Source organism: Nuphar pumila, chromosome 11, assembly GCF_984573655.1.
Source record: "Nuphar pumila chromosome 11, dmNupPumi1.hap1.1, whole genome shotgun sequence".
Lineage (NCBI taxonomy): Eukaryota > Viridiplantae > Streptophyta > Magnoliopsida > Nymphaeales > Nymphaeaceae > Nuphar > Nuphar pumila.
Window position 1 is genome coordinate 36,617,550 of NC_143259.1, and position 144,179 is coordinate 36,761,728.

The 144,179-nt window shown below is 36.3% G+C and overlaps 1 protein-coding gene across 1 annotated transcript; it reads right to left on the reverse strand.

Moving 5' to 3' along the window:
• Positions 1-29,211: 29,211 nt before the first annotated feature.
• Positions 29,212-103,668, reverse strand: LOC149822265 (MLO-like protein 11). Its single transcript, XM_089980676.1, has 15 exons — positions 103,540-103,668; positions 103,093-103,150; positions 102,622-102,866; positions 102,280-102,396; positions 91,453-91,513; positions 87,445-87,539; positions 61,120-61,194; positions 60,735-60,820; positions 50,226-50,275; positions 50,071-50,111; positions 49,816-49,986; positions 49,671-49,706; positions 49,473-49,540; positions 49,310-49,370; positions 29,212-29,723 (listed from the first exon to the last, which is right to left on the reverse strand). The coding sequence occupies exons 1-15, from the start codon at positions 103,666-103,668 to the stop codon at positions 29,352-29,354; spliced, it is 1,665 nt and encodes a 554-aa protein (XP_089836802.1). The 3' UTR covers positions 29,212-29,351.
• Between the last annotated feature and the right edge of the window lie 40,511 nt (positions 103,669-144,179).

The following is a 144,179-nucleotide window of genomic DNA, read 5'->3' on the forward strand; positions in this document are numbered from 1 at the left end:
CAAAAAATTTCAGTTTCATAGATTACATTAGAGATAGTCGTTTTGTTTTATCATTATCGTTTTATTTTTCTTTTTCTTTTGGATTATCGCTTTTACCGTTGCCAATTTTTGGCTGTTTGCATCAATCATATATTTTTGTGTGAATAGTTAGTGACGCCTGTTTTTATTTTTTTTTGTATGTGCAGCTTCAATTCATGTTAATCCTTGGGCTATTAGGTTGATTAATGTAGTGTTGTCAGCAACGTTTTAGTTTTTTTTTAAGTCGGTCTTGCATATGGTGTTTGTTAGTTTCTTTGTTTCTTTTTATTAGTCGTTCTTTTTGCTTGTTTGCTTATTGCACGGATTTTGTTTTAAATATTTTCAGTCATTAGTTGTCATTAGAATTACTCAGCAGGTAGTAGGTTTAGTTATTGCAATAGGGCTGATAGCATTAGACGTTACTTGCTTTAGGTATTTATTTTAATAGTTTGTCCGATCATTAGATGATTCTTGCTTTTTGCTTAAGTCATTTATTTAGTTCATTAGACAACATAGCTAGGTAATGTATTTTATTGAGTTTCAGCAGTTTGTTGGGTTTTTTTTTCATTCGTTAGTTCATTTCTTTATTCCATCTTGAAATTAGCATTAGTTTTAATTGCGTTAAATTAGCTGATTTTGATAGTTTCATCCAGCCGATTCTTGTTCCCTTAGTTTATTAATTAGGTAACATTAGTTAAATCTTTATGTTATTGCTCTAGATCTTTGTCAAGTAAGTTAGTTCTTATGTTGAATTACCATACAGCAAGTAGGTAGTAGTTTGTTATTATGTTTTTGTGTAGTTAGTTTGTTAATTGTTAAGCCTTGAAATTCGGTTAGTCATTCTTTCATCATTCTCGATTAGTTGTTAATAATTGGTTTGTTAGCATTTAGTTTCTGATTAGTTAGTTAAGTTGTTTTATTATTTTGTCTTTTAGTATAGGTTGTTATATTAGTTTGTTCATAGTTTAGTTCATGTTATTAGTTTAGTTTTAATTAGTTTAATTCTTGTTTTTTTCTTATTTATTTTGTTCATCAGTTATTAGATTTCTTGTTAGTTTTTCAGTACCCTCTGAGGTCCCCTCATGGCCTCAGAAGTGTCCTCAGGGAGCCTCAGAGGACCCTTAATCAAACCATACAAAAGTGTTCAATCTAAGTACCTAAAGGGTACACAGAGAAAAGAATCAAGGGAAGCAAATCAATCAAAAGGGGATACGAAGACCTCAAAGCACTGAAGACCTTTGCTTTTCTTTTCAGATTAGGATTTATTTTATTATTTCATTGGGTCTGTAATAAAACCATTGATTTATTTGTTTAAGCTCTCTGCGTAGGGCCGTACTCCTTTAGTTAATTATTGAATTAATTCTTTTTATTTTGGCAATAAAGAGTAGTTTAGCTTGTGTGTTTGAATACAAGTATTTCTTGTTCCCTGAGTTCGACCCGGACTCTACCACTCGTGTGAGCCAGTTTTTATTATTAGGTGTCTGTCACACTTGTTTTTATTAAAAATATTATTTCAAAAATCATTTTCATAAAACTCATACCAAATTTTTGGCATCGTTGCTGGGAAACGACGATTAATACGAGTATTCACTTTATTGTCAATTTTTATTCACGTTTTGTTAGGGTGTTAGTTTACTCTTTGTTCTTTACTTAGGACTGTTTAGTTTCTTTTCTGTATTTAGGTTTAGAACCGCGTTGCTTGTAAATTCTAGATACCAGCTTACCTTTCTTGTATGACTCACCTATTAGAATACCCTTAGAGGTGGCTGCGCACGATTGGTATCGTGCTCATAGTTTGAACTTTTGTAAAATATTTGTTGGGTGCAAGTGTATGGTGCTTGTTTATTTACTATTTTCTAGTCTTATTTTATTTTTCTTTTACTTGCTTTGTGGTTTGGCCAATTTGCACATTAGGTAGGTAGAAAACCAGTGTCTTAGGACGGTTGTTGCACTGGTCTACCTTGAGGTGCATGCAAGGGCAACGCTCGCTTGACCTCAAGCTTGTTGAGTTAGTTAAGGATCCCGAGTCCCTTATTAGAAGAGCCCGTTGATTCGGCCCCATGGCCCAAGATCAGTCATTGACCCATCCTCTTAGGGAATACTTCACTCCCAATGCTTACACTCTGACCTCTTGCATCGCGAGACCCGCTGTAGGAGCACCACAGTTTGAGATTAAGGCCAGCATAATTCAGATGCTTCTATCTTTTTATGGCCTGAACAACGAAGACCCCTACGTCATCTCGATGAGTTACTCGAGATCTACTCTATGGTGCAGATCAATAATTTTGGGGATGACGTGTTGAGGTTGAGGTTGGCGTTGTTTTCGTTCTCCTTCAAGGATAAAGCCAAGCACTGGCTAAAGGCTCTCAATACAATTCAGATTACCACTTGGAAATGCATGCAGTGTGAGTTCCTCAAGAAGTATTTTTCAATTGGTAAGACGAATCAGTTTTATAAAGTCATTATCAGTTTCTCTCAAATTGAGGGAGAACAGTTCCATGAGACCTAGGAGAGGATGAAAGATCTTCTCCGAAAGTGCTCCTACCACCAGGTGCCCCGTTGACAACTGGTGCAGCACTTTTATGATGGCCTGACCGAGAAGGACAGGTAAATGATTGACTCTTTGTGTGAGAACAGTACATGATGAAAAGCGAACACAACTCACCAAAAAGAAGCTAGTCTTTGCCACATGGTTTGAGATGTTAGAGAGGGAGAATAAGGAGTTACCGAAGCAGGTGAGAAATTTGGGGAGACAAATGTGGTCATTGGTAGAGCAGATTACCAGTGGTTTTAATAAGATCGCGGGAACCAAGAGGCCACCGAGGAAAGAGAGTCCACTAAGAAAAAGAAAGAGACGATTTGTATGTCAAAGTTCATCTGAGTCGTCAAGTGCGACTGAATAAACATTATATGATTTTTTTATCCTGATATTTATTTATTTTAATTCTATAATTCTTTGTTGTAATTCTATAATTCTTTTTTGTAAAGTAACATTCTATAAATGTATAATTCTTTTTTTAATAAGCATAACACACAAGTGTCATTGAACAAATTGTTGTAATGTTCGACCTTCATAAAAAAAATTTGAAGAAGCATTTAGCATTGCGTACTGCACAAATTATGAATTGCTTTTACGAGTTATCTTCATATCGTGATTTATACAAACATTGATAAAAGGATGAAATGATTTTTATGTATAAAGATTATGTACTATCGCGATTTGCTACATCACGATCTGTATAGCCATGCCACCAAAACCCATCAAATAATCGAACCAAATTTGTTTGAATATCCTATTGCGATTTGCCTTTATGAGCTTTATCTAAGCGAATGATACGTTCCATCGTGATTTACACAATAACATTCATATATGGCGGAAAAGAAAACTAAACAAATCGACACGATGCTTAGACTTAGTAATGAATAAATCAAGTTAACTTCAAAGATACAGACGTCATTGTGTAAATCGCTCTGAGACAATATCTATTATAACAATTTAGATACATTATATGTACAACGATTTATCTTATCACGATTTACACTGACTGATAAAAGGCGAATAAATGCAAATCTACTTAGAACCACAATTCTTTAAGTATCATAATATAATAATATTTTTTCTCTAGCAATTTGCTTTTACAAGCTATGTCTATGTGAACGTATATCCATCACGATTTACACAATGACCGATTCATAAAAGGCGAAAAAGAAAAACAATAAACAAATCAGCACGATGTTTAGACTTAGTAAACTACAAATCCTAAAATAGTAGCAAATCAATTTCATTGTAACGATACTTGCTATAGCGATTTGCTTGATACCGATTGTCCTCTCATGAATTAATTTTATGAGCTTTGTATATGTGAACATGTTCTACCACGATTTACACAATAACTAATTCATAAAAGGTAGAAAGGAAAAACAATAAATAAATCGACACAATATTTAGACTTAGTAAACTATAAATCGAGCTAACTTCAACTATATATTACAACCACATTCATTTACAAAATATATGAGTATTTAGTTACAATACATGACCATCATCATCAAAGAAAACAAATATCATCATCAACATCATCCGCACGTCCAAATAGTTATGTGCTTCGAGTGCAATTCAGGTGCGCATAAAATCCAACTTGCTTTCAGGCAGAACTAAAGTATATCGAAGGTATGGATTGCAACAGGCAAAGAGGATGCAACCCGCACGACTAGCACCTTCAGTTTACTGAGTGACCTTCGCTAGTCACTGAGAATGATAGAAGGCAAATCGATCTACCAATAGAGGTCCTTATCTCTTTGCAATTTTTTTGCAGCACATTTGTACCTCTTGATTATGCATAGACTTGTTCCCATGTGTTCCTCCTAACATATAAGAGTTGCTTGACTTTTTCCATGCATAGATTTTTACCAAGATATGCAGCTGCCCTTTGACATCCACTTCTACCAAATATCTTAACATCAAAATCCAAATTACCATTATACTTGAACACCAAAAATTCTTCAAATTACAAGGAATGACATGCGACAAATGTTGACCAACCATTCTTGAGAAACATGTCACCAGCTTTAGCATGCACTTTCACACGCCAAGGGTTACTTGTGTGGCTGTTTAAGGTGACATTAGTATATTTATCTAACTTGATACGCCTTGCAAAGGCTGGAGGAATGTATTGCAAAAGCAAATGGTCTTTTAGGTCATGCATTTATCACTAGCCAGAGGGGAATTTAACACTCAATCAAATGATTCCAAAAGTTCTCAAATTCTCATCCTAGATAGAACCCCACATAGAACAATCAAAGCAAATGAGTATTTAGTTATAATATATCATGGAAAGCTATTTATGGGAGGACATTTTCGTCAAACACATATCTATCTTTTAGAGACGCTCATTTTTACAGAAGAGATCACCAAAACATTCATATTGTTCATCATCGAGTTCATTTCCTGCTGCAAAATAATTTTATGTGCAGTTGAGGATACATTCCCTCCAAGAAAATGAGCTCATTAGTAATGGCAGCCCACTGCACCATTTTGTCATGAAGTATATCAAAGATTAGGCAGATATTTTTCCAACTGCGAAGTATGGTTTGCGAACAATGGAGGGATCGACAGTAGGAATAGATCAAATAGATGGACATCAACATCACCCTTTGTCTATCATGCAGAATATATGTGTTTGCTTCGGTATGGTAGCAACAATTGAAGATGATTATGGTCGTTATATTTTGTGTAAGCTTTGATATACTTTACGATAAATACGCCATAGGCGTATGTGTCATGAATATATCAATGTATACACAGAAGATAACAACCATAATCATCATTGAAGATTATACAGATCTTTCCTCACGGTGTGAAACAACTACGTTATCAGCATCAAACCCATCTATCAAGCACAGGTAGAAGGAACACAGAAGAACAAAGAAGAAAGAAAAATACAAGGAAGAAGAAGAAGAAGAAGAAAAAAAGATGAAGGCGGAGGAGAAAAAAGAAGAAGAAGAAAAAGAAGTTGTGTTGCAGCAGAAAAGCAGAAGAAAGGTTAAATAGATTAGGGTTTTAGGCGTGGACAACGAGTTGGATCGGGTCGGGTAGGGTTTTACATAGAATAGGATTTTACACAGATCTATATTAGGGTTTTTACCCACGTGTACACAAATCGACATGACGTTTAGACTTAGTAAAGTGCAAATTGATTTACAACTTAATATAACTGTTTAAGTCAAAGTTGCAAATCGCTATCACTATTTTATAGAAGGTGTTCTATCACGATCTGTACAACAATGAATATAAAGCGAAAATGATTTGTCCTATCACGATTTGCGTTTACAAGCTTTGTCTATGTGAACGATGTCCTATCATGATTTATACAATGCTAGATTAGTAAGAACCCGTTATTATAAATCATCATCTCACGTTTAGCACTCATAAATAAAAATTGTGATTTATACAATAATGCTATATTAGTAAGAATCGAGATTAAGGTTTGTTGTCTTATCGTGATTTGCTTTTACAAGCATTTTCTACATGAACGATATGTCGTATCATGATTTACACAATGATTGATTCATAAAAGGTAGAAAGGAAAAATAATAAATAAATCGATACGATGTTTAGACTTAGTAAACTATAAATCGAGGTAACTTCATAAATACAAATCGACATCGTTCACAAAGATAGACAAAGACATATCGTTGTCGCGGTAACTTCATAACTATAAATCGATGTGATTTACAACCACGTTCATTTATGAAATATATGAGTATTTAGTTACAATATATCATGACCAATGGTTTGGCTTAGATACAATACATGACCATCATCATCAAAGAAAACAGACATCATCATATGCCCAATCGCGATTAGAGTTTAGGAGTTTAGGCTTTAGGGTTTAGGATTCAGGGTTTGGGGTTTGCAGTTTAGGGTTTAGGGGTTTAGGGTTTAAGGTTTAGGGTTTAGGATTTAGGGTTTAGGGTTTAAGTTTTTGGGTTTTATGTTATAGGGAATGGAGTTTAGGGTTTAGGGTGTGGGGTTTAGGGTTTAGGGTTTAGGATTTAAGGTTTAGGTTTTAGGATTTAGGTTGAGGGTTTAGGGTTTATGGTTTAGGATTTAGGTTTTTGGATTTTATGTTGTAGGGATTGGGGTTTAGGGTTTAGGGTTTAGGGTTTAGGGTTTAGGGTTTAGGGTTTAGGGTTTAGGTTTTAGGATTTAGGATTTAGGTTTTTGGGTTTTATGTTGTAGGGTTTAGGGTTTAGGGTTTAGGGTTGAGGAGCTTTGTCTATGTGAACGATATATTCAATCGCGATTTACATAATGATTGATTAATAAAAGGCAGAAAAAAAAATAAAAAAAAAATTGAGATAATGTTTAGAATAAATAAAGTAAAAATCGAGGTTACTTCATAAATACAAATCGATTTACAACTTTAAACCGATTTAAGTCACAATTGCAAATCAATTTCACTGCAACGGTTTGTCTTATCGCGATTTGCTTTGACGAGCTTTATATATGTTAACAATTTTCCTATCGTGGTTTACATAATGACTGCTAAAAGACAAAAAAGAGGAGAAAAAAATAAATTGACACGATGTTTATTGGTAATGTGAATGATTTGTCCTATCAGGATTTGCTATTACGAGCTTTGTCAATGTGAATGGTATGTCAAGAAAAATAATAAATAAATTGACACGATGTTTAGACTTAGTAAACTACAAATCAAGACTTAATTGCAAATTGATTTCACTGTAACGATACATGCTATCATGATTTGCTTGATACGTCCTATCGTGTTGACTAGTTTTGTAAAAGGTAGATAAAATGATGTGCAATGCAATTTATTTGCTCGTGCTTTTTTAAAATTGATGATATTTTTTGAAAACTGGTGGTATGTGAAATGATGTTTCCTTTATATATGAATGACATGTTGCACAAGTTTAGGAGGGTCTCGCTTCACTTTGCTTTGTGATTAAGGAATAGACGAACCAACATTTTCTTTATAAACGACATATTCATAAATCAAACATATAACCTGCTTCATCACAAAGGGGGTATTGATGTCGAGGATGGAGATGATGATAGCTACACGACCAATGATGACCAAGAAGGAGACAACGACAGCTACACGACCAGTGATGGCGAATCAGGCATATATTGTCTAAACCTCGTGATGAGTTTCTTCAAAATTTGTCTCTTTTATGGCATATATTTGATTTGTGTTGTGTACTATAGAAAAGAATTTCAATATCGTTTATTGAATATTCTGCTAATGTTTGTGAAACTTTCATAAAAAGCGGTGCTCAAAAACTCGGCAAAGAGCTCCAAGATAACATCATTCGGCTGCAATACGAATTTGCAAAAGGAAACACTATTAGTAATTTTGTACGTATAAAATCACTATCGGTTATATATTACATAGACAATGGGTATGTATGTTAACACGTGCATATTTGTTGCAAACAAACTATATCTAATTTCGTCGCGTATATTCAAAGTAACGCAACAACCAATACTAGGCGCGTCGTCACTCCTTATTTCATGGTATATCGGTTCTCTTATATGTTTATTTTTTTTATTTACCCTTGTTGCTTCGTGTTTTAACCTTACTATTATCATTGTTTTGTTCAACAGAGTTGATGTCTTCTTTTAAATCGTTGTAATTTTGAAAAGATTTTTAAATGAAAAACATGTGAAAACCGGACATCAAATAATAAAAACCGGTTCTCACTAGTGGATGAGACCGGGTCGAACTCAGGGAACGGGAATATGTTGTATTCAAACAAACAAGTCTAAACTATTCTTTATTGCCGAATTATTGAAATGTAAAATATTCAGAAAAGTAAAAACAACTAACTATTACAACAAATGAATACCCTTCGCAGAGGGCGTAAAGTGCAATATTTACAAACCCAGAATCAAATTCCTAATTCTAAACTGAAAAGTAAAAAGAAGCTTCTACTCTTCGTACTTCGTGTCACGTAATCGCTTCCGCTCCAGTCTGTGCTATCCTGCACAATTCAAATGAACACGAGCAGTACAAGAGCTAGAACTGACCAAAGATCTAAGATATGATGAAACTTTATAAAGCAACTATACTATATGTAATCAACTCAAGAACCTAGATGCAATGCAGTGCAAAAGCTAAAACAGTAAAATGAAATCTATATTAAAACTAAAAAAATAAAATGAAAGGTTTAACATGCTGAAATAATACAAAACAACAAACAACAATTAACCGATCTACATTACAGGTAATCAACAGGAATTTATAAAAAAACAACAGAAATTCAGTAACTCAGACAACAAGACTTAGTAAAATGCAAAACAGAAATTCTGGAAAATATCAATGCAATGAATGACAAACAGTATATGCAACAACAGAAATTATTCAGACAACCAGACATGCAATGACTGAAAAACAGGAAATGAAGGGAAGAAACACTAAAAGCAACAAGAACAAAGAACTCAGAATTACGAGAAATCAGAAATTGCAGAAAATCAAAAAATGAATAACAGAAAATCAAATGCTAAAAAAATTATGATGATCAAACAGGATTCTACTAAGAAATTACAAAAATTAAAAGATGCTACATATCTGATGGTTATTTTTCAATAAGAAACATGTATTTACACAGACATGCGATCGATTATTTTTTTCATTTTTCTGTAAACATACTAACACAAGAACAATTAGACCGATTTTTCTTTTGTTTTTAAGTAACAAAACAGAATCGATTGAAAAGAACTAACTAACGAAAACAAGAGAAGAAGAAAATGATGAATGTGGAAGAAGAAGAAGAAGATGCAGAATTGGAATAAGAAGCAGAAGAAGAATAATCGGAGGAAGAAGAAGAGGAAGCTGAAGAAGAAATAGAAATATCGGAAGAAGAAGAGGAAGAAGAAGAATCTGATCAGAAGAAGAAGAAAAGGAAGATCTGAATCGGAAGAAGAAGAGGAAGAAGAAGAAGAAGAAGATCTGAAGGAGAAGAAGAAGAATCGGAGGAAGAAGAGGAAGAAAATCTCAGCACTCACCGTGAACCTGAGGGAAGAGGTGTTGGCGGCGACCTCCACCGTGCTGTCACCGGACAGAAATCTGCACCACCGCCGGCTGCCGGACATTGACTGAGAAAGAGGAAGAAAGGGAAGGTAGGGAAGGAGTGTAGCCACCGGCGATGGTGGAAGAAGGAGAGAAGAAAGAGAATAGAGGGAAAGAGGGGAAAAGGGGAAGCTTCAGCCGTGTGAAGGAGGCGCCTGATTTTTTTCTGCTTTTGGGGTTTTAAAAACAACATACCGGTTTGAACCGGTTTGTAACAGGTGCAAACCGGTTCAAGCCGGTTTGTTTATTTATTTTTTTAAAATTCAAACCGGTTCAGCCGGTTTATTTATTATTTTCTCAATTTTTTTCCAAGAAACCCAAACCGTGTAAACGGGTTGGTTATTTTATATTTTTTTTTTCAATTAAAAAAAACAAAAACTATGTAAACTAGTTTATTATAAAGTTTTCAAAAATCAAAACTTATTTAAAAAGAAACTAAAAAAAACTATTCTACTAATTTTTCTTTTCTAAACAAAACAAACACTTAAAATGAAAAAACATTTTTCTATATTTTTTTATTTCATTTTTAATTGCAAACTAAAACTAAACTACTTATAACAAAAACTAAAATATGTATAAAAATGTAAAAAATAAAACTATTTTTCATGCATTTTCTATTTTTAAATCATTATAGCACATTTACTAAAAAACTAACATAAAATTGGGTTTTTGAAACATTATTTCATAAAATCATGCATATTTAAATGTTAATAAACCCTAAATTATATGCATGATCAAATACCCCCATGCTTATGTTTTGCTAGTCCTCGAGCAAACTAGAAAAATGCAAGAAATCAAACTATCACCTAACTCACTTTCGTAGGAATCACGGTTGCATTTAGCTCATGCAACAAGCCCTTTCAACCCCTGGGTTACCCCAGTGGACGAGTAAGGTCTCGTGAGGGTTTGCAGTGATGCTACCCACAAACATCTCTGTCATGTATGCATAATCTTACACATCCTCACAAGCAGTAGGTAATTAAAGACTTTGTTTTCACAAATATTTCCTATTATTTCAAAATCAAAATATAATTAGAGTTTTTTTATGTACCACCACAGAAAAAGAATTTCTTTCACTTTTCTAAATATCACAATTATTTATGTTTTATTCTTAGAAAATCCAATAAAAACATATTATTATTTACTTATCCTCACTCATATGTTTTCTGTACAGGTTTTCTCAATCACACTTCTGAGCATTGAACTTTTCTTTCTTTTTAAGCTCTTTTATCTTCTTTTTTTTTTTTTCTTTTCACGCTTTTTCTTTTTGCGCACTTATTTTTCTCATATAGCTTGCGTGTGGTCTGCTTTTGTGCCTTGTGCAATGTCAATATCTTTTATACTTTTTTTCAATACATATCAAAAGATATCAACTAAGACATAAAAGTGACTTCCTTCATTCACCCTTATAACATGAGAGTCAAACATTTCAACTTGTATCTGTTCTCAGTTACTTAGGATCATGAAGTTTTCCACTCTCCTTTTCGAAAATGGATTAAAAGTTTCAACTTACATCTAAGTTCCATCTACTAAGGATTGTGAAATTATCCAAACAACCTAACACATGCTATATTTTTTCTTTTGAGCTCATTTTTTCCGCTTTTGTTCATTTGCTTAGTTTTTGCAAAAATAAAACTGTGCATATTCATATTTATGATTCAAAATAAACTTTAACATGTATCTATCATCATTTCCTCGAAATCCGCATAAACAACCATAATTTTTAGATCTATGTCAGAAATTTTTTTTCGTGGGGCTTAAAAATCCTCTAAAAACATCAGATTTGAAATAACATTCATATAAGTTCAAACTCTTTCTTTAAAAATCTACTTTTTATGAGAGATGTGTAAACATGTGCAAGAACGTAAACATAAATATCAAGGTGTGCACTCTACACCCTCCCCCATGCTTGAATGACACTGTCCCAGTGGCATTCCCCCATGCTTGAATGAAACTAAGTGAATGCACATGAGAGAAATAAATGAGGGAAAAGAGTAGAATGACCTGACATGAATTAAAAATGCACGTTCTATGAATGTAATGAATGCAATGTATACATGACAAAACATAAAACTCATGAATGAAACAAAAACAACATGAAAAACTCATGAAAAAGTAAAAACAAAATAAAATCTATAAATTCTAAGCAAATCTAATAATATACAAGATATGGGTTGCCTCCCATAAAGCGCTAAGTTTCACGTCCCCAGCCAGACGGATCCCTGGAAAAATCTTCATCGTCCATGAGATCAATGGACATGAAGTCAGACTCAACCGGGCTCTATGAAGAAAAGAGTGTCATCTGTGACACTACGCACTGTGTTTCCATCCCGTCTACCTCTAACTGTAGTATCAAAACTCTCTTGACATGAAGAACGGAGATTAGTCTCATCTGAGAGACTGGTCAAGAATCGAGAGTCTAGGACCGACCAAGTACCAATGAATGCAACTTCAGACAAGTGGTGAATATGATCAGGCTTGACTTGATCAAGCACCTTCTGTATCTGTACCTCTTGCTTACTAAAAATTGGTGATCCTAAAGGCTGAGAAAATGGGGCTTTATATGAAGACTGTAACAACTGAGGGCCTTTCCCCTTCTGCTGAGGTAATATGGAAATCGACTCGTCAGTAGAAGTGATATGGGGCTCATGAGTCGATTCCTGAGTGGAGTGACACGCCTTCCCATACTGAAGGGATGTAATAGATTTGACTTGCTCATGATGTGAATCAGTGGGTTGTAAGTCAAATGACATGGAATCCTCTCCCTTAGGGACAACAGATTGACTATGAAGGTTCCCCTGACTTTGTCTACTCAATGTCTGAGCTAATTGTCCCATTTGAGTCTCTAGCTTGGCTATTGACTGCGTATGGGAACAAAGAGTGGCCTTGATATCAGAAAAGGCTTCTAACATCTTCTCTTGAAATGATGAACTTGGAATGGGCTTCTGAGGTGAAGGTAGACAATACTGGGGATGAACCTGTGGAAATATAGAATGTGAGTAACCTTGTGAAGGGTTACTGGGTCTATACTGTGTCTGGGAGGGCTGATGGGATGGAGAAATAGACTGGTTTCGCCAACCTGGGTTATATGATGATGTAAACGAATCAGGCATGGGTCTAGCAAAACCTTGGGCAGCATTCACCTGCTCCTGAACGAATTCAGGATATAATGGCACTGTCGGACAATCCGCAACACAGTGTGCAGGGCTAGCACATATCTCGCACACTCTTTCTATTGGATTTCTCGAAGAATTGGCTAGGAATTGATCTAACTTCCTAGTCAACTGGTCAACCTTGGTACGCAATTCTAATTCAGACCCAACTTCGGAAATCCCAACTTTCCTAGGACCACTAGACATAGATGTAGTCCTATCGAGCCGTGAAGACAAGGTATGATGCATCGTGTTTTCACTCAAGGTCTCGAATAGAGACCATGCCTCGTCCTCACTCTTGAGCATAAAAGTGCCCCCACAAGACGAATCAACCATTTGACGATGCTTTTCAGTAAGTCCGTCATAAAAATACTGCACCAACTGCCAACGAGGCACCTGGTGATGGGGACACTTGCGGAGAAGATCTTTCAATCTCTCCCAAGACTCGTGAAATTGTTCTCCCTCAATTTGAGAGAAACTGGTTATAGCTTTACGAAACTGATTTGTTTTACTAATTGGAAAATATTTTTTTAAAAATTCTTTTTGCATTCCTTCCCAAGTAGTAATACGAACTGTCTCAAGAGATTTTAACCAGTACTTGGCTTTATCTTTGAGGGAGAACGGAAACAAAGTCAACCGCATAGCATCATCTCCAAAGTTATTGATTCGCACAGTAGAGCAAATCTCAAGGAATTCGTCGAGATGACGATATGGGTCCTCATTGCTAAGGCCATAAAACGAATGTAACATTTGAATCACATTGGCCTCAATCTCAAAATGGCTCGCTCCTACATCAGGTCTCGTGATGCAAAAGGTGGGAGTATACGTATTTGGCATGAAGTACTCCCTCAAAGGACGGATCAATTGATGATCGTCAGCCATTGCGTACACCTTAGAGTAGACCGGTGTAGCACATGTCCTAACTTTGGGTTTTCTACCTAACTAACGCACTAAGCGGCCAAACCACGCAAACCACAAAGCGAGTGAACTAAAAACAACAAAAACTAAACAAACACCACGCAGGTACACATAACAGAGATTATGCATAAGAAATATAAAATCTATGTGTACGGTACCAATCGTACACAGTCACCTCTAAAGGAATCCTAATAGGTGGGCTGTGCAGAAAAGTAAGCTTGTCTCTAAGATATGCACATACGTGGTTCTAACCCTAAATGCAACACAAACACTAGGCAATAAAGCGAATACTTAATATTACACCGTTCCCCGGCAACGGCGCCAAAAATTTGATGTCTTCTTTTAAATCGTTGTAATTTTGAAAAGATTTTTAAATGAAAAACATGTGAAAACCAGACATCAAATAATAAAAACCGGTTCTCACTAGTGGATGAGACCGGGTCGAACTCAGGGAACGGGAATATGTTGTATTCAAACAAACAAGTCTAAACTATTCTTTATTGCCGAATTATTGAAATGTAAAATATTCAGAAAAGTAAAAACAACTAACTATTACAACAAATGAATACCCTTCGCAGAGGGCGTAAAGTGCAATATTTACAAACCCAGAATCAAATTCCTAATTCTAAACTGAAAAGTAAAAAGAAGCTTCTACTCTTCGTACTTCGTGTCACGTAATCGCTTCCGCTCCAGTCTGTGCTATCCTGCACAATTCAAATGAACACGAGCAGTACAAGAGCTAGAACTGACCAAAGATCTAAGATATGATGAAACTTTATAAAGCAACTATACTATATGTAATCAACTCAAGAACCTAGATGCAATGCAGTGCAAAAGCTAAAACAGTAAAATGAAATCTATATTAAAACTAAAAAAATAAAATGAAAGGTTTAACATGCTGAAATAATACAAAACAACAAACAACAATTAACCGATCTACATTACAGGTAATCAACAGGAATTTATAAAAAAACAACAGAAATTCAGTAACTCAGACAACAAGACTTAGTAAAATGCAAAACAGAAATTCTGGAAAATATCAATGCAATGAATGACAAACAGTATATGCAACAACAGAAATTATTCAGACAACCAGACATGCAATGACTGAAAAACAGGAAATGAAGGGAAGAAACACTAAAAGCAACAAGAACAAAGAACTCAGAATTACGAGAAATCAGAAATTACAGAAAATCAAAAAATGAATAACAGAAAATCAAATGCTAAAAAAAATACGATGATCAAACAAGATTCTACTAAGAAATTACAAAAATTAAAAGATGCTACATATCTGATGGTTATTTTTCAATAAGAAACATGTATTTACACAGACATGCGATCGATTATTTTTTTCATTTTTCTGTAAACATACTAACACAAGAACAATTAGACCGATTTTTCTTTTGTTTTTAAGTAACAAAACAGAATCGATTGAAAAGAACTAACTAACGAAAACAAGAGAAGAAGAAAATGATGAATGTGGAAGAAGAAGAAGAAGATGCAGAATTGGAATAAGAAGCAGAAGAAGAATAATCGGAGGAAGAAGAAGAGGAAGCTGAAGAAGAAATAGAAATATCGGAAGAAGAAGAGGAAGAAGAAGAATCTGATCAGAAGAAGAAGAAAAGGAAGATCTGAATTGGAAGAAGAAGAGGAAGAAGAAGAAGAAGAAGAAGAAGAAGAAGAAGAAGAAGAAGATCTGAAGGAGAAGAAGAAGAATCGGAGAAGAAGAAGAATCGGAGGAAGAAGAGGAAGAAAATCTCAGCACTCACCGTGAACCTGAGGGAAGAGGTGTTGGCGGCGACCTCCACCGTGCTGTCACCGGACAGAAATCTGCACCACCGCCGGCTGCCGGACATTGACTGAGAAAGAGGAAGAAAGGGAAGGTAGGGAAGGAGTGTAGCCACCGGCGATGGTGGAAGAAGGAGAGAAGAAAGAGAATAGAGGGAAAGAGGGGAAAAGGGGAAGCTTCAGCCGTGTGAAGGAGGCGCCTGATTTTTTTCTGCTTTTGGGGTTTTAAAAACAACATACCGGTTTGAACCGGTTTGTAATAGATGCAAACCGGTTCAAGCCGGTTTGTTTATTTATTTTTTTAAAATTCAAACCGGTTCAGCCGGTTTATTTATTATTTTCTTAATTTTTTTCCAAGAAACCCAAACCGTGTAAACGGGTTGGTTATTTTATATTTTTTTTTCAATTAAAAAAAACAAAAACTATGTAAACTAGTTTATTATAAAGTTTTCAAAAATCAAAACTTATTTAAAAAGAAACTAAAAAAAACTATTCTACTAATTTTTCTTTTCTAAACAAAACAAACACTTAAAATGAAAAAACATTTTTCTATATTTTTTTATTTCATTTTTAATTGCAAACTAAAACTAAACTACTTATAACAAAAACTAAAATATGTATAAAAATATAAAAAATAAAACTATTTTTCATGCATTTCTATTTTTAAATCATTATAGCACATTTACTCAAAAACTAACATAAAATTGGGTTTTTGAAACATTATTTCATAAAATCATGCATATTTAAATGTTAATAAACCCTGAATTATATGCATGATCAAGAGTTTCGTCCGCCGATTACTATACTTCATTGGATTTCAAGATGGACTACCATGCTGGGGTAATGATGATCACTGCAAAGACTTTTGGTCAAGTGAAAAGGTAAGTGAAGAAACCTCTTGTCGAAGGTTTAGGCATAACAGTCCTAAAACAATTTGTACTATTGATTTGTAAGATATTGTATCGATTTGCAGATATTAATTCCTACATTCTGGCAAACTGCTCAGCATTGGGTCTTATACGTGATGGATTTACAGAAAAAACAAATATGGTTCTACAACTAATTGGACTTTTACACTAATTTACAACGTGACATTTTGCATTTGGTAAGTTTTCATCTATAAGGGTATCATATCATGTACGATGGCCCAAAATTTACTTGCTTCTGCATTAACCACAGGTGGGATTTGTCAAAGACGTTTGGGTGTCGACATTGGCGAGTGGAGGTTTCGCTCAGCACATGATGCTCTTTTACAAAATAATGGTGTCGATTATGGCTTATTTGTAATGAAGTATATTGAAGCAATATACAATGGACGAGAACCTGATTTTGACGTTGTATGATCTTTATTATCCTCTATTCTTGGGAACTCAATTTATATATTGGTGTCACATTACATTTTTTTGCAAGATGATATACCTGGATTTTGCACAGAACTATGCAAAAAATTGACAGAGTTTCTAATTATGGAAGAGAAGAAAATTCAACCGACAAGAATACCTAGAAGGCAACAAACGACGCAACCCCTCCCCCTAGGAGTAATATGATGTACATCGACTTTTAACAGATTTTATAGACTGTACAACCAAATTTTGTATACAAATTTTGTAAGACTATGTATACAAATTATGTAAATCTCTCTGGGTTGAAATAAATAAAATTTTAATTTTACTAAACACGCCAATAAGTTGGACTGTTATTTATAGTAAAGGCAAATCATTGTTATGTTCGCCCTTCGTAAATGAAAATCGTAAAAGCAATTAGCATTGTGTATAGTGGAAAAAAGCTCTTTTTTATAACGTGACATTCTATAAGTGTATAAATCTATTTTAATCAGTGTAGCACACAAATGTCATTGAACAAATCATTGTAATGATCGGCCTTCATAAATTAAAATTGAACAAGCATTTATATAAGGCTGAAACAATTTGCACAAACATTGATAAATGACTGAAATGATTTGCATAAACATTGACCGTGCACTTTTATCATGATTTGTACTCATGTACAGTGTGATTTTCATCCACTTATGGCCGACATAGACGTAATTGTGTAAATTGTTAAACCATCACGATTTATATAATGACGTCTATCTTTTAGACACTGAGCTTTGTCTAAGTGAACGACATGTACCATAGCGATTTACATAATGACGTATGAGGGCTACGTGTTATTGCGATTTGCTTTTACGGACTATGTCTATGTCAACAATATTTCCTAATCGCTTTTATAGGCGATTGGAGTTGAGGGTTTAGGGTTTAGGATTTAGGTTTTGGGGTTTGGGGTTTAGGGTTTAGGGTTTGGGGTTTGGGGTTTGGGGTTTAGGTTTTAGGTTTAAGGATTTTAGGTTTTACTTCAACGATACAAATCAAGTTAACTTCTTAAATACAAATCTATTTCGTTCATAAAGATATATTGTTTTTGCTGTAACTTTGTAACTACAAATCCACATGATTTACAACCACATTCATATACAAAAAATATTAGTATTTAGTTACAATACATCATGACCAATGGTTTGGCTTAGATACAATACATGACCATCATCATCAAAGAAAACAGATATCATCACCAGTATGAAACCCACGTCCAAAATAGTGATGTGCTTTTAATGCAATCTAAGTGCGAGAATGTGGAAAGTTGTTTATGGGAGGACATTTTCATCAAACACATATCTATCTTTTAGAGACTCCCATTTTTACAGAAGAGATCACCAAAATATCCATATTGTTCATTGTCGAGTTCATTTTCTGCTGCAAAGCGATTCTATGTGCAACTGAGGATATATCATCTCCAAGAAAATGAACTCAATAGTAATGACAGCTCACTACACCATTTTTCTTGGGCTGAGGCTGATTCTTAGAGACTCTAACAATGGTGCACTCTTGATAATATGCTTCACAAACTTCAGCTCAGGCACTGTCCCCTTGAAGGAGCTGATGGACTACATGATAAATCACTTTTATGTATTTGTCATAAAGTATATCGAAGATTAGGCAGATATTTTTTCAACGGTGAAGTATGGTTTGCGAACAATAGAGGGACCGACAGTAGGAATAGATCAAATAGATGGACATCAGCATCACCTCCTGTCTATCATGCAGAATATTTGTGCTTGCTTCGGTATGGCGGCAATGATTAAAGATGATTATGGTCGTTATATTCTACGTAAGCTTCGATATACTTCATGACAAATATGCCACAGTCATATGTGTCATGAATATATCGATATATACTCAGAAGATTACCACCATAATCATCATCGAAGATTATATAAAATTTTTCTTACGACGTAAAACAACTATGTTATCAGCATCAAACCCCATCTTCAAGCACAGGTAGAAGGAACACAGAAGAACAAAGAAGAAAGAAAAATACAAGGAAGAAGAAGAAGGAGGAGAAAAAGAAGATGAAGGCATAGGAGAAAAAAGAAGAAGAAGTTATCATGCCGCAGAAAAGAGAGAGAGAGGTTAAATAGATTAGGGTTTTAGACTTGGACAACGGGTCAGGTTGGGTAGGGTTTTATATATAGATCTATATTAGGGTTTTACATTTTACAGAGTTTTACGCACGTGTACACAAATTGACACGATGTTTAGACTTAGTAAAGTACAAATTGATTTAAGTAATAGTTACAAACTGTTATAAGTAAATCGTGATATTACATATTGATATCATTCACATAGATAAACAAAGACATATTGTTGTCACAGTTACTTCATAAATACAATTAGACGTCCTGATAATTACTTACTGGTGATGATATTTATTTTTTTGATGTTGATGGTCATGTATTTTATCTAAGCCAAACCATTGTGGTTAAGTAAAAAAAGACTAGTTTTTTTCATAAATGATTGCGGTTGTAAATCATATCGATTTGTAGTTTTAAAGTTACTGCGACAATGATATGTCTTTGTTAGTCTTTATGAACAAAATCGATTTGTATTTATGAAGTTACCGCGATAATGATATGTCTTTGTTAGTCTTTGTGAACGAAATCAATTTGTATTTATAAAGTTACCTCGATTTGTATCATTGAATTATTCTTGATTTATACTTTACTAAGTTTATACATCATGTGGCTTTGTTTATTGTTTTTCTTTTTAGCCATTTATTAATCAGTCATTTTGGTCATTGGTCATGATGTATTGTAACTAGATACTGATATTTTTGGTAAATAAATGTGGTTGTAAATAACATCAATTTGTATTGAAGAAGCTACTGCGATAACGATATATCTTTGTTTGTGAAATATGTGCATATGAATGATCAAACAATAGTAGTGATCAAAATCAAATTATATGCCAATGCATTCTAAGCTTAGCAGAAAAGTAAAATGTTCTTATTCCAATATTATAATTACAATTTACATCAATAATAAAATGAAGAAAGAAAAAAGAAAATATAATCTTGAGCTTTCCTGCAAAATTAGCAATCAATACGGAAATTCAGCATAATAACTTACAATTCAATATTAACAAACAAAACAATATCTCACAAATTGGTAGTATGTTACTACAACCGCGATTTGCGATACATTGCATATACTGAGTGAATGGATGATACCGGATGGGGTAGAGGCCCTTCCTCGCATCTATAAACAAGCATTTTTGTCAACAGGTCGCATGACTGTATCATATTTTTCATAAAGTATATCAAAGATTTGGCAGATATTTTTTCAACTATGAAGTATGGCTTTTGCACAACAATTCAACTACAGTATATATATAACGATTTGTATATGTGAAGGCTAGATGAGACAATGATTTTCAATAATTGTATAAGCACTGAGCAATGGCGATTTACCTACAGTATCAAATTTGTAGCTCTGTAGGCTAGATGAGACAATGATTTGTACATGTGAATGATACATATTACAATGATTTACACATGTGAAAGATACATTATTAAATAGAATTCAGACGTCATTCTTGTATTTCATAGCTTTTTGGATTAAGTCATTTTCATGAACAGTGATCCAAAAAAATATTAACAATTCTATTTTTGTAGCTCACGATTCATGAAAATGGCTTCATACAAAAACTCTTTCTTAATAAGACCATCCAGTGTATAAGCATATTTAACTCTTATTTTGTTAAACTCTTAACAAATTCGACAATGTGGAAATTGGGTCATGCAAAGAGGCATAACAACTAATTTATGGTAAGACTTAAACAGAATTTATACGTGATTCCTGTGTTCCATAGCTCGCTTTCGAATTGATCTAAGCATGTCATGAAACAGAACAATATAAGATACTATATTAAGTTTCACAAGAAATGCAAACATCCTTCAAATATTGATTATATACCAAAAGACTTATAAAATTGAAGCTATCGTTCCGAAAAAACTGGTCGAAAGGATTGAAGGTTATCACGTTGTAGTGCACGTCTGTAGGGTATTGTTGCATGTTAAAAATTATATAAGTTAGATATTGATAAGCTGTATGTAATGCAATTTACATGAAAAGTAATATAATGTATTACATACATGTTCATGCAAAGGGCTTGGTTGTTTTTGCTTAGAGGTTGGTTGTTTCTTAGACCTTTTCTTGCCAACCAATTTTAGTGCACCCTTTGTCCTCTGATGACTGTGATCAGAGGCAGGTTTTCTTTTAATACCCTTTACTATATGAATTTTTCTATCATAATCTACAACGTTTACTCCTGACTTGTTGAAGATGATGTTTACGTTTTGGCGTAACTTCTCATAAGTGTCAAGGGAAGCATGATTTTCACCTCTATTGTTCGCTCTCATTTTCTTGGACTGGTCTTCATGAGCTACAACGGACTGATGGTGAATTAACTGCACATTTTCAAGTAACTCACTTGACACTTTTCTCATGCATACATAGGCTTCTTCACTTTTCGATGCCAAATGTGCAACATGCATAAGTGACCTACATAGTTTTTGGTAACAGGAGGCTATGTGTCACTTCTCATCAACACCAGATTGACTGACATTATATGTATCCAGTAGTTCAATCTTTGCTTGTTTCGTTCATCTTCGCATTAAATATGACTCAGGTATTTCTTGTATCTTCTCTTGATTAAGTGCCTTTAATGCATGACGACATAAAATACCTTTGAAGTCATACATTTTGCACGTACATTCAACTGTTCTGTTATCAATATTGTATGTAACATGTGCTTCTTGCCTTTTCGGATGCTCTTTGTCTTCCCATATAATATGGTATTTGTGCATATTCTCGATTTGCATGCATCCTTCTAAGTTGTAATTCATGACCTGTATAACCTCCTTAATCAATTCAAATACAGTTAGTGTATACAGATCTGCAGGTCACATCAATATTTTCATGTCCAAAGTTACAGGGCATGTATTCAAGCATTTCATATTTTGTTCAAGCTTATTCTGTCTAAGACCGTCTATAAATAATTCATATCGTTCTATGAAGTGAAACATTATTAAACATAAATACAGGGCTTTCTTCAGTGTGGCATGTATAGATTCAGCTCTTTGTGTGCTTATCATACCTGGATAAAAGTATTGTCTTCTATATGCCAATGCCCACTTCTCTTTTTCTGCATATAAATTTTATAACCACACACAGTCTTGAAGGTCGTACATCTGAATCATTTTCTCCCAATCAGACATAAAGGTGACCTCATCTACGCTCTCAAATACACACCTTGTAAACTTTTTGTAAAACTATGTCTTCTGATTAAATATATGTCCTATGTTCTTTACTGCATTTTGAAAGATATGTCACAAACATAAGCAATGATGTGTATTTGGCCATACATGAGACACTGCAACCACAATTGTGTGATCATCATCTGTAAGTACAGCTTCAGGTTGCTTCTCATTCATTGCCTGTGTAAATACTCTGAACAACTACTCAAAGCTTTTCTTGGTCTGGTCATACAAAAAAGTGTCGCCTAATATACAACTATGTGAGTAATGGTTCACTCTGACAAACTGCATAAATGGTCATTGTTCAATATTAATCTTCACTGTCATATAAAAAACAAACACATCATTGAAGCATTCATAATCAATTCTTGACTTTGAATCTGCCCAAACCATATTCATCTTCGTCCAGTTGCATTGCACTAAAGAAACCACGGTCAATGCTTGATTTCTTCTATAAATAATCAACCAAAGAATATATTTCTTCATTCTTCATGTTATCTGTCCTCTTCCTTCTCAAGTGGTTTCATAGATTCATAGGTGTAAATGGCACATTCTCGCGACCACCATCTATGTGCGTGCACAAATTATATGTCTTTCTTGGTGCAATGTTGGCGCTATTAGCTATTTCAGCAATTGAGTATGTGCTTCAGTTAATTTACGATGTGACCTTAACATAGGAGTCATAAATGAAGCTGCTAAATCATGGTTATGATCACTGATTAAAGTAAAAACTATATATTTCTCATTCAAAAGTCTTCTTAACACCATTCTCGCTAGACATCCACATCTTGAATCTGGCTTGCTCCTTGTTGGATTTTTACTTGACTTCTTCCAACCTTCCTTAGAACAAACATATATCTTTCTCACCATGACACCCTGTGCATTTTTTGACCAAGAATACCTTCTAACACTGAAGCCAAGTTTTAAGGCATAATCATTATAAAATTTATATGCATCTTCATCATTATTAAACTGCATTCTTTCTACGAAAACAGAGTCAAGTATACTATCATGTACATTCTCAGTGCCTGCACCTTTATTAAGTGTACTGTCATGATCGTCTATCTCATTATTGAATTGCATTTCTTCTGCTAGAACATTTAAGTCAAGAGTGAATCCAATGCCTGCACGCTTCTTATCATGTACATCATTAGTGCACATGTTCACTTCTCTATAACTTTTCAATGACTGAGATAGATCATCTTCACTGCAACCAGGAGATAAGCTCACTACTATCACAAGCAAGATGTCATTTTGCGTTAAACGGATACCGATAAGGTTAAGCAAGTCAAAAAAATGATTAAATGAATCACAATATAAAAGCAACAATGATTTCTTATTTTCTTATACTATGCATCAAGTTGTTGCTTATCATGCCAATAAAAGAAACGATTTGTCGTATATGTGTGTTGACGATAGCGATTCACGTGACAACGATTTAATTATGTCTACGACGTTGTGAAGCAATTTCAATAGAAATCGCTAAATGAGCATCAATTTGAATACGAAAATTGCCACCTCAAGCACGCAATAATGTATTTCTATACGCACATGTTTTAAAATTCTTTCTATAAATATCTTATAAATCGATACTAGAAAACACATAATATCTTACAAATCGATATACATATCACATAATATATTACCAATCGATACGGCAATTCAGCATAATAGCTTACAAATTGATACTATAAAACACATAATATCTTACAAATCGATATACATATCACAAAATATATTATAAATTGATACATAAATTCGGCATAATAGTGTATAAATCGACACTATAAAATACATAATATCTTACAAATCGATATATATATCGCAAAATATATTTCAAATCAATACGGAAATTTAGCATAATAGCTTATAAATCGATATTAACAAACAAAACAATATCTCATAAATTGGTAGTATGTTACTACAACCGCGATTTGTGATACATTGCATATACTGAGTGAATTGACGATACTGGATGGGGTAGAGGCCCTTCCTCGCATCTGTAAACAAGCATTCTTGTCAACAGGTCCCAGCGTCTTACAAATATCTTTCGTTTTCCAACCGTCGAAAGGACAAGATCCACCTGCAATAACAAAAAAATGCCTTAATGGCACTCACGATGACATACGTTCTTCAATAATAGCATGATGACATGAAAAGGTACTCATGATGCCTTAACGACACTTGTTGGAATGTTTGTGCGTCATTGCTTTCTTCCATACTGCCTAACGACAACAAAAAAGAAGAAAAGACTGTAAAAAGAGATGGCTGACAAATGCCTCTATGACGGCCACCAATGATTGAACCAGTTGATCGATTTGTAGTTATCTCCACGAGGTAGGAACAAACCTGGGAATGTTTTGTAACACAAGGCAGGAATGAGAAGGCGGCAATGTGTTGTAACACAAGCTAAAAACCAAAGAGGGGACTTGGACTCGAGACAACGACAAAGGCTGCTTCGACGGAAGCAGACGATGGTAAAAGGTGTGTCATCAAAGAGAGCTCCTGTTACAGCAAATGGTGAAAAAGTTTACTACTTAGGGCAAAAACAGAACGTTTGAACTTTGAAAAGTTAACATCATCATCGACTTTATAGATGAAGGACATTTTTGTCCATTTCTCGAACCATCATTTCATGGAGAGAATAGCAGGAAAGGGTACTTAAGTCTTTGCAACTGCACCGGACTCTGATGCTAAGTGATGGTGACACACACGGGAATATGAGCCCCACGTGCTTATATACATGGCGCTCATTCAGACCCCTGAACATGCACTATAGCAAACAATGCATCTTCGGGGGAGAACACGCAACACCCTCCCAATTACAATAGTGAGCTTTATCATTAAGACTTCAAAGAGTTTTCTTTTTCTATTTCTATTTTAGCAGGGTGAACAAGTACTTTTCAATTTCAATTTGTAAGGTGTAATCAGATCAAGAGTTGAAATGTCTCTTTGGGAAGATACTTTCTCAGCTTTTTTGTCTTTCTTGATGCATTTGTGGGATAAGCCTTGAGTGGTAGTCCCCTAAGCAAGTTGTAAATCAAGAAATGTGTGTTTAGGTTACAAAATGAAGGTGCTCAAGCAGAATTTCAGAAAAAAATGAGAAAATGAATGTGAAAGAGGGTAAAAAAACTTAGGCTTCTTCGAAGCCCTAACCCCTTCCTAGCATGATTCTGGTAGTGTAACCATGTCCTAAGCCAAATCTAGAGAGATTTCGACAGAGTTTTGGTGCTCTAGTTGAAAGATTTTCTATGGAAAAAGGGGCTTTCTCACGAGAAAGAAGAATCTTAGAAAAAAATCTAAAAAGAAAAAAATCTTGGAATAAAGATTCCAAGGAAATAAATTTCCTGAGAAAAGAACCCAAAAAACAAGGTTCATAGAGAAAATAATGGAAGAAATCCAAGTGGAAATGAAGAAATTTGGTAAGAGTTGGGAAATATACCTCAGGCCCCCTCCCGGTAGCAAAAGTTGCACGAGCATAACCACATGCGAAGCTTTGAGGTGAATAAACAACTTGAACAAAGAAAGAGAGATAGATCTTGGAAACACAAGGTGATTCAACCTCAAGAAAAGCAAGAATCCCTTAAAACCCTCAAAAACCAAATGCTAAAAGACGAGTGCTCCAACATTGCCATTAGTTGTTTGGCAACAAGGCTAGTCTTGTCGGCACCTTATACTGGTGTTTTGATAGTAGTTTAGCATTTTAACGATCTCTTTATGTAATACCAAAGAACTTTTAAAAAAATATAAATATGTTTAATTATGCAAGATTTTAGTAAGTTTGGATCTGGTAGTGATCCAAACTTAGAGAATCTGGTCTAAACTTAGAGACGGAGTTGTGTAGACTCCATAGAATCAATCTGAACTGGATTCCGATCTATCGGGATTCAAGAAAATTCATTTAACGGAAAACAAATCGGGTGCGTAAGCAAGTTCATACTTCTATCCAAATAACTTGAGCCCAAAAGGGCAACTACGAGGAAATTTCTGGATATAGGAGTAAAATAGAGATTTTTGTCGGTAAAGATATGAAAGGAATTTGCTTTTAAAGAAAGGGTAGATCTCCAACTCCCCATGGAGGTGACCTCCCACTCTATGGAAGCTGTCATGTGGCAACTCTCTCTCTCTCCTCACTTGACCTTCATTTTATCTCTCTCTTTCTCTCTCCTCCTTCCTCCTACCTTCCTTCTTTCTCTCTCCTCCTTCCCCCTTTTTTCTTTCTCACTCTCTCTTTTCTCATTTGACCAACTTTCCCTTCTATATATATCTATCTCTCGGTAATGCCTAGCATTTTCTAGTATTTCCAAAAATTAATTTAATAAAATAAATAATAAATTTTAATGTTAATAATTTAATAATATATTTAATTAATAACATTTAATTAATTAATAGAATAGAATAGAGAATCACATTGGATTGATGGAGGGAACCCTAGTTTGGATCTAAGATCTCATAGCTAGAACCCATAGCACATGTAGGAGTTCATAATTCATATAATTAAATAATCAAATTAGTTAACATTTAATTTTGAGACACAAATTAAACTTTAACTAGTCAAATAGGTGACTCGCCATGAGAAGAGAGAAACATAAGAGAATGTCCTTAGGGGAGAAACTGTAATACCCATAAATTTTTTTTAATTATTAAACAAATAAAGGATGAAAGCAAAATACTCAGAATTTATTCAATATGTAACCCTAACCAAATTTCGCAGATGAAATTTCTTTAAAGAGGGAATGATGTAAAACCCATAAAATTTTGATAATTTTATAAGGAATAAAGATTTATTTAACGTTAAAATGTTGTTTGAACTTAAGATTGAGATTTAATTGTAATTTGAATTTCAATTTGGATTTTAGAAATTTAATTTAGATTTAGGGTGAATTTAAAGATGAAAATTTATTTTGAATTGGGTTTTGATTTTTAAATTGAATTTAATCTGGATTTAAGTTTAACTTAATTTGGATTTAATTTTGGAGTGTATTGCGAATCAAAATTGAGTTTAATTTAATTTGGATTGATATTGAGTGTGCATTTGAATTTGAAGTTTTATTGAATTTGGATTTCAATTTAAAAATTTAAATTCAGATTGGATTTAGATTTAATTCAGATCTAATAAATGGATCTTGGATATTATAATAAATGAATCTCAATTTAGATTTAGATTTGATTTGAATTTTCATCTAAATTAGAATTTGATTGAGTGACAATTCAAAATTAAATTATATATTAATTTGAATCTTATTTGAAATTGAAATTAGAATTAAATTTGAATTTGAATTTAATTAAGTGTGAATTTGCATTTAAAATTTAATTTAATTTAATATAAATTTGGATATAGAGTTTGGATTTGAATTTTGGAAATTAAATATGGATATGAATTGGACATAGGTTTACCTAAATTAATATGGATCTAAATTGGATTTGCAATCCAATATAGAAATCCATTTAGAATTTTAAATAGAAAAATTATTGAATATAAAATAGAATTTAAATTTAAATTAATAAAATGCAGGAGTCCAATAGGGTGAGACGTCCCCCTATGTGGGCCCATCCTACTTGTCAATCCTCTACATTGTAAATTCTGAAAATTTCTTAGAAATATCTACTTGAACCTAAAGTCAACAAAAAAATACTAAGTTTCTTAATTTAAAACTATAATTAATAATAGACTTAAGAGTATGATTTTTGGTTTTGTTAAAATAGCAAAGTGGGATCCATAGGGTGGGATGTCCCTCCCTAGTGGACCCCTCTTAGATGGTTGAAGCCTCTATTTTGAGGCAAGCCAAAAGATATTTAAAACTTACCAAAATTTTAAATAGAATCCTAAGACTAGATATTTTAAAAACTTTGTAAATGCATTAAATAATCAAATAAGCCTAGGATTTTGAGTATTTGTCAAAAAGAAAGCTAAGGCCTGGACACTGGGTGTAGGAAGGAAAATTTAGTTTGGCTTAATGGGATTTGGAAATCCCAAATTCAATATAAATGAAGCTCACACGCCCCCCTTCTATTCTCTCTATTCTCTCTCTCTCAAATCCCATCTCCTCTCCGTCTTCCTCAACATGATGGAAACTTCCATTGAAGGTGGAGGTGTTACTGACAGGAGGAGGACCAATCATCTTATCCATCCAGCCCACTCAGCCTATGTACCTGTCCAAATCAGGTTTCGGCTTTGGTTTCGATTTTTGAGGTAGAAAAAATTCTAACCCATGCCTGTGAGCTTAAGACCAATATGCATGTGCACACTTGTTATGATTGATTAGATATGAATTTCGTAAGTAAAAAAAACTCCAAAAAAGATTTTGAGTAAAAACTAAAATTCTAAAAAAAAATAAACTAAGTTTTGTTTTTAGAGAAACAGTTTTGAAGGATACGATCCATTTGTGGATCAGTCAAGGGACTGTTAGGTCTGAGTTTGTTCATGGGTTTATGAAAGCTCAAATGCCTAGGGTGTTTTGCAAAACTTGAGTGTTTGGAGCTAATAGAGAAACGGGCCTATAAAAAAAAAGGAGAAAATGTAGTTTGATATACAGTACAAAAATATTTTTTTATTTGCTAGATTGTGCTTGTAGATATCATATTCCATTAATCTCAGTAAGCACTATTTTGATTCATATACCATCTATGTTGAGTAGCTAGATTTTAGAATTTTGATGGATGCGTTTTTGAGAAATTACTTTAAAAAAATGTTATAATTATTGTATCTATGAATATCATAACCGGTTTCACTTTTTGAATTTCAAAGAAAACTCCCAAATTGCAAACCCAATGGTCATTATAATTTTTTGGCTAGAAAATGATACTTGATCATGTTTTTTGATGATTTTTTAAGTATTTAATAATTTTAAAAATTGTAGACCATTGATTTTTTAAATCTTATAAAAACCTGGATCAGAATTGAACGATCCAAGAGTCGATTACTATAAAATCAAGCATGTATATCACATTTGTATGGTGAGATATTAGAAAAAATCCTTTCAAAGCCTCGTAAAGTGTTAAGAGAGAGAGAGAGAGAGAGAGAGCACCCAAAAACAACCCATCTCAAAGATAACAAAATTAGGCTATATCTTGAATGTTCAAAAATTTATAAAGATGTCCTTCAGTGAGTAAACTTCTTTCCAATCCCACAACTAAATCACTGGAGGTAAAAAGGACCAGAAATTTCTGGCACATTATAGTTAGCCTAGATTCCTTTCTTTTATTTCTTTATCTTTTGTTTTTTTTGTCATTCTGTCCTTGTTGGCATAGACATTGATCTAGTTATCTCTATCGCATGCTCACTGGGAGCAATTCTCAGAGACGCGGAAGTTGGGCTCCGAATGAGAGGTACGTTGGTATTGTTTGAGTTTTCATTAGTATCATTATGCATGGTTGAACTGGGCTGCAGCACAACCACAACAGTTTTGTGCGTCGTCATGCGCTCCAAAGGTCGTTGCTCCTCATCTTCACTCGAGTGGAGAGTGCTTGTATCTGTTCGTACGGTTGAATCATCTGCAACCATCCCATGTCTCCGCTTACTCCTCGCAGCTTTGCCCCATCCATGAATTGTCTCACGTATTCTTCGTGGTATAAGAGCTGCTTTGTAGTTGGTACCCATCTGTACATTTAGACATACATATATAATTAGACCCTTTATGCAACGGTAGAGGCTAGACTGACTGCTAGAAAAAATGATCAAAACAGTGGGGGGAAGAATCTTAAATATGACAGCTTAATCTACAAAAGACAAGCGGGTGAAGGTTATCTGACATTTAAATGGATGAGTAGTTATGTTGCCATGGCATGTTTTGTTCCCTGCCCCAGCCAACAAGAACGTGAAGGGCTACTTTGAGGCCCACGCTGCACCATGATAAAAGTTCTAAAAGAGGAGCACCCTTAACATGGTTTTAATTTTCTCCCAAGGTTATTGCAAATACATAAACAGATTTCTTCAATAATTCGATTCCATATCCATGCATTAAGGTACTTCAAAGACAAGACTTGTTTTTCTTATGTAATCCAAGTTCACAAGTGCAGTTATATATAGTTAATTTAACCCACAGTGACAAACATGACATATTTGTCGCCCATTTCAAATGTTTAAAATATTGAGATATTTTTGTGGAAATAAAAATCTTATGACATTTGCGTTTTAAATGTTAAAATATCAAAGAGAAAAAAAGTTGGTGGCATAAAGCTCATGTCTGCACCGTGCAAGCCTATTCTCCTTTGAGTGCTGCTAAAATGATGGATGAAAGGCACTCCATTGTTTTTCTGCTATTTGTGAATACCATTATAGTAGGGGGGGTTTAAATTTTCTTAGTTTTCATGTTTTATTTTTAATCTATAAATTTTTTAACTAAAATCACAAGAAAATTGAAAATTTTGAAAATCGCAAGAAAATTTACAATTTAATTGCAATTTGAAAATCTTCCCATAAGCTCTCTCTCTCTCTCTCTTAATGATAATTCTTGATCTGCTATTGTAATAACACATGGGTATTACTTATTTTTAAGTAGGACCAATGTAATATCTCATAATTTTTTCTATGATTTTTTAGCCCGAAAATATATATTTTTAAACTATATACTTATATTTAAATTGATAAAAATCATGAAAAATATGTATATATGAGGTGACGCCAGCTGGAACTGCATTTGGTCCATAGCCCGTTGACAAGATCTAAAGATGTTAAGAATAATCTGAGAAATTTATTATTTTTAACCGTTAAATTCGAACGAAATTCAAGTTAAATTCAGGCGAAATTTAAAAGCGAAATTGAGTTGAGACTACCGTTAGATCCGCCTTGGAACATAGATCTCGTAGGAGATCTGTTTTCTCAAAATCAGATTTTGGTTGACCCGAAAAATGTGTTTTTCTAAAATGAGTGGTCTTTATTTTTAGTCTTTTCTAGTTTGTATTAGACTGGACCCGCTCTGTTGGACCCATGTTAATATGGATCTGGACCCAGTCCAAAATTCATATTGACTAGGATCCAATCCAAGTTAAAATCTAATTTTATTGGATATGAATTTGGATTGTGGATCCAATCTAAATCTATAATCCATTCATGTCAATTTTAAAACTAAAATGAATTTAAAATTTTAAAAATAACTAACTTTCAAATTCAAAACAAAGGATGAGGTAGAGTTTTGCCCCTCTACCCCATATGAAATTTCTAGAAGGGGGCGTCTCCCCTGGAATGTTCTTTAAGAATATATGACAAATAAATAAATAATAATAAAATAGTTAAAAATCTAGAAGAAGATAAGGAGGTTAGAGGTAGAGTTCTACACTTAGTAGAACTCTACCCCTAAATAGGGACTAGAAGGAGGCATCACCCCTTCTCTAGAAGCTTTTAAAAAAATTATAAAAAGGGCTAGAACTCTCTCTCTCTCTCTCTCTCTCTCTCTAGAACTCGACTTCTAGAAAGAGAGGGAAAAAGAGAGTTGAGAAAAATAAAAAGAGAGGAAGAAAAGAAAAAAATTGTGAGCTAGGAGAGAAAGAAAAGAAAAGAGAGAAAAGAGAAAGAAAGGAAAAGAGAAGGAGAATAAGAAATATTCGAAGATTTTCTCTAGTTTTTCAATCTTCGAATCAAGGTACGGGTTTCTTTCTTAATTTGCATCAAAAAGGAATTTGTATAAATCAATTTGAGCATGAGTTGATAAAGGAAAAAGGAAAATTTGATATAAATAAATAAATATATATATATATATATATATATATATATTCAAATTTGCTGATTTCATGAATCTAATTAAAAAAATAAAATACACTTTTCAGTTGCCAATCTCATCTTTATGAAAATTGATTCATGTATTTGTTTAGTTGCCGATTTCATAAATCCGACAAATGTATTTCACTAGTTGGCAATTTCATGAACATGAATCAGACTTATATATTTTTTTTAGTGTGTTGATTTCTTGTTCATGAATCTGACCTATGTGTTTCTAGTTGTCAATGTTAAAATACATGTATTCATGTAATGTGTATATATATATATATATATATATATATATATATATATATATATATATATATATATATCCCATCATACCCGATAAAGGATATTTTTGTAATTCTGCCCAATAAAGGCATTTTAGTCTTTTCCTTTTATTACTTTTCTTTTTATCTTTTTCTTTTTTTTCTATTTTTATTTTTCCTTTTGTAAATGCATAATGCATTGGGGGTCCCAACTAAGAGTCGTTGGACCCCCAACGGTCACAAATGTGACCGCTGGGGGCCCTACGACTCCGTGTTGGGCCTCCCAATGTTCACTCTCTCTCACTATTTTCCCACTCTCTCTCTCACCCTTTTGCTTATAAATAAAGGGGTAAACCCCTTTGTAAAGTGTGGCTTTTATAAGCCCATTTCTTGCTTTATAAGATTTTTCCTTTTAGCAAGCCATTGTTGCCCTTATGGTTGTCCATTGTGGACTTGTTCTTCGCATATTGCTTGTGAATGTCTATTATAGGACATTGTGTTTATTTTCGTTTATTTCATTACATGGTATCAGAGAAAGGTTGTGCTCTTGTTGTCAAATTTCCTCTCTCACTTGAGTTTCTTTGTAAGTTAGCATATCTTTTCTAGCTTCTCCTATCTTTTTGTCACCATGGAAGGTGAACACAAGATTGACCTCACCTTCAAGCTAAATGGTACCAACTACTTGGTGTGGGCGTCCACTATGGAGAACAATCTCAAGGGCAAAAAACTTTGAGGTTATGTGATGGGCACCATTCTGGAACCTCAACTTCAACTCACCAAAATGAAAGGAGGACAAAAGAAAGCCTTATAAGGAGGAGCATGAATTAAAGCCATTGAAGAACATCAATTGTTGATTGAAGATTGGGAGAGTAAGCATGCAAAAATACTTGCATGGTTTATGAATAACATGGAGCTAAAAATTTATGCAAATATTGCAAATTTCGCAAAGCTAACGAGGCAAGGTTCTTCATGAAAGGTATGCACACTCAAAAAGACCTCGCTAGGCAATTTTTCCTCCAAGAAAAGTGTTACGACAATGAAGTCGTACACGATGCTTCAAGTATAAGGTTTTGATGATGAACAAGTAAATCAACTGCATTTTAGCTAAGGCAATGAAGAAAGATGACAAGAATTGAAAAATTCGATGAAGAATCTATGAAGACTAGTGTGCAAATGTAAAATTCATTAAATGTCTTAGATTCTTGTAAGAGCCTTACTTAGAGTGCATATTTTGATTGCATTTCACCTAAAAAGTTTTTAGAAAAACTTTTCTAAAAGAACCCTTCATGAAAATCATTTTACAAAACTCTTTACTTAATTTTTCATGTTTATTAGTCGACCAACAGACTCACCAGTCGATCAACTTTTTCGCGCCAATTTTTCAAAGCAAAAATGTCAAATTTCTAAATTAGTCGACTGAAGGTTTTATCAGTCGACCGGACAAAATGCCTGTTTTCTGAAAACTTAAGCAGCAGTCGACTGAAGGTTTTATCAGTCGACCAGACAGAACGTGTGTTTTCAGAAAATTTTAGCAACAGTCGACTGAAAGATTTTTCAGTCCACTGATGATATTATCAGTCGAGTAACTTTTTCTTTAGTCGACTAATTTTGCCATTTTTCTGTAACTTTTAAAAGGCGTGTCTTTTCATTTTTCAAACGTTTTGATCATTCAAAATGGACTATTTTGAGACTTTTTCATACCCTCAACGTATAAAATCTTTCAACTATAAACATGAGTGCATTCCACACTCAAAAACATTGAATTCAATCGAATTACATTGAATTACAAAGATCAAATTCTTTGTTTTTCACTCTTACTCATTCAAGTATTCATTTTCTCACTCACTTAATATTTTCACTCTAGTTTTTCACTCAAATTTTTTTGAGAGACAGTGAATTCGTGAGTTGAGTATTTCAATAACCTCAAAAGTCAATTGCATTCCATTTGCATTCATAAGAATGACTTGTAGGTTGATTGTAAGTTGATTATTTCATTTTTCTGTAAAATTAAAGGACTCCTTGGTTTAAAGGAGTTGTTTGCTTTCAATAGGTTTGTTACTGAAAGTGAGACCGGATTTGGTTTGTATGTTCTTGTGTTTACATAAGGTTGATAGTGGAAATCTCAAGCGGGTTTTGCTTCGAGACTAGATGTAAGTCTAGAAGACCAAACCAGGATAAATTCTTGTGTTCTTTATGTGATTGCTTTGCGAATCTCAAAATTCTTCAAAATTTCAAAGACGATATTTAAAAGCACTATTCACCCCCCTCTAGTGCTCGTTGTCTCGATCCTACAACACTTTCATTTGGTATCAGAGCGAGGTTTACTATATTTTGATCTTACCATCATCTAGCATGGCAACAACATCTTCTCAGCACAAAGAAGAATGCTTTTTTGTTCGTCCTTATCTCTTCGACGGAACAAACTATGGATATTGGAAAGTAAGAATGACAATATTCCTACAATCTATGGATCTCGAAATTTGGAGAGTTGTTTCAGAAAAATATCAAACACCATCAACTGATTTCAGCCTATGGACCGATGAAGAAAAAAAGACTGCTTCACTCAATGCCAAAGCTATGAATGTGTTGTATTGTGTCGTTGACAAGGTAGAGTTCAATCGCATCTTTCAATGTTCCACAGCAAATGAAATTTGGCATACTCTTCTCGTTACTCATAAAGGTACGTCAAAGGTAAAGGAATCTAAAATTGCCTCTTTAGTTCATAAATTTGAGTTATTTAAAATGAAGCAAAATGAGTCTATATCGAACATGGTAACAAAAATGACCAATATTACTAACACTCTAAAATCTCTTGAAAAAGAATATTCACAAGTGAATTTAGTTAGAAAAATCCTAAGGTGTTTAACTCCTGAATGAGAGAAAAAAAATACAGCAATAAAAGAAACAAATGATTTAAACACCCTTTCTCTTAAAGATTTGGTTGATAACTTAATGGCATATGAAGTCCAACTTCATGATAGACAAGAAGAAGAACCCAAGAAGAAATCTTTTGTTTTCAAGGTCACTTCTGACTCTGAAGATTCAAAAGAAGATGAAGATATTGCTCTCATCACTAGGCAATTCAAAAGATTCATCAAAAAAGAAAGATTTCAAAGGAAGGTAAAGAAAATTGATTCTTCTAATCCTAATGAAGTTAAGTGTTTTAACTGCAAAAAGGCAGGACACATCAAGAAAGATTGTCCTCTTCTCAAAATCAAGCCCAAGGACCAATTTAAGAAGAAAAAGGCATTTCAAGCAAGTTGAGATGATAGTGACTCCTCTTCCGATGAAGAATCAAATGAAAAAGTCACCAATATGTGCTTTGTAGCACAAGAAGACTTGGTAAGTCAATTTGAGTCTGATGATTTATTAGAAGCATTTAATGATTTATATGCTACATTTAAGAGTCTAAGTTATAAAAACAAAGAGTTAAAAACTAAAAACTCAACTCTTGACTCTCAAAACAAAGTGTTACTTCAAGAGATAGAAGATCTCAAGAAGGAAAACTCTTGTCAAGCATCTGAGATAAAAGAAATTGGAATTATAACCAATATCTTACAAGAAGAAATATCAAGTCTGAAAGAAAAATCAAATGATCTTCTTTCTATAGTGACCAAGTTCACTAATAGACAAGAAAATCTAGAAAGACTTCTTGGTTCTCAAAAATGCTCGGTTAATAAAACCGGATTGGGATATAATTTCTTTAATACTCAAAATAGACCAAATTATGTGGTAAAGAATCAAAGACAAAATTCTCAATCATTTTTTCAAAGAACTCAATTTTCTAGTTATAATAGAAATGCATCTAATCATGGTACTTATAAATCTTATAAGCCTAGACATGATTACTCTAAAAATGCTAAATCTTTTTATAGAAAGAATATTTATTCTCAAAGGAAACCAAAATCCGAATGGATATGGGTTCCTAAGACTAATTCTCATAGACCCAAAAATAGAAAGGGGTCAAATGCTTTATCTTCCAATTTTGTTGTAGGTATACAAAATAAGGAGCAAATGGATCTTAAACAGCGGTTGTTCCAAACATATGACTGGAAGGCCGGAGTTATTTTTCACCCTCCAAAGTAAGGATGGAGGAACCGTCACCTTTGGTGACAATAACAAGGGAAAAGTAATCGGCATTGGTAACATTGGTAATCCAAAATTTCCCTTGATAGAAAATGTTCTTTTAGTAGATGGTTTAATGCATAATTTATTGTCCATTAGTCAATAATGTGATAAAAGTTTTCTCGTTTCTTTTGAACATGATTTATGCTTAATTTCTGATTTTCAATCTAAAAAGATCATTTTTAAAGGTAAAAGAAGGAATAATGTATATGAACTTTATCTAGATGAGTTACCCACTTTTAATGAAAAATGTCTTATTGTTTCAAATGAAATTCAATGGTTATGGCACAAGAGACTTGGACATGTTAATTTTAAATTAATTTCTAAGTTATCCAAGAATGATCTTGTTAGAGGCCTACCTAGAATACCATATAAGGACCACTTATGTGATGCTTGCCAAATGGGTAAACAAATCAAAAGTTCTTTCAAAGCAAAAGATATAGTTTCAACAAAACGTTCTCTTGAACTTTTACATTTAGATCTATTTGGACCATCTAGAATTCAAAGTTTGAATGGTAGCAAGTATGCTTTTGTTATAGTAGATGATTATTCTCGATTTACTTGGGTGATTTTTCTAAAAAGCAAAAATGATGTTTTTTCTGAATTTTCTAAACTTTGTAAAAGAATTACAAATGAAAAATCTACATCTATTATTACAATTCGTAGTGATCATGGTGGTGAATTTGAAAATTGATCTTTTCTAAAGTTTTGTGATGTACATGGTATATCTCACAACTTTGTTTTTCCTAGAGCGACTCCACAAAATGGAGTTGTTGAAAGAAAGAATAGAACTTTGCAAGAATGTGCTAGAACCATGCTTCAAGATAAAAATTTACCAAAATACTTTTGGGTTGAAGCAATAAATACAACATGTTATGTTTTAAACTATGTTCTTATTCGACCAATCTTACATAAAACATGTTTTGAATTGTATTATGATTGTATACCAAAGATCTCATATTTCAAAAATTTTTGTAGTAAATGTTTTTTGTTAAATACCAAAGATAATCTTGATAAGTTTGATTCAAAATCAGACGAAACAATATTTCTTGGATATTCTTTTAAAAGCAAAGCTTATCGAACATCTTGCATTGAAGAATCTTTACATGTTACATTTGATGAGAATTGTGAGCAAGTTATACCTCTAAGCGAAGAAGAAGAAGGCATACTTCAAGGAGAACCTTTGATAGAGAACACTTCTCAAGAAAATATTCCTCTTCCACTGGTTTGGAAAGAAGTTCTCAATCATCCACATGAACAGATTATTGGAGAAATAAAGAGTGGTGTTCAAACTAGAAGGCAATTGGAAAAATATATCGCAAATATTGCTTTCATATCTAAAATAGAACCAAAGAATATCAATGAGGCTTGTGATGATGAATTTTGGCTTTTGGCCATGTCTGAAGAACTAGGCATTTGCTCATTATTAGACTTATAATTTTTTTTGAAATTTTTGTTTTACTTGAACATTTTTAGGACTAACATTTTTCTTGAACTTTGTTTATTGTTATTATCTATCATTCAAAAGTATGGAGAAATTGATGGAGATGTAAATCATAGGATAAAGGTTGGGTGGATGAAATGAAAAAGTGCAACTGGAGTGTTGTGCGATCGTAGAATGCCATTGCAGTTGAAGGAAAAGTTTTATAAGATGACTATTAGGCCCGCTTTACTATATGGTACGGAATGTTGGACTGCCAAGAGACATCATATTCAAAAAATGAGTGTAGCTGAGATGCGAATGCTTAGATGGATGTGTGGAAATACAATAAAAGATAAGATTCGAAACGAGGAGATATGTAAGAAGGTAGGCGTTGCACCCATTGAAAATAAGATGAGAGAGAATCGTTTACGATGGTTTGGACATATTCGGCGAAGGCCTAATGATGCTCCAGTTAGAAGGATGGAGAAATGGGAAAATATATTAGTTAAAAGAGGTCGGGGTAGGCCTAGGAAGACTTGGATGGAGATGATAGAAAAGGATATGAATGCTTTGAACCTCACCGAGGACATGGCATTTGATAGAAATGATTGGAGGAAAAGGATTCATGTGGAAGACCCAGAATGATTTTCTTTTTTTGTTCATATCGTCGACCCCAATTGTTTTGGGACGAAGGCGTAGTTGTTGTTGTTGTTTGTTTATTGTTATTGCTTTGATAAAACAACCTTTCTTTTCATGAACTTTGCTAATTTCTGGGTTGTAATATTTTGAACTTAAATTTGCATTTTGCTTATGCTATGACTGCACTTACTCATTTTGATTATGACAAAGGGGGAGAATAAGACAAATATGGAAATTGCATCATGTGAAAGCATTGAAAAGTTTTAGAAATGCATAAAGTAATGATGGCAATGCAAAACAATCCATATGTGATATATATATATATATATATATATATATATATATATATATATATATATATGCGTTGATTGTGCTAACTTCTTATGTTTTGCAGCATATTGATAGGGGGAGTAAAATCTCCATTTATGCATCTAAATGCTCCATCTTTGACTAGTTTATCATCATAAAAAAGGGGGAGATTGTTACGACAATGAAGTCGTACACGATACTTCAAGTACAAGGTTTTGATGATGAACAAGTGAATCAACTGCATTTCAGCTAAGGCAATGAAGAAAGATGACAAGAATTGAAAAATTCGATGAATAATCTATGAAGACTAGTGTGCAAATGTAAAATTCATTAAATGTCTTAGATTCTTGTAAGAGTCTTACTTAGAGTGCATATTTTGATTGCATTTCACCTAAAAAGGCTTTAGAAAAACTTTTCTAAAAGAACCCTTCATGAAAATCATTTTAGAAAACTCTTTACTTAATTTTTCATGTTTATTAATCGACCAACAGACTCACCAGTCGACCAACTTTTTCGCGTTAATTTTCCAAAGCAAAAATGTCAAATTTCTGAATTAGTCGACTGAAGGTTTTATCAATCGACCAGACAAAATGTCTGTTTTCTGAAAAATTTAGCAGTAGTCGACTGAAAGATTTTTCAGTCTACTAATGATATTATCAGCCGACTAACTTTTTCTTTAGTCGGCTAAGTTTCAGCACTTCATATTTTCAAACGGCTCTGTTAAACACATTAGTCGACCGACGATAACTGTCAGTCTGCTAATATTTGATTTCAGTCGACTAAGTACTGTTCCAGTCGACTAATTTTGTCATTTTTCTGTAACTTTTAAAAGGCGTGTCTTTTCATTTTTCAAACATTTTGATCGTTCAAAATGAACTATTTTGACACTCTTTCGTACCCTCAACGTATGAAATCTTTCAACTATAAATATGAGTGCATTCTACACTCAAAAACATCGAATCCAATCGAATTACAAAGATCAAATTCTTTGTTTTTCACTCCTACTCATTCAAGTATTTGTTTTCTCACGCACTTTATATTTTCACTCCAGTTTTTCACTCAAATTTTTTTGAGAGACAGTGAATTCGTGAATTGAGTATTTCAACAACCTCAAAAGCCAATTGCATTCCATTTGAATTCATAAAAAAGGCTCGTAGGTTGATTGTAAGTTGATTATTTCATTTTTCTGTAAAAGGAAAGGACTCTTTGGTTTAAAGGAGTTGTTTGCTTTCAGTAGGGTTGTTACTGAAAGTGAGACCGGATTTAGTCTGTATGTTCTTGTATTTACACAAGGTTGATAGTGAAAATCATAAGCGGGTTTTGCTTGGGGACTGGATGTAGGTCTGGAAGACCGAACTAGGATAAATTCTTTTGTTCTTTGTGTGATTGCTTTGCGAATCTCAAAATTCTTAAAAATTCCAAAGACGATATTTAAAAGCACTATTCCCCCCGCTCTAGTGCTCGTTGCCTCGATCCTACATCACTTTCAAAAAGATTCGCACCATTAAACAAGAGGACATGAGTGCCCGTGATTACTTTAGCTCTCTTAGTCGCTTATGGGATGAGCTATCTCTCCTAGAACCTAAATGGATAGATAGTGAGGACGTTGAACTTAGAAAGTAACAAATAGAAAAAGAACACTTTTTTCAATTTTTGCATGGGCTTAGACCGAAGTATGAGCAAGTTAGATCTTCTCTCCTCCATAGATCTAAGCCTCTTCCCTAGAAGATGTCGTTGTCGGAATATGCCAAGAGGAAACCCATCTTGGCATGGTAAAAAGGAGAGATGAATTCCTAGCTGTTTCTAAACCCAGAAATCATGTTAAGACTTATAAGCCTCATCATTTTGGAAGACAAAATAACTATAATGGCAACTATAAGAAAGCCATATGTCATCATTATCAAGAACCTGAGTACATAAGGCCCAATTGTCCAAAGATAAATGAAGCTCCAAAGCCAAGAGTTGCTTCCGTTGAAGAAAGCACACCAAGGAAGGAAGACTTAACAAAAGAAAGGGATTCATTTTCTCTTGCTCAACTTTCTGAGGCACTCAAAATGCTACTCAAATCTCCATCTACTCCATCTACATTGGGTGTCGCCATTGCCTCCTCCTCTCCTCCAGATATGTCCTCTTGGATCCTTGACTCTAGAGCGTCCTTTCATATGACACCTCATGAGAATGGGTTATCCGACTTATGTTCTAATTCAAAAACCTCTTATGTTTCAAACGCCTTTACAAATCAAAAGTTTTGAAACTTTAAGTTTTTTCAAAAAAATTCTTGTGCCAAATGTGAGGGTGATACCTCAACTAAATTTGAACACTCTTTATGTTTCTCAAATATGTGATCATGGATGTGAAATCTCCTTCTCAACTAAGGGTTGCTCTATACAGGATCTTCGGTTCGGGAAGCAGATCGGGTAAGGTCATAGGAGGAGAGATCTCTATTACATGGGCAACTTGAAACTTCCTATCAACTCTTTTTGTAACTATGTCCAAGATAAAAATATTGAAACCTGACATCAAAGACTTGGACATCCAAGCTTCTCAAAAATGTATTTTTTTTTCCCTTTGGAAAGAAATTTTGTAATGAAAAACATTTTTTTTGCAAGAATTGTATTTTTGAAAAGATGAAATCTATTCCTTTTCCAAATAAAACTTTTTTTTTACTAAAAGACCATTTGAGTTAGTTCATTCGGATGTTTGGGGCCCTTCTCCGATCATATCGAAAGGTGGATACTCCTATTATGTTACCTTCATTGATGACTTTACTAGATATGTATGGATTTATTTTTTTAACATAAAATCTGATGTCTTTGCCTCTTTTAAGAAATTTCATATGATTGTCAAAAATCAATTCTTAAGTAATATCTCTATTCTTAGATCCAAGGTTTTAAAACACAGTGACTCGGGACTCGACTCGTTCTTTGTTGACTCGTGACTCAGTGGGTCAACTCGGTGACTCCGACCGAGTTTTGTTAACTTTTGATTTTAAAAGAAAGACAATATATAAATTGTCATTTAAACATATAAAAGTTTGTAGAATGACTTAATCACTAGTTTAATTGATTAATAAGTAAAATAACATCAAGTAAAATTGCTCTTAATTCAAATCTCACATTTACTAAAGAAACTACACAAGCAGGAACAAGTCTTTCAAATTTTCTTACAAATAATCTTTAGCCGTTGGTGGCAATATCTGCAAATTGAAAACTTATTCCCAGATAAATGAAAAACCAAATGAATATTTATTTATGACAATTAAGAATCATAATCACATTACTTAGCAAAAAAATTGTCAATAAAATTTGCAAAGTGGATTGTTTGTATTATAAGTGGTACCATCGTGAGATCGACGACTTAGAGAAGAAAACTATGACAGGAAACATAGAGTGAGAGAACTTAGATAGTTTTGGCATTTGTTACAGATGATTTGAAAATCAGAGATAGTGACAAAATGAATGCTTCCAAAATGTCACTTGCATTGTGACTGAATTTGCCAGCAACTTACTGTTAAAGATCAATCAGAAGCCAATTTGTTGAGAACTACCTCATTTTTGAGAAATCATTTTTTGGTGTGTAATCACATATAAAACACATTTTCACTGCAATCAGGTGTTCTATCTTTTATGGTGAATGTAACCGAACATGACCTTTTTTTTTACATGCTTTATTAGAACAAAGGTATTGCACTCTAATCATTGTGTAGCAGCATGGCAGTTGGAAAAAATTGCCCATAGACTGTTACTAATTTTGTGATTTTATATTAAGTTTGTAAGCCTATTGTTATTATGCTATTTGTTCTTTGAAAAATGAACACTTATAGGTTGTTAAATCTGATCAATGTCCAGTAAGGTAGCTGACATTTACTAAAGAAACTACACAAGCAGGAACAAGTCTTTTAAATTTTCTTAAAAGACAAAAGTGCCCAGAACTCGCCCGAGTCAGGCCGAGTCAGCAGCCGAGTCTTTGCAAATCGAGTTTGCCTTGCCGGGTTGACTCGCCGGAGGGCCGAGCTGAGCCGAGTCACCGAGTTGACTCGACGAGTTTTAAAACCTTGCTTAGATTCGATTCAGGTGGAGAGTACCTATCAAATAAATTTCAAATTTATTTAGAAACAAATGGAAACCACTAAGACACTTCTTATTTCTAAAGAAATTCCAAAAGCGATTGGGCCGAAGCCGCTTTAACATCAACCTACTTGATAAATAAAATGATATCTTCATCCTTAGAAAATACATCTCCATATGAAAAACTATTTGAAAGAACTCTCGATTTTAATAGATTAAAAATTTTTGGGTGCAAATGTTTTGTTCTTTCACATAAAAGAGATAAATTATCTCCAAAAGCTATTGAGTGTGTATTCTTAGGATAGGGAGAAAATAAAAAAGGATTTAGATGTTTCAATCCCAAAAGCAATAAATTCTATGTTTCTAAAGATGTAACCTTTTTAGAAAATAAAAATAGGTTTGAAAAAACTAAAGATATTGATAAAAGGAATATGCTTTCTTGTTTGAACTTCTTCCTAAAAAAAAGTGACTCTTTAAGAAAAGGTGATTTCAAACCTCTCGACAATGTTGAAAACAAAAATGATATCATTGATAGTAGACCTATTCAAACCTATGTTCGGCGTGGTCAACAAGTTCCCACAAATGCTTTAAAAAAATACTCCCAAGGATCCAACATAGAAGAAACCTCTTTGAGAAGATCCGGTCGAGTCTCAAATCCTCCTAATAGGTTTGTCTTCTATGAGTCTCTAACACCAAAATATAGGTCATGCCTAATTGCGCTACACTCATTCCATAAACCATCTCACTATACTGAAGCCAAAAATATTCTCCAATGGGTCGAAGCCATGAACTTAGAACTTTGCTCTTGAAAAGGCAAAAACTTGGGAAAAAACCTCATTGCCCACTGAAAAGAAATCAATTGGATGTAGATGGGTCTATTAAGTCAAAACTAAGAGTGATGGGTCATTAGAACGCTACAAAGCTCGACTAGTAGCAAAAGGATACGCTCAAGAATACGGTATTGACTATGAGGAAACTTTCGCTCTCATAGCTAAGATGATCAGCGTTAGGACTCTTATTGTGGTTGATTCTGTTAAAAAATGCCTTATCTATCAATTAAATGTTAAGAATGCATTCTTAAATGGAGAACTAAATGAAGAAGTTTGCATGAACCCTCAGCCAGGAGTGTGCATTGGTAATGATAAAATTTTTAAACTTAACAAAGCCTTATATGGATTAAAACAAGCTCCAAAGGCTTGGCATGATAAATTTAGTAACGTAATGACAAGTTTGAATTTTCGTTCTTGCTGCACTGACACTGCTTTGTTTACAAAAAGTGCAGGGTCTTCAGTAGTTATTCTTTTGCTTTATGTTGATGATATGATCATCACTGAAAGTAATGAGCAGGGAATTAATGATATTAAAAAAGTTCTGAAAGAAAATTTTAACATGTCTGATCTTGGTTTCTTAAGATATTTTTTAGGTATTGAAGCAGCGTACTCTCCACGGGGGTACATTCTCTCTCAGATGAAACTTGCAACCAAGGTTGTTAAATGCGATGAGGTGAAGTGAGGCGTTGAGCATGTTATGAAGTGAGGCGTAAGCCTCGAGGCGTTGAAGCGTAAGCTTCATGATCAAAATAATAAAATATATAATATTAATAAAATAATAAAAATTTTAAAATAATGAAGATTGAGAAATCAAAGCCAAGGCAAGGGGATTGAACATACGAGAAATGACGATATATTAATTTTGGAAGAATAATACAATGTGTGACCGACCATGTGGGGCTAACAACGTCAAGGGTTAACAACAGTCAATTCCCAGAAGCACAGAGGATCATTCGGTCGATGACAGAAGATCCAAAGGTTGAAGAGGGGGCTGGCCTAAAAACATATTTGGAAGCCTTGTGGAAGCAGCAAGAACTATTAAGGATACGACAAGTGTGTGATGGATGAAAATCAAAGGGTGCAACATAGAAGGGAAGTCGGGGGATGGTTTGTGCAGTTGGGATCATCTTCCATGATGCAGTCACACAACAGAAAGGGTGTTCAAATATGGCACCAGAAAGGAGGAGGCATTGTACATTCCAGTACGCTTCAGGTACTGAAAGTGCGCCTCAGTACCTTGAGCGTGCGCCTCGCCTCTGAGGCGTACGCTTCAAGTACTGAGGCGTACGCCTCTCACAACACTGCTTGCAACTGACATTTGTTTAAAGACTGGCATCTCTGATGACAAAAAGACAGAAACCCCTGAAGTTATTAATGCAAAGTTGAGGTTGGAAGATGGAACTCTTCTTGAAGATCCCACTCCCTACCGCCAACTTGTTGGGTCTCTGACATACTTATCCATCACTCGGCCAAACATAGCTCATGCAGTTCACTCAGTCAGTCAGTTTCAACAAGCACATGCGACCGTGAACATAAGTGCAGTCTTAAGAATCATCAGAAACATTAAAAATATTGTAACTAAGGGAGCTTTTCTTTCCTCTTCTTCATCACTGGATTTAATTGCTTATACTGATGGTGATTGGGGAGAAAATCTCAATGATAGAGTCTCAATAAATGGTTTCTGTATATTCTTAGGTGACTTTGATTTTCTGGAGATGCAAGAAGCAGCACAAAATATCATTGTCCTCAACGGAAGCTGAATATCGTGCAATGGCCACTACAATCATGGAGCTGGTATGGCTTATAAGTCTCCTTAGTGATATGGGCATAATCATCTCTACACCTTCGAAGATGTGTTGTGACAATAAAAACACAATTTATATCGCAAGCAACCACACCTTCCATAAGCGCACTAAACACATCGAGATGGACTGCCACTATGTTCGTGATGAATATCTAAGAGGGACCATAGCATTGTCGAAAATTACATCCAAGTACCAGTTGGCGGATTTCTTCACCAAAGCTTTTGTTGCTTCTCGTTTTATGTTTCTTCTCAACAAGCTTTCGGTCATGTCCCCGTAAAGCTTGAGGGAGGGTGTTAAAATATATGTATTCATGTATATATATATATATATATATATATATATATATATATATATATATATATATATATAATCATACTCATAAAGGGTATTTCTGTAATTCTGCCCAATAGGGGCATTTTAGTATTTTCCTTTTATTCCTCTTCTTTTTCTCTTTTTCATTTTTTTCTTTTTTTATTTTTCCTTTTCTTTTTCTCTTTTTTTTCTATTTTTATTTTTCCTTTTTCTTTTGTAAATGTATTAAATGCATAATGCATTGGGGGTCCCAACTAAGAGTCGTTGGACCCCCAACGACTCCTTGTTGGGCCTCCCAATGCTCACGCTTTTCCCACTCTCTCTCTCACTCATTTGCTTATAAATAGAGGGGTAAACCCCTTTGTAAAGTGTGGCTTTTATAAGCTCATTTCTTGCTTTATAAGATTTGTCCTTTTAGCAAGCCATTGTTGCCCTTGTGGTTTTCCATTGTAGACTTGTTCTTCACATATTGCTTGTAAATGTCCATTATAGGACATTGTGTTTATTTCCGCTTATTTCATTACAGTCATGTTCATAAGCATGTTGCATGCATATGTTTTCAATTTTTAGACTTGCCGATTTCATGTCATGCATCCGAAACATGTTTTCTTTCCTTTTTAAGTCCGCTAATTTTATGAGCATGAATCATATATGTATGTGCATGTGCATTTAAATTACAGATTGTCAATTTTGTGAGTTTGAATCATATATGTACATGTATATATTGATCAATGATGGATCTTATATATATATATATATATATATATATTACATCATGTTTGAAATAAGTCAGCTGATTCATGTACATGAAACTGATCAACACACATAGGTATTTTCTAGGTAGCCGATTCATGTACATAAATTTGATCAGCCTTTATATATTTTTTGATCAATTGATTCATGTAAATGAAGCTGATCATGTACATGAATATGATCAGCCTATATATATATTTTTGATTAGCTGATCATGTACATGAATCAGATCAACACACATTTTTATGTGCAGCCGATTCAAGTACATGAAGTTGATCATGGACATTCAGTACACTTTTATTTTTTTGTTTTGTCGATTCATATACATGAAGTTGATTATGTACATGAATATGATCAGTAAACTTGTTTTTCTGTTTTATCAATTCATGTACATGAACCTGATCATGTACATGAATATGATCAGCACACATGTATTTTTGTGTTAGCTAATTGATGTACATGAATTTTGTTAGCACTTATGTATTTTTCTGATCAGCCGATTCATATACATAAAGTTGATCATGTACATGAATCTGATCGGTACACATGTATTTCCAATTAGTCGATTCCTCTATTAAAACCTGATCATATATGTTAAATTCCAACTAGTTGAGCATGTACGTGAGGCTGATCATGTACATGAATCTGATCGGTACACATGTATTTCCTGTTAGTCGATTCCTCTATTCAAACCTGATCATATGTTAAATTCCAGCTAGTTGAGCATGTACATGAAGCTGGTCTTATGCAGTTTGCATTCAATTGATCATGTACATAAATCTGATCAGATTACATACATATTTATGTCAGTTGATTCATGTACATGAAGCTGACCATGTGCACTTTGCAGTCAGCTGATCACATACATAAATCTGATCAGAAAATATATACCTATCTATGTCAACCGATTTATGTACATGAAGTTGATCATGTACAGTTTGCAATCTGTTGATCATGTACATGAATCTGATCGATATAGATATATTTTTTCTATCAGTTGAATTCTTGTCAGCCGACTTGGTATATGAATCTAATCCTATCCAGATCAGTTTGCAGTTTTCTTAACATACGCATGAATCTGAATGTAATTAGATATTTGCATGACTATGATCATATGCATGTCTGTTGATTGTATGCATAAATTTTGATCATGAACAGTGTGGTCTGCAAACTTTCTATTTGCATGTATATGCGTTTGAGTAAATGTGCATTATTTTTGTGTTATGAATGCACACTGTTAACATAAATTGTGAAACTATGTGTGTTTTATGTTCATTAAAATTTTGCAATTTATATAAATCACTTTTTGGGATATGTTAAGTGGTTATGTGTAAACCACTGCGGGACTAAGTAGGCTAGAAGCACGTATTGCTCGTGTTATTAAATTATTTATGCATTGAAAGATGTTTTATGAAAATTATTGTTTTTCCAAAATTAATTACACTATTAAATTTTCTTTGCTATAGATATGTATTGATATTTAACTGAAGGAGGATATGAAAATGTATCTGATGTGGCAACTCTTGAACATTGCATCTGAACATCTACTTTCTATTTTGTTGAACTAATAGCCGATTGATTGATACAAACATTCCTTGTTTGCCTATGTTTCTATGAGAGTCACAAAATGGACAAGTGACAACAGTACCAAGCTAGGGCTTGAAATTGTTATTGCATGTTGATTTGTAAAACAATTCGTATGTAAAGAACTTGAAATTTATTTAAATGGTAAAAGAGACCAAAACAATGTAATTAAGCTCTTCCTTGATGTCCTCTCTATAGTATAAGAATCTTGGATGACGGTCATAGGAGACCATGAGGATACTAAAACTTTATGTACAATTGTGTCCCAAAACCCGATATGTGGTTCTCATTTTTTGCCACAGTTTCAAGGAGCTTTCAGGCACTTTGCCTGGAGGTGGTGTTGTTGATTCAACTGTAGTTATTGGTATACTAAGAAAGTGGCATCAATGGATGTTGATTTCTCTGATATCATGTGCATTGAATTATGCATATTTTACTGTTCATCATTAATTTCATGCATTTCTGCATGTTTTATTTGGCATGATATTTGTTGAATGCTTTAATAGTAAGTTAATTGTGGTAAGTTATTGTTTGCAATTTTTTCTTAAATCTATGCATGAGTTAATTTATGTTATTTCTTTTATTGTTGGATTTTTAGAAGAATTCGCACAAGGACTTTAGTTCTTACCTGTTTTCTAAAACTGTTTTACAGGCACAGATGCTCAATGATGTGTAAAACTGGCTAGCTGGAGGACGCAAGACTTGTGACTCAGTGCTTGAGTTCTGACCAGAGTGCAGGAGTTTAGCTAGAGTCGATTTGACATTTGACTTATTGATTAATGATATGAAGTTCGATTTATTACTTCTAATTGATTCAATGCATGGAATGGTCTATAGTTTGGTTATATTAAATCTCTGATGTTTCACTATTTTTTGAGAGTCAGTAGGGATCGTTACAACCAAAGCTCACAGTCTATTAATGTTATGTAATCAAATTCTTGTATTATGTTATGCAACCTAGTTGTAGATTTAATCCCATCATAACATGTTTAATGATACAGTCATTATGTTTAGGAAGTGCAGGAACAAAGCTCATAGTAGGGCCTAGAAGGCTAACAAATAAATGTTATACCATCAAATTCCTATATTATGTTCCACAATCCAGATGTAGGTCCAATCCAATCATAGAATACTTAATGATACAATGTTTATGTTTGACAAGAGATGTTGGATGGTCTAGTAATAGAGACTGTGATATAGTAGGGCCTAGAAGGCTAACAAATAAATGTTATACCATCAAATTCCTATATTATGTTCCACAATCCAATCATAGAATACTTAATGATACATGTTTATGTTTGACAAGAGATGTTGGATGGTCTAGTAATAGACTGTGATAACCTATGATTTACTATGGTATCAAAGATTAGTACCTGAGTAACCAGTGCATATAGTGGCAATGTGTTGTAGCTGCAGAGGAACTGCCCCGCAAATCTGCAATGCTAATATATAAAAACATGCGCCAAAAGAAGCAGCTAAATAACAAAAATCATTGTTAACAAGCTCCTGTACATAGCACAGATATATGACACGTACCCCAATATCAGCCGTATATAAACAAGTAGATGGTTTCGTAAAAAGCAGGAGTCATACCCAAATTGCCACTGTAATAAGGAAAGACCCTTGTTCATAGCTCAAACACCCAATAGAGAAAAACAAAAAAGAAAGAAGAAAAAATGGCATTCAATAATTTTTTTTTAAAAAAGGAGGAAGAACTTTTAGTAGCAAACTCACCCAGAACCAAAAGAAGGAAGCTAGCTCAAAAGAGTTATGCAAAATGTTTACCAAGAATATTTTAAAAAAAATCATATTTAGTTAGTAACTGTACAGAAAATGAAGCAAAAAGTATTCCTGAATCATAGGAAATGGAATATCCCACCTGAAAAAGAACAAAATGAATTAAAGATAGAAGTAGCTCTGGCTTTCTGAACCAGAAAAGATCATCACGAGGCTTCACTTTGTATGACTTAAAAGAGCCTGTTATGCCAGCATTTTCTAGGGCAAGTGTTGCAATGACATGCTGCAGCTTTGTTCCCACAAGTAGAACAAGCTGCACAGTTCCAAGTCCAGTTTCCACTCAGTCATGTAACGTGTAAATAATTTCAAATCACTAAAAGGTTCCAAAAATACTGACCACAATTGGAATGATGGCTATCCAGAAATAAAGATTAGATCCTGTCATAAAGACATCAATATGTGAACATAACAATGTAATGTATTGATAGATAAGTAATATTCCTGGAAGACCCGTGGAGCATGACTTGAAATAGTGACAGAAAGAGACTTCACCATTTATATTAAACAGCATGAATGCAACAACAAATCCCCAAAGTAGCGCACTGCAGAGCATTCAGCAAGAATACAAATTCAGTCAAATGCATATCATATGAACATGATAACAAAAGTAATACCAAAACAACTGCAATGAATGATATGATTTTTCTTGGTACAGAATGCTAACACTTGGTATTGTGAAAGCTTGAAAAGAAACATGACATTTTTTACTAAATGGAAAAGGACCTAAAATAAATTCAGTTTTTTTGCCCCACCCACAGATACATATCCTAGGATTGCAAGAAAAGGAGACAACATGAATGGACACCTAAATAAACAGTATCACTTTTTCCATTTTAGGAGATGACATTCCAATTGTGAAACTTTGAAAAGAATTTGACATGACAAATGCATATTGCGGGCATTGAAGTATTGCTGCAAGTGGTAGGTAAATTAAGCAGCCAAAGCCCAAGCAAGGGGTTATTAACCATGCAAATGTAATGAGTGCACAAATTGAGAAGGCTTCAAATTGCACAACCAGCTTCATGCACATGCAACAATTAGCTATCGACAATTGAATGATCTCCCAAGATTACATGAAATTATAGGACAGTAAAATGCATATCATATAATAGCCCTAGCTTTTTTTACACGTTTCAAAGGTGGATATCTAGGTTTGGAATGAGCAAGTAGCAACATGAACTATGAAAAGAAAAGAGGGGAAAAAAGGAGCTCAGCATTAACCACATCCAACAATCAAATTATATGCATTAAAAATCAACCAGCTTTTAATAGACAACACCTCAACAGCATCAGGTAGCGAGTACAATGGCTCACCCCAAACTTGAAGCCCTGAGACCATGGAGATAAAATTTAGGGATGCATACCATCAAGTTATGGATATTCATTTAGGAAACTATAGCATGTAACACAAATTTGCCATGCCATAGCGACTCACTCAAGAGTTAGTATTTTATAACACCTTAATATTTATGCAAAGATGATGAATTCAACATGGGATGGTTGGAAACATTCAAAAACATCATTCTCATTTTCTTAACAGCCATATAACATCATTCACAACAAATAACACTTTCCCTTCATTGAAAATGGTTCATAGTTCCATCAAGCAATAAAACATAAAAGGAACTATATTGACACACCTTAACTTACAACATAATAAAAGCATATACAGCTTTTTAAGAGCTCACAAATTACTACCACAAAAGTACATGAAACAGGTCTTTCTGCTTGTTGTGAACAAAGGCATAACCCATCTAAGTCATAGTAACTAAACTAAATTCATGATACACCAAAATCAAATGTGTAAATATAATAATGCAAGTCCTTCCACTGCTAAATAGGCACTGGAAATTGTCAGAAATGTCAACCTGCAAGGGTTAGAGATGAGGTAAAGAGAGAAGAGAGAGAAGAGAGGAGTCGGCGGCAATAGGGTTTTCCCTTTTCTTTTCTTATTTATATGTGTTATACAGGGTATAACATTACACAAGTAATAAAGTTAAATTACAAACATGTCACCGCCCATGCATCCCGAGGTGGATCCTTGGAATGTGGTGCGGGTCGGATCCATGATCCAAACTAACAGCCTCTCTCAAGTTGAGTATGGTCTTTGATCATGCTCAACTTGTCTTTGAGTGCCCAAAACTGATGAGTGGATAATCCCTTGGTAAAGATGTCAACAACTTGCATATCTGACCGAACATATGCAGGTTCAATTTATTTTTCTTTCACCTTTTGTCTAACAAAGTGTTGATCGATCTCGATATGCTTCGTGCGACAATGAAGGATGGGATTGAAGGCAATATTAATAGCACTCTGATTATCGCAAAGAAGCATAGAGGACGAGATCGGTTCTTGTAATTCTTGCAGTAGGTGTCTCACCCATGTAACATTGGTTGTTCCTGCTGCCATTGCACGATACTCTGCTTCAATACTAGATCGCGCCACTGCCTTTTGCTTCTTGCTACTCCATGTTACAATATTATTGCCGATAAGAATGCAATACCCCGAAATTGATCTGCGCTCGTCAGGATCACCAGCCCAATCCGCGTCTGTGTAGGTGAATAGTCGATGCCCTGACATATAAGTTGTGTCCTTGGTACACATCAAGCCATCTCCAATCGTACCCTTTAAATACCGAAGGATCCTTTTTACTCCTTCCATATGTATATCTGTAGGAGCATGCATAAACTGTGAAGCCTGATTGACAGAGTATGCTATGTCAGGCCTAGTGAATGTTAAGTATTGTAACATCCCTACAACTCGATGATACAAAGTAGGATCATGATAAGTAATGCCTTCTTTAGCACTTAGCTTATGATTTAGAAGGCAAGGTGTGCTGATTGGTTTACAATTCTCCATCCCTGTAGCAAGTAAAATATCAATGGTGTACTTATGTTGGCTCAATGTAATAGTCTCATGTCGACTATCAACTTCCACACCCAGAAAATATCGCAAGGGACCCAAGTCTTTCATCTTGAATTTAGCCATCAACATAGACTTAACCCAAGATATGTGATCCTCATCACTCCCAGTAATAATGATGTCATCAACCTATGTCACAGGGACTCGGCAAAACATATGCCGCACCCGCGTCGACGCGACGCGACGCGGGTGCGGCACCGAGTGCGGTCAACACGACCCTGGGTGCGGTCAACGCACCCAGGGTCATTTTTGTCCACGATTTGGGCATAAAAAAAAATCCCCGATGAAAAGGAGGATTAGGGCAAAATTTTTTTTTTGCCCTAATCTCTCCCCCTGAGCTCAAGCTCTCTCCCAGCTCCGCCGCCACTGCCCCAGCTCCTCCTCTCGGCTCATCGTCTCAGCTCATCCTCTCCTTTCGCAGGTACCCTCTCTCACTCTCTTCTTGGGTCGGCAGGGGAGGGGTCGAGCACCCCCCCTTCTCTCAGTCTTTTGTTGGGTTGGCAGGGGAGGGGTTGAGCCCCCCCTGCTCCCCCCCCCCCCCCTCTCTCGGTCTTTTGTTGGGTCGACAGGGGAGGGGCCGAGCCCCTCCCCCATGTGTTGTTTTTTTTGGGTCGACAGGGGAGGGGCTTGGCCCCTCCCCCATGTGTTGTTTATTTTGGGTCGACAGGGGAGGGGCCGAGCCCCTCCCCCATGTGTTGTTTATTTTGGGTCGACAGGGGAGGGGCTCGGCCCCTCCCCCATGTGTTGTTTTTTTTGGGTCGACATGGGAGGGGCCGAGCCCCTCCCCCATGTGTTGTTTATTTTGGGTCGACAGGGGAGGGGCTCGGCCCCTCCCCCATGTGTTGTTTTTTTTGGGTCGACAGGGGAGGGGCCGAGCCCCTCCCCCATGTGTTGTTTATTTTGGGTCGACAGGGGAGGGGCTCAGCCCCTCCCCCATGTGTTGTTTTTTTTGGGACGACAGGGGAGGGGCCGAGCCCCTCCCCCATGTGTTGTTTATTTTGGGTCGACAGGGGAGGGGCCGAGCCCCTCCCCCATGTGTTGTTTTTTTTGGGTCGACAGGGGAGGGGCCGAGCCCCTCCCCCATGTGTTGTTTTTTTTTGGGTCGACAGGGGAGGGGCCGAGCCCCTCCCCCATCTGTTGTTTTTTTGGGTCGACAGGGGAGGGGCCGAGCCCCTCCTCCATCTGTTTTTTTTTTGGGTCGGCAGGGTAGGGGCTGAGCCCCCCCCCCCCTGCTCCCTCTGTTTTCAGCAGGGGAGGGGCCAAGCCCCCCTCGCTCTCGCTCTCTTGTTGGGTTGGCAGGGGAGGGGCCGAGCCCCCCTCGCTCTCGCTCTCTTGTTGGGTTGGCAGGGGAGGGGCTGAGCCCCCCCTTCTCCCTGTGTTTTCGAATTGATTTGAAAATTGTAATGTATTTTTTTTTTGTGTTTTCAGGATAAAAATGACGGACAAAGGGAAAGGACTTGCATCATCCTCATCCCAACATGCGAGTTCTGCTGCTAGTTTTGCTGATAGTTGCAGTGGGATTGATGATGTGGGGCCACTATGGGTACATGTAGATAAACTCGCAAAAACTGGAGAAGGAGGTGGTGGAAACAAGAGATTTCGATGCAAGCTCTGCGAAAGAGATTTTGTTGGGTCTTACACAAGAGTGAAGGCTCATTTGTTGAAGATACCAGGACATGGCATTTCAGCTTGCAAAAAAGTTGATGAGGCAATGCGAAGACAATACAAGAAAATACAAGAAGAATATGAGAAGAGAAAGGCAATGGCCGATTCTTCTGCAGTCAGTGTGCAATTTGCAAGCCACCAAGAAGATGCTGAAAAAAAAAGAAAAGTCAATGTAGGAGGTAGAGGAACGATACAAGCAGCATTCAATACATATGGAAGAGAAGAATTGGATAGAAAAGTTGGGAGGTATTTTTATTCTGGTTCACTCCCATTTAATGCGGCTAGAAATCCTTATTGGAAGGATTTAGTAACATCCTAGGCAAATTGTAATTTGAGTGGTTATGTGCCTCCAAGTTTAGAAAAAATATGAACCACACTTCTTGCAGAAGAGAGGGCAAATGTGGAGAGGTTGCTAGAAATTAAAAAATATTCATGGGAGCAAAATGGAGTTTCCATTGTGTCTGATGGATGGACAGATATTCAAAGGCGTCCATTAATCAATTTCATTGCTTGTTCGCTTAGTGGCCCAATATTCTTGAAAGCAGTTGATGCATTTGGGGAATATAAAAATGCAGAGTATTTGAAGGGATTGTTTATAGAAGTGATAAAAGAAGTGGGTGATCAGAAAGTGGTACAAATCATTACAGACAACGCTCCAGTTTGTAAAAGTGCAGCGTTGAGTTTGGAGAGTGAGTGCCCTCATATTTTTTGGACTCCCTGTGTAGCACACAGCTTAAATCTAGCCCTAAAGAGCATATGCAACCCCAAAGAAGAAGAAAATTCACAAGCATATGCTTTATGTTCATGGATTGAAGATTTAGAAAGAAATGTCAAAAGCATTAGGAATTTTGTTGTTAACCACCATCGTGCTAATGCTATATTTAATAGGCATTCTGATTTGAAATTGTTGAAGGTCGCTGAAACACGTTTTGCTTCCATCATTGTGATGATGAAGAGGATTAAAAGAGTGAAGAATGCTTTGATTAACATGGTGACTGATGAAAATTGGACATTCTATCGTGTTGATGATGATATGAAGGCTCAAGAAATTAAGAAATTCATTCTTGATGATGAGTTTTGGGACAGAGTGGTATACTTCCTTCAATTTACGCAACCTATTTGGGAAATGTTAAGAGAAGTTGATAAGGATGAGCCCATGCTTCACAGAGTTTATGAAATGTGGGATAATATGATTGAAAAAATACAAGCTATAGTTTTCATGCATGAAGGAAAAAATCCTGCATTGGATGATTCAGATTTTTTTAATCATATTCATTCAATTTTAGTCAGAAGATGGGATAAGAGCACACTCCTTTGCATTGCATGGTACATTCTCTTAATCCAAAATATTATGCAAATAAGTGGCGGGCTGGTGGTATTGGTCGTGTCCCTCCAAATTTAGACCCAGAGCTATCAAGACATAGAAATATGTGTATGACAAGACTTTTTCCAGAAGCATATCTTCTACATCAAGTCACACAAGAGTTTGGAAAATTTTCATCTTCGAGATTATATGCACCAACATTATTCGCGAGAGAAGAAGATAATATAGATCCTATCACATGGTGGTCAACATTTGGATCAGAAACACCTCTTCTGCAATGTCTTGCATTAAGATTGCTATCGCAGCCTGCTAGTTCATCTTGTTGTGAAAGAAATTGGAGCACATATTCTCAAATCCACAACATGAAGAGAAACAAACTCACCAGCAAGCGTGCAGAGGATTTAGTATATGTTCATTCAAATCTTCGATTACTTTCGCGAAGCAATGATGAATACAGGTACTAATTTGCTCTCTTAGTTATTTGATTATTTCTTAGTTTTCATTTAAATATACTTGTATTGTATTTATCATTTTCAAATTGGGTTTATAATGCAGACAAAGAACATCCAAATTTTGGGATGTAAACCCAGAAGAGTGTGACTTCGAGGGAGAACATGAATTCAACGTAACAAACATGGATTTAGCTGAGCCCAGTATTCCTTCTAATGATGCATTTGATGATGAAGAAGAAAATTATTAGCATCCATTACTTCATCAGGATATACTTTGGTATGTAATTTAGTTCTTTTATGCAATACTTATTTGATTGATATTTAGGTCGATTTATGTAATTGCTTTACTTATTTGATTGATAATTTGATATTTAGGTTGATATATTGCATGCATGATGAATCATATTATGAGTTTATGACAATGTTTACTGTTAAATGTTAAACTGTTAAAACTTCAAAATCATATATATATATATATATATATATATATTTACATTTTTGCCCCTGCCGCACCCCCGCACCCGGGTTTTTTGGAAGTGCCGAATCCCCGCACCCGCACCCGCACCCATGTGACATAGTCATCAACATATATAAGCACCCAAACAATGGCTGAATCACTTTTGAATATGAACAATGAATGGTCTAGAACACTTTTAGTGAACCCATGATGCTGGATTTCGGTGGAAAAACTTTCAAACCAAGATCGAGAAGCTTGTTTCAGGCCATAAAGAGAGTGTCGAAGTTTACAAACCCAATTTGATGAATCATGCATGCTATAACCAGGTGGCTGCTCCATGTAAACTTCTTCCTTTAGTTCACCATGCATAAAAGCATTTTTAACATCAAGTTGACTGAGTGACCATCCATGTTGTAATGCCAATGCAATGATAATCCTGACGGTGCCCAATTTTACTATTGGACTGAACGTTTCATCATAGTCCTGCCCATACTGCTGTGTGAAGCCTCGTGCAACCAGACGAGCCTTATAGCACTCAACACTACCATCCGGTTTGTGCTTGATCTTGTACACCCATTTGAATCCTACAACATTCTTGTTATCTGGCCTTGGTACAATTTCCCATGTGTTGCATTCATGCAATGCTTCCATTTCCTCATTCATCGCCTCTACCCAGGCACGGGAATGAACAACCTCATGAAAGGAGGAGGGTTTTGTTTCCTTGAACACTCTAGTTAGAAATGTTTGAAAATCCAAAGAGAAATTGTTATAACTTACCCATCGATCTATAGGGTGTCTAATCCGAGTGGAATGTCGTAGAGGAGTCTCATCATTAACTGGATGAACTCTACGAGAATAAACAAGACCAGAAAAATGTGAGGATGTTGTTGTAGGAGGAACGTCTTCCATATGTGGTTCCACATCAAAAGTATAGGGTTCATTGTCTGTTGATAAAGCTGAATCCTCATAAGGCAACAAGTCATATAAAAGTGAGCCACTGAGCCAAGGATCATAACTATCTTGTGTATCTATAAAAGATGAACCCAGAGTGTCAAAGTTTTCATCATCAAAAACAACATTTCTAGATACCCGAATTTTGCCTGTATGAGGATCATAACACCTGTATCCCTTATAGTCATCTGCATACCCAAGAAACTTGCACTGTACAGCTCTGTCTTGAAACTTATTTCTCAATGAATGATCAATATGAACATAACATACACAACAAAAAGGATGTAGCTCTTCATATGATGGATGACAATTATAAAAAACAAAATATGGAGAATTATCTTCAAGGATGGTCATGGGCAACCTGTTAATAACGAAAACAGCTGTATGGAAAGCCTCTGTCCAAAGAGAGAAAGGGATACCCACAGTGTGCATCATGCTCAAGGTTGTCTCAACAATATGCCTGTGTTTTCTCTCAGCTACTCCATTTTGTTGAGGGGTATGAGGGCAAGAAATGTTACGTGTAATGCCATGCTCCTTCAAATATTCACTAAAATCATGGGATATGTATTCTCCCCCCCCCCCCCATCACACTGGAAATATACAACATTGGTATTGAATTGGTTTTGGACTAGTGCATGGAACTGTTTGAACAACTTGAAAACTTCATGTTTGTTTTTCATGAAGTAAATCCAACTAAAACGAGTGTAAGAGTCAAGAAAGAGTACATAATATTGAGATCCAGAAAGAGAGGCAGTGGGCGCAGGACCCCAAACATCTGAGCATATAATCTCAAAAGGCTTTGTAGCTCTTTTATTGATACTATGAAAGGGAAGTACATGACTTTTGCATAAGTGACAACTTGGACATTTTGACTCTAAACTGACTACGGGTATTAAACCTTTAGCAGACAACTTGTCAAGAAAAACTTGACTACAATGACCCAAACGAAGATGCCATAAGTCTGGCTTAGATTCTTCAAAGACGTACATGTTCCCGCGCCGGTCACCTTTAGCGAGCGTCTTCTTGGTGTAAAGATCCTTAAGATAAACAGAAGAAGGAGTAAATTCAACGAAAGAATTTGTTTCATCAACTAATTTTGACACAGATAGAATATTCTTTTGAATAGCAGGTGTGAGTAAGACATTTGACAAGGGTAATTGAGATTCAGGCAAAGAAAGGGAGACATTTCCAGTGTGAGAGATGGGGTGGTGAGATCCATCTCCTATGACTATAGTGTCATTTCCAGTGTAAGGAGTCAAGTGAGAAAATTTACCTGCATCAGAAGTAACATGTGTTGCTGCCCCTGAATCATACCATATACCTTCATCATTTTGGCGCAAGTTCATCTGATTGAAAGTAGTCATAAGGATATTTTGTCCGTCCTATGGAAGAACCTGTCCCTGAGAGGTGCGTGCAAACTGATGAGTTGCCTTCTGCCCTGACCTACTATCTGACCTCCCTGTTTTGTTCCGGTTCTGAGGATTATACCAGCAATTTGCTTTAACATGTCCCCGCTTGTTGCACAGAAAACAAGTAGGAACACGTCTCCCTCGTGGTACACTGCCTGAACCAATACCTCCTCCACTTGGTGTAGGTAGTAATCCTCCTTTGTTCATAGGTGTTCCATTGGGACGAGGAGGAGTAAATAAGACTCCTGTTTGAATAGGCGTATGTGCCATCATCACAGGATGGGCATCATCTGACGCGTGTTCCTGATTTAAACTGACCTCATATTGCAAAAGTTTAGATTGAAGATCATCAAAACATGGAAGAACTGAAACAACCTGGAGTGTCGTGCAAAACATGCGATATTCAGGTCCAAGGCTACCTAATACCTGTTGTACCATATCCTTATCTGATACAGGACTTCCAATTGCAGCTAACTGATATGTAATCACTCTGACATCCCCCATGAACTGTGTAATGGATTTGTTTCCTTTTTGCATGGATTGAAATTGCCACTTGAGTTGTAAAGCCCGAGATTTGGAAACCTGAGAAAAAGAATGAGCTAGTGCATTCCACAACTCGGTAGCAGATTGATCATCAGAAACAGTTTGTAAAACACGATCACAAAGTGTGGAAGTTATGTAAGCAACTAATGTCTGATCCCGTTGTACCCATACGTCATAAGCAGGATTGGTGATTCGAAGTTGACTCACCTTCCCATCTTCACCTGTTATTTCCTGCATGATATGTGTAGGTGGGGCGGGTGATCGCCCATCTAGATGCCCATAAAGACCATGACTGCGAATAAAGGGCACAATCTGACGTTTCCAAAGTAACTAGTTATCATGGGATAACTTGTGGGTCATGAGGTGAGTAAGAAAACTAGGGTTCAACTTGAAATCCATGGGTTATATGAAGAATGAGATGCCAATTGTACCAACAGTGTATTGAGGGAAAAAACAGCAATGCTGTGTGCTGAAAATAATATCAGCACACACGTTACACAAAAGAATAGTGGTGTGCGAGCCAGAAAATTATTGAATGCCGATTGTACTAACAGTGCATTGAGGGGAAAACAACAATGTTGTGTTCTGAAAATAATATCAGCACACACGTTGCACAGAAAATGATATTAACACACACGTTACACAGAGAAATAGTGACGTGCGAACCAGAAGAATATTGAACAGAAATGTTTTGGGGAGAAAAACAGAGATTCGGCAGACTGAAAACAGAATGTTAAGACGTGCATACCAGAAAATACTGAAAATGAAAAGAATCGAAAGAGAAACTGGAATGACGTGAAAGAGGATTAAGAAAAAGAGGAAAGAAACAAATCTAATTAAGGAAAAAGGGACAGAAATAAACCTATGTCCTTTAGCAGCACGTGCTGGTCTTTAGAGGCCTTCTAGATGATTGATTTTCGCGCATGTGCTCTGATACCATGTCAGAAATGTCAACCTGCAAGGGTTAGAGATGAGGTAAAGAGAGAAGAGAGGAGTCGGCGGCAATAGGGTTTTCCCTTTTCTTTTCTTATTTATATGTGTTATACAGGGTATAACATTACACAAGTAATAAAGTTAAATTACAAACATGCCACCTCCCACGCATCTCAAGGTGGATCCTTGGAATGTGGTGCGGGTCGGATCCATGATCCAAACTAACAAAAATATCAAGTAGAGGGTCTTAAGACTCTTAACCAAGGGTCTAGTACGCAGTCATTATACTCATAATAGAAAAGGAAAGAAGAAAGAGAAAAGGAAAGGAAGAGGAGTTACATATACCTAACACCAACTATAACTTGAAACTCCTCCTCCATTGAACGGATCATGTAGCTGTGAAAATCATACTTTGCCATGAGATTGTGATTCTGAAATCAACAAGAAATAGAAGACATCAAGATATTTACTAAGACATGTCTCATACTCTGCATCAATAGAAAGAACTAAATTGACCAAGTCTACCAATCATATACAGTAACTCCAACAAAATCAGCCCCATTCAGAAGAATAAATTGGTAAAGGGCCAAAAAGAAAAAGAAAGGGCCCAGTCAAGTCTGAAGAAAATTCTAACTGCTTACAAGGCATACAAAGCCAGAACTAATAGGACCCACCAAACAACTAGAGCTCATAAAAGTATCAGTTGTCAAAGCTTGTGAGTATGGCATACCGTGATGAAACCCATGCGCAGTGTCAGATAATCAGCACGTGTCACCGAACGACCAAACTGGCGAAAAAAACATGTCTGCATTCAAAGATATTAATAACACCAGTAATAAGTTCCTGACAACTAGTTTTGCCGAAATGGCAGTCATAAGGACCCCTCATTTGTCAACGTGAAAATGTGATCCAAGATCTCCTGTACAATTATACAGGGGAAACTCTACAAGATGTTTACAGAAAGGGAAAACAAAGTTAAGACTGGAATAGAATCTATTAGCAAAATATTCAAAAAGAAAGACATAGTTTGCAGCCTCAACTGAGATATATGTAGGAAATGATCATAACTAACTGATTCACTTGATCACCAGGATACACAAAGTCATGCCAATGATAAGTTATAAAAAGTAAACACCACATGGATGAAAAAATAGACAAAGTGTCAATGTTGCTTGTGTCAGGAAGGACGTGCAAGGCTAAATGAGGTGCCCGCACATTTTTGTGACAGTCCTTTATTTCTCAGGGAAATTACCTCAAGAGAGGTTAGTCTGAAAGTGAGACAAAGGTCGAACCAAGATCTCACCTGTATTGACGATTACAGACTCTTTAATATTCAAGTCCAATTGTATGCTGCATTTATTGTTCTATTATATCCATGACCTAGGTAATATTACTGTTTTTTTACCAAGCCAGATACAATTATAGGCCTAGCTAGATCTGGGTCCACCAAGAAAAAAATCTGATTGCGAACCAATTCCTAACATTATGAGGATAAATTATGTTGGTATAAAGTTAATCCTGTCAGTAATACGAAAAATTAGCTTGACTCAGTGGTCACAAATAACTATTAAGTTCATATTCTACTAAAGTCTATCTAGAATTTCTCTACAATGGCAGAGCAAATGACACTATAAAAGAACATCCAAGTGAAGCTCATGAACACTTTACAGGCAGGCAATAAATGAAACCACCATCAACTTGTGCAACATTTTTGACAGAAGAAGAGAGATAGTATTCCAATATTTCATCAGCATCCATCTACTCCAATTCCAATATTTTCATAAAAGAAAACTTCTATTACAAACCCCAACCAAATGGCACTGAACAAAAAAGAACTGCTAATATTAAGTTAAAAAGTTAGACAAAGTTACATTAAATTCAAGATTTCCAAATCATTCAAACAAAAGAGCAGGATGAGGATGCAAAGAATATTCATCATGAATAAAAAATGTTAGAAGACTTGCGATTTTCAAACTAACTAGAAACCAAGATTCAGGAATGCACACAGCCTAGTTTGAGCCGAGCTTGGGCTGGCGCGGCTTGGCTTGTTTGGTAAAACAGTCTGTCCAAGCACAGCTCGAGCTCGAGACAAGCTTGGACAGCTACAGTTCAAGATCGGCTCAGGTCGAGCTCAAGCTTAGCTCGGCTTGGCTCAAGCTGAACATCTTAGTTTAAAAAGATCTTGAAAACTGTGTAAATATACATATATAAAAACCACATCTTTATATAACTCTATGATCTGAGTTTAATCGGGCTTATCAAGCTTATCTGAGCTCAATTGCCTGCTCAGGCTTGGCCTGTTTATGTGTACCAAGCCTGAGCCCTTGCTCAAGCTCGGCTCAATTATTTTCTTGGACGAGTTCGAGCCAAGCTTAAATGGGTCGAGCCCGAGCTGAGCTCGAGCTAGCTCGGTACGTTGTGCAGGCCTATCCAGGAATCCCAGAAGTGAACCATTACATGACTAGTAAATCCATGAAAAAATCACAAAGTTTAGGCCATGGTTGGTATTCTCGGAACTCCGTGTCAGATCAACCACATGGTGACTCAGACAAGTCACCATTTATTTATTTATTTTATTAGAAATAAATAATGAACATATAATTTATAATACAAAAGACAAAAAATAGTGTGTGTGCCTTATTATATATAATAGTAATAATACATATAACTTAAAAAAAATTACATTAATGTGTGTGTATACGAAATGAATTTGTCAGGTTTTTCATTGTTTTTTTCTGACCCCATAGATGTGTTTGGCATGGTCGATTTACTGGGCATTGACACCTAGATTATGTTTTTTTCGATGAAAAAAAAAATATTTGGAGCTTAAAAAATCTACGAAGATTTTGGGCTGTTGATTTTTAAAACCTTATAAAAACTTATCCATGTGTCAGAATCAAACGCTGCAACCTATAAAATCAAAAGCGTAGATCACATTTGTATGGTCAAAATTTAAAAATAGAATTAAAAAAAGCTCAGAAACCCCATTTAGCATGATTCATTTAGCTCTCTCTCTCTCTCTCTCTCTCTCTCTATATATATATATATATATATAGAGAGAGAGAGAGAGAGAGAGAGAAGTTTTATCATAATTTAATATACAATCAACATATAACTTACAAGTATTATATTATAACTTTAACAAAAAAAGCAAATAAGACTCAGCGAAGTCATGAGTTGACTCGTGGAGTGGGCCAACCATGGTTAGGTACAAATATAAGCTGATAAGCGAGGATCCCTGTTATGAAATATGACAGGAAAACTCCATTAACTAATACATGAACAGTTAGAATCTTTTGCAGTCATTATATGAAAGAGAACCTTTGATAAAATCTAAACTGCATAAAGTTCTCTTTTTTGCAGACCAACACATATAACATCTCATACAACTTCCTGATGGAAAACATTATAAAAAATATTCTAGCAAACTCTGGTTCTCAACATGATTTGACAGAAAATAGAAGTCACAGTTATGAACTTGATATTAGCCATATGAAACAATAAAGGGCCAACATAAAGGTATGCCATGCATTTTTCCTGATAGGAAAAAGATCATAATATTGAAAGTGCCAAACTAGGCATCAACCATGTTGAGGAATATGATACTAACTAAAATGATATAGCTGTAATGAAATGGTGGTCTTCAACAAATGCACAAATAACTCACAAACAAGTGTCTATTGGAGACACTACAAGCATGACCCTTGAAAGGGTATAAAAGGAAGAACACTTAAAAAATAAATAATACTTTATTCATGAACAAAATGCTTAAGAAGCATAGTAGTTTACATTAAAGGGGTTCACCCCTATATATACAAAAAAGTGGAAGAGAGAGGAGAGCTCATTTTGAGCTCTCCAAAAGAGACGTTGGTTTCCAACGTCTCTTAATATAGCTGATGGACTACCGTCCAACAACATTTATTATTATAGTTGTTGGACTATAGTCCAACAGCATTTATTATAGCTGTTGGACTACAGTCCAACAGCTATTTGCACAGTCAAGTTCCAACAGGAACTTGACTGAATCAAATATCTAGTTTCTATTGAACTAGATGCTAAAAAAGAAAATAAAGAAAAATAGAAAAAGAAAATATAATAATATTAAATAATATATATATATATATATATATTACAGTTTACATTTTAACACTCCCCCTCAAACTTATGGTACAATGACCGAAAGTTTGTTTAAGAGGAAGTGAAATCTGGGAGCAGCGAGAGGCTTGGTGAAGAAGTCTGCTAATTGATATTCTGATGTAACATATGGAAGATCAATGGTTCCATGTAAGTATTCTTCTCTGACATAGTGACAGTCCATCTCAATGTGTTTAGTGCGCTCATGGAATGTCCGGTTGCTTGCAATGTAGATCGCACTTTTGTTGTCACAGCACATCTTTGAAGTTTGCGTTGCTTTAGCTCCCATATCCGCTAGCAATCGTCTGAGCTAAAAAACCTCCATAGTGGTAGTTGTCATGGCTCTGTATTCAGCTTCGGTGGAGGAAAGAGAGACTTTCTGCTGCTTCTTGCACCTTCATGAAATTAAGGTTTCACCTAGGAACACACAAAAACCAGTAGTTGAGTGTCTATTATTGGGATCACCTCCCCAGTCAGCATCAGTATATGCAATTAAATTTAATGAAGATGGAGCAGACAAGAAGAGTCCTCGTGAAAGAGAGGATTTTAAGTATCTAATAATACGCAAAATCGCTCCCATGTGCACGGAGGTGGGAGCATGCTGAAACTGACTGACTGTATGAACCGCATGAGTTATATCTGGCCTAGTAATGGAAAGATAAGAAAGAGCTCCAACAAGCTGTCTATAAGGAGTAGGATCATTAAGAAGTTCTCCATCAGCAATTTTCATTTTAACATTGACAACTTCTGAAGTGTTTACTTTCTATCATTTGTAATTCCAGACCTGAAACGATATCAAGAGCAAATTTAGATTGAGATATCAAATACCCCCGAGGGGAATAAGCAACTTCAATGCCTAAAAACATCTTAATAAACCTAAGTCAGTCATTTCTGTAATAAATGGCAAAAAAAATATTGTTTGGATCGGGTCGGATCCAAAGGGGGGGACGGGCGGTCGGGCACCCCGACCGCCTGTCCCGTGCCTTTTAAGGTCGAGGCAAGGGAGGTGAGGGAGGTTCACGAAACCCCCCTCACTGTCTCTCTCCCTCACCGCCTCTCGATCTCTCTCGTCTCTGCACCCTCTGGAGGCCCCTGTCGACCCGACGTCAACGCTGCCGCCACCTGCGACCTCCCTCCGACGCCGACGATGCCGCCGCCGGCGACCACTAGGTACGCACCTCCCCCTCTTTCGTTTGCCACTCTACCTCTCCCTGTGCCCCCTTTTTAGCAGGGGAGGGGCACGACACTCCTCCCTGCCTCTTGTTACGGCAGAGGAGGGGTTCGGCCCCCTCCTCTCGGGTGCTCTCCGTTACGGCAGGGGAGGGGCCGAGCCCCTCCTCCCTACCTCCTGTTACGACAGAGGAGAGGTTCGACCCCCTCCTCTCTACTCCCTCTGTCATGGCAGGGGAGGGGTCAAGCCCCTCCTCCCTGCCTCCTTTTACGGCAGAGGAGGGGTTCGGCCCCCTCCTCTCTGCTCCCTCTGTCACGGCAGGGGAGGGGCCGAGCCCCTCCTCCCTGCCTCCTGTTACGGCAGAGGAGGGGCTCCCCCCCCCCCCCTCCTCTTTGTTCCTTTTGATCGGCAGGGGAGGGGTTGAGCCCCCTCCATGCCCTTTTGATCGGCAGGGGAGGGGCCGAGCCCCCTCCCTGCCCTTTTGATCAGCAGGGGAGGGGCTGAGCCCCCTCCCTGCTCTTTGTTTTGACAGAGGAGGGGGGTTGAGCCCCCTCCCAGCTCGTTGTTACGGCAACGGAGGGAGCCGAGCCTTCCCTGTGCCTCTTTTCTCGTTAGGCAGAGACATCGCCCTTGCCTTCGCTGTTTTTCGGCAGGCCGGGGCAAGCCCCCTCGCCTTGTTTTTCCCTGGCATCAGGCGGGCCTCCATTCGTTGTTGAAAGGCAAGGTGCGGCCTCCTGCTTCCCCCTTAGTGGCTTGCAGAGAAGGGCCTCGCTTCCTTGCTTTCTTGGCTGGCAGGGTGAAGCCTCCCTCGTTGTCTTCTTCGGGCAAGGGTGCGACCCCCTGCCTCCCCGTTGGTTGCTGACAGCATGTCAGCAGGGGCTCGTGGCCCTGCCCCTGCTTCTTGCGCTTATAGCAGGTGCGCATGTGCACGATGCCCTGCCTCTGTTTCCTTTACGTCAGGACGGTGATTGTGCCCCTGACTTTCTATTTTAGTATTAGCTTGCTAAGATCGTTACTTTTGCAGCTCGTACGACAGATCCTGTTCGCGCTCCGCGACCCGAGCCGCCAATCGTGTACATCCGCGGACGACAGCAAGCTTGCAACTCCCAAAGGTAGGGGAAGATTGCACAGAAGACTTGGACAATTGAATTGAGTTCAATTAACTAAAAGGGACAATTAAATAAATATATATGCATATATATATCATATATATTTATACGAGTACGCATTTAACTCAAGAACGTGATTTCGCGATCCATGTCCCTTACTTGCCGTCGTGCCTCACGCAAGGGTTCTACGTTGAACTCCTGCTTATAGTTCCTTTACTTTTCCGTCGCGCATCGCGCAAAGGTTCTACATTGTACTCCTGCTTACGGTCTTTACTTTGTCGTCGCGCTTTGCGCTAGGCTCTTGCTTTTGCATATGTGTTGTTACTGCCTTGCTATTGCAGATGACGCTCAGGTATTCGCTTATTGCATACGCGTTTGAGGCATCCTCGTGGAGGATGCAAGAGACATTTATCACTCCCTCTTGCGACAAGAATTCAGTCGGGAGCTGGCGATACACCTTCGTCTAAGGAGAGGAATACCTCATAAGGATCCTGGCTCTTCGTGTGCGCAGTCCTGCAGAGTCGACTTGAGATTTTAGGGAGCTGCGCAAAAGCATCAAAGACTACTCCAAATCGAAGCATTTGGAAGGATGTGACTGGCTGGCTTTGCTCGCCTTCTTGGCTTATCTCGGGTGATCCCGAATTGGGGGTTCGAGCGAACTTCTTAGCGGGTGTTCTGTTGAGAAACCTGTATCCCGTCTATCGAGGCCGGTATCGAGTCATGCGAAACATATAGATACCCTGATAGCGAATGTGATTCGAGATAATCACATGCATAATGTTGGCACAAGGTACTGTTGTTTCAAAAGATAAAGTAAAGTTGATAAACTTTACATCTTTGTGAAACACTCCTGTTGAGGCTTCTATTGAGGAGCTATACCCCCCCCCTTCATCCTAGAGTACTTGTAGTCGTGCACAACACGTCTAGTACTGCGATGATCGGATGAGACGGTCGTGCGACCTCGAACAACGCTAAATGCAAAATGTTGTAATCACATAAATATCCACATTCGCCTTCACAGGCAAGATGCTCGAGTGGTTTAAATACCACAGTATAGAATGGGTCGTTAGTTAAGCAACCCCTAACGTACCTATTCGCTTCTTTGTGTCTGTCAAGGGAGAGGACAGAGCGGTACAAACTCCAATGGACAAGTTGTTAACAACCACCCTACGGGCAACGATCCGGCCTCCCCAGTCATTGGAGTTAGGGGAAAGGGGCTACATTAGTTAGCTCAACACTTCTGCAGAAGTTGGATGCATCCGTGGCATAGCCTCCTTTGGGGAATCCTCTCTCGGCTAAAGTCGTCCCTTTGGAGCGAACTCAACTAGCTATTCGGGTTATTGAAAATACATAGAATAATAGACGCCCGAACTAGTCTCAGTTGGTTCTACGTTTTGCCTGCGCGTACCCGCAGGTTCGTAATTATCGAAACATAAGGTCTGTTCACACTGGTCATTGAGTCGTGAGATTCGCTTGCACTACTGCTTTGCTTGCACTACTGATTCGCTTGCACTACGGAATCGCTTGCACTACTAATTCGCTTGCTTGCTCGATAGTTCAGTATGCTACTCATTGAGTTGTGCACGCCTGTCAAGGCGTTACTCTAGTTGGTTAAACTGCTTACGCAGTTCTTTGCGGAGTAATAAGGAGCTTCTCATATTAGTTAAATGCTTATAATAATAGCATTATGCCAGTTGCTACATATTAGCATGTGACTTGCTTTATCCCTTGGTCGAACTGTTTGGTGCTTATTGTAGCGTAGCACTTGTTGGCTTGCATCTCTTATGATTGATGTGATTGCATACAACTCGTAATCTACGAACTGGTGGCAACTAGGATTGATGTGGCCGCTTGTCTTATAAGCTGCTTACATATTGCGATATAACTGTTGTCGTATGATTGCTTATGAATGGCTTGTGATGCAATGGTTTATGCCTTACGATTAATTTAATTACTTGTTGATGGACTGAGCCATTTTATGGTAATTATGTGTTTTACGAGCATTGTTATGAGTGTTTGTCTTATTCAGTTGTTTTGTTTGGCTGACGGGTAGAGTTAGTTACTCTTCGCCCATAGAATCAACTGGATTGCCATATCTGCGTGTTTTCATGTGTCGTTTACACATGTTTTCAGGGCCTATTTGAGGATTGCAATTTTTCTTGTGGCAATCATATGATGCGTAGGATTATATGCTTCTGCGCGGAGTGATACAATGCATATTGCTGATATACATGCTTGTACCCATATTGTGGCTACTGACCTCGAGAGCAGTCAACTGTTCGGAGCAGTCGATTGTATAGATGCGTGTATCACCGAGTAGGGTGTTTGACGAGCACCTGATCTCCAAAGGATTATCTGCGAGGGCGTGTATGATCAAGACCAGGTACCTGGCTAGAGTGGTAGATTCTCTGTGAGGATGTACACTGTCCACGAACGGGTAGCCGCAAAGACGGTGAACTCCTGTGAGGAAGTGTATGGTCCAAGACCAGGTATACCATCTAGGGCAGAATTCCTTGTGAGGTTATACATTTCCCAGACCAGGTGATCCAGCGTTGATCTTGTTGTTTATATTAGTGGCTATCGACCCCGAGAGCGGTCATTTGTGTTGATGCGTGTATCGCAATGATTTTCATTGGATATGGCATCTGTTGGGTACCGGTTGCCCAAAGGTTTCGCTGTGAGGTTATACATTTCCCAGATCGGGTGACCCGGCTAGACGGGGAGATTCTCTGTGAGGATGTACACTCTCCACGAACGGGTAGCCGCAAAGACGGTGAACTCCTGTGAGGAAGTGTAGGGTCCAAGATCAGGTATACCCTCTAGGGCGGTAATTCTTTGTCCGGTTGTATATCTCTCGGACCAAACGATCCGACGTGGATCTTGTGTTTTCGCTTACCATAAAAAGTTATGGTGAGTTGTGACGATCTTCTGAGATTGTTTATGATAGCCAACTATGAATTCATAGTTTCGGCTTTCTGTTTTAGCATGATTACATGCTTGACTCAGGTGTGAGAATCAGATCGTTAGCGATTTGAGTTAGTGATCATGTTTTAGACCTTCTACGGAAGGGTGAGCTTTTTCTGAGAAAGTATGACGCCTTAATGCGTCATAACCGGTGACGGTTAGCCGCGTAAGACTTTGAGAGATGAGGATAGATTAAGGTCGTTCAGGACAAAGCGTTGGTTAGAAGTAGTGACTGACAAACGATGTCCTGATGGTGATTAGATGCAGAGACCTCGTTCTAGGAACGAGGACAAGCTTGTTGTGTAGTAGTTCACAACTTACGATCAAATGGATCATATGCTACGTTTGTCAGTTGCACTGCTTACTTGCTTTGAACTGCTTACTTGCGTTGAACTGCTTACGCATTTGCACTGCTTACACGCTTGCACTATTTACCTTCTTGCATTGCTTACTTGTTTAACTGCATATTTGCTTTAAACTGGGTAACCTACTGAATTAAATGTACTTAATTCAGTTTCTTGTAGTCTCTCTTGTGCACCTACTAGTTTTTCGCGAAACTAACCCATTCTATGGGTACAGGTGATTATTAGGTACACTACGGGCGATGACGCGATTGCAAAATGGCTTCAAGACTTCTTCTTCCTGCTCTTAGCTCGCGTCCTGAACGCTTGGGTTTGTATCGGATTTCCCTTAGGATATCCGAATCTTGTGAGTTTTGGTTCTTTTAACTAACGTGCCCAAAGTTGTCAGCTTGCCTTATGATTCATCAAAGAAAAATCTTCCGCTGATTTCATAAACAAACTCTGAAGAAAAGAGATATTTCTAGTCTCTTGCCTGTTTTTCTGAAAAGGGTTTGCAAGTTTGAAATTTGGGGCGTTACAACTTGGTATCAGAGCTAAGGGAAGTAAGGATTCTTGACCATTGAGCATCCGCATCGCGTTGTAAGTATACAAATTTTCTTATTTTATAGATGTTTTTAGCGTTGTTAAGCTAAATGGCTTGACATCTTATGCTTATGTACCAGCATTGCTGGGTTTTTGTAAACTACTCATGTTACGCATGAATAGTACATATGTTTTTGGCTTCTTTTTCGAGCTTCCTGAGATTTTGATCTTGGGTATTCCTTGTTTACTCCAAGGATGGCAAGAGACTCGAACAAAGATTCGGCTTACGAATGGTCAAATATTAGGGAAAATTCCCTAACTTGTATTTTTACTAATGTAGGCCAAGGTAATTTCGCGGACGAAATTCTTTTAAGGAGGGTAGGATGTAATAAATGGCAAAAAAAATTGTTTGGATCGGGTCGGATCCAGATCTGGACCCGACCCGGATCCAAAGGGGGGGACGGGCGGTCGGGCACCCCGACCGCCTCTCTCGTGCCTTTTAAGGTCGAGGCAAGGGACGTGAGGGAGTTCACGAAACCCCCCTCACTGTCTCTCTCCCTCACCGCCTCTCGATCTCTCTCGTCTTTGCACCCTCTGGAGGCCCCTGTCGACCCGACGTCAACGCTGCCGCCACCTGCGACCTCCCTGTCGACCCGACGTCAACGCTGCCACCGGCGACCACCAGGTACGCACCTCCCCCTTTTTCGTTTGCCACTCTACCTCTCCCTGTTCCCCATTTTTAGCATGGGAGGGGCACGACACTCTTCCCTGCCTCTTGTTATGGCAGAGGAGGGGTTCGGCCCCCTCCTCTCGGGTGCTCTCTGTTACGGCAGGGGAGGGGCCGAGCCCCTCCTCCCTGCCTCTTGTTACGACAGAGGAGGGTTTCGGCCCCCTCCTCTCTGCTCCCCTGTCACGGCAGGGGAGGGGCCGAGCCCCTCCTCCCTACCTCCTGTTACGACAGAGGAGGGGCTCGCCCCCCCTCCTCTCTGTTCCTTTTGATCGGCAGGGGAGGGGCCGAGCCACCTCCCTACCCTTTTGATCGACAGAGGAGAGGCTGAGCTCCCTCCTTGCTTCGTGTTACGGTAGGGGAGGGGCTGAGCCCCCTCCCTGCTCTTTGTTTTGACAGGGGAGGGGGGTTGAGCCCCCTCCCAGCTCGTTGTTACGGCAAGGGAGGGGGCCGAGCCCTCCCTCTGCCTCTTTTCTCGTTAGGCAGGGGCATCGTCCCTGCCTTCGCTGTTTTTCAGCAAGTCGGGGCAAGCCCCCTCGCCTTGTTTTTCCCTGGCATCAGGCGGGCCTCCGTTCGTTGTTGAAAGGCAAGGTGCGGCCTCTTGCTTCCCCCTTAGTGGCTTGCAGGGAAGGGCCTCGTTTCCTTGCTTTCTTGGCTGGCAGGGTGAAGCCTCCCTCGTTGTCTTCTTCGGGCAAGGGTGCGACCCCCTGCCTCCCCGTTGGTTGCTGACAGCATGTCAGCAGGGGCTCGTGGCCCTGCCCCTGCTTCTTGCGCTTATAGCAGGTGCGCATGTGCACGATGCCCTGCCTCTGTTTCCTTTACGTCAGGACGGCGATTGTGCCCCTGACTTTCTATTTTAGTATTAGCTTGCTAAGATCATTACTTTTGCAGCTCGTACGACGGATCTTGTTCGTGCTCCGCGACCCGAGCCGCCAATTGCGTACATCCACGGACGATAGCAAGCTTGCAACTCCCAAAGATAGGGGAAGATTGCACAGAAGACTTGGACAATTGAATTGAGTTCAATTAACTAAAAGGGACAATTAAATAAATATATATGCATATATATATCATATATATTTATACGAGTACGCATTTAACTCAAGGACGCGGTTTCGCGATCCTTGTCCCTTACTTGCCGTCGTGCCTCACGCAAGGGTTCTACGTTGAACTCCTGCTTACAGTTCCTTTATTTTGTCGTCGCGCATCGCGCAAAGGTTCTGCGTTGTACTCTTGCTTACGGTCTTTACTTTGTCGTCGCGCTTTGTGCTAGGCTCTTGCTTTTGCATATGTGTTGTTACTGCCTTGCTATTGCAGATGACGCTCAGGTATTCGCTCATTGAATACGCGTTTGAGGCATCCTCGTGGAGGATTCAAGAGACATTTATCACTCCCTCTTGCGACAAGAATTCAGTCAGGAGCTGGCGATACACCTTCGTCTAAGGAGAGGGATACCTCATAAGGATCCTGGATCTTCGTGTGCGCAGTCCTGCAGAGTCGACTTGAGATTTTAGGGAGCTGCGCAAAAGCATCAAAGACTACTCCAAATCGAAGCATTTGGAAGGATGTGACTGGCTGGCTTTGCTCGCCTTCTTGGCTTATCTCGGGTGATCCCGAATTGGGGGTTCGAGCGAACTTCTTAGCGGGTGTTCTGTTGAGAAACCCGTATCCCATCTATCGAGGCCGGTATCGAGTCATGCGAAACATGTAGATACCCCGATAGCGAATGTGATTCGAGATAATCACATGCATAATGTTGGCACAAGGTACTGTTGTTTCAAAAGATAAAGTAAGTTGATAAACTTTACATCTTTGTGAAACACTCCTGTTGAGGCTTCTATTGAGGAGCTATACTCCCCCATTTATCCTAGAGTACTTGTAGTCGTGCACAACACGTCTAGTACTGCGATGATCGGATGAGACGGTCGTGCGACCTCGAACAACGCTAAATGCAAAATTTTGTAATCACATAAATGGCCTTACATTTGCCTTCACAGGCAAGATGCTCGAGTGGTTTAAATACCACAGCATAGAATGGGTCGTTAGTTAAGCAACCCCTAACGTACCTATTCACTTTTTTGTGTCTGTCAAGGGAGAGGACAGAGCGGTACAAACTCCAATGGACAAGTTGTTAACAACCACCCTACGGGCAACGATCCGGCGTCCCCAGTCATTGGAGTTAGGGGAAAGGGGCTACATTAGTTAGCTCAACACTTCTGCAGAAGTTGGATGCGTCCGTGGCACAACCTCCTTTGGGGAATCCTCTCTCGGCTAAAGTCGTCCCTTTGGAGTGAACTCAACTAGCTATTCGGGTTATTGAAAATACATAGAATAATAGACGCCCGAACTAGTCTCAGTTGGTTCTACGTTTTGCCTGCGCGTACCCGCAGGTTCGTAATTATCGAAACATAAGGTCTGTCACACTGGTCGTTGAGTCGTGAGATTTGCTTGCACTACTGCTTTGCTTGCACTACTGCTTTGCTTGCACTACTGATTCTCTTGCACTACGAAATCGCTTGCACTACTAATTCACTTGCTTGCTCGATAGTTCAGTATGCTACTCGTTGAGCTGTGCACGCCTGTCAAGGCGTTACTCTAGTTGGTTAAACTGCTTACGCAGTTCTTTGCGGAGTAATAAGGAGCTTCTCATATTAGTTAAATGCTTATAATAATAGCATTATGCCAGTTGCTACATATTAGCATGTGACTTGCTTTATCCCTTGGTCGAACTGTTTGGTGCTTATTGTAGCGTAGCACTTGTTGGCTTGCATCTCTTATGATTGATGTGATTGCATACAACTCGTAATCTACGAACTGGTGGCAACTAGGATTGATGTGGCCGCTTGTCTTATAAGCTGCTTACATATTGCGATATAACTGTTGTCGTATGATTGCTTATGAATGGCTTGTGATGCAATGGTTTATGCCTTACGATTAATTTAATTACTTGTTGATGGACTGAGCCATTTTATGGTAATTATGTGTTTTACGAGCATTGTTATGAGTGTTTGTCTTATTCAGTTGTTTTGTTTGGCTGACGGGTAGAGTTAGTTACTCTTCGCCCATAGAATCAACTGGATTGCCATATCTGCGTGTTTTCATGTGTCGTTTACACATGTTTTCAGGGCCTATTTGAGGATTGCAATTTTTCTTGTGGCAATCATATGATGCGTAGGATTATATGCTTCTGCGCGGAGTGATACAATGCATATTGCTGATATACATGCTTGTACCCATATTGTGGCTACTGACCTCGAGAGCAGTCAACTGTTCGGAGCAGTCGATTGTATAGATGCGTGTATCACCGAGTAGGGTGTTTGACGAGCACCTGATCTCCAAAGGATTATCTGCGAGGGCGTGTATGATCAAGACCAGGTACCTGGCTAGAGTGGTAGATTCTCTGTGAGGATGTACACTGTCCACGAACGGGTAGCCGCAAAGACGGTGAACTCCTGTGAGGAAGTGTATGGTCCAAGACCAGGTATACCATCTAGGGCAGAATTCCTTGTGAGGTTATACATTTCCCAGACCAGGTGATCCAGCGTTGATCTTGTTGTTTATATTAGTGGCTATCGACCCCGAGAGCGGTCATTTGTGTTGATGCGTGTATCGCAATGATTTTCATTGGATATGGCATCTGTTGGGTACCGGTTGCCCAAAGGTTTCGCTGTGAGGTTATACATTTCCCAGATCGGGTGACCCGGCTAGACGGGGAGATTCTCTGTGAGGATGTACACTCTCCACGAACGGGTAGCCGCAAAGACGGTGAACTCCTGTGAGGAAGTGTAGGGTCCAAGATCAGGTATACCCTCTAGGGCGGTAATTCTTTGTCCGGTTGTATATCTCTCGGACCAAACGATCCGACGTGGATCTTGTGTTTTCGCTTACCATAAAAAGTTATGGTGAGTTGTGACGATCTTCTGAGATTGTTTATGATAGCCAACTATGAATTCATAGTTTCGGCTTTCTGTTTTAGCATGATTACATGCTTGACTCAGGTGTGAGAATCAGATCGTTAGCGATTTGAGTTAGTGATCATGTTTTAGACCTTCTACAGAAGGGTGAGCTTTTTCTGAGAAAGTATGACGCCTTAATGCGTCATAACCGGTGACGGTTAGCGGCGTAAGACTTTGAGAGATGAGGATAGATTAAGGTCGTTCAGGACAAAGCGTTGGTTAGAAGTAGTGAGTGACAAACGATGTCCTGATGGTGATTAGATGCAGAGACCTCGTTCTAGGAATGAGGACAAGCTTGTTGCGTAGTAGTTCACAACTTACGATCAAATGGATCGTATGCTGCGTTTGTCAGTTGCACTGCTTACTTGCTTTGAACTGCTTACTTGCGTTGCACTGCTTACGCATTTGCACTGCTTACACGGTTGCACTATTTACCTGCTTGCATTGCTTAACTGTTTAACTACATATCTGCTTTAAACTGCGTAACCTACTGAATTAAATGTACTTAATTCAGTTCCTTGTAGTCTCTCTTGTGCACCTACTAGTTTTTCGCGAAACTAACACATTCTATGGGTACAAGTGATTATTAGGTACACTACGGGCGATGGCGCGATTGCAAGATGGCTTCAAGACTTCTTCTTCCTGCTCTTAGCTCGCGTCCTGGACGCTTGGGTTTGTATCGGATTTCCCTTAGGATATCCGAATCTTGTGAGTTTTGGTTCTTTTAGCTAACGTGCTCAAAGTTGTCAGCTTGCCTTATGATTCATCAAAGAAAAATCTTCCGCTGATTTCATAAACAAACTTTGAAGGAAAGAGATATTTCTAGTCTCTTGCCTGTTTTTCTGAAAAGGGTTTGCAAGTTTGAAATTTGGGGCGTTACAATTTCAAAGTGAGTTTTAAGAAGAGATTTGATATTTGCAACTCCCTGTTTGTCACCTCCGGTGATGATCATATCGTCCACATATAGAAGAAGAATAATGATGCCTGCATCAGATTTCTTAACAAACAAAGCAATGTCAGTTAAACAAGGTTGAAAACCAATATCAAACATAACATGACTAAATCGGTCATACCAGGCTTTTGGAGCCTGTTTAAGACCATAAAAAGCTTTTTCTAGACGAAGAGCTTTACCCTTAAGGATACTAATACCAAGTGGGGCTTCCATGTATACTTCTTCAACGAGATTCCCAATTCAGGAAAGCATTTTTGACATCTAATTGAAAGATAGGCCATGTTCTAATGGAGGCCAAGGCTATTAAAGTTCTAACAGTGGTCATACGGGCCACAGGAGCAAATGTTTCTTCATAATCGATGTCATACTCTTGGGCATATCCTTTTGCTAATAAATGGGCCTTATATCTTTCCAGGGCCCCATCACTTTTGGTTTTGACTTTGTATACTCACCTACAACCTATAGGTTTCTTACCCGGAGGGATATCTTGTATCGTCCAAGTATTGGCCTTTTCTAGTGCATCCAATTCTATTTTCATGGCTTCTATCCATTCTATATGATTTTTTGCTTGAGAATAGGATGATGGTTCAACATATGATTGTATTAATGTAATGGCGACCCTATACGTGGGTGAAAAAGATTCATAAGACACAAATTTTTCTGGAGGTTTAGAGTTTCTAGACGTTCTTCTAGGTGAGACTTCAGAGTATTTTTGTAATGCACATGGAAGATTTTGCTCTCTACGTCTTGAATATTGTAGACTAACATCCCTATGGATTTGCTCTTCATTATCATCATTTTCAACAACAATAGGACTTTGATCATTGTCAAGGTCACATCCAACATCACATTCATTGGATTTTGAAGTTGGATTAATTAAAAACGAGTATTTAGTGACATCCTTGGATTTTTCAAATTCAAAGAAGCTTTCTTTTTCCAAAAAAGATACATTTCTTGACACATATAATTTGTCATTTTGAAAATCGAAACACCTGTAGCTTTTTTTATTATCAGCATATCCTAAAAAGGCACATGGGATTGCACGAGGAGAGAGTTTGTCATTTCTGTTGGTGAAAACAAAACATTTGCATCCAAAGACTCTTAATCTAGAATAATCTGGAGTTAAATTAACAAGCTTTTCTATTGGAGTTGTATTCTTTAATGAGGAAGATGGCATCCTATTAATGAGGTAGGTGGCAGTTAGGACCGCTTCAGCCCAAAAACTTTTTGGAACTTGATTTGCAATTAGCAATGTCCTAGTAGTTTCCATAATGTGCCGATGTTTGCGTTCGGCTAGGCCATTCTATTGTGGAGTGTGTGGACATGATCTTTGATGTGTAATACCATGTAAATTGAGATAGTCTTTGAATTCGTTGGACATAAATTCTCCCCCTGAATCAGTGCAAAAAACAGAAATGTCATTTTGAAACTTATTTTTAACCATTTTATGAAATATTTGGAAGTTAGCAAAGACATCAAATTTATGTTTAAGAAAATAAATCCAAGTATGCCTAGAAAAGTCATCAACAAAAATGACATAATATGTATAACCACCTTTGGAAATAACTGGTGCGGGGCCCCAAACATCCGAATGTATTAACTCAAGTGGTCGTGAGGAAACAAAAGTATTACTAAGAAATGGTAACCTTTTCATTTTGCCAAGAATGCAGTCTTTACAAGAAAAATTTTCAGAATTACAAAATTTTTCCAAACTTGGAAAATATTGAATTTTAGACATATGAGGATGGCCAAGCCTTTTGTGCCATAAATCCAATTCTAATTTCTGAATATTATAACAAAATGCATTCTTGGGTAATTCCAAAAAGTCCATGTAATAAAGTCCTCCTTCTCTATGGCCTTCCCCAATCAGCTTCCCTGACAGGCGATCCTGTACCCAACAACCATGAGAAGAGAAGGAGATATTACATCCATAATCAGATATTTGCAAGATAGATAAGAGATTCAAATTAAGTTTAGGGATATATCTAACTTCTGGGATAAAAAATCTTTTGGATTTTGAAGATTTTCAAAACATCCTATTCCTTTTACTTCAAGAGATGTGCCATCGGCTGTAAAAACCTTTGACACACTTGAGTTATTTTTAAGACATTCGGATAGACTATTAACATTTGAGGTCATATGAAAAGAAGCACCAGAATCTAAAAGCCAAGGAAAGTTACCTGGACCGGAGAAAGATGCAACTGCCGCTCCAGTTGAGGCTTCGGTTGAGAAGGATACCCCTTTGAGAAGAGGTTGAAGGATTTCCATCAGTTGAGCCATAGACACAGGTGCATCTTGATCTTTTGACTCAGATTCAACAGATGCAACTCTTTTTTCTTCTCTTCTTTTTAGCTTTGGACATTGAGGCCTATAGTGCCCCGATTCATGACAATGATGACAAATAACTTTTCTTTTATCAAAGTCGCTGTTTTGCCTTCCAAAATGAGGCGGCTTGTAAGTACGAGTATGATTCCCCGGTTTAGATACAGCTAAAACGGAGTCATCATCAACTTTTGGAGTACTTTTTCTAAGTCTATTTTCCTCCATAGTGAGCTCTTCTATAGTATCAACAATAGAAGAAATTTTTCCACGATGTAAAAGGGCCGATTTGGTGGATTCAAACTCCGGCCTTAGACCATTCACAAATTGATAGAAATGTTCCATATCGAGTTGCTTTTGGCAAAGCTCGATGTCTTCGGCACAATGCCATTTGGGCTCAAGAAGAGCCAACTCTTCCCAAAGTTCGGACAACTCATTATAATATTCTCGAATATTTTGAGTCATTGTCCAAACTTTATCTTGTAAATTGCATACATGTGCAATATCTTTAAGGGAATACATGTTTTTGAGGTATTCCCAAGCCTTATTGGCATGCTCAAACTTAGCTAGACTAGAGCATTTTTTAATGTCTATGCTATTAATGAGCCATGACATAATTTTTGCATGCCCTATCCTCCATTCTTTCCATTTCTTTTCATAAGTGGCTAACGCCTTACTCTTCTCTTCTTTCGTTAGAGGAACCTCTTTATCACCCTCTTTCTTGGTAAGAGATAGTTTAGGTTCCAAATCAGAACCATCCACTATACCCCATAAACCTTTTCCCCAAATGTGGTGCTTCATAATCGAAGCCCACATTACATAGTTAGTATCATTTAGCTTCATAGGAATGATGGTGATCTTATCATTGTCATCCATCTTTTACGAGGGTAAGAGAGAAATAAATAGGAGGAGAGAGAGAGAAAAATAAAAAGAAAAGAAAAAGAGTAGACAAAGGAATAAGAGAGGATACAAAACCAAAATTTTTTGTAGCACAAGTTTGCCTTTCTTCAAACAAATCTTCTTGAGCCAAGAACAAGGTGATGAAACACCTTTTGTAAATGTGGCACGGAAATCGAGGCAGAAACACTTCAAGATCTAAGGATTTCGTAGCTCTGATACCATGTAATGAAATGGTGGTCTTCAACAAATGCACAAATAACTCACAAACAAGTGTCTATTGGAAACACTACAAGCATGACCCTTGAAAGGGTATAAAAGAAAGAACACTTGAAAAATAAATAATACTTTATTCATGAACAAAATGCTTAAGAAGCATAGTAGTTTAGATTGAAGGGGTTCACCCCTATATATACAAAAAAGTGGAAGAGAGAGGAGAGCTCATTTTGAGCTCTCCAAAAGAGACGTTGGTGTGATCATCGCAAAAAAATTTCTCTCTTGATATTCTCTCTTTTCCTTATCTTTTCCTTTCCAACCTCTTATTTTCCTCCTTTTTGAAGGGAGAAAAGATAAAAGAACGGAAAGAAAGAGAGAAGAGAAAAGAAAGAAGAGAAGAGAAGATGAACTCTTTTGCGGGTCTCACGTGACCTTAATGTTGAAAATGTTTGAAATAACTCACCTCCGTTCTTAAAATATTCACGGGAAAACTGGGAGACGGGATCCGCTCGTCGGTACGAGGTTCGACCATTCCTGGCGCCTTTACCAGGGGTAATCGAACCAAGGGTCGAATTAATGCCTTTTCGCCTTGCTAAGAAATTATCTAAGAAATTATTCTAAGTCTAAATGCACAATGAATCATGCTTGTGCAAATGCAAAGGTGTATGCTCTTTTTGAAAATATTTTGAAGAATTCCAAGTATTTCTGAGATGAATCTGATAAAGTGAAGAAATGATTTCTAACTTAGAACTTAAGATTAAAGTTCTAAGTTTTAGAATATTCAAGAGCTTTGGAATATGAGTCTGGATTTGGAAAAATGATCTTGAAATTGAGAGGAAAAGAGAAGAAAGGAAATTTTAAAGTCATAAATGGATTTAGAAATTTGGACTTAAGTTTTTGGAATGGAATTGAATTCTATCTTTGAAATTTGAAGTCAAAAATGAAATGTGGGAAGAATAAAAGTGATTTGAAAGTTGGAATTCAAGATGGGATTTAAATAAAAATTCTGGATTCTAAATAGAGTTGGAGATTGAATTCTGGATTTTAGAACCTCGAGAATAGGAGTCGGATCTGAAATCTGAAAATGAAAGTGGAATTGATTTTTTTTGGAATTTTGAGATCTGAGATGGAATTGGGATTGGATCCAAGATTTAGAATCTAAGATGGTGTCCGGATCTGAAATCTGAGATCCGAAATAGAATGGGATTCTGAATCCTAAGAAATGGATTTCGGATCAGAAGTCTAAGATCCAAAGTAGCATTGGGTTCTAGATCCTAAAGGGAGTTTGGATCTGTAATTCGAGATCTAGAGTGGAATTGGAATTTTGGACCCTAAAATGGATTTGGATATGAAGTCTGAGATCCAAAGTAGAGTTGGATTCTGGACCCTAAGAGTTGGAATTTGGATCTGAATCTGAGTCCAAAGTAGAGTTGGGTTCTGGACCCTAAGAGTTGGAATTGGGATCTGAACCTGAGATCCAATGGTAGAATGAGGATCTGGATCCTAAATGAAATTTGGATCTGTGATTGGAGATCCAAAGTGAAATAAGGATTTGGACCCTAAATGGAATTTGGATCTGTGATGGGAGATCCAGAGTAGAATAAGGATTTGAATCCTAAATGGAATTTGGATCTGTGATTGGAGATCCAAAGTGGAATGGGGTCCTATACTTGGAAATCTGAATCCAAGTTGAGACTAAGATTTGATTTTGGATTTGGGTTTTTAGAAGTCCAAAATAGGACTTTTAAAGATGATCTGGGTTTTGAAGATCCAGATTTGGACTTGAGAAGGTTTTGGTTTTTGAGATTTCAAAGTCAATCTCAACTTTGATTTAAAACTTTGAAGAAAAACTGGATTTAGAATCAGAAGATGAATTTAGAAATTTCAAAGTTAAATTTGAACTTTGAAGTTGAGTTTTGAATTGAGTTTGGAATTTTGAATATGAAATGATTTTGAAATTTCAAAGTCAATTTGGACTTTGAAATTAAGATAGATTTGGAAAATAGAAAAGATATCCGAAATCACTCGGGTTTTTTGAAAGAATTTTGAAAAATATGATGCAATTCTACCCTATATGATGATTGAATTTGAATAAGTTTGAAATTGGAATTTGAAAATCATATCTCATTCTTCAAGTGAATTTAAATAAGACTAATGATATAATACATTCCTGACTATGGTCATTTGAATGTATTATATAATAGTCATATCTAAATTCAAGTGAAGGATAAAATACCCTTTTGGTGCTTTTATAGAATTTAAAATGAAATTAACCCTCAATATACCCTGACTATGGCCATTGGTATATATTTTGAGTTAATCCCAAGTTAAATTCTGATAAAAGAAAAAAAAATATTTTGAGAAAATATGATGGATTTTGAAAGTGGATCCAGTGTGGATCCAATGTTATTTCGAAAAAAAATAAGAATTCTAAGTTTTGTTCACACCCCGACTATGGCCGTTGATGTAAATCGTCAACTTAGAATTAACTTACCTCTTACGAAATGGTGCACGTGCCATTCGTGTTTCACCATTGTGGGGATTTTAAGAAATAAAGGAAAAATGCATGGAATAAACCATTCATGGTATTCTATAATGCTCATTCATTCTACCTAAAGCAAGAAATGTAAATTCTTATTCCAACCTAACTATTACAATGGATAAAATCAAATATACAACCCCAAATAATGATATCTTTTACATGTTTCCTGCAAAACAACTGGGTTAGTAATGAAAATAGAAGAAAGATCACATATGCCATATGGAAATCGAGTAGTGAAGAGATATGTATGATGATGGAAAAGATATCTATATACATACATACATACATGCATAGGTATATTCACGTAAATGTATATGTCTATGTATAGGCATATATACATATATATACATATGGGGGTATATTTAAAGGAGAGATGTGCCAAGGTGTGGGGGAAGTGATATTGCTGAGGCTGCAACAGGTTTTGGGTACTGCTACAATGTTGTTTGCAGCAGGATCACCTAATTTGGGTAATGGTATGGTAGATAGCCATAAGGTGGCTGTGGACAAGATGGTGCTGATGACAGATTTTCTGCCAAACAATGGCAGCAAGGTAAGTGCTGTGGTGGACAGATGTGATGGACACTTTCTGTTGTAGATTTATACAACAGACTGCTCAAAACACAAAGGTAAAGAGAGGAGGGGCCATGGCAGTGACTGTCACCACCATGAGTGAAAAATCACTGTCAACACTGTCTATGGCCTATGGAGGTTTTGGTGTTATGGAAAAGGTTGAACCCCAAGTGTAGGTGGCTGGTGCTAATATGCTGCATGAATAATAGATGAAAGAGGTGTATTTACAGGGGAGTGGATTTTGTCAATGGCCTTCTCCACATAATCGGTCAGCTTCAAGATAACAGATCAAGCCATGATTTATGCTAACAGGCCAGCTTTGGATAGCCGGTTATGTTTAGTCATTTCCAAAGGAATCTTGATTGGTGCAAAACTACCAATTATGACTTTCCAGCTGGAGTTTAACGCTGATGCCAATTACAGTTCAAGAAATTTATTGGATGGGCATCTCTTAATTCAATGCCTAAGTCACAAGATGAAAAGTCAGGACCACAATGCAAATCAATGCTATTGATCAATGGGTGAACTGATCAACAGTCGTCACCTGATGGGTTTATCGAGGAATGCTCTGAAATACAGTTAAAAAAAAAAATACATATAAACAGAGGCTGTGAAAAGATATGAAAAAAGTAAATTAAAATATTTACAGGAGAATTTCAACGAAGTGCTAAAATATGATGACTAATGTTATAAAAAAAAAATGCATGAGAGAGAAGCTATCATATTATATATTGTCAAAGCATGTATAAAATCAAAGAAATATGAAGCACATGGATTTAGATCAAACACCAGACACCGATGAAATGAAAATCTTATGGAGGCAGTGGGTTTCTGCTGGGAAACTTATTGACAGGGGTACACTGTATGGTAGAGGTCATGTCTAATCCTTCCTTTACTAAGCTCTAGCAAACAAGGCCCTTTTCCTGCTAGGTTTATGACATTACAGCTGGATTATTTTCTGGAGAGCCAGTGACAAGGAATGAGCAGAGTATTTCCTAGGGTTTTATATCTCTCGTATGCTTCACAAAGAATTGCCCTAAAACGCGGATATCAGACTCAACCGTCATTGAGATCCTAGATCTCAATATGGATTAGATTGATTTGACTGCAGCATGGCGTAATTCCATATATATGTGTCAGCACTGAACTATGAACTCCAAGATTTTGTACAGAGCATTACTACAAGGACAATGTTATAATGACCAAAAAAAAAAATGATATACATACAAAGGTTGTAGGGATACTACTGTAAGTGTAGTGACAGGAAATCCTTGACAGCCTTTTAGTCTCTCAAGTAACCTGATGGTGCTGTATCGCCTCTGACCAAAAGTCATGACCACGGATCTGACTGCAAATACCCATTTACAAAAGAAGGATGTCTATTCTTTAACTTCCGAAAGGGCCACCAAAATTTTCCATGGAAGCTCCAACATCGCCCAGCATTGATCTTGGGCGGGAGTTGGGCATGACTTGTCATTCGACCAAAGGAAAACATATCTAGATTTGACGGTATTGTATAGTTTTAAATTGCTTTCTGTATGTCAGCACTTTCAAATCCTGAGATGTAACTCCTCCCTCCTTTTTTTTTTATGGCGATGACAATATCCCAAAAATGACAGCAGACAATCACATAAGTTACAGAAAATTTGCCAATCATGGCTGAAAATAAGAAATGAACGTTTAGCAGGATTCCTATACCTATAAAACCCCAAAGCTGGAAGGAATAGGAGTGTCACACACAAACTGAAAAAAAAGTACTCCTTCTAAGAACATAAACATTAGATCAAAAAGTGTTCACAGCTTGCTTAATTGATTCAATAATCTCCGAAGCTTGATTAGATTCATGATAGTATTTTTCCTTATGGGAAACTCCTTTTGAGCCTGTCACTCTGTTTTGCAAGCAGGGCATAACAAAAAAAATATATATATAAAAATGATAATGCTTATCAACAAAATAATATACGAATCTGTTAACAGTACTCCAGCAGAAGTCCTCATTCACGTCACAATGAGAGTCTCCGATATGGGGAGGAATCGCCTAAACTTTCATGAATGCAACGAGGTTCATTCAGACAATCAACTCAGAATTTAGGGCTTTACTGACCACTTGAAAATCAGATAATTGCATTATTAACAGGCAATCCAAGAATGATGGCTTATTGACTAAGTAGAGGCTTTATTATTGCACTGGACTTGGTATCATTTGAGAATCCATTAGACTCAATATTTTCCTCAAATGATGATGTAATAAGAAGCATTATATGGAAAAGACTAAATCGAACAGTTATATACAGAGGTTAGCCATGGTGAAAGAAAAAAAAATGAGGTAATCAAGAAGCATCAACTACATTAAGAGATTCTAAATGGAATGAAGTAATCAGAGGTACCGTAATCAAAATAGAAACAATAACATAGAACAAATAGATATTATTCTAATCATAATCAATACTTTAACTCACAACACAAGAAAGTCTTCCTGTAAATTCTTTTAGAAACAGATCAGTGATGCTATCAAATGCTCAGATGCGAGATTTTCACAGTGAATAAGAGTTTTACAGTGACCAAAGACATCTTAACAAACTTAGGATAAAACCGACTTCCCAAACAAGTTTGTTGCGAAAGGAAATTTCATGGTGGTGCCCGAACAAATGACCCTCATGGATCGTAGATGTTATTTCAGGAGCCATTTCAAAGGTATAAAAAAAAATGGAAACCCAGATTGGTAGATGACCGTGCATCATCACACACAGAGTGCAACACCAAATGCTTAAATGAATCGAAATGAATGTCGGAGCTAAGCAATTACCCAGCAGTAGTAACATTAACGAAAATTGACATATCATAATCAACAGGAGTGGGAAGTCAGACGTCAAAAGGAGATACAGTACAGGAAATCTGAAACAAACCAAAAATGAAGATGGGTTTTAGCGGTAAAGTTGGGTTGAGGTTCAGATGAACCCTGTCGGACTACTGAACCCGACAGCCTGAGCCCAATATCACCGCATGAATGGGATGGAGAAAAAAAAATAAGGGAAAATAAGAAAATGTTGGAACTATTGTTCCATTTATTTTGCACAAGGGTTGGTTGGTGTTGCATAAGCAAACCAATACCACCAGAAGTGCGTCAATGGGAGTTGAAGAGATAATAAAGAAAGAAAAAGTAAACAACCAGAGAAATTTTTAGAGAAAATCAAAAGGAAGGGGGGAAGCTTACTTGCTTTTTGCAGGGGATTTTGAAGGAGGGAGAGAAGGATGCTTCCCCTTTCGTTCTTCAGTGGGCCTGCTTCTGGTGGGGTGAGGCCGGAGTTTTCTTCGCGCAATCAGAGGGAAGAGGAAGTTGATTCTCCTTCAAGGGGGGGGGAACCGAGAGAAGTCTGGTGGCTTCTACTTGATTTGCAGGGATTCCGGAAGAGGGGAGCAGGAGAGTAGATGAGGGATTGTAAGGAAATCGGGGGATTGTAATGGATACTTGAAGTAAGGATCGATCTCTAGGAAAAATCATGCCCCCTCAAGACAGAGGCTCGCCTCTACTTAAAGGGGGAATGGAGAATTCGAGAAGAAGAAATCCGTTAAGGATCGATGGTGGAGAAGAGAGCATGCGGTTTGCAGATGGAGGGTGGAAAGAGGAGACAAGAAGCACGGGAGAGGGGTCGTTACATATTTTTAAGTTTTCCAGAAAGAGGACCCCTTTTTAGGATTTTTTTGAAAAATGGTTAAGAAATGAGGTTTTTGGCAAAAGGGCTTCAAGAAGCTTGGAAATCCTTCGTTTTTCTTGTAGTTTTTTCTCAATTTTTTTTTTTGGTTTTTATGTTATTTTTCTATTTTTTTGTATTTTTAGAATAAAATCCTAGAGCTTTACGAGAAATCAAAGATTTAAAACTATTTTTTTGTGTTTTTGTAGAATATTTATAAAAGGGAATTTTTCTGAGCTATTTTGAGAAAATTTCTTCAAAAAATGGGTTTATGTCCGAATTTTTGAGACATATTCGAGGTTTACAACCTCGAACTGAGAAATATAGGGCCGAGGATCCAACAGAGCGTCAGATGAACTACCCGAGTCATTCAAACCCATTTTTGGTATTTTTGTAATTTTAATTTGAAAATCGGACAACGAGGCCCAGATTTGAATTTAAAACACTGGGTTCAGATTAGGAATTGAATTTTGAGTATATCAATATGGAACTCATTCCGAAAATCTGAAGAATGACTGAAATTTAGCTTTGAAATCGCTTTGATTTTCTCAGAAGATGGAGTCAGAGGCAAAAAGGGTCATTTTGCAAATTTTTGAAAAATTTGGGGTGTTCACAGATTCCAACGTCTCTTAATATAGCTGTTGGACTACAGTCCAACAACATTTATTATAGCTGTGTCCAACAGCTATTTGCATAGTCAAGTTATCAAATATCTAGTTTCTATTGAACTAGATGCTAAAAAAGAAAATAAAGAAAAATAGAAAAAGAAAATAATAAAAGAAAATATAATAATATTAAATAATATATATATATATATATATATATATATATATATATATATATTACAGTTTACATTTTAACAATAGCAGCAATAAAGAAAATAGTTATCACAATCATGTCCAAATTTGCATATTCCACATACCATCCAAACAACAAATCTGTTTTTGCTCCATGACTTTGAAGTGTGAAATTTAACAAATGTTGATTGCCTTCTCATGGTCATCTGCTTAGTGATTTCTGCAACGAAGTTAATGTTAAAAGAAGTCCTAGAAACAACATAGATGAAAGACAAACATCAACTCATAGATGAAAAACAAACATCCCCGCAAGAACGCAACACAGTGGCCAGCAGGAAAAAGACCATCATGAACCACAATAGATAAGCTCAAGATTATTATTTTAACTTACAAGAACTTATGATATCATGACTACTATTTATCAAACAAGAATATGCCATTAATGTACATTTACTTGCAATAAAAGCAAAGAAGAGAAACACATTGGAGCAGGCCTTACGCTATTGACAAAACATATTTGAATCTCACCAACTTGGGTCATAAACCAAGTTTACATACAAACACATGCTCTTGTGTGCACACAACACACAGACAGCAGCAATTGGAGCTCCATATTCTGCAATGAGAGAAATAAAAGACTTACTACCACCAAGATATGGTAAACCATGCATAGTATGTGTGCATGAACTATCATACAAAGAAGGAGAAAAATTCATTTATGGTCCAATGTTTTACCCCTATTTCCAAAAATAGGCCTCAGGTTTCTGAATTTCCTGGCATGGTTTGTTTTCCTGGAAACTGACAAACAGGGGCATTATGTACTAACTCAGGTTAAATCATAAGTCAATATTACTACAATATCCTTCATAATCAAATGTTTAAAATATTTACCCTTTTCTTTTTTATGAGGATGAATGAATATTTTTCAATTTCAAAAGGAAATACAGGAAACCAAAAGAATCACATTCTTCGAGATGATGGATGTTGACCTGAGGTCCTTATTTGACAGTTCCCAGAAACCTGTGGCCAATTTCAGGAATTTCAGAAAAGTAAGGCCCATTTTTGGAATTAGGGCCAAAAGCTTGGCTCCTAAATGGAATTTACCCTAAAAGAAATGTTTCAACCAGATTTTGCTTCAAATGTATAAAAGCTCTAACCTGATCCGAATTCAAATCATTATCTGGCAAGATTTTATTCCGATTGGACATTGTACCTCAGATTGAAATCAGTTAGACCTGTTTTACTGTCCTACATATATTCTAAATATCTGATCCTTCTAATTTAAGGCATTCATATTTTATGTAACATGGGTGCTTCTGAGCTCCTGAAGCACTCGCGTTGACACAGCTGGGTGCCATTGTGGCACCTAACATGGCTGGGTGCAGGTCAACAAGTGTCAGATGCGGTCAACCTTGCACCTGACCATTTTCATCCAATTTTTGACTTGGTCAACTTTGACCAAATCTAAAATTATCCAAATTTGAAAAACAAACTTTAAAACCAAAAGAAACTCATAGTTGTGTGTATATAGAATATAAATTTGCTAGTCGTTTGTACATGCAATCTAATAGAAAATACTATTTTTTTCATAATTTTTCCTTTTTTTATAAATTTAAACTTACAAATGTGATCTATATAGTTTTTTTAGTAAAAAAATAGGTCTTAAATCATTTCTTTTGCAAAACCTAAGTTGGTTTTCCAAGGGCTTTAACAATCAATGGCCCACCATGTACCAAAATTTCATAACTCATAAAATCTTATTTTTACATATAAAAATGATCCATAGTACAACGCCTAGCAAACAAACCATGATAAACACATCTATGAGGTCAGGTCGAGTGGATATAACTTGCAACTATGATTTTTCAACTAGATTGTATGCACAATAGTAGTTACATTATATATATAGATAGAGAGAGAGAGAGATGGTCACTAGAAAATGTTTAATGGAAATATGTTTATCGGAGTGTCGGAGTGTAAACTAGGTATTTCCAATGCATTTTTCGCAAATCAGACCCTGCAGATGCATTTGGCACGGACCCTTTGCTAGGAATCAACTCTCGGATCATGTATTTTTTGTTGGGGAACGACGCTTCGAACTATCGATGGATCGAAGAAACAAACATGGAAAAAAGCAAAAGGAAAAAATAACCACACACAAAGAACAAAGATTTTATGTGGTTCAGCAAGAATTGCTTACATCCACGACTGCACAAGATACAATACAAGAGCCGGATTGCCTCCTTTAAATAGGAATCTACGAGTTTTATAAGGAGTCTACTAGGTTGTGGAATATAACGAGTATAGGTTAAAATTACATAACTACTACTCAAAATTAGGGATTTATATTAGGCTCCACACTCCAACATTTTCAATGAAAAAAATATGATTTTTGGATGCCCGAATAGAGAATTCTAAGCCATCGATTTTCAATCCTTAAAAGTTCCTAATTATGCATCATAATCGGTCGTACTGAGAGCCGGTTCCCATAAAACTGAGCATGTAGATTGCATATGTACAGTGAGATTTAAGGAAAAAAACTCATGAAGATCTCAGTTCATACTCCCGTAAACATATTCTAGTGACTATATATAGTCACATGAATATGAGAACTACCATGTGAATCATGATTATATTAGATTTTTTGTTCTTTTCTCTTAAATCTAACCGTAGGGATGTGATCTACATGCTTGGTTTATAAGGACCAGCTCTTGAATCATTCAATTATGATAAACAAGATTTTTTAAGGATTTAAAATCTATGGCTCATAATCTTCATAAATATTCAAGCATCCAAAAATCGTGTTTTTCATCGAAAATACATGATTCATCAGTCGATTCCTATAAAATGTATGTTGTACACATCTACATGGTTGGATTTGCAAAAAAGACATTGGAAATGCCCAGTTCACAAGGTAGTTCTCATATTCTAGTGAATATATAAAGAAATGGCAGATCTAGCAATAACCAAGCCTGATCTGGGGTATCATAAGGGATTTGCCTTTTCTATGGACTCCTATGGGTTGGATCAAAGAAAATACTTGAATGAGATATTCAAGGTTGGGTATTGTTCCGGTCTCGGGTTTTTCTTGGCAAGTGAAAATCTTGGGGGAAATTCAAATTTTATGTTTTTCTCAAAAAAATATTGGAAAAATCTCGACACATTCATGATTTAAAAAATATGAAAGCATATTGAGAAACTTATTAAATATATTGAAATTTACAAAAAATAGTTGCTTGTAAATTCATTAAAATTATGATCTAATTGCTCATTTCGTAACAAATATAAGGTGTCCTGTTTTATTATAATCTAACAGTAACTAAGGCTATTTGCTTTATTAACATGTGATGGTTATGTATTGGGACAATTTTTAGTCCAATATCGATGAGAGAAGGGAGAGCACCTTCATAATGGTCTATAAAAAAGGACTCCCTGCCCCTCCTTTCTCCACAAAGCACAACATGGATCCCTTTACTGGGATCTGTGAAAGAAAAAAAAGGAAAGTACTTATGAGTTGCTTAATTCAAAAGCTCTCTCCTTTTAAAGGTTCTCTCTTTATTGAGAACCATAAAAATTTAACGGGCATTTTGTTTACTGACAAAAATGTCCTTCATGCTGTCACTATTAGCATGTATTTTATTGCGTATTTATCAAAAAGTCGAGATAATATCGCAAGAAATTAAAATATAATGATTTTTTCAGAATATTGCATTTTAAACATTTATTTTTTTGTTTCAGTACTATTGTGTTTTTTTCATGTGATTTTCAAAATATCGGTGAATTTTGTAATATATATATATATATATATATATATATATATATATATATATATATATATATCCGCAACCCCGCATCCAAGTTTTTTGAATCGACATATCGCACCCACACCTATGTGACATAGTTCATATTCCATCTTATGCAACACATAAATGCTGTCACAGAGTTACTCTGCTTTTACTTTCATACTATATCCATTTCTACACTAGTCATATTGGAAAACTTCATAAAAATGGCTGCATCCCCATATCCTCAAGTTGTATCTATGTGACAGCTTAAATGTTATTTTCCATCAACTGCAGAGAGAAAAATTTGCACAAAGCTCCCTCAGGTTATCACATCACTAGTAAACCTACCACTTAATGAATCATGGTTATCCATATGGGCCTCATCCTCCCACCGTCTCCATGTGTGAATCTGTTAAACAATGAAATTCATGTGCAGATTAGGTATATGACTAGCAATAATTTAGATGAACAAGAATAGAAATAAAAAAGAAAATGTTTTCTTTTCAGAAAGAATATCAAGATATTAACTAATAAATACTGTCACATGGAAACGGATGCGACAACGGGACACAATGCAGAATTGCTTTGTACGATGCGATAATTTTTAAAAATTAGGATAAGGGGACATGGCTGTAAACTCACATAGATATATGTATGTGTATAAAAAACAATCTTAAATCACTATAGCTAGGAACATTGAACAATGAAACTAAGTCGAAACTGGAATGTGATGTAATTGATGACAAATTTTAAAAGAAAAAGAACTCTAGGTGAATACTGAAAAGTAAATAAGATCATAAAAGGAAATAGACAGTTAATGACACAATGTTGACTGTGTTCATGAAGTGTCCAAGTGTAGTGTTGTGTCATGTTGACAAGGGATACCCATGTTAAGAAGTGTCCATGTAACACACAGTAAATAAGAAGCTAAACCATGAAAACTTACACCTCACATTTAGATGTAAAATTCATATTTCATTATCCTTACATGGTAACTTTCTGTGCAAAACTTCTAAAAGAAAGATGCAAGATCGCATGAAGTTCACAAACATTATTTAAATACATGAATGCAACAGAAAAGTAATAGCTTGAAAGAAATAAACAGAATGAAAAACCATAACAATCAGACATGGTTTTGCCAAGAACACAGCAAGATGAACTGTAGGGTGTGTTTGCAAGCCACAGAACTGCACAGAAAAAGTGTCTTCCAACAGCCCTATTGCAGCAACCCAAATGCAGGGATCATTTTCCCAACAGAAAATGACTCCCATTTTCAATAGTAACCCCCCTTTCCATGGTATTGTTTCCTGTTAGCAGGGTAGGTAGGGTGGAGAAGAGGTGGTTTGCGAGGTTCAGAGCTGGTAAAAGAGTGCAGCTTCAGACGTTCAAGCTCAGCTCATTCTTGTGACGAGCTGAGACAAGCTCCAGCTTATGAGGAGCCCAAGCTAAACCATCTGAGCTTGAGCTAGCTCACTTAGAAAAGCAAAAAATTACATTTCTCAAAGCTGAAATAATAGGATTTGGACTTTAAACCTACTGAACTATGTTCAAAGTAAGCTGTAAGCAATATGATTTGAACTCTAAACTTGTTGCTTGTAAGCCAAACACTTCAACCATTTCATTACACTACACACTATGATATAAAATATATGTAAAATATATTTATTACTTATCAGTAAGCCAATACAAGATGGCCAAACCGAACACCCATTCTCCATGTTCAGTGTCCGAGCTTATTTTACAAGTTCGAACTTGAGCTTTACGTTCCAAACACAAGTTGAGTGATGAGCAGCTCATCTCATTTCCATCCCTAGTAGGGTGGTCTCCATCTTTGATTCTGCAAAACATAGCAAGGCCTTCTTCCAGACAAGCAAATGCATCCTTAGGTGCATTTATCTGGTTGGGAGATAAGACATGGAGTGCCTAGGGAGGCAGACAGACAGCTAATAGCATTTGAACAAGAATAATATATATAACTTGATTTCAAGTTGCTTACTTTTTTTCCGTTTTTTTGATAGGCTTACTCTGCCTGTGTATAACTGTTTAGTTATACACTGACGGTCCCAAGCCCGAATAAAGGAGGAGTGTTGCGGCAGGCCAGTGACAGCCAGCATAAAAACTTAGTCATACCCTATGAATATGAATCAATATGAGAATTTCGTTGGGGCGTTCCCTACTAAGTGACGCGCTATACTCTATAGGCTCGGAGGCAATGATAAATGGGCAAGGATTGTTAGGTCATCGCCCAGAAGCGACACGTCACACCGACGCCCGGGTGTGGTGTCAAATAGGTAAGGGTTCCCTCACTTTGTTGGACGGGTGGGGGTAAAGAAGTTAGTCCAAGACCATAAAATTAGGTTAGCCACTTGGAACATAGGGTCTTTAACTGGTAAGTTGGTAGAGTTAGTAGATGTTATGTGTAGGAGAAAGATTGATATTTTATGTCTACAAGAGACCAAATGGGTAGGTGAGAAAGCAAAAGTGATAAAACCTTGGGGATATAAGATTTGGTATACAGGAATAAATAGGAATAGGAATGGAGTATGGATTGTTATAAGTCGTGAGTTTATAGATAATGTAGTTGAGGTCCGTAGGAAGGGTGATAGGATTTTACTTATTAAATTAGTATTAGGTATGGATATTATTAATATTATTAGTGTTTATGCACCTCAAGTAGGTTTAGATGATTTCATTAAGCGTTAATTTTGGGAAGATTTAGATGGAGTAGTACAAGGGATATCTTATGGAGAAAAGCTTTTCATCGGCGGTGACCTTAATGGACACGTAAGCATTAGTAGGGATGGATTTGAGAGTATCCATGGAGACTATGGTATAGGAGAAAGAAACGAAAGTGGAGAAAGGATTTCAGATTTTGGTTTGTCCTATGATATGATCTTAGCAGACACTGTGAAAATATCTCAAAAATGAGATAAAGTGTGCGATGAGCACAATACCACCAATGTGCACAAAAGCACAAGAACACTTAGAACAAATATACACAAAGGTACAATAAAGAAACTCAAATGCACAAAGGCATACAAAATATAAAGAATTTTATTGAGAGCATTGGAGAACAAAAGCTCCAAGAAGTGAAGTTTACAAAGGGGGAACTCCCCTATTTATAAGAGGGAAAAAGAGCCTTGGAGGGGCTCCACGAGCCCCTCCAACGGTTAGAATTCTAACCGTTGGAGAGGCTCAACAGCTAGTGTTGAGCCCTCCAAGGTTGACTTTGAGTCAACAAAGAAATAAAGAAGAAAAAGACAAAAGAAAAGGAAAAGAAAAGAAGAAAAGTAAAAAAGGAAAAAGAATTACAGCATATTCATAATTATGAGTATGCGCAAAATGGAGAGAAATGACTAAAATACCCTTTCAGGTTTTACAGAAAAAGAAAACATATATATTTACATATATATATATAGATAGATACATATACATATATACGTGATGTATATATGTATATGTATCTCTCTTTATATATATATGTAAATATTTATATAAAGAGAGATACATTTTAACACCCTCCCTCAAACTTAGGGCACAATGACCGAAAGTTTGCTAAGGAGAAAGTTGAATCTTGGGGAGCAAAGCGCCTTGGTGAAGAAATCTGCCAACTGATATTCTGACGTCACATAAGGAAGATCGATGACTTTTTGTAGATATGCCTCACGGACATAATGACAGTCCATCTCAATATGCTTTGTCCGCTCATGAAACGTGTGGTTCTTGGCAATATAGATTGCACTCTTATTATCACAACATAACTTTGTGGGTTCTTGAATTGGAATCCCCATGTCTTGCAGCAACTGATGAATCCAGACAATCTCCATAGTTGTAGATGTCATGGCTCGATATTCTGCTTCGGTGGATGATAGAGACACCTTCTGTTGCTTCTTACATCTCCATGAGATCAGGGACTCACCTAAAAAAATGCAAAAACCTGTAGTAGAGTGACGGTTATTTGGGTCACCTCCCCAATCAGAGTCAGTATATGCAATTAAATTCAACTCAGAAGAAGAGGAAAGAAAAACTCCCTTGTTTAAAGTTCCCTTTAAGTATCTGACAACTCGGAGAACGGCACTCATATGAACGGATGTAGGAGCATGCTGAAATTGACTTGCAGTATGCACGGCATGAGAGATGTCCGGCCTTGTGATGCTAAGATACATTAGAGATCCCACAAGTTGCCGGTAGGGGGTAGGATCCTCCAAAGGTTTCCCATCATCGATCTTCATTTTTGATCCCACAATTTCAGGGGTCTCACAGATTTTATCATCAGTAATACCTGATCTGTCAAGAATCTCACAGGCAAGTTTAGTTTGAGACAAAAAATAGCCTCTATGAGAGTAGGCTACCTCAATACCAAGAAAGTAAGTCAGATACCCCAGGTCTGACATTTCAAACCTTTCTTTTAAAGTGGTTTTAATGTTTCTGATGCCTTTTATGTCACTACCTGTTATCAACATATCATCAACATATAACAGTAAAATCACAATTCCTGCATCAGACTTTTTGACAAATAGAGCAGTGTCAGTGTAGCATGAGGAAAAACCATTTTGAACCATTACATCATTAAATCGATCATACCAAGCCTTAGGGGCTTGTTTTAAACCATAAAGCGCTTTTTGCAAACGAAGGACTTTCCCCTTTGGTATGTTCATACCAGGAGGAGCATCCATGTAGACTTCTTCATTAAGGTCCCCATTTAAAAATGCATTTTTAACATCCATTTGGTAAATATTTCATTTTTAATAGATGCAATGGTGATCAAACATCTTACAGTAACCATTCGGGCAACAGGAGCAAAAGTTTCTTCGTAATCGATGCCGTATTCTTGACTATATCCTTTTGCGACAAGACGGGCTTTATATCTTTCAAGAGTGCCATCACTCTTGGTTTTGACTTTAAAAACCCATCTACATCCTATTGTTTTCTTTCCTTCTGGAAGACATTGAAAAACCCACGTTTTGGCTTTGTTGAGGGCTCTAAGTTCGTTGTCCATGGCATCCCTCCATTCAATCATTTCCGTAGCTTCTTTAAAATTTCTAGGTTCTTGGTATGAGTGAATGGCACTAAGACATGCCCTATGTTTTGGAGAAAAAGACTCATAGGATATAAATCTAGAAGGATTTTTCCTAGATCTTTCAGTTCTTCGAGAGTTGTTGGAAGATTCACTAAGATCACTATATTTCTCTATTGCACTTCTAAAAGTGCTTTTATCTCTATGAGTATAGGTAATTGGTTCATTTATCATTTCTTCTTCATCATGAATGGTTTGAGGAATACATTCACTTATATCCTCATTCTCTTTTAATTCATCATCGCTAAAATCTTCATTTCTAGATAATAGTTCAAACAAAAAGGAATAATCGGCATTATCTTCATGAGTTTTGTGTTCTTCAAAACCACTTATGTTTTCTAAAAAGATTACATTTCTTGAAACATATAGTTTATCATTTTTAATATCATAACACCTAAAACCTTTTTGGGTTTCCGAATATCCTAAAAAAGCACAAGGAATAGCTTTGGGAGATAATTTATCATTCTTATCGGTGAGAACAAAACATTTACAACCAAAAATTCGTAACCTATTGTAGTCGGGTTCTTTTTTATACAAGATTTCATATGGAGATATTTGGTTCAAGTTTTTGGATGAAAGTCGGTTGATGAGATAAACCGATGCAAGAGCCGCTTCGGCCCAAAATCTTTTTGGAATTTTTTGAGAAATTAACAAAGTTCTTGTAGTTTCAATTATGTGTCTATGTTTTCGTTCGGCCAACCCATTTTGTTGGGGAGTTTTGGGACAAGACCTTTGATGAACAATCCCATTATTTTCAATATAACTTTTGAAATCATTTGAGAGATATTCTCCCCCGGAGTCGGTTCTAAAAATTTGTAATTTACTATTGAATTGATTTTGTATTAACATGTGAAAGATCTTGAAAGTAGAGAAAACCTCATGTTTATGTTTGAGGAAGTATATCCAACTATACCTTGAAAAATCATCCACATAAATAACATAATATGAAAAACCTCACTTAGACACAACTGGTGCCGGTCCCCATACATCCGAGTGCACAATTTCGAAAGGTTTGGTTGAAAACATAGTTCTTTGTCCAAAAGGTAAGCTTCTCATTTTACCAAGAATGCAATCATTACAATTGAAATTGTCTTTACATAAGTTTTTAGCAAAATGTAAATATGAAAGCTTGACAATATTTGGATGCCCAAGGCGTTTATGCCAAACATTTATATCCTTATGTTGGGCAACATTACAAAAAGAGGTTTTTGGAATTTGAAGAAATTCCATGAGATAAAGATCTCCTTTCCTAGAGCCTTCCCCAATCAACTTCCCGGACCGGCGATCCTGTATCCAACATTTATTTGATGAGAATTTGATATCACACCCATGATCCGATAGTTGAGAGACGGAAAGCAAATTTAAATTTAGTTTTGGTATAAATCTAACTTTTGGAATAAAAAAACCTTGTCTTTCAAAATCACCAATTCCTTTTATTTCAAGAGAAGCCCCATCCGCGGTGGACACAAAAGAGGGTGACAAATTTTTTGAGTATTTAGAAAGTGACAAAACATTTGGAGTCATATGAAAGGATGCACCTGAGTCTAAGAGCCAAAGAGTCTTACTGGGAGGAGAGAAGGTGGTCATGGCGGCTTTGGAAACGGATCCCTTGAGGAGTGGTTGAAGAGCTTCCATGATTTGATTGAGAGCCAAAGTAGCATGATTGGAAGTAGAAGGACCTTCCTCCTTGGTTGATTGGAAAGTAGTAGACATAGCCACCATCTTTTTCCACTTAGGGCATACCGGTTTAATGTGACCCGGTTCTTTGCAAAAATGGCATATGATCTTACTATAATCTCTCCTTCCATAATGCCCACCATTTTCTCTTCCTCCTTGATTTTTGTTAAAATGAGGGGGTTTATAGGTTTTAACATTATTCCCCGATCTTGAGACGGCATAAGCACCCTCATCCTCATTTTTAGAGGGAACAGCCAACACACTTAGATTGGTTTTATTCATTCCCAATCTAGTTTCTTCTCCACTTAATTTGGTAAGCACATCTTCCAAAGGAGGGGAAGAGAAAGAAGACAAGAGAGAGGATCTAGTTTGTTCAAACTCGGGTCTAAGCCCATTTAAAAAGTTAAAGAAATGATCCTCTTCTAGTTGTTTGGCCCTCAATTCAATAGCCTCACCGCTCCATTTAGGTTCTTGGAGGGCAAGCTCATCCCAAATAGTGGATAACTCGGCGAAATACTCTCTAACGGACATTTCTCCTTGTTGAAGGGTTAAGGCCTTCTTTTGGAGATAGTACTTATGGGACAAATCTCTTGAAGTATACATTCTTTCAAGATATTCCCATACTTGACATGCCTTTTTGAACTTTAGAATATTGGCATTAATTTTGGTCTCAACCGAAGAGAAGAACCATGAGAGGATTTTCTAGTTTTTCATTTCCCATTCTTCATGCTTCTTATTGTAATCTTCAAAAGCCTTTTCTCTTTCTTCACCCTCAAGAACCTTGATCTCCCCTTTGTCAAGGGTAGTAATTTTTGGTACGGGTTCGGGAATAGTTCCTTGAACATATCCCCAAAGTCCCTTTCCTTTTATATGGGCCTCCATATTCCCGGCCCATACATGATAATTCGTTCCATTCAATTTGAAGCCAAGAGAGAAGTGTGAATCCTTTTCGCCCATTAGAGAGGATACAAAGAGGAATAAATGCGTACCACAATGCGAAGTGAGTCCCTTCTTGATGTAGGAAGCTTGCAAAATATAGAATGAAGAGCCGAGTCTTCACTTCCACCACCACAACTCAATGGCATGCTTTACGAGATATTCCAACGAAGAGAAATAAGAGCACGATCTTCTTTTCCTTTAAGCCTAGCTCTGATACCATGTGAAAATATCTCAAAAATGAGATAAAGTGTGCGATGAGCACAATACCACCAATGTGCACAAAAGCACAAGAACACTTAGAACAAATATACACAAAGGTACAATAAAGAAACTCAAATGCACAAAGGCATACAAAATATAAAGAATTTTATTTAGAGCATTGGAGAACAAAAGCTCCAAGAAGTGAAGTTTACAAAGGGGGAACTCCCCTATTTATAAGAGGGAAAAGGAGCCTTGGAGGGGCTCCACGAGCCCCTCCAACGGTTAGAATTCTAACCGTTGGAGAGGCTCAACAGCTAGTGTTGAGCCCTCCAAGGTTGACTTTGAGTCAACAAAGAAATAAAGAAGAAAAAGACAAAAAAAAAGGAAAAGAAAAAAGAAAAGAAGAAAAGGAAAAAAGGAAAAAGAATTACAGCATATTCATAATTATGAATATGCGCAAATTGGAGAGAAATGACTAAAATACCCTTTCGGGTTTTACAGAAAAAGAAAACATATATATTTACATATATATATAGATAGATACATATACATATATACGTGATGTATATATGTATATGTATCTTTCTTTATATATATATGTAAATATTTATATAAAGAGAGATACATTTTAACAGACACTTGGTTTAGGAAGCGGGAGTCTCACCTAGTAACATTTAAAAGTGGGGTTAATACAAGTCAGATAGATTTTTTTCTACTTTGAAAGAGAAATAAGGGTTGTTGCATCGATTGTAAGGTTATACCGGGAGAAAGTGTAGCTACACAACATAGAGTCTTAATTTTAGATCTTAGAATTAGACAATGTCGCAAAAGGGATAGACATAGGATAGATCCTAGAATTAAGTGGTGGGCACTTAAAGGAGCTAAACAAGGAATGTTTGTAGAGCAGGTAGTTAAGGAAGTTGATTGGTGTCTCGAGGAGGATTCAGAATCAATGTAGAATAAGATAGTGGGTGGCATGAAAAAGGTGGCTAAGGAGGTATTGAGTGAGTCTAAAGGCGGTGCACCGCTAAGTAAGGATACATCATGGTGGAACGAGGATGTCAAATTAGCTATTAAGGTTGAAAGAGAGTGTTATAGAAATCTAAATAAGAGTCGTGATAATGAGAATTTAGAGAAGTATACGATAGCAAAGAAGGAAGCTTAAAAAGTAGTTCAAAACACGAGGGATAAGGTATATAAGGAGGTTTATGACAAGTTAGATACCAAAGAGGGCGAAAAGGATATTTATAGGCTTGCAAAGATGAGAGATAGGAAATCAAGGGATCTGGGTATGGTTAGATGTATCAAAGATGAAACGCAAAGGGTTTTAGTCAAAGATGAGGAGATTAAGGAGAGATGGAAATATTATTTTGATAAGCTATTTAATGGAAGTCATGCTCAGGATCTTGGAGACTTCTCCATTCCTTTTCATGAGATGAATCGTGACTTCATGCGCAAGATTCAAAAGAAAGAAATTGCAGAGGCTTTGAAGAAAATGAAATCAAGAAGGGCAGTTGGCCCAGATAGTATACCTATCGAGGCTTGGAAATGCTTGGGAGAGAAAGGTTTAGAATGGTTGAAAAATCTTTTTAACAAGATTTGGCGGACAAATAAGATGTTTAATGAGTGGAGGAAGAGTACTTTGGTGCCTCTATATAAGAATAAGGGTGATATACAAGATTGCACAAACTATCGTGGTATAGAACTCATGAGTCATACTATGAAACTTTGGGAGAGGGTGATTGAGTCTAGGTTGAGGAAGGTCGTCATGATATCGGAGAATCAATTTGGTTTTATGCCTAGAAGATCAACTATGGAAGCTATACATCTTCTTAGACAACTTATTGAGAGAAATAGAGAGAGGAACAAAGATTTGCATATGGATTTTATTGATTTGGAGAAGGCATACGATAGAGTACTTAGGGACGTTCTCTGGTAGACAATGATGAAGAAAGCTGTTTCTCTCAAGTACATTAGTATAATTAAAGATATGTATGAAGGAGTAGTAACCAATGTCCGCACTTGTGGAGGGGTGACAACCAATTTTCCTATAACGGTTGGGTTACATCAAGGATCTGCTTTAAGCCCTTTCCTATTTGCTATAGTGATGGATGAGCTTACGAGATCAATTTAAGAAAATGTGTCATGGTGTATGTTGTTTGCTGATGATATTGTTTTGATTGATGAGTCTAGAGTTGGGGTTAATGCTAAGTTAGAATTATGGAGACAGACATTGGAAGCAAGAGGTTTTAAGTTGAGTAAGAGTAAGACAGAATATATGGAATGTCGGTTTAGTAAGCAACGAAGTAGTGATGGGAGTGTAGTGAAGCTTGGTGAGCAAGAAATACCGGTGGATGATTGTTTCAAATATTTGGGATCTATCATTCAAAAGTATGAAGAAATTGATGGAGATGTAAATCATAGGATAAATGTTGGGTGGATGAAATGAAAAAGTGCAATTGGAGTGTTGTGCGATGGTAGAATGTCATTTCGGTTGAAGGAAAAGTTTTATAGGACGACTATTAGGCCTGCTTTACTATATGGTACGGAATGTTAGGTTTCCAAGAGACATCATATTCAAAAAATGAGTGTAGCTGAGATGTGTATGCTTAGATGGATGTGTGGAAATACAATAAAAGATAAGATTCGAAACAAGGAGATACGTAAGAAGGTAGGCATTGCACTCATTGAAAATAAGATGAGAGAGAATCGTTTACGGTGGTTTGGACATATTCGGCGAAGGCCTAATGATGCTCCAGTTAGAAGGATGGAGAAATGGAAAAATATATTAGTTAAAAGAAGTTGGGGTAGGCCTAGGAAGACATGGATGGAGATGATAGGAAAGGATATGAATGCTTTGAACCTCACCGAGGACATGGCATTGGATAGAAATGATTGGAGGAGAAGGATTCATGTGGAAGACCCAGAATGATTTTCTTTTTTGGTTCATATTGCCGACCCCAATTGTTTTGGGATGAAGGCGTAGTTGTAGTTGTAGTTGTTGTTGTTGTTGTTGTTGATAGGCTTCAAGTTTTGCATATTTCATAGAAGGATATCATGTCCACCCTTCTATTTGCAATTTGCTTGATTTTCTCACTCACACAATAGACAAATACTCAGACAAACATGCATGTATGAACACTACATGCACGCGTGCAGAAACACACGTGCATGCACACAGAGGGAAAGAGACAATCACATGCCTTGTATGCATGTTTTTCACATGCACATGAATAATAAAGGATTTAAACAGAATGAACCAGCATATCAACTTTTACAACCTTCACAATTGCCAGTAGCATTGTCAAGCAGCTATAAAAGACATGAGTTATTGCCATGACAAAGATGAAACGATGAAGCTGCTCCAACCCTTCAAATGAAACAAAAGGCTCGCGACCCTGCACATAGTATATATACATAAGTTCTGATTTTCATGAAAACAAAAAAGAGAGTAACTAAACACATAAAATCAACGGCAAAAAAAAGTCTTACTGAACTAAATTGTTTCTGCTTGTAGATGACGTTTAAGGATGGAAAAAGCAGAAATATATGTGGATGCCTATGAAAATATCCAGAAACATATAAGTTTGAACATCAACATGAAATGGAGAAGGACCACTTGCCTCTGTGCAAGTGTTGCGATTCAGACCGCTCAGTTTCCTCCTAAACGGGGGGAGAATAAAAGCAGACATCAAGTTCCAACCTTGCAGACTGCTGTCTTCAGTCCCTAATAATGCAGTATCTTCTGCCTCAGATCTGGTACATGGAGAGAATTTACTACTATAATATTTTGATTTTATGCAGATACTAGCAATTGAGCTTGAAGTAGCTGCCAAAAGCAGTGATATAAAGCCGAGGAGCATAAGTTCTGCAAGAAGAGCCAAGCGACAAGCTTAAACATATAGCAGTTGCGTGAACCACAAGTATTCCATAAAGAAGAATCCGGGAAACTCATTCAAGAATCTCTTCTTAAGAAAATAAAAAAGAAACCCTTCTGAAAAAGCAACATATTCAAGAGCCAGCGGCCATTCTCGTTGTCTAGTTGATCCTATTCACAACAGGAGAAGACTTCTATCCATTTTAATGTGGCGTACCTTCTTTCATTTTCTCCAATGCTTCGAACAACGGATTCTGCTTAGTTCTTTGCAACCACTAAAAGCAAAAGGCAAAAAGCATTCGTGAGCTCCCATCGGTAAGAATTAGAGCCATCTAAAACTCAAATAATTTCATTTTTCAGGTCCACAATCGAAAACTGTTTCACCAAAAAACTATAACGAACCAACAAGGTATCAGAATCTGCAATCAGATTCATGAAAACCCATCAACAGGACGCTCTGACTTGTCTAGAGAACAGGAGATTCTGGGTTTCAGGAACGAAGACAAATCATCAAAGCAGTAGATATGCAGAACCCTCTTCCTCGAGCAAAAAAGTTGATCACAACCCAAATGTGTCTAAATCAAAGTTTTAGAGTCCAACAAAAAAGAGAAAATAACCGATTTAAGCAATAACACAAAAGCATGAGAGAGAGAGAGATGCCTACAGCACTGAGACAATAAATCAAGCGCTCGACCAGCAGAGAAACAACGACGAAGGCCGTCAGAACGGTTGCAACAGACCACGATGGCGTCAACGCCAACGATCTCGCTTCCATTGAGCTTTTCCCATCCATTATTTCCTCTCCTTCTTCTTCACATCAAAACTTTCACCAAAGATTTTATCTCAGCAGCTTCACTACCAAAGAGAGCTCGGCGTCGCTTCTGTTCCACCACAGAACCTCAAGATTCCACTCATTCACATGCAATACCGATTAGACACGAAGGAGGATTGCACGACCCTCAGAAAGCACTGCAGAAGGCCAAAAAAACACTTCCCACAAAGGCTTCTCCTTGATTTACAGAGTATTCATTTCTCTTCCTACAAACCAGAGAGAGGGGTAGAAGAGCGGCAGTCAGAGAAGTTCTCTCATGAGCTTTCGAATCAGGTTTCCTAGATTTATAGTGAGAGAAGGGCAGTGTTTGTCTTCCGAAATCCAAGGGAAGTGTCTTCTGAAGATCTGCTCTTGCTCTACTCTTGCTCTGCTTCAGGAGAATAATGCTTCTCGCCTGAGAGAGAGAGAGAGAGAGAGAGAGAGAGGGTCAAGATCCTCCTTCGTGGCCCGAATGCGAATCGAAACTTCCTACCGTCCTTCGGAGTTCTGTCGCAGCAAAAGAGAGAGAGAGAGAACTTTTATTGTCTTGAAAGTTTACCATTACGCCGCTGAAGGGGAGGGTGTTTGTGTGTTCTCCAAGATGCAATGTTTGCTACAATGGGTGATAGGTGTTCGGGGTCCGAACGAGCGAAACAGGTTATATGTTCTCCCCCTGGGCAGTTAGCTACATCTTGTGTTCGGGGGGTCCCAATGAGCACCACGTATTTAAGCATGTGTGTCTCGTATCCCCATTTTTGTCAGCATTAATTAACATTGGAGTTTGATGCGATTGCAAAGACTTAAGTACCCTCTCCTCCGTTGGTGCCAAAAAAAATGACGATTCTAGAAAAGGAGTGGTTGTAAAGACTTAAGTGCTCCGAAGATGATTATTTAAGACCCAGTCTCTGCACTGCAGGATTATCCGAGAAAGAAATCTCTCCTGGAGGAGGCCATGAACATCAACCCTCTCACTCTCTCTCTCCTCTTTCTGCTTCTGTGCACATCCAGCAGAAGATCCTACATTGCTCCATCAAGCACCGACTGACCTGCACATTGACTATTGTGGAGCCTGATTCAGAGTTTTTACCCTTACAGGAGGGTTTGGGGGATCCTCCCAGCGTGGGTAGCATCATTCAACTAAATGAGTTGTAGATCCTGATTCATAGTTTTTACCTTTACAGGAGAGGGGTCTGGGGGCTCCTCCCAACGTGGGTAGCATCATTCAACTCGAAGAGTTTTGGAGTCTAATTCCGAGTTTTTACCCTTACGGAAAGGGGGTCTGAGGGCTCCTCCCAACGTGGGTAACATCATTCAACTTGATGAGTTGTGGAGCTTGATTCAGAGTTTTTTGCCCTTATAAGAGGAGGGTTTGGGGGCTCCTCACAACGTGGATAGCATCGTTCAACTTGATTCATTGTGGAGCCTGATTCAGAGTTTTTGCTTTTACATGAGGGGGGTTTGAGGGCTCCTCCCAGCGTAGGTAGCATCGTTCAACTTGATTCATTGTGGAGCCTGATTTAGAATTTTTGCCCTTACAGGAAGGGGGTCTGGGGGGCTCTTCCCCCCCGGCACGGATCCCGGGTGTCGTGGTCAAAAAATGCACAGGGTGTCGTGGTGAGAAAGACATATGTTTGTTCCAAGCAAGGTTGGAAGAAATCAATGGAAAATCCAACAAGGAGCATGTCAGAATCAAGATGTGGATGTTAAGCGAGAATGGTGTTGTGCAACTCAAATAACACAGAATAATAGGGGTATGGTTTTTAGTTAAAATGGAGAATAAAATTACAATACAAATCGCTGAAAATTTACAGGAATAAACTAGACTCAACAACGAAGACACCACTTTTTACGGATTTGGAATATCGCCTCCGGTTAGGGAGATATGGCCCTGACAAGTTGGTTCTAATTCGGGTAGCGATTTACAACGATTTGCTTACTGAATAACACTACAAATCACTATAGTGATTTACGGAAGACACTACAAATCGCTATAGTAAGATCCAACAACACTATAAATCGTTGTGGGGCTCGTTGGAGACCCAAAAACAGTATAAAGTGCTATAGTGATTTGCGAAAGACACTACAAATCGTTGTTGAAAAGTCGGATAACACTATAAATCGTTGTGAGGCTCGTTGGAGACCCAAAAATACTACAAATCGCTGTAGGAAAACTCGATAATACTACAAATCGTTGTTGGAAGGCCTCAAAAAAATTTGGTCCAGGGGGCGCTGCCCCACGCCAAGGGCGCCCCCCCTGACCCCCCGCCTGCTGACCGCGCAGCGGGATCCGCGCCGGGGGGGAGCCCCCGGACCCTCCTCTTATAAGGGCAAAAACTCTAAATCAGGCTCCACGACTCATCAAGTTGAATGATGTTACCCACGCTGGGAGGAGCCCCCTCCTGTAAGGGCAAAAACTATGAATCAGGCTCCACAACTCATCAAGTTGAACGATGCTACAGTTAGTGTGCAGGTCAGTCGGTGTTTGATGGAGCAATGTAGGATCGTTTGTTGGATGTGCACAGAAGTAAGAAGGAAGAGGAAGAAAATGATGATGAAAAGTTTAAACAAACATTTTTGATGGCTTAGGTTTGTTTCGTTGGATGACCATCGGATTGCCGACTCACCATCGGATCATCGGCTCACCATCGTTTCGCCGGATCACCATCGGCGAAACAATTAAGGTTCGTTTCGCTGTGTAGACTTTGAAGAGTCAACATCATCCTCAACTTTCTGGATGAAGAACATGTTTGTCCTTTTTTTGAACTGTTTGTTTTTTCTTTTTTGAATAAAGGGCATTTTTGTCATTTTCTTAAACCATCGCTTTATGAGAAGAATAGCAAGAAAGGGTACTTAAGTCTTTGCAACCACACCAGACTCCAATGCTAAGTGATGTCAACATACACGGGAATACGAGCCCCATGTGCTTGTATACGTGGTGCTCATTCAGACCCCCGAACACAGACGTGGGATTTAGTGAATCATCGGGGGAGAACATACACCAGCCTCTCCTGAATGAGCGCCCGACATCACTTAACATCAGAGTAGGGTGAGATTGCAAAGATTTAAGTACCCTTTCTTGTTATTCTGGTAATGAAACGATAGTTCAAGAAAAGGATAAAAATGTTTTTTATTCAAAACAAAAGGATGATCTTAATTCTTTAGAAAATTTAAACGTTATGTTTTTGCTCTAAACAATAAACTGATATGCTATCAATGGACCATCCTTTGACGATGCACCATCTACTGTAACAGGAGCTTCTTTTGATGACTCACCATTTATCATCGTCTGCTACCATTGAAGTAGCCTTTGTCGTCGTCTCGAGTCCAGGTTCCCGCCTTGGTTTTTAGCTTGTGTTATAACACATTGTCGCCTTTTTGTTTCTGCCTTGTGTTGTAAAACATTCTTGAGTTCGTTCTTACCTCATGAAGATAACTATAAATCGATCGACTGGTTTGATCATTGAAGGGCATCATAAGGGCATTTGTCGGCCATCTCTTTTTACAGTCTTTTCTTCTTTTTTATTTTCGTTAGGCAGTATGAAAAAAAGCAAAGATGCTCAAACATTCTAACAAGTGCCATTAAGACATCGTGAGTACCTTTCTATGTCATCATGCTATTGTTGAAGAACGTATGTCATCGTGAGTGCCATTAAGGCATTATTTTGTTATTGTAGGTGGATCTTATCTTTTCGACGGTTGAAAAATTAAAGATATTTATAAGACGTTGGGACTTGTTGACAAGAATGATTGTTTACAGATGCGAGAAAGGGCCTCTACCTCATCTGATATCATTCATTCACTCAGTATATGCAATGTATCATAAATCGTGGTTGTAGTAACATACTGCCGATTTGTAAGATATTATTTTGTTTATTAATATTGATTTGTAAGCTATTATGTTGAATTTTTGTATCGATTTGTAATATACTTTGTGATATGTATATTGATTTGTAAGATATTATGTGTTTTGTAATGTCAATTTGTAAGCTATTATGTTGAATTGTCATATTGATTTGTAATATATTATGCGATATGTATATTGATTTGTAAGATATTATGTGTTTTCTAGTATCAATCTGTAAGATATTTGTAGAAATAATTTTAAAATGTGTGTGCGAAAATATATTATTTCGCGCTTACAGTGGTGATTTTCGCATTCAAATCGCTGCTCATTTAGCGATTTCTATTGAAATCACTTCACAACATTGTAGATATAATTAAATCAGTGTCACGTGAATCACTATCGTCAACACACATATACGACAAATTGTTTCTTTTATTGGCATGGTAAATAACAACTCGATGCATAGTATAAGCAAATAACAAATCGTTGTTGCTTTTATACTGTGATTCATTCAATTGTTTCTTTGACTTGCTTAACCTTATCGGTATCTGTTGTTATATGCATTTTGAATAAATTATAGTAAATGTATGCGCTGGTTAACGCAAATTGATATCTTGCTTATGACAGTGATGAGCTTATCATTTGGTTGCAGTGAAGATGATCTATCTCAGTCATTGGAAAGTTATGGAGAAGTGAACATTTGTACTAATAACGCACCTGAAGAAGTGAACATGTGCACTAATGATGCACATGATAAGAAGGGTGCATGCATTGGATTCATTCTTGACTTGAATGTTCCTGCAGAAAAAATATAATTAGATAATGAGGTAGACGATCATGACAGTACACTTGACAAAGATGCAGGCATTGAGAATGTATATAATAGTACAGTTGACTATGTTCTCGTAGAAGGAATGCAGTTTAATAATGAGGAAGCTGCATATAAATTTTACAATGATTATGCCTTAAAACTTGGCTTCAGTGTTAGAAGGTATTCTTGGTCAAAAAATGCACAGGGTGTCGTGGTGAGAAAGACATATGTTTATTTTAAGGAAGGTTGAAAGAAGTCAAGTGAAAATCCAACAAGAAGCAAGCTAGATTCAAGATGTGGATATCTAGGGAGAATGGTACTAAGAAGACTTCTGAATGAAAAATATGTAGTTTATACTTTAATCAGTGATCATAACCATGATTTAGCAGCTTCATTTATGACTCCTATGTTAAGGTTATATTATAAAGTAATTGAAGTGCATGTTGCAATTATTGAAATAACGGATAGCGTCGGCATTGCACCAAAGAAGATATACAATTTGTGCACACACATAGATGGTGTTCACGAGAATGTACCATTCACACCTATGGATCTAAGAAACCACTTGAGAAGGAAGATGACAGATAACATGAAGAATGGAGAAATATGTTCTTTGGTTGATTACTTACAGAAGAAATCAAGCATTGACTCTAATTTCTTTAGTTCAATGCAACTGGATGAAGATAGATATGCTGTGAATATGTTTTGGGTAGATTCAAAGTCAAGAGTAGATTATGAATGCTTCAATGATGTGCTTGTTTTTTTATATGACAGTGAAGATTAATATTGAACAGTAGTCATTTGTGCAGTTTGTCGGAGTGAACCATCACTCACAGAGTTGTATATTAGGCGACACTTTTTTGTATGACCCGACCAAGGAAAGCTTTGAGTGGTTGTTCAGAGTATTTATACAGACAATAAATGGAAAGCAACCTAAAGCTATATTTACAGATAGTTATCACACAATTGCGGCTGCAGTGTCTTATGTATGGCCAAATGTACATCATCGCCTATGTTTATGGCATCTCTTTTAAAATGCAACAAAAAACATAAGACACATATTTAATCAGAAGACAGGGTTTGACAAAAAGTTTACAAGGTGTGTACTTGAGAGCGTAGACGAGGTCATCTTTATGTCTGATTGAGAGAAAATGATTCAGATTTACGACCTTGAAGACTATGTGTGGTTACAAAATTTATATGCAGAAAAGAGAAGTGACATTAGAATATGGAAGACAATACTTTTGTGCAGGTATGATAAACACACAAATAGTCGAATCGATGCATGTCACACTGAAGAAAACCATTTATTCATGTTTAATAATATTTCGCTTTATAAAACAATATGAATTATTTGTAGACAGTCTTAGACAGAATGAGCTTGAACAAGATGTGAAATGCTTCAATACATGCCATGTAACTTTAGGCATAAAAATATTGATGTGACCTGCAGATTTGTATACACTAACTGTATTTGAATAGATTAAGAAGAAGGTTATACATGTCATGAATTACAATATAAAAGGACGCGTGCAAACCGATAATATACACAAATACCATATTCTATGGAAGGGCGAAGAGCATCCGAAAAGGTAAGAAGCATATATTACGTACAATGTTGATAATGAAACAGTTGAATGTACATGCAAAATATATGAATTCAAAGGTATTTTATGTCATCATGCATTAAAGGCACTTAATCAAGAGAAGATACAAGAAATACCTGAGTCATATATAATGCGAAGATGGACGAGACAAGCAAAGATTGAACTGTTTGATACTGATAATGTCAGTCAATCTGTTATTGATGAGAAGTGCCACATAGCCTCCCGTTACCAAAACTATGTAGGTCACTTATGCATGTTGCAGATTTGACATTGAAAAGTGAAGAAGCCTATGTATGCATGAGAAAAATGTCAAGGGAGTTACTTTAAAATGTGCAGTTAATTCACCATCAGTCCATCGCAGCTCATGAAGACCAGTCCAAGAAAATGGGAGCGAACAATGGAGGTGAAAATCATGCTTCCCTTGACCCGCATGAGAAGTGACATCGAAAAATAAACATCATCTTCAACAAGTCAGGAGTCAACGTTGTAGATTATGATAGAAAAATTCACCTAGCAAAGGGTATCAAAAGGAAACATGCCTCTGATCGTAATCGTTGAAGGACAAAGGGTGCACTAGAATTGGTTGACAAGAAAAGGCTTAAGAAACAACCAACCTCTAAACAAAAGCAACCACGCCCTTCACATGAACAGGTATGTAATACAGTATATTGCTTCCCATATAAATTGCATTACGTGCATCTTATCAATATCTAACTTAAGTAATTTCTAACATGTAGCAATACCCTACAGACGTGCACTACAATGTTGGAATCTTCAATCCTCCCGACCAGTTGTTCTGGAATGATAGCTTCAGTTTTACAAGTTTTTTGGTATGTAATCAATGTTGGGTGGATGTTTGTATTTCTTGTGAAACTTAATGTAGTGTTTTATATTGTTTTGTTTCATGATAGGCTCAGTTCAATTCGAAAGTGAGTTATGGAACACAAGAATCACGTGTGAATTCTGTTTAATAATGTATCATTTACATATATAAATCATTGTAATATGTATCTTTTACATGTATAAATCATTGTCTCATCTAGCCTACAGAGCTACAGTTTTGATATTATAGGTAAATCGCCATTGTTCAGTGCTTATACCATTAGTGAAAATCGTTGTCTCATCTAGCCTTCACATATACAAATCATTATACATATATTGTAGTTGAATCATTGCGTAAAAAGTTTTATAAACAAACTATCTTAAAAGTAAAATGTTGTTACATTTACTACCTATGTATGATCATTGTCAAATCGTTGTAGCTTAATTTTTAAACCATTAGTAAATTTCCTCTTTGGTTATTTATTTGGTATATAAATCGTTATGCCATGTAGTGTCATACCGCTATTTACCCAATGACATCTATATCGGCTACAACTAGATGAAAATTGCACTGTGCATGAGTACAAATCACGGTAAAAGTACACAGACAAATCGTTGTCTCATCTAGCCTTCACATATACACATCGTTGTACATATACTGTAGTTGTATCGTTAAACAAAAAGTTATTTTGTAAATAAACACTATTAAAAGTACCAAATAATTTTAATTAAATTCTATATATGTCTCACAACCAACCCAATCCAATTACTAACCCACCTAAACCCATAAATACAAATCAACGTAAAATTCAACGATAAAAATTGAGGTAAATTTAACGATACATATCGATTTACAGTATGATACCGATTTGCATTTTATACAGAAATAATATTTTAGTAACTATAACAATGATATGTCTTTGTTTGTCTCTGTGAATGATATTGATATGTAATATTGCAATTTACTCATATTGGTTTGCAATTGTTACTTAAATCGATTTGTAAATCGCTATAGAACATATCATTGACATAGAGAAAGCCCGTAAATGCAAATCGCGATAGGACAAATCGCTTCCGCTTTATGTCTGTGGCTATACATGTGATCGAACACTTCCTCTATGAAAAACAATTCGTGATCTGTTATAGAAAGAATTATATAATCATAGAATGTTATGTTACATAATGAATTATAATCGGTTGCAAGTAAATCAATGTCAAGCAAATCACGATAGCACGTAGCCTTCATACGTATAAATTGTAATTTCCACTGTAAATCATTGTGTAAATCGTGATAGGAATACCGTAAAAGCAAATCATAATTTCCATTGTACACAACGCTAATCGTTTTTACAATTTTTATTAATGAGGATAATGTCACGTACACCAGTGTGAAAGTCCAATGAGTTGTAGCACCATAGTTGTTTTTTCCGTAAATCCATCACGTATAAGACCCAATGCTCAGAAGTTTGCCAGAGTGTAGGAATCAATATCTGCAAATCGATACAATATCTTACAAATCGATAGTATAAATCGTGTTAGGATTGTTATGCCTAAACCTTGGACAAGAGGTTTCTTCACTTACTTTTTCACTTGACCAAAAGTCTCCACAGTGATCATCGTTACCCCAGCATGGTAGTCCATCTTGAAATCCAATGAAGTATGGCATTCGGAGGACAAAACTCTATTGAACGAAACAGTGATAATAGTAAGGTTAAAACATGAGGCAACAAGAGTAAATAATATATATATATAAGAGAACCGATATACTATGAAATAAGGGGTGACGATGCGTCTAGTATTGGTTGTTGCGTTGCTTTGAATATACATGACAAAATCGGATATAGTCTATTTGCAACAAATCTGCACGCGTTAACATACATACACATGGCATATGTAAATATACAACTGATAGTGGTTTCATACGTGCAAAATTACTAATAGTCTTTTCTTCTACAAATTCATCTTGCAACCGATTGATGTTATCTTAGAGATCTTTGCTGAATTTTCGGGCACCATTTTTTGTGGATGTTTCACTGACATTACCAGAATATTCAATAAACAATATTGAAATTTCTTTCTACAGTACACAATACAAATCGAATATATGCGATAAAAGAGACAAATTTTAAAGAAACTCGTCATGAGGTTTAGACAATATACACCTAATTCGCCATCACTGGTTGTGTAGCTATCGTCGTCTCATTCCTCGCCATCGTTGGCCGTGTAGCCATCATTATTTTTTTCTTTGCCATCATTGGCCGTATAGCTGTTATCGTCTCCTTCCTCGACATCGATACCCCCTTTGTGATGAAGCAGGTTATATGTTCGATTCACGAACATGTCGTTTATAAAGGAAACATTGGTTCATTTGTTCCTTAATCATAAAGCAAAGTGAAGCGACACCCTCCTGAACTTGTGCAATGTGTCATTCATATATAAAGGAAACATCATTTCACATACCACCTATTTTAAAAAACTACACATAAATAAATTGCATTGCGCATTAATTAAATTAAAAAATGTTGTTTAATCTGCCTTTTACAAAACTAGTCAATGCGATAGGACGTATCAAGCAAATCGCGATAGCACATATCATTATAATGAAATCAATTTACAACTAAGTCTCGATTTGTAATTTACTGAGTCAAAACATCGTGTTGGTTTATTTATTATTTTTCTTGACATATCATTCACATTGACAAAGTTCATAACAGCAAATCATGATAGAACAAATATTGTTATATTATGAAACTTAAAGTCTTTTGGTTATAAGTCGATTTGTATTTATCAAGCTAACTAGATTTGTAGTTTACCAATAAACATCGTGTCAATTTATTTTTTCTTTGTCTTTTAATAGTCACTGTGTAAATCGTGATAGGATAAATCGTTAACATAGACAAAGCTCATCAACACAAATCGTGATAGAACAAATCATTACAGTAAAATCGATTTGCAACTGTTACTTAAATCGATATCAAGTTGTAAATCAATTTGTATTTATGAAGTTACCTCGATTTTTACTTTATCTAGTCTAAACATTGTCTCAATTTGTTTATTGTTTTTCTTTTCTGCCTTTTATAAATCAGTCATTGTGTAAATCGCGATAGGATATATCATTCACATAGACAAAGCTCGTCAACATAAATCCTAATTATGTGATGAGTTTAGGTGGGGGATGATTGGATTGGGTTGGTTGTGAAACCCATTTAGCTCTCATGAAATCCAAACCCAATCTATATCCTAAACCTTAAAACCCTAAACCCTAAATTCTAAATCCCTAAACCCTAAACCCGTAAAACCCAAAAACCTTAAACCTAAAACCTAAACCCTAAACCCTAAATTCTAAATCCCTAAACCCTAAACTCGTAAAACCCAAAAACCTTAAACTTAAAACCTAAAACCTAAACCCTAAACCCTAAACCCTAAACCCTAAACCCTAAATCCTTATACTATAAACCCGTAAAACCCAAAACCTAAAACCTAAACCCCAAACCCCAAACCCCAAACCCCAAAACCTAAACCCTAAACCCTAATCCCTAATCCCTACAACATAAAACCCTAAACCCTAACCCCTAAACCCTAAAATCCTAAACTCTAAACCCTAATCCCTAAAACCCTAAACCCTAAATTCTAAAACCCTAAACCCTAAATTCTATAAAAAATGAGTGTACAGATCGTGATAGAACACCTTCTATAAAAAACAAATCAAGATCTCTTATAGGACTAGTTGTAAGCCAAACTGTATAAAGCAAATTGTGATAGCACGTAGCCTTTATATGTACAAATCGTTTCAGCCTTTTATCAATGTTTGTACAAATCATTTCAGCCTTTTATCAATTAATATGTAAATCGTGATAGGAACACAACTCATAAAAGCAAATCATAATTTTCACAGTACATAACGCTAAACGCTTGTTCAATTTTTATTTACGAAGGTCGATCATTACAACGATTTGTTCAGTGGCATTTCTGTGCTACACTTATTAAAATATATTTATACATTTATAGAATGTCACGTTACAGAAAAGAATTATAAAATTACAACAAAGAATTATAGAATCTCAATAAATAATTATCAAGACATCGATTTGTATTTATAAAGTTACCATGACAATGATATGACTTTCTTTGTCTTTGTGAACGATATTGATATGTTTGTAAAACCCTAATATAGATCTGTGTAAAACCCTATTGTTTTCATTATAAAATTTTACTTTTGCAAGTCAAACAGACATTTGAAAAAGTTTTGAAAATAACTTACCTCCGTTTTAAAATACAGGAAAAAAATTCTGAGGAATAGGACTCGCCTGTCGGTATGAGGTTCAACCGTTCCTGGCGTCATAACTAGAGGTAATCGAACCAATGATCAATCATGTGCTTTGCTTTATTCAACTATCTAAATCGATGTTCTATTCCTAAATGCACAAAGAATCAGACATGTGCTATGAACTTTGGAAAATGCAGATTGAAAATATGATGTATGCTTCAAATATTTGAAATACTTGGAAAAATGGGACACTTTGAAAATCATGAACCACATTTGGAAAACATTTTCTGAAGAAAAGAAAGCTTAGAAAATCATGAACTAGACTTAGAAAAGATTGAAACATTTCTTGAAAAATAAAGGGGTTTCTGAGAAAATCAATTTTGAGGAAAAAGACTTAGAGAAATTTGTTTTTTTTTATATATTGAATTAAGAAATATAAAAAAAAAGGATGGGTGTGTGGCCCTGTGAAAGTCCTTTCATGATGCAATCTAACCTAGATGATGCATGAATGCAGTTTTAAGAAAATATTTTTTAAGAATTTGAGACAAATAATTGATATAAAGGATTTTTATGCCTTATGGAATTTAGATGAAATAAATTCGCCATATATCTCTGACTATGGCCATGAATATGTATTGAATATACTCCATTTGATTCTAAAAGGGGCAAATACTTAGAAAACTTTTGAAAATGCAATGATTTCTGAAAATAGCCTAAGAGTGTAGGCTGTTTGTGGCTTAAAAGAAGATGATAAATCTGGATATTGTTCGTATTTTGACTATGGCCATAAATATGAACTCAATTGAGTTTATTAACTTTGTAGAAGCGGGTGCACATGCCATTCATGAAGAGCATGATGAATTTAAATATGCATAAATCATCATTCATCACATAATTGTAATTATTGAAAATAAACTATATGTGATCATCGCAAAATTTTTCCTATTCTCTTGTGGTTTCTCTCTTCCTTCTCTTTTCCTTTTCTAACCTCTATTCTCCTCCTTTTTGAAGGGAGAAGAATAAAAGAAAGAAAAGAGAAAGAGAAGAGAAAAGAAAGAAAGAAAGAGAGAAGAGGAACTATTTTGCGCGGTCTCACTTGACCTTGATTTGAAAAGTATTTAGAAAATTACTCGCCTCCGTTTTGAAAATATTGCGAGAAAAAAATGGAGAGACGGAATTCGCTCGTCGGTACGAGGTTCGACCGTTCTTGGCGCCTTTACCAGGGGTAATCGAACCAAGGATCGAATCTATGCCTTTTTCTTTGCCTAAATATAATCTATGAATTTATCATAACTCTAAATGCACAAAGAATCATACTTGTGCAATGCAAGGATGTATGCTCTTTTTGAAAGATGTTTTGAAAAATTTCCAAGTATTCTGAGATGAACTTGGTAAGGGAGTGAAGAAATGTTTGAATTTAACTTAGAACTTGAGATAGATCAGAGAAGTTCTAAGCTTTTGAAGTAAATCAGGATTTTGGAAAAATAAATAAGAAAGAAATGATTTGAAGCTTTGAAATGAAAGGAAATGAAGTTTCAAAATCAAAATCGACTTTGAATTTGGATTTTTAAATTTAGAAAAGGAAATTACTTGAGATGAAATTGAATTTGGATTTAGAAGTTTGAAATTTGGAATGGATCTGAGAAATCCGGATGGTATATTAAGAATAGAAATGAATTTAGATTAGATCCGACAATGGAATTGAAATCTAGAATTTGGAATTGGATTTTGGATCCTAAACGGAATGGGATCCGAGATTTGGAGTCCAAGATGGACTTGAGTTCTGGGTCCTAGAATGGGTTCGGATCTAAAGTCTAAGATCCAAAATGTAGAATTGGGTTCTGGGTCCTAGAATGGATTCGAATCTGAAGTCTAAGATCCAAAGTAGAGTTGGACTCTAGGTCCTAAGATGGATTTGGATCTGGAGTCTAAGATCCAATGTAGAGTTGGACTCTGGATCCTAAGATGGATTTGGATCTGGAGTCTGAGATCCAATGTAGAGTTGGACTCTGGATCCTAAGATGGATTTGGATCTGAAATCTGAGATCCAATGTGGAAGTTGAGTTCTGGATCCTAAAATAGATTTGGATCTGAAGTATGAGATCCAAAAAGTAGAATTTGTATTTTAGAAAACTGGACCCTAAGATGGATTTGAAATTGTTGAATTAAGAACTTCCAAGTTTTGAATCAAACTTGGAAAATGAAATTTAAAATTTGAATCTTGAATATACAAATGAATTTCAAAGTCAAATTAGACCTTGAATTTTTGAAGTTTGGATTTGAAATTTAGAAGATGAAGGGAATCTCAAAGTTAAATTGAACTTTGGATTTGATTTGGAGTATTTGAATGAATTTGGAATTTCAAAGTCAAATTGAACTTTGAAATCCGATTTGAATTTTGAATAAAAAATGAATTTGAAATCTCAAAGTTAGATTGAACTTTGAGATTTAAAAATGAAATAGAATTTTGAAAATTGAAAGAATGAATTGGATTTGATAAGAATTGAAGATAGATTTGAAGAAAGTATTTACATTACTTGGAGTTTTTGAAGAGGAAATTTCGGAAATATGATGCAATTCTATCCTAAATGATGAATGAATTTAAATTTTTGAAATTGGTTTTTGAAAAGCTATTTCATTCTTTAAATGAATTTAAAATAAGATTGAAGATATAATACATCCTTGACTATGGTCATTGAATGTATTATATAATAATCTATATTTAAATTCAAGAGAAGAATAAAATACATTTGGTGCTTTTATAGAATTTAAAATGAAATTAACTCTCAATATACCCTGACTATGGTCATTGGTATATATTTTGAGTCAATTTTAAGTTAAGTTCTAATAAAAGGAGAAAATATTTAAGGAAATATGATGAATTTTGAAAATGGATCCAGTGTGGATCCAGTGTTATTTCGTAAAAGATAAAATCCTAAGTTTTGTCCACACCCTGACTATGGCCATTGATGTGGATCATCAACTTAGGATTAATTACCTCTTACGAAAATGGTGCACGTACCGTTCGTGTTTCCATTTATGAGATTTTGAGAAAATAAAGGTAAAAGTATGAAAATAAAACAATTTATGATATTTACAATGCTTATTCATGCTTTCTGAGATTGCGAATGAAAATATTCTCATTATATCTAGTTATTTACAAGTTCGGAATACAAAGAGATAATAAAATCCTAAATCTAAAGACATCTCAACAATTTTTGAATATTTCCTGCAAAATACTTGGTTAGTATATAATGAGAGGGAAATGGAAATGGCAAGATATTTACATGGAACCTAAGGATGTCAATAATTAGATAGACCTACCTGAATGGCTATTTCATAATTAAGAAAAGGATATGCATATGGGTTGGCATGTGAGATGCAATGGAGGAGCTATGAGAATACATACCGAAATGGTGCTTTCAATACTGTACTGAAGTGGGTTTGATCGAGTAATCATGTGATGATCAATACCGAAATGTAATCCGACTCTTATCAATGATGACCAAGTTTTTAAACCCATAAGACATCCAGGCTCACAGCAATGAAAAAAAAAAAAGTTTACACGGGTAAAAGAGAAATGATCTCCACATCTTATTTCAAAATAAGTTTCAAACATCATTCAACTCAGACATGTGCGGGTGTTAGGGAGAATGCAATGCTGGGAGTTATATGAACCAAGAAATCATACATTAGTCAGAAATCCAACCGGACATGAAAGAAACTTAACAAAATAAATGTTGCACAGGTAGAAATACAACTCTAATTTTGATCAGCAATAACCCATGTGCAGGTCCCTTACTTGTTTATTGCATCAAACGTCGGTTCTGAGGGGCTTTGGAACTACAATCTAAAAGTTATCTTTACCCATCACCTCTTTGATAACGAAGATGGAAGCAGCACTGAAGACCTTGATCGGTGTCTGACTTCTTCTGGACCCCTTCCCCTGTCATTAATGTATTCCAGAATAGAGAAAAATTATATTTGGTCATGATAATAAGATATCCATGGCTGGAAATGCTTAATGATTATTCAGAATATGATATTTTCATAGATGGAATCTGGTGACTCAATAATAATTTTACTGACAGTAGTCTCCTTGTGTTCCCCTAGATTGGCTTTTCCTGTGGGAGGTGGCATGCTGTAATCCTTGAGTGGTGTCATCAGTGTATGCTGGATTTCTCCAGAACCTATACAACTGGTCGTGGGTTCAGTGCCAATGATAGAAGTAACAGGGGATGCTAACCCTTCAGCACTTGATCCTGAATTCAAAACTTTACAGTAAAACCAGAGAAAACAGAGTGCACAAAGATGGATATTTCCTTTTTGCTATTAATAAATTCTCTGTAGCAATGTTTCAATAACAAATCATCATCAACCTGTTAATATTCAGCATGTTTTTGTAATGAACGTGACTCGGTATATTAATGAAATTGATAGACACTGATAGGCATTATGAACAATGAAAATATAAACATTTGCAAAATGCTACAGCACCTGTGATTCAATAGATTTCGGGTATACGCACAAGCTCCCCATCCCTCCCATGAACTGAGAATGCTAGTATAACATCACCCGACAAGAGCAGACTCTTTCTGCATCGGAGCATAACATTGATCTTCGAGATTCCCATGATCCGATAGAATTCATCTATAGGCAGCCATTGCCTTAGCAGGTGCAGATGAGACATTGCACGCTCATTAGTGTTGGACATTCAAATCTGTAGATGAAATAAAATAGGGTGTCACAGAAGCAGAGGTTCAAAAAAAAAAAAAAAGGAAAATTTAAAGAACTAAGAGAGAGAGAGTATACAGAAGAATCAAGAGACAGTATAATACTCACCATTCACGTCAACATGTACCAGCTATTTCAACTTTGGTGGGAGGAAGAAAGAAAAAAAGAAAAAAAAAATGGCTTTTTACCATCTATTCTGCCAAGTCCCACACCAATTTTAGCATGATTCACACTGTGTAAAACAGAGAATGTTTTGTTGTCTGGAACTAGAACGCTAAAACATACTTCCATTGATTTGACATTAAATATCTTAACAATTAGCAGAATTTTCCTTACCGTGAATATGCAGGGAATCAATAGACGAAATCACAACATACAAGACTCTCGTTATTAACTACTCGCATGAATCATCCCTTGACACTGTAGACAGGAGGTCACCTTCCTCCAATGCGATCAACACTTCGTAGCAAATCAATGTGGGGTTCATCTGGCTAAGGTAAAGAAATAGATCCTTGAAGGAATTCTCCCACACGCTTTTGCTAATAGCGAAAATCTTGGCAAGTCCATCCACATTATTACAACTGCAACATAACTCATATTGCTACCAGGTGCTGAGGCTTCTCAAATCAAAAGGATTAAAACAATATTTTATAGATGATGAAAATAGAGAACCGAGAAATCGAGTTGCTACACTCAGAGGGTTTGACACATTCCACAGATGTCCCACGATAGGGACATATAACAATGAATGTCAACGACGATCATGATTTTATCACAAAATATTTTACATGAAACACCATCTTATTCTGTGGGATGAATACCTCATAAGACAAGCAGTGAAATCAAATTTGTGGAGAACAGGGATTATCTTCAACTTGCCGAATGATCCATCCAAACAAATTACAACGAGATATGTATCATTAAAATGTAGAAATGATAGACTTACCTTGGATTATAGGTGTCCCTGCAACTTATATCATCAAAATGATCTCCGTGAATGCCAGATCGACCAGTGTATTTCACCCGATAATGCAAGGGATGTAATGCAGATTTGATGATATGCATTAAAATTGATGGAATCCGATGTAATGAACATGACATATGCCACAACGACGTATTGTAATAGTAACTTGATAAAGTGGGGGAATAGGAAATAATGCGCAGGGTGGATTGAAAACAAGATTGGAATGATGATATATAGGGTAAAAGATGGATATGCTGGGGCATTCGTCGGAGGCAAATACATGTGGAAATACATGATAAATTAAAATGTTGTAAATGGCAATGAACGAAATCTAACATTAAGACAAGAAACCAAATGCTGAACAAAAAAGGGGTGATATCATGAGATGAATAGGAATCTGATGGATGTCGCGACATCATAGGAAATGCAGTCTGCGAGACAGCCGATTATGGTTATAAGAGAGAAAGAGAACCAAATACCAGTCGATAACAATAAATGGAATCAAGGTCTTATATCAACAGGGGGTTGAAACAATAAAAGAGAATAAACAGACAACAGCTGAACGCCAACAAGAATTGCATGCCTGTGATCATCGCAAAATTTTTTCTCTCGTAATATTCTCTCTCTTCCTTCTCTTTTCCTTTCCATCCTCTTATTTTCCTCCTTTTTGAGGGGAGAAAAGATAAAAGAACGGAAAAGAAAGAGAGAAGAGAAAAGAAAGAAGAGAAGAGAAGAGGAACTCTTTTGCGGGTCTCACTTGACCTTAATTAAAAATATTTGAAATAACTCGCCTCCGTTTTTGAAATGTTTGCGGGAAAATTGGGAGACGGGATCCGCTCGTCGGTACGAGGTTCGACCGTTCCTGGCGCCTTTACCAGGGGTAATCGAACCAAGGGTCGAATTAAATGCCTTTTGTTTTGCTAAGAAATTATTTAAGTATTTATCCTAAGTCTAAATGCACAATGAATCATGCTTGTGCAAATGCAAAAGATGTATGCTCTTTTGAAAATATTTTGAAGAATTTCCAAGTGAATCTGATAAAGTGAAGAAATGATTTCTAACTTAGAACTTAAGATTGAAGTTCTAAGTCTTTAGAATAATCAAGAGCTTGGGAATATGAATCTTGATTTGGAAAATGATCTTGAAACTGAGAGAAAAGAGAAGAAAGGAATTTCCAAAGTCATAAATGAACTTTGGACTAGAAATTTGAACTTGGATGAATATTTGGAATGGAATTGAATTCCACTTTTGAAGTTTTGATTTTAGAAGGAAATGTGGGAAATCTAAAGGAATTGAGGAATGGGATTTGTAACAGTTGGAATTTCAAGATGAAATCCGAATCCAAGATCGGGATTCTGAATATAGTTCAAAGAATTCAGGATCTGAAGTGGGAACTTGATTTGAAATCTGGAATGAAATGGAATTGGTTAAGAATTGGAATTACAGTGGAATTTGGATTTGGAATTTTAAATGGAATTGGATTCAAGATTTGGAATCCAAGACGGTGTTTGGATCTAAAATCTGAGATCCAAGATAGAGCTGAACTCTGGATCCTAAGACAGAACGGGATCTGAGGTCCAAAGTAGAATTGGATTCTGGATCCTAAGAATTTGGAATTTGGATCTGAATCTGAGACCCAAAGTAGGGTTGAATTCTGGATCCTAAGAATTGGAATTTGGATCCGAATCTGAGATCCAATGGTAGAATGAGGATCTGGATCATAGAATGGATTTGGATCTGAAGTCTGAGATCCAATGTAGAATCGGGTTCTGGATCCTAAGAATTGGAATTTGGATCTGAAATCAGAGATCCAATGTAGAGTTGGGTTCTAGACCCTAAGATGGAATTTGGACCAGAAGTCTAAGATCTAAAGTGAAATCGGAGTCTGGATCTGGAGTCTGAGATCTAACATGAGTGTTGAATCCTAGATTCTAAAATGGATTTGGAGTTAAATTCTGAAAATGAATCAAGAATCTCAAAGTTAATTTGAACTTTTGATTTTGATTAAAAATGTGAATATAAAATGAATTTGGAATTTCAAAGCCAATTTGAACTTTGAAATTTGATTTGAATTTGAATAAAATGACTTTGAAATCTCAAAGTTAAATTGAACTTTGAGATTGAAAATGAAATTGAATTTTGAAAATGAAAAAGGATGAATTGGATTTGATAAGGATCGAAGATAGATTGAAGAAGATATTAACATCACTTGGAGTTTTTGGAGAAGGAAGTTTTGAAAATATGATGCAATTCTATCCTATATGATGAATGAATTTGAATAAGTTTAAAATTGTAATTTGAAAAGCTATTTCATTCTTGAAATGAATTAAGAATGGGGTTGAAGATATAATATATCCCTAACTATGGTCATTGGATATATTATATAATAACCACATTTAAATTCAAGTGAAGAATAAAATACATTTTTTTGTGCTTTTATAGAATTTTAAAATGAAATTAACCCTCAATATACCCTGACTATGGCCATTGGTATATATTTTGAGTTAATTCTAAGTTAAATTCTGATAAAAGAAAGGAAATATTTTGAGAAAATATGATGAATTTTGAAAGTGGATCCAGTGTGGTTCCAGTGTTATTTTGTAAAAGATAAAAATTCTAAGTTTTGTTTACACCCGACTATGGCCGTTGATGTAAATCGTCAACTTAGAATTTAACTTATCTCTTACGAAATGGTGCACGTGCCATTCGTGTTTCACCATTGTGGGAATTTTTGAGAAATAAAGAAAAAATGCATGAAGTAAGCAATTATGATATTTTACAATGCTCATACATTCTATCTAAAACTGGAAATGTAAATTCTCATTTATAATCTAACTGTTATATTATGGTCATAATTTCTGAAGGGATGGAAAATATCTGACTTGGAAAAGGAAAATCCATAATTCTGCAAAAACAGAGTTAGTATTTACAAGGGCATAGAAATACAGAAGAGAACCATGTTGAAAGTGATATGCACATTGATCACTAAAAGGTATCTATATAGTACATGGTGAATATGTGAGGTAGGTGATGGTGATTGATGATGTATTGCAATATGTACTTCAAAGGGGTACTATTGCAATAAATGGTACCATTTGCAGAAAATGCAGATGAGTGATGTAGGTATTTTGCAGGATGGTATGTAGGAGCCAATAATGTTAGAGGGGTATAGCTACGGGGTGGCTGTAGACAAGATGATATTAGTACAGGTGAATTATCTAGAAACTTCATTATTCAGGGTAATACTGTACCCTTTCTAGTTACTGTAGACAAGTTGGGTATATAGGTTTTTGACACCAAGGGCTCAAATGTTTAATTAACCCAGCAGAATTATAGCCTGGTTTAAAACCACCTCCATCAGCATGATTGACCTTGTACACTCTGTTGACATTGCTGTATAAAAGGATATGAGTTGGGGAACCTTAAACTGTCAATCAGGGATGTTATAAACTGTACAAAAGCACCAAATATATATCATACAACAAGACTTAATAAACAACAAATGTAATAATTCCCAATCAGTGCTTGTTTTTGCATCACCTGGAACTTTATATGTAGACCGAATCCTACATAAAACTATAATGAAGGAGGCTACGGCTATTCTCCAACACCAAACCAACAAATTATTTCTATATTAATACTGAAAAAGATGTCCACCCTGAAGAAAGATTCCAAGAGGGAAGTGTTTTATTGATCTCACAATCATCTTACATTTTACCAAGCATCGATCGGATGTTGTCTTGCAGACAAACCCAACAAAAGGCAGCAGTAATGTAGACAAATTACACAATGGCTGTATGGTGTGATTGGTATATACATACAGCAAGGGGAGTAAAAAAAAAAGTGTAGTAGGGGTTCCATACCAGTTTTGGCTGAATGTAGAACAAAAGAATGAAACATCCGTGATACATCAGAAAATGGAGACAAAAAATATATATATATATATATATGTAATATACAGCATCTACAAAACCAAAACCAAGAAAATTCTGACCCCCAGAAAATCTACTATTATCCATGTAAAGAAAGGGGCTTTGTATCTTGTTGAACTCCTGCATAATGATGAGTTTTCGTTATTACCCCAAAAAACAGAGATGTGGATTATACCAGGAGGCTTGATGACAATGCTACATATTACACAAATGTCCGACTAGACACAAAACGGCATGCGAGCATATACTGATGCGAATGGTTAAATGCAGGCTAGCTAATGAATATAAATACCTGTATACCGAGGAAAGGAACAGGGTGCATTACAACAAGGGGCGTGAGCATGAGAGATGGAATAAAGGATGCACAGGCTATAAGGGCATGGTGATACTGCAAAAATGAAGGAGTCATTCACGTCCTTGGCGTGGTCTTTCGACCGAGACTCACTGTGAAAACCCTGCTCACATATTCACCCACAAAAGGCATTTATACATACTTCAAGGGTTTCTTAAATGCTGGGTGGAAAAGCATATAAACATAAATGAGATGGAAGATTGCTTAGATGCCACAAAATAAAGCAAATAAAATTTGTTACAAATTGGAAATTTCTAGAATCATGACTTATTGCAGACACTTTCCTGCAACAGAACAGATAAATGAAAATTAGTGTCATGTAGCTGAAATTTGAATTTTATTAGGGTGTAAATGAATATAATAAGCACGAAAAGGATATTGAATGGCAGATCGAACCACCATAAATTCTCAAAACAATAAAAGAAAACAATATGTTTCGAACAGGAATGAAATACTCATAAAGTAAAAATATATGTCCTATGAGGTTGGAGATATATGTGAAACATGGGCTGGGGTATATTACGATAAACTGTAGAAATAACTGAACATGATGTGCTGTAAAGATCACAGGGCTAAAAATAAAAATAAAAAATAAAATAAAATAAATGATCTATCATACAGATATTAAATGGTATTTTGAGTCCATAAACATATTCCTTATCTTAGATGATGATGACTCTGAGATATCTGTTTGAAAAGATAACCAGAAGACCTTAAAGTTGAGGAAGTAATGCCACCAACATAGATATGAAGGTGTAGCCTTAGGAATAGTCAATCCCTCATATTCCTTTGGTTCCCAATTGTAGCTTTTCCCTTAACTAATTCCTGATCAGCATATGGCTTCCTCCCCATGGAGCTTTAAATGACATATTCTGACTGTTTCTTCTAAGAATTTTAACAGGGGCCCTTGACAATACATCAATAAAAAGCAACGTGTTGTCTTAGATTGATAACATGTCCACAGCAATCCAGCCTCAGAGATAATCTCGTGGTGACCAAAACAACACAAAGAGAAGGAAGTCTCAAGGCTTTGGTAAACCAGAGAATCTTATGATGTATTTTCCATACCCTTTTGAGGAGACAAGCATAAACGTTGGGTGAAGGTATGATTTCAGAATTGCTTCAATAGTTGGGCAATACATAGCTTTAGACTCTCAAGAGGAATGAATTATAACAAACAGATTTAGAGAGATTAAACCTTTTCATTCTAATTCTGAACGTAATTTTTCTTTTTCATACATATGAAAATACATTGTCACAAACCTGTATTGAATCAAGCGAATCTGAAGAGGTCAAATCTATGAGTCTAACAATCTTCAAACCGATAGGTTCAAAACATGACACGAGAGAAAATTAAATCTAAAGTAGCCTGAGATCAGGCGAACATGCGCAGGTTGAGCACTACAAAGCTAAATTCAGGGCCTCGGATGGATTACAAACGAATGAATAGATCCAACACTACAATAGCCAATAAAAAAAAATATAATCAGGTAAGCCAAACATAGATAATATGACAGTCAATCCGATCCCACAATGCATAAAAATAATAAAGAGAGTAAAACGGATGTTGGAACATAAATGTTCCATTAATGTTGCCATGGGCGGATTGAACCTGCAATGTATACAGGTCGATCTCACTCCTGAGGCTTTATGAAAAAGGGGGAAAAAGAAAAGGAGACCCAAGGTAAGATCCAAACCAAAAGAAAACAGAAGCAAATGCAATAAAGCGAAAGGAAATTTTGTGGAAAATCGAAAGGGATGGAGGAGTATCTACTTACGCACAGAGTTGCAGAAGTTCTGGATAAAAGGGGAATTCGAAAACCAGCAAAATCCAAGATGAATAAACTTTTATTTACAGGGATTTTTGGAAGGATGAAGCTCCTCCTTGATTCAATTGGCTGAAGATTTCTTCGTTGGCTGCTGGAGAAGGAGGTTAGCTTCCTTCTCACGATGATGGTCGATCTTCCCGAAGAACACCCGATAGTTGTTTAAAAAGAAGATGGATGTGCCAGAAGGAAGGTCGGCAATGAGGTGTTTGGTTTTCTTGATTTGGAAGAGGGTGGTCAGCTGTAGAGCCTTCGTAGCTAGGGCTTGATTGGGAAGGAAGAAGGGTACGGGATGAGAGGCGATGCCTCTGAAGGAAAGAAAAAGGGGGAAGGGTGGAAACGGATTGCGAGAGAAGGAGAAGATGCGGGGGTGAAGATGGATCCCTTACCCCTTTCTCGATACCTGCTTATATTGAAGGAGGAGAACCATCGAGAAGGGGGGTTCGTTCCGGATGGAAGGTGGAGATGAAGGATGAAGGTTGTTGGGGATCGGATGGCTGAAGAGGAGGGCTTCCAGCGTGAACGAGAGGGGGCGATTAGGGTTTACTTGTGAAAACTCTTTGGTTTTTCCAAAAAGAGGCTCCCTTTACAAAATTTTCATAAAAAAAAAGGTTTAAAATGATTTTTTTTAGCAAAATTGATTTTAAAAGGTTTAAACTCATTCATTTTTCTTTGAAATTTTCCATTTTTTTTTTGGTTTTTTTTTATTTTTCTATATTTTTTTGTATTTTTTAGAATAAAATCCTAAAGTTTGTGAGAAAACAAAGGTTAAAACTAAATTTTTTGGTGTTTTTGCAAAAATATTTACAAAAGAGAATTTTTTTCTGAGAATTTTAAAAGCCATTTTGGGAAAACTTCTTCAGAAATGAGTTAGGATCCGGGTTTTGGGGAAATATGGATTTAAAGCACCGGATTTGAACCTGAAAACGATTTTGAATGGATCAATATGGTTTTTTAATCCAGAAAGTCTGAAGAATTTGCTTTGATTTCTCAGAAAAATGGAGTTAGGGGCAAAAGAATCATTTTTACAAAACTTTGAAAAATTTGGAGTGTTCACAATGCCATGCGAAGAACCTGAATGAAATTCAGGAACGATTCATTCAAAAAAGAAAAAAGAAAAAATAGAAAGCAATAATATAGATGTGGGAGCTGCGTATCGCTTCCTTTTGCTGTAGCACAGGGGGTGGATTGACGTTGCACAGGCAACTCAACACCTACCACGGTGCTCTAATGGAGTAGAAAATCAGAGAATCCAAAAGTAAAACAAGGAAAATGAAGGAGAAAGATGTGAACACCCCAAATTTTCCAAAAAATCCAAAAATGACCTTTTTGCCCCTGACCTCCGTCCTCTGAATAATCGGGTAAATTTTTAACCAAAAATTTCATTCATCCCCTGGATTCGTTAGAATTCGGACCCAAAGTCTTAGCTCTGACCCAATTTTGATCCAAATCGGATCCGATCTCCCTCTTTGAGAAAAATTTCAAAAAATAAGAACCCGAATTCTCAAAAGACTCTTTTGTAAATGTTTTTGCAAAACTACAAAAAATCAGTTTTAAAATCTTTATTTCTCGTAAATTTTAGGATTTTTATACAAAAAAATAGAAAAATAAAACAAAAACCAAAAAAATGGAAAATTTCAAAGAAAAATGAATGAGTTTAAACTTTTTCAAGTCGATTTTGCTAAAAAAATCAATTTTAAGCCATTTTTTTATGAAAATTTTGTTAGAGGAGTCCCTCTTTGTAAAAACTTGAAAATTCAAGGGGGCCCCTCTGTAAAAACAGGTTTTAGGGTTTTGAAAACCCTTCGTGAGAAAGGAAGAGGGCGAAGAGGGGTCCCTCTCACTCTGGCCTCTCTTTCTTACCTCCTCCATGTGCGCACCCTCCTCTTCAGCCATCCGATCCCCAACGGCCTCTACCATCTTCCTGAACCTTCTTCTCCTCTTTAAAAAGAGCTTGCAGGACACCCCATTCGATCACCGCGTTTCACCCCCACATCCCTTTTCTCTGTACACGATCCGTCCTCACCCTTCCATATGCTCTCCTCTTTCACGCAACTCCTGCCTCTCTCTTGGTTTTCCCTCTCTTTTGGATCTACTGAAGGAATCTGATTTATCTTCAATCTCTAGGGGAAGCATCACCCGATCATCTCAAATCGTGAGTAGACATTCCCTCACTCTGTTTCCTTTTTTTTTTTGTAAATTCATATTTCCCCTTTCCTTTCTTTTCTTTTAGGTTTTCTTTTATTATTTTCTTTTATTAAAGCAATGGATGCAATGTCGATCTGCCTGTGGCAGCGTCGACTTGCATTTTGCGACAAAATCTCACCCTTTCCCGGGTTACATTTCTTTCAGTATCATCTTATTTGTTCTGATCTTTTATAAATTAGTTATTCCATCGTTGTCATCGCCATCCCATGTATAGCAGGACACTTTTTCTGTTTCATTCTGATTTCCCATTTCGTTATGTATTTTAAGTTCCAGTTTGCGCTACTTCCAATTGTGTTTCTGAATTTATATCGTTTCAGTCTTGTTGGATATAAACCACAAGAGGTATTTACATCGTTTTGCCTTGCTGTGTTAGGGGTTTGATGTTCATTTCCAGTTTGATTTTCAGTCTTTACTTAATCTTTCTCTTTTTTTTTTTTCTTTTTTTTCTTTCGTGCATCGGTCTGACTTGTCATTAATCTAGCTATTGCATTTGTTTCAATAGTTCTTTCTTTCCCTTTTTGCGTGTATGTAATTTTGACATCATCAGATGCTACTTCTTAGTATCCTCATCTGTAACTTCTACAGTTAGTTTCCTAGTGCCTCTAGCCTTTCCCTGCAAATGTCGCGTGGGAGAGTTGATTCATTATAATTTTGTTCCTTAGGATTTAATAGCATGTGTTCTTTATAGTTTTGTTGCTGTAGAAATTAGAGAGAAGTTGGTTAACCCGAATGTCCTGTGGAAATGGTCATATGAATGGTTATTTTCTCCAATTATGTTGTCCAAATAGAAGACTTCCTGCCTGAAAGGATCATCTTATTATCAACGCCGAAGGTGATCTAAATCAGTAGCACCTTTAGGTTTGTGATGCAGTGGTAGTTGCAGGCTTATTGAATGCTATATTTGTCGACCCAACATTTCACTTAAACAGTGTCTGAAGGAGCCCGAGCAAATTTGGGGGTACACATCTGGTTATATTAACTGATCTTTGGAATCACTTTCCATTTGACCTCTGTTATGATTTGCTGTTGATCTCCGATACATATTTGGATTCCCGCTATCATTCGAAGTTCTGGTGAGTAATCTAATCTCACTACGATTTTGGATGTTAAGAGCCTATTGCAATTTCAGTATCGTTGAATTAGTTTTGTTAAGCATTGTTGATTACTGCTAAGTTTGAACAGGAATTCCTTTTTTTTTTCTTTTCCTTATCTGTATTCTTTGCTGATCTCTATTGTTTTAATTCTCAATATAATCTTTAGTGTTGGTTAGTCAATATCGTTAGCTGACTAATTAAACAAATTGTCGGTCATTAGTTAGGAAAAGTTGATTAGTTGTCTAGTTAAGTAATTAACTGGTTATTAGCAAGTAATTAAGCTAGTTGTTAAGTATTTCATAATCAGAACACTTAGTAATGAGATTCAATTAGTTCTTTTTTTTTTTAACTAACTTCCTTAGTTTGATATTAGATTCACTCAATGATTTTGTAACTAGAATACTTAGTTGATTTGCGATAGTTAATCACCTACATAGCATCCCATTGTGCATCACCCCTGTCACTTACCACTACACTGCTATGGTGCCACTTACAGAAAGCTTGAACATATGGTGGCACATTTCCCCTGCTCCCAACCTCCAGCTCCATATCTTTGTTAGCATTAGTTGCACAATATGTCATTCCCTTTTTCGTCTTGCATGTTCATTATACTATCAATACACAATGACGTTGTACCATCACCAGCATGTCAAACTTTGCATTAACCACCCGCTAAATTGCTCTTTCCACAACAACTCTTGACATTTCAGTATACAGTTAGTCTGCCATTTGAGTGATTATAAGCGCTCATTAACTTCCCTAGGAGTTCAAGTCATTCTGACAGATCCATGGTTGAAGCATAGTGTGCCTAAAAGGTGTAATCGGCTTCCCAAGATTTGTTGCATGGATGCTCGATCAAAGTCTAGAGTTTTGTGTCTTGTATTTGTCTTAGGAGGAATCTGGTAATCTTTAGAAGGAAATGGGTTTGCATTTCACTGAGCCTGTTCATTAACTGTTTGGTCTCTGACATAGTAGTTTTAAGTTAGTTTGCCCTTCTCTCCTATGAGTATTTCCCCCCATCAATGGCTCTTATGCGCTCATGCCACGGAACCCAAGTAGGCAATGATTATCAGTATCTAAATCTGGCAGTAACTCCATCTACTCATTTATCGCTTCAGGTTTGGATCCTAACTAATCTCTCTCTCGCTGTATATATATATATATATATATATATATATATATATATAACTGTAACTCTTAGATCATTAACTCATGCTCTTTACATAATCTGAGAAATGTTCAAGCAGAGTAGCAAGCGTCTGGGATATGATGGCCTATGACTGTAGATATTTTATCACAGGCCAAGTTAAGGGTCATTCGTCAAAGGAAAGTATATCCCAACTTCTTCTTTTTTTTTTTTCTTTTTGTCTACACTTTGCCATGATTCTCTGTATATCTAAAGATTCATCTATCTGCCCATAAATTAAGTAAAAGTGTATATAGTGAAAGTGTAATTGTCATTATCATTATGGAAATTCCATGTTTAAAATTCTGTCTTGGACTCAGTGATTTTGTATCCCCGGCCATGACCGCTTCCCTACACCACTATGATTCACCTGCATTCCCACACCACATGACTATTATTAGCCCATTTACTTTCCCTGCTTCAGCACCCTTACACTGTTATAACCACCCAGCACGCGCCAAATCACGCCAGCACCTTCACTATCATACAGAATCACTTGCTGTTGTTCACAGTGCATTACATGGTTAAGTGCCTGTACACGAGCAGCCACCTGCTGCTTCGTCTCATCGTTTATTACACTTACAACAACACCTCTGCATTGCTGTGTAGTTCCCACTTATGGCGCATTGTCGCCATCTTCAGCATGCTGTCACCATGGCACTGCTACATCTACTAATATACAGCCACCACCATTATTCATATCAACAGCAGTTGCTGTAATTTCTTACAGCCACCTTCACAATACCACTGCGGTGATTCATCACGTGTTCATAATCGCGCCAAGTGCCACAACAATATGATGTTCATAACAAATCCCCACTGCAACCCCTTTTTCCTTCTTTTTATGATAGTTCACTATTGAACTATCATAATCATCATATTTTTTGTTATCATTTCTTACAAGTGGTTCTCAGGAACCGCTGTAAATTCTTCTCTTCTTTTTATGATAGTTCACTTTTGAACTATCATAATTACCATATTTTTATCATTCTTTTACAAGTGGTTCACAGGAACCACTGTAAATACTTCTCTTATCTTTATGATAGTTCATTCTTGAACTATCATAATCATCATATTTTATCATTCTTCTTACAAGTGGTTCTCAGGAACCGCTGTAAATTCTTCTCTTCTTTTTATGATAGTTCACTTTTGAACTATCATAATTACCATATTTTTATCATTCTTTTACAAGTGGTTCACAGGAACCACTGTAAATACTTCTCTTATCTTTATGATAGTTCATTCTTGAACTATCATAATCATCATATTTTTATCATTCTTTTACCAGTGGTTCACAGGAACCACTGTAAATTCCTTCTCTCTTTGTACATACGTGTATATATATATTCCTACATATATATATGTTTCTTATAAATATAGGGTAGACCATATGCCTTTCTCCTTCAAATATAAACTAAGTACCTTGTGTAAGATTTTGGATAGTCATTTTCATTCATATTTTAAATCTCCTTTTGTGCAAATTCTCTCTGGTAGGAATATAAGGAAGGTTGGGATAAAAAAATATTTGATGTTCTCAAATCCAATTGTTGTAAATAAATAAGATGATGAAAACTCTACATTGCCAGTCTTAGATAGAATGAATGAGCATTATAAAAAGCATTGAACTACTTGTATTCATGCATTTCTTCCTTTATTCCTCAAAATTCTCACAATGGTGAAACACGAACGGCACGCGCACCGTTTCGTAAGAGGTAATTGATACTAAGTTGATGATCCACATCAATGGCCATAGTCAGGGTGTGGACAAAACTTAGCATTTTTATCTTTTACGAAACAACATTGGATCCAAACTGGATCCATTTTCAAAATTCATCATATTTCCTTAAATATTTTCTCCTTTTATTAGAATTTAACTTAAAATTGACCCAATATATACCAATGGCCATAGTCAGGGTATATTGAGAGTTAATTTCATTTTAAATTCTATAAAAGCACCAAATGTATTTTATTCTTCTCTTGAATTTAAATATAGATTATTATATAATACATTCAATGACCATAGTCAAGGATGTATTATATCTTCAATCTTGTTTTAATTCATTTAAAGAATGGAATAGCTTTTCAAAATCCAAAATTCAAAAATTTAAATTCATTCATCATTTAGGATAGAATTACATCATACTTTCATAAATTCATTTTTCAGAAACTCCAAGTAAATGTAAATATCTTCCTCAATCTATCTTCAATCCTTATCAAATCCAATTCATCCTTTCATTTTTCAAAATTCTATTTTCAATCTCAAAGTTGAATTTAACTTTGAGATTTCAAATTCATTTTATATTCAGATTCAAATCAGTCTTCAAAGTTCAATTTGACTTTGAAAACTCCAAATTCATTCTATATTCAAAACCCTAATCAAACTCAAAATTCAATTTTAGCTTTGAGACTCTTGATTCACCTTCTAAATTCCAAACTCAAAAATTCAAGGTCTAATTTGACCTTGAAATTCGTTTGCATTCTAAAATCTCATTTTTCAAGTTCAATTTAAAGCTTGGAAGTTCTTGATTCATCTTCTGAATGTAACTCCAAATCCATTTTAGGATCCAGGATTCAACATTCATATTGGATCTCAGACTTCAGATCCAATTCCTCTTTAGGATCCAGGATTCAACACTCATATTGGATCTCAGACTTCGGATCCAATTCTCCTTTAGGATCCAGACTCCAAATTCACTTTGGATCTCAGACTTCAGATCCAAATCCATCATAGGATTTCAGACTTCATATCCAAATCCATCTTAGGATCCAGGACCCAATTCTACATTCGAATCTCAAACTTCAGATCCAAATCCATCTTAGGATCCAGAACCCAATTTTATATCAGATCTCAGATCTTAAATCCATCTTTAAATCCAATACCATTTCCAAGTCTAAATTTCAAATTCAAATCCATTTTCAGATCTCATCTGAATTCCCTAAATCTATTTCTATTCTTAAATACCATTTGATTATCTCAGATCCGTTCTAAATTTCAAACTTAAAAATCCAAATTCAATTTCATCTCGAGTATTCATCTCCTTTCCTAAAATTCAAATTCAAATTCAAAGTCCATTTCCGACTTTGAAACTTCATTTTCAAAGCTTCAAATCATTTTTTTTCAAAATCAAGATCTATCTTTTCAACTCTGATTCACTTCAGAGACTCAGAATTCCTCTGATCTATCCCAAGTTCTAAGTTAGATTCAAACATTTCTTCATTCTATTATCAAGTTCATCTCAGAATACTTGGAAAATTTTCAAAACATCTTTCAAAGAAGAGCATACATCCTTGCATTGCACAAGCATGATTCTTTGTGCATTTAGAGTTAGAATGAATTCTTAGATCATATTCAGGCAAAGCAAAAAGGCATTAAATTCGACCTTTGGTTCGATTACCCCTGGTAAAGGCGCCAGGAACGGTCGAACCTCGTACCGACGAGTGAATCCCGTCTTCCAGTTTTCCCGCAAATATTTCAAAAACGGAGGCGAGTAATCTTTTTAATCTTTTCAAATCAAGGTCAAGTGAGACCACGCAAAATAGTTCCTCTTCTCTTCTTCCTTTTCTCATTTCTCTTCTCTCTTTCTTTCTGTCTTTTATTTTCTCCCTTCAAAAGGAGAGGATAGAGGTTAGAAAGGAAAAGAGAGAACATTACGAGAGGAAAAATTTTGCGATGATCACAAAAGAGTGAATTAAGTGCCATTGAAAAATCAAAATTGAAAATCATCGATGTACAGGGAAGACAATTAAAATTGAAAATCTATGAAAATAATACCGAAGAAGTAAGAGAAAAGGATTCAGATGAAGGATAATCAAAATAAAAGAACATTCATGCAGATCAACGAAACGTATGAATAAGGGATGAAAAAGAAGGAAAGAAGATGAATCGGTAACTTACCTTCGTTTTTGCAGAGCTTTGCTGGAGGATTGAGAGGCTCTCACAGCCTTGCTTTGTGGGATGGTTGGCCGAGTCAGGAGGGGTGAAGACTGATGACAATGGAGAGGCATGAGGCAAATCGAGAAAGAGAGCAAAAGGGGATGCTGGGGTGAGGATGGATCCGTGAAGGAGAAGAAGGAAAGTGGTGGGGTGAAAACGGGTGAGGTCCAGGGTCTTCCCTTTGCCGATTTTAAAGAAGGTGGAGAAGAATCCAGAACGGTGCTTCCGTTGCGGATGGATGGAGGAGAGAAAGAGGGGTTTGTTGAAGATCAACGGTGGTCGAGGAGGTCGCACATGGGGGGGTTGGCCATGGAGGGTTCGGTGGAAGCTCCTGCAGCTGATGGGTGGCTGAGGCTTTGAGAGTGTCTCTGAGAGAGGAGAGATCGATGGAGGCGGCTGAGAGAGAGAAACAAACTCGAGAAAAAGCTTGAAAGGGTCCCCCCCCCTCAAAAACCCTAACTCGACTATTTAGTTTTGCATTTTCCAAAAGAGGTCTTCTTATAAAAAGATTTTTCAAAAAAACGGGTTTCTAAAAAACATTTTGCAATTTTCTTCATTTATTTTTGATTTTTTTGTTCTTTTCTGAGTATTTTCATTTTTTTTTTTGGGAAATACAAAATCCTAAAATGTACGGCAAAACAAGGATTTAAACTATTTTTTTTGTATTTTTGAGAAATATTTACAAAAAGAAGGTTTTCAAGGCTATTTTGAGGAAATTTCTTTAGAAAATGGGTTCGGACCTGAGTTTTGAGAAAATGTTTGAGTTTTTGAAGCTCGAATTGAGAAATACATGTGATGGATCCAAACGGATGTCGAATGGACTGTCCGAGCTATTTAAAGACTATTTTGGTATTTTCTATAATTTAAAATTAAAAATTTGAACAAGGAGATTTAGATTTGGATCTGGACAATGGATCCAGATCCGAAATCAATTTAAACATATAAAATGAATTTGATTTCAGTAAAACTTGAGAAATGAAATGGAATTTATATTTAACAATGACACATTTGCTAAAAAAATGAATTTAGGGGCAAGAAGGGAATATTTAAAAGATTTTGAAAAATTTGGGGTGTTCACACTATATGCAATGCAACCCTATTCTAAGAAGAAAAGTAAATTCTTATTCCAAATTTATAATTTACATCAATAATAAATTAAAGAAAGGAAAAAGAAATAAAAAAAACACAATCTTGAGTGTCCCTGCAAAATTAGCAAACTTGTTAGTAGATAAATGTCAGATTTTTTAGTTTTATCCAACAATATTTTGAATTAAGGGATTTATCCGGATATAAGCCTTTTTCCATGCTTTCTTGAAATAAACATAATAAAGGATAGGGTTAGAAGTCTTTAGTAAGCATAATAAAGGATAGGGTTAGAAATAAACATAATAAAGGAGAGGATGAGAGAGCATGCCTTGGTTGACCCCCATAGCCCTCTTTATATAATTTTTTTTAGGGCTTAATTAAAGAGTTTTGTTTCTTTGAAATCCTTCCTAATTAATCTAATTAAGGGGGGTGGTTTTACTAAAGACTTCTAACCTTATAAGACTCTAATTAGTCAACCCTAATTAACCCAATTAAGACTCCTAATCAACTTTGAAAAGCTCCAAATGTGGCACTACCTATGTGGGCCCACATTTGGTTTTAAAACCTCTAATTAAAAGTTTTAAAAACAAGGTTTTAAAAGGTCAATATAAAAGTTGAATTTTAAAAATAATTTTGGCTTTTCAAACTCCTAGTCTAACTTGAACACTACTAAACCCTAAACTAACCTAAATATCTTCAAATGTGGTGCCACCTACTATGGGCCCCATTTGATTTTTCAGAAAATGATTTTAAAACTTGAAAATAAAGAGATTAAAAATAAGGTTTTCAAAATAGGTTTGAAACAAAAGATAAAAACCAAAGTTTTAAATCAACTAGAGTCCTAAATGAATTAAAAATCCCTCAAATGTGGTGCCTGTTGTGTGGGCCCCACATTTGGGTTTTGAAAATGTCAAAATAAAGATTAAAAAGGGTTTTTGAAACAAGGTTAAAATCACCAAATAAAAATTGAAAGTTTAAACAAAGTCCTAAACTAACTAAAACTCCAGACTAGAGTCTTAAACCCACTAAAATTATGGAATAAAGTCCTAAAACTTTGAAATTTGGTTTTTTGAAAGACAAATAAAGAGTTTTTTGAAATTTTTTCTTGAAAAATGAAGTCAAGGTTAGAGTCCTGAACCAACTGAAACTCTGGAGCAGAGTCCTAATCCGACTAAAACTCTAAAATTTTGGTTTCTTTTAAAAGATTTTCTTAAAAACAGGTAAAAGTAGAAATAAAAGATTAAGTTAAAATAGAGTCCTAAACCAACTGAAACTCCTGGATAGAGTCCTAACCCAACTAAAACTCTAAAAAAAAGCCAAATGAAAGAAATGGGCAAGGGGTAAGGCAACCTCTGGTTTAAAAATAATAAAATGAAAGTTTGAAAAGGTTTAAAAGGTAAAAAGACAGAGTCCTAAATTGATTAAAACTCTGAAATAACTAAAATTTGAGAAATCTAAATGAAAGAAGTGATCCAGAAGCAATGCCACCTAGATGAGTCCCATCCGAGAATTTAGATCAGTTAAAAATTAAGTTTAAAATGAATCCAGATCGTTTTCTAAAGAAAATGTTTTGAAATAAAGAAATATAAGATCCTGGGGGTTGACAAATGGCCAATATCGATTTAAAACCTAGATTTTTGAAATTGATTTCGAAAGAAAAATTTTAAAATCGAATCTGGATTTGATATTTTGAAAAACAAGAGTGCTGGATCTCAAAAATGACATGCAATGCCATGAAGTGCAATGAAATGACATGAAATGATATGAAATGATTATAAAATGTAAACCCTGGGTGAGGGATTTGATGTTCCGAACCCCTGAGAGAAATAAAGAATTTAACATTCCTGTTCGAGGGCAAAAATTAAATATTGGATATCAGATCCGATCAAAATATGAAATGAGTCTCGAATATAGCTAAAATTTTAGAAAAGGGATTGATCAGAGTCCATATTAGCAATTATACCAGCTTGGGGATTGATAAAAATGAAGTTTTGGACAAGATGACCGAGAAATGATTTTGCCCTTACAAGGCATGGAGTGACACTAAGAACGGGGTTTGAACAGGTCTCAACTGGTTTACACTGAATCCTAGGGTTTATGAATCGAGGTGAACTAAAGTGACACTGACTCAGGCAGACTTATAGACAGGATGATCGAGAAATGGTGAGAAATGCACATTGGAATGAAATGGGTAATGAGATCGTACTAGATTTGAGCTGGAATAAAGATCAATAATGCAGAGATGAACTAATTTCAAAGCTGAAGCACTAGCTCAACTGACTGAATTTAGCTCAATTTCAACTGAAATGAGCTAAAATGGGATAAAATGAGTTTCTAGACTACGAAAAACGGAATTAAACTGAAAGCGAGCCACTTGAACTCCTTATGAGCTCAGATTAGACTCAGAAGAATAGGGTCGACTGAGATTAACTGACTCAGGAACAATTGACTATAATTCGAGCTGAAATTAAGCTCATTTCTAAGAAAATAATCTAATTTTAGCCGAAATGGTCAGAAATGAACAGGATTGGCTCATCGTGAGCTCATGTAAGCTAGGAATGATAGACATTCTAACTGATCTGAACTTAAAAATGAGCTTGGTCGACTCTGATTGACAGAGTTCTGAGGTAACCTAGGAGTAAAATGGTAAATGACACCTAAACTAGAATCAACCTAGGGCTAGACTGCTACACTGACTTACAGGGGGTTGGCATCTACTGAAAGGGGGTGTCTGAAAATGTATAAGGAAAATTTGGGGTGTTTACAGATGCCCCTCTTTGCTACTAAGCCTGTTGAAAGCCGAGCTTAATGACAAATAAAAATACACCAAATTTGGGCTATAAAATGCCCCACTTAGAGGAATCTTACCAGGTATGAAAGAATTGGTTCTGGTGATAGTGGTAGGTATGAAATGAAGAATGGAGAAAAAAATTCACCTCATCAAAATGAGGCTCAGGCTTGACCCTTACCTGAAAGGGAAGAAGATACCTCACGAAGTAGGCTCAGGTTTAACCCTTACCTAAACGGGAGGCTAGAGTGGAGTTCTTAGGAGAAAAGATTGAGAAGACCATACTCAGCTTTGACCCTTACCTAGATGAGAGGCTTGGGTGGAGTCCTTGGGAGAAAAGATTAAGGAAACCACGAAAAAGACCTCATAAAATGAGAGACTACAAAGAAGGCAATGAAAATAAGGTTTCCTAAAAGCTTTAGAAAAGGAAGTTGATCTTGGGCGCCTCATGACTGAGACTAAAATTCTTTTGAAAGATGTCCTTTTTTGCGAAAGATGGTTTAGGTTTAACCCTTATCCTGAAAGGGGAAAATACCTCATGGAAGAATGAGGTTCAGGCTTGACCCTTAACTTGAATGGAAAAATACCTCATGAAAGAACAAGGTTCAGGCTTGACCCTTAACCTGAATGAGGGATGGAATCCTCAAAATAAGAAGCCATGATAAAATCTTCGAATTTCGCACAATAAATCTGAGAGGGGTTTGCAAAAGGAAGAAAATGGGGTTCCCTAAAGCTTCGAAAATGGATTGATCTTGAGTGTCTCATTACTGGGACTGAATAGCTTTTGAAATGACCTTTTGCTGGAAAAATAAATGTTGTCTCGGCCTCGAAACAAAAATAAAAAAATGAATTGTCTATGGTGGTACAGTGGAAAACACAGGGAAGTGTGTGAATCTGAGAGCACAGTTGCTCAGATTAAAAATAGAAGGGAAGGATTGTGATCGTAAAATTTTTTCCTTTTTCTTTTCCTCCTTTTGAGGGGAAAAGAAGAGAGAAACTCTTTGCAAGGCCTCACTTGACCTTTTGAAAAAGATATTTTCAAATTACTCACCTCCGTTTTGAAATTTTGCAGAAAATGGGGAGATGAGATTCGCTCGCCGGTACGAGGTTCAATCGTTCTTGGCACCTTTACCAGGGGTAATTGAACCAAGGATCAAATTCATGCCTTTTGCTTTGCTTAAATTTGTCTAAGGGATTATTCTAAAATCCTAAATGCACATGGAATCATGCTTGTGCTGTGATGTATGTTTTTGAAAATATTTCAAAAATATGAGTTTTTCAAGTGAGTCTGAAATGGATTTAAAAAAAAATATCTTTTTAGAAATGACTTTGAAGTTCAGGAATTGATTTTGAATTGAAAGGTTGAAACTTGAAATGGACTTGGATTGAAAGCTTGAATTTAGAGATTTTGAAATTGGATTCAAAGTTGAGAACTTTGAAATCAGAATTGAATTTGAATTTTGAATTTGAACTTAAAATTAGAATTGAAGTTTTTGAATTCTGAAATATTGAGTTTTGAAGAAAATGAACTTATAAATTGAAACTGAATTGGAATTCAAAAATTGAAATGAGAATTTGGTTGGGACTTGAATCTGAACTTCTGAATTTTAAAAATGAAATTTGAAATTAGAGTAAAGAGTTTGAATTTGAAAGTTTGAAATTGAAATGGAACTTGAAATCGAATCAGGATTTGAAATTGAGACTTTAAAGTAATTCTAAAATTTGATTTGATGTTTGAAATTAGAATTGAATTTAGAAATGGAGTTGGGAATTTGAAATGAAATAAAGAGTTTTAAACTTAATATCTGAAATCAAAATGGAATTCCAAGTTAAAAGTAAGAATTTAAAAATAGGAAGTTTTAGAAAATCGAATTTGAAAATTTGAAACAAGTTTTAAAACTGAATGAAATTGAAAATGAAAAAGAAGAAAAATCTGAATTTATAAATGGAAATCGAAAATGGCTTTTGAATTTAGAAAAGATTTTTTTTTTGTTTTTGAAAATTTATTTGAAAATCACTTGAATTTTTTGAAAATAATTTGAAAAGGATGGAAAATAATGCTGTAATTCTATACAAAAATGTTTTATTTGAATTTGAAATTTAAAAGCAAATTTGATTCTTTAATAGAATTGAAATAAGATTAAATTGTAATACATTCATGACTATGGTCACAAACATATTCTAATCTAATCTTTATTTGAATTCTAACAAAGAATAAAATAATTTTTATGCCTTTATAGGATTCAAAACAAAATTAATTTTTAATATATTTATGATTATGGCCATAAATATATCTTAAATTAATTTATATTTTAAATTCTGATAGAGGAAGAAAAGGATATCCATTTTTAGGAAATATGATGTGTTTTAGAAAGAACCTAAAGTATAAGTCAAATTTTATTCCATAAAAGATAAAAATCCTAAGTATTGTTCGCATTTTGACTATGGCCATAAATGCGAGTCATTTACTTAGGGTTATTTATCTCTTATCAGAATGGTGCACGTGCCATTTGTGTTATACCATAGTGCTCTTTGAAGGATAAAATAAATAAAATGTCACAAGTAATTACGAGAATTTAAAGTGCAACTATATGCTCATATATTCTAATCTAAACAGAAAAGTAGAAATTCTCATTAATATGAAATTATTATAATCTTAAATTAAAATTAAATATTAAAATTCCCTAATCTAAGAAAAGAAATCAGGATCTTCCAGGCTTCCCTGCAAACACAAGATAGCACAAGGCAACAAAAATGCAAAATACAGAAAGAAATTGAAAATGCTATGTTAACACTAACATATATATGATTATGCCTATGCTATAATAAAAATGCATATGCATATGTTAAGATGCAATGCCTATGATTATAAAGAAATGCATATATATTTGCTTAAGTACAATGCTTATGCTAATGAAGAAATGCATATGCATTTGCCTAAGTGCAACGCTTATGCTAATGGAGAACTATATATTCATTTGCCTAAGTGCAATGCTTATGCTTATGAAGAAATGCATATACATTTGCTTAAGTGCAACACTTATGCTAATAAAGAAATGCATATCATTTGCCTAAGTGCAATGCTTATGCTTATGGAGAAATGTATATGCACTTGCCTAAGTGCAATGCTTATGCTCATAAAGAGATGCATATGCATTTGCCTAAGTGCAATGCTTATGCTAATGAAGAAATGCACTTGCATTTGCGTAAGTGCAATGCTTATGCTTATGCTTATGAAGAAATGCATACATATATGCAAAATGAAATGTAATGCACAGACTAAACCGAAATAGAGTGCATATACATAGCTAAATATGAACTATAGTGCATGTGTAAAGTAGAATACCATGCACAACTGAATATGATAATGATGTATATGCAAAGTGGAATGCAATGCACAGTTGAAATGGAATATACAAAATATGTTGAGGATGAAAGAGTACAACTACACTATGATGAAATGCAGTTATGTGCAGGAAATGAAGTAGTGATATGCAGGTGACTAAGCGCTGGAGTGTGCAGGTAACACGGTAAATGGAGTGCTGTGAGAATGGGAGACTGATAGGTGTAGATGTCACAGTGAGTGAAGGTGATGTGTTGTAAGAGATGCAGAAAAACATGAAACAGGAAATTGTAATGTATATGTATTACAGTGAAGTGAACATAGTGAATAGAACAATGTGATATTATGACATGAACATAATGAATATAACGATGTGAATGTAATTTTCTAGCATCATATTATGCAGTAATGGATAAATGACAATCCAAATGATAAATGACTTTAATAGACCCATGAAATGCAACAATGAGAATGCAACAAATCTAAAGTAAAAAGAGGATGCAGTAAATGACATGCTGTTTCAACAGAGAATGAAATATAATGAGCAAAAGGATGTTGTGCCATGTTGATGCCAATGAACTCCAATTGATGCTAAATCAAAAAATGTAACAATCAATAGATGCTCATATGCTACTTGATCGGATGATGCTAATGCTATGAACGCAATCGATGATGAAGTAATAGTCAAGAAGCAAAAGGGATGGTATGTTGTACAATGCTGAAACAAATGCGAAGATGCAGGTAACACAGTGGGTGAGCATGTAATTCCTTTATCTGAGACAAAAGAATCCACTGTCTTTTATTATCAAATGAAGGGTGATTACTAATGCTATCTTACGAAATTCCAGACTTCTTTCAACCCATCTGATTCGCTTTGGCCTTGCTCTCAAGTTCTCAACTCTCTATTATGAGATTATCAAATTTGCTGGAAGGGCTTGTCACCTGTCAAAATGAGTGCTTGACAAAATAATTGCAGAGTTGGATACCCTGAGCGAGGAGTGCTATAATGACAACACTTTGATCATGCAGTTGCTGAGGGAAAACCTTACTCTTTAGATTTCCGATTTACCAGAAGATGAGGGTGAAGATGATCTTAAGGCTGTGAATGACAAATCTGAACCCGAGCATCGACAAGCAATGCTTCACTTGCTATTTTAACTAGTAGAATATATGCAACACAACATGCACACAACAAGATCTTAGGCAGTTTAACTAGCATAAAACGATATGAATCAAATGAAAATTAACAAGTGTAGTGAAATGATGCACAAGATTCAAAATCAATGCAAAGATGAATCAAATGAGCCGAATGAATATCAATATATGCATCCAATGAATGACAACAGATGAATCAAATGGTTAACAACAAAGTATACAATCATAGCAATGGCACATTGAGGGTCCCTCAAGCTTATGGCTCAAACAATTACGACTTCAGAGCAAATGGGAGGGATTGGATGCCAATTGTTGGTAAATACAAGCCTAGAGAACATGGGAACTGGCATTTCTATCATGACAATGAAAACATAGATGTACTAAATGAGCAGAACCAGGGACCAAGAGCTGCTCGATTTGAGAACCAAATGAGCTTCCCTTCTGGTGTCACATTAGCGGTGAAGGGCCAGAACATCACTCTGAACAGGACCTTAGAAGTGTCTAGTAAGATGTGCATAAAAGTATAGTGAGAATCACTCT

What these genes read in the sequence shown, in the direction of transcription:
- LOC149822265 (XM_089980676.1), bottom strand. Translation starts at nt 103,668, where the DNA reads ATGGATGGGAAAAGCTCAATGGAAGCGAGATCGTTGGCGTTGACGCCA. An exon ending in TGCTACTGGCAATTGTGAAG is followed by an intron (nt 91,514 to 102,279) that starts GTTGTAAAAGTT and finishes ATTGTTTAACAG; the next exon opens with ATTCACACATGGAGACGGTG. An exon ending in TATATACGGCTGATATTGGG is followed by an intron (nt 49,371 to 49,472) that starts GTACGTGTCATA and finishes TTAGCATTGCAG; the next exon opens with ATTTGCGGGGCAGTTCCTCT.